At 45.4% G+C, this 144,179-nt stretch overlaps 2 long non-coding RNA genes across 2 annotated transcripts; one reads left to right on the forward strand and one right to left on the reverse strand.

Moving 5' to 3' along the window:
* The first annotated feature begins 26,403 nt into the window (after window positions 1–26,403).
* On the forward strand, window positions 26,404–44,604 carry LOC135051188 (uncharacterized). The gene is made up of 3 exons (XR_010242105.1): window positions 26,404–26,497; window positions 34,538–34,637; window positions 44,381–44,604. It is a non-coding gene; the product is annotated as an uncharacterized LOC135051188 (long non-coding RNA).
* Window positions 35,915–114,104, reverse strand: LOC135051189 (uncharacterized). Its single transcript, XR_010242106.1, has 3 exons — window positions 114,002–114,104; window positions 51,790–51,843; window positions 35,915–38,518 (listed from the first exon to the last, which is right to left on the reverse strand). It is a non-coding gene; the product is annotated as an uncharacterized LOC135051189 (long non-coding RNA).
* Between the last annotated feature and the right edge of the window lie 30,075 nt (window positions 114,105–144,179).

The following is a 144,179-nucleotide window of genomic DNA, read 5'->3' on the forward strand; positions in this document are numbered from 1 at the left end:
TGGATCCTTCAAGTAGTATCTCAGGGGTAGAAGCAGGAATTCGAGACGTCTCCCCCCCGCCGTTTCAAAACAAATCTGCCTTGCCTACAACTCCCTCAGGCAGGGAGGCAGTGCTAGAGGCAATACACAAGCTGTATTCCCAGCAGGTGATAGTCAAGGTGCCCCTCCTTCAACAAGGACGGGGTTACTATTCCACAATGTTTGTGGTACCGAAACCGGATGGTTCAGTGAGACCCATTTTAAATTTGAAATCCTTGAACACATATATAAAAAAATTCAAGTTCAAGATGGAATCGCTCAGGGCGGTTATTGCAAGCCTGGACGAGGGGGATTACATGGTATCACTGGACATCAAGGATGCTTACCTGCATGTCCCCATTTACCATCCTCACCAGGAGTACCTCAGATTTGTGGTACAGGATTGTCATTACCAATTCCAGACGTTGCCGTTTGGTCTGTCCACGGCACCGAGGGTATTTACCAAGGTAATGGCCGAAATGATGATACTCCTTCGAAAAAAGGGAGTTTTAATTATCCCGTACTTGAATGATCTCCTGATAAAGGCGAGGTCCAGGGAGCAGTTGTTGGTCGGGGTAGCACTATCTCGGGAGGTGCTACAACAGCACGGTTGGATTCTAAATATTCCAAAGTCACAGCTGGTCCCTACGACACGTCTACTGTTCCTGGGGATGGTTCTGGACACAGAACAGAAAAAAGTGTTTCTCCCGGAGGAGAAGGCCAAGAAGCTGTCATCTCTAGTCAGAGGCCTCCTAAAACCAAAACAGGTGTCGGTGCATCACTGCACGCGAATCCTGGGAAAAATGGTAGCTTCCTACGAAGCAATTCCATTCGGCAGGTTCCATGCAAGGACTTTTCAGTGGGACCTGTTGGACAAGTGGTCCGGATCGCATCTTCAGATGCATCGGCTGATAACCCTGTCTCCAAGGACCAGGGTGTCTCTGCTGTGGTGGCTGCAAAGTGCTCATCTTCAAGAGGACCGCAGATTCGGCATACAGGACTGGGTCCTGGTGACCACGGATGCCAGCCTTCGAGGCTGGGGGGCAGTCACACAGGGAAGAAACTTCCAAGGACTATGGTCAAGTCAGGAGACTTCCCTACACATAAATATTCTGGAACTGAGGGCCATTTACAATGCCCTAAGTCAGGCAAAACCCCTGCTTCAAAACCAGCCGGTACTGATCCAGTCAGACAACATCACGGCAGTCGCCCATGTAAACCGACAGGGCGGCACAAGAAGCAGGACGGCGATGGCAGAAGCCACAAGGATTCTCCGATGGGCGGAAAATCACGTGTTAGCACTGTCAGCAGTGTTCATTCCGGGAGTGGACAACTGGGAGCAGACTTCCTCAGCAGGCACGATCTCCACCCGGGAGATTGGGGACTACATCCAGAAGTCTTCCAAATGATTGTAAACCGTTGGGAAAGGCCACAGGTGGACATGATGGCGTCCCGCCTAAACAAAAAGCTAGAAAGATATTGCGCCAGGTCGAGAGACCCTCAGGCAATAGCTGTGGACGCTCTAGTGACACCGTGGGTGTACCGGTCGGTTTATGTGTTCCCTCCTCTTCCTCTCATACCCAAGGTACTGAGGATAATAAGGAGAAGAGGAGTAAGAACTATACTCATTGTTCCGGATTGGCCAAGAAGAGCTTGGTACCCGGAACTTCAAGAGATGATCTCAGAGGACCCATGGCCTCTGCCGCTCAGACAGGACCTGCTGCAGCAAGGGCCCTGTCTGTTCCAAGACCTACCGCGGCTGCGTTTGACGGCATGGCGGTTGAACGCCGGATCCTGAAGGAAAAGGGCATTCCGGAGGAAGTCATTCCTACGCTGATTAAAGCTAGGAAAGAAGTGACCGCAAACAATTATCACCGCATTTGGCGAAAATATGTTGCATGGTGTGAGGCCAGGAAGGCCCCAACGGAGGAATTTCAGCTGGGCCGTTTTCTGCACTTCCTACAGTCAGGGGTGACTATGGGCCTAAAATTGGGTTCCATTAAGGTCCAGATTTCGGCTCTATCGATTTTCTTCCAGAGAGAACTGGCTTCACTACCTGAAGTTCAGACTTTTGTTAAGGGAGTGCTGCATATTCAGCCCCCTTTTGTGCCTCCAGTGGCACCTTGGGATCTCAACGTGGTGTTGGATTTCCTAAAGTCACATTGGTTTGAGCCACTTAAAACCGTGGAATTAAAATATCTCACGTGGAAAGTGGTCATGCTGTTGGCCTTGGCTTCGGCCAGGCGTGTGTCAGAATTGGCGGCTTTGTCATGTAAAAGCCCTTATCTGATTTTCCATATGGATAGGGCAGAATTGAGGACTCGTCCCCAGTTTCTCCCTAAGGTGGTATCAGCCTTTCATTTGAACCAACCTATCGTGGTGCCTGCGGCTACTAAAGACTTGGAGGCTTCCAAGTTGTTGGACGTAGTCAGGGCCCTGAGAATTTATGTTTCCAGGACAGCTAGTGTCAGGAAAACTGACTCGTTGTTTATCCTGTATGCACCCAACAAGCTGGGTGCTCCTGCTTCAAAGCAGACTATTGCTCGCTGGATCTGTAGTACGATTCAGCTTGCATATTCTGCGGCTGGACTGCCGCATCCTAAATCAGTGAAAGCCCATTCCACGAGGAAGGTGGGCTCTTCTTGGGCGGCTGCCCGAGGGGTCTCGGCTCTACAACTTTGCCGAGCAGCTACATGGTCGGGGTCAAACACATTTGCTAAATTCTACAAGTTTGACACCCTGGCTGAGGAGGACCTGGAGTTTGCCCATTCGGTGCTGCAGAGTCATCCGCACTCTCCCGCCCGTTTGGGAGCTTTGGTATAATCCCCATGGTCCTTACGGAGTCCCAGCATCCACTTAGGACGTCAGAGAAAATAAGATTTTACTCACCGGTAAATCTATTTCTCGTAGTCCGTAGTGGATGCTGGGCGCCCATCCCAAGTGCGGATTGTCTGCAATACTTGTATATAGTTATTGTTTAACTAAGGGGTTATTGTTGAGCCATCTGTTGAGAGGCTCAGTTATTGTTCATACTGTTAACTGGGTATAGTATCACGAGTTATACGGTGTGATTGGTGTGGCTGGTATGAGTCTTACCCGGGATTCAAAATCCTTCCTTATTGTGTCAGCTCTTCCGGGCACAGTATCCTAACTGAGGTCTGGAGGAGGGTCATAGAGGGAGGAGCCAGTGCACACCAGGTAGTCCTAAAGCTTTCTTTAGTTGTGCCCAGTCTCCTGCGGAGCTGCTATTCCCCATGGTCCTTACGGAGTCCCAGCATCCACTACGGACTACGAGAAATAGATTTACCGGTGAGTAAAATCTTATTTTAGCTATGATTGGGCTATGGAGCTTTTAGAGAATCCCTAGTATACTGCCTTTATCAGTGTGATATTGATTATATACAAATGTGCGTTGTGGAGGAAATTGTATGCATATGATACATTGGTTTACTAAGAAGCAATTGTAGGTGTCAGGGAAACTACTGTGTCAGTTGTGCAGAGCATTATTTAATGACAGCAGGAGATTTCCAGTAAGGTATATAAGTAAACTGTATTAATAGGTGTTATCAGAGGCGTCACTTACTTTTATAACACCCGGGGTGGTCGCGGGTGAAAAGGAGGCGTGGCTTCGCGGAAGGGGCGTGGCTCCGCGTCCCGACCCCCATTTTCGGCACATTGTGGGTCCGGGGGATACGGCCTTCACCCGGAGACTGCTGAATCTGCAGTGCTGGCTTCTGCACTGTGACAGGAGCCGGGTTGCAGCATCCAGCTCCTGTCACTGAGCAGAAGCCGGCACTTTGGTGTCACCCCTCAGAGGGTAACACCCGGGTGCGGGCCGCACCCCCCGCACCCACGTTGTGACGCCACTGGGTGTTATAATAGTTTTATGTTATCTGTATGGTGGTTTTACTATATTTTAATAAAAGCCTATATTTTGGACAGCGCTTTCTCTATTTTTTCTACAGACAGGAAAAAGCCGCAGCAGCATCCAGGTCATTCAGCAATGAGCAGCACATGCATAACAGGTGTGCATACAAACACACAGTTTAGTAAAACTGGGGGCTGTTTGAATTACTTTACAAGTGACTTGATTTGTACCCGTGATGTTTTTTTAAGATTTGAAGGTTCTATCATCACTATGCATTATCCCTGATGAAGTCAATACAGATAAAATGTGTTGGGCACAGTATATAAGGAATATGTGTTCACATCACTGTAAATCTACGGTTGCTATGGGCTTATGCCCTTTTCACAGTGGAGAGAGCTCTACTTTTTAATAGCAGTTATATTAGTTATGATGATAATATATAATATATTTTTTTTTTAAAATATTTTTTTTACTAATATGTAAAAGAAAATAATTTACACATGTGTTTTTCGCTATTGGGTATATATACAGTAGTGTAAGAATTCTAAAACTTGTGTTTGTAAGCCAATAGTCACAGTCAAACTACACATCTTCATTCATATTGATATTTATATCAGCTCTCATAAATCAAGTATGCCTTTTACAAATATAAAATAATGAGGGCCAGCATTGGGAATTATATTAAGAGAGACAAAAGTGACACAACAGCTATATGACTGTCAGATCGCCCTCTTGATACAATTTGTAAAACACATATGTTGACCATGTGTGTGTGTATATATATATATATATATATATATAAATTCCAAAGGTCGGCACTCACGTCTGTCCCATATGTATAGCTTGCCAAGGTGCTGCGTCGACAAAAAGCATGTAGGTACACCCAGAAAACGGCACTCACTGGTCTCCCAAGAAAAAACTGGACAACGTCCTCTTATCAACGTTTTGGGTTTATTTCAACCCATCATCAGGATACACATAACAATTAACAAGTGACATAAACATACCTTATATACCCCTCCATGCAGCCAAACGAGCGCGCCAATCTCAAATCCCAGGTGTCTAATCATTGTAGCACATCCCTTTTCCGGAAGTCTCAGTACGTACATACAGCGCGCCCGGTTGTCATAGCAACCCGTCAAACAACTCACGGGCCATCAGTAATGACATCGTACCAATAGCGGCACCTGTCAACCAACGCTTAGCTCAAAAGACTACTCAGCAGCTATGCCGCATCACTCTCACGGAGCTCACCGGCCACCGTAGATGTTGCCTTGGCAACCTAATAATGCTGACCACAAAGGCCAATCCATGCGTCTGGTATCCATGGCAACCCGTTTAGCTGCACAGACATATAATACCGCCACATACCTACAAAAAACACAATAATGACCAAATACATAAAAATAAAAATAAACACACAGAACAAAGTGCTAGTGCATAAAAATAGAAAAGTAGCAACAAATTGCAAATACAATAATAGGTAAAGTTAATGTAATTATAGATAAAGTTAATACAGCCACTAAACCTACGTCTCTGGTTATACAAGTATCTCAACCAAATACGCTATACATCAAATGTCCATAAATAAATCAGAGCTTAAGTCCCCCAGGGTTACCAATACATATTGTAAGAGAGGTGATCATTGAGGCCCCTAGGTTTAACAGTATCCAAAACCTGTATCCATTTTGTCTCAATCTGTAACAATCTTTTGTGCCGATCTCCCCCTCTCGGGCTCTCCGGCACATGGTCAATGATAAGATACCTAAGGCTAGATAAAGAATGATGGTTCTCAACAAAATGCCTCGCCACAGGTTGTTCTGATGGCTTCCCCATCAAAGCCGCCCTAATCGACGACCTATGAAGGGTCATCCGCTCCCTGAAAGTACGTATAGTCTTACCTATGTAACAAGAACCACATGGGCACTTAATCATATAAACCACAAAGCTCGTTGTACAAGTAACTACTGATCTTATTGAGTACCTCTTACCGCTATGTGGGTGGAAAAAACATTTACTGGCGACCATATAACGACATGTTGTACACTCAGAACACTTATAACAACCCCCACTTTTGATCTGTACTCGAGGATCATAATTCATCTGTTCTGTGATATCCGGGTGTACTACCCAGTCTCGAATGTTCTTGCCCCTCTTGAGACAAGACATCACTTGTAATGGTCTAAACACCTTAGAATCTTTATCACCCTGCATTATAGGCCACAGGGTCCTAACCGCTCTCTCCACAGAATCATGTGAGGTATTAAATCTCCTCACCCAATGTAATTTATCAGATGCCTGTTTACTATTTGTTTGTTTCAATAGCGATTCTCTGGGCATCAAATCCACCTTTCTCCTAGCCTCAGAGAGTACATTCCTGGGGTAACCACGTTCACTAAATTTATCTGACATTCTCTCAAGATCTCATGCTACCACCTGCTCATCACTTGTAATCCTTTTAACTCGCAACAACTGTGAGAAAGGTAAGCTCTTTTTCATCGCAGCTGGGTGATGACTATTAAAAGATAACAACGTATTTCTATCTGTGGGTTTAGAGAAAATAGAAGTGGTAAGTATACCATCCTGAAGTGTGATATTCACATCCAAATAAGAAATGCTATCCAAACTACAGGAATACGTATACTTAATAGGACAATCACGCTCATTGATCGAATCTACCAGTTCCACAAAGCTAGTATGATCACCTCTCCAAAACAATATAATGTCATCGATATACCTGTAATAAAACAGAATTTTATCTCTAACATCTCTATTGAAAAAACAATTCTTCTCAATTCTAAACATGTATGCATTCGCATAGGCTGGTGCGACATGAGAACCCATCGCACAGCCTTTAAGTTGTAAATAATATCCACCATTATGATAAAAGTAATTATTATGCAATACAAAATCAAGAAGAGAGATCAAAAAATCCAAATCAGGACCACTGTAATCTATACACTCATTTAACAATTCCTTGACTGCTCGAATACCATCATCGTGAGGAATATTCGTGTATAAGCTGTTAATATCTAACGTACACATCCATGTATTATCAGGTATATTACCAAGTTCCTTGAGTTTTATCAACAGAGATGTAGTATCCTTAAGATAAGTCTGTTGTGATTGTACACTTGGCTGGATGTAATAATCCAAATACTCAGAAATCTTACTACATAATGACTCCCTTGCAGAGATTATGGGACGGCCAGGTGGCCTTTCCAAATTCTTATGAATTTTATGTAGACTATACAACAATGGTACCCTAGGACAGTCTACTTTCAAAAAGAGGGAAGTATCTTCATCGATAATCGCCTTCTTCACAGCTTCATCTAATAAAGTGTCTAGTGCCAGTTTATATTCATTGGTAGGATCCTGCGTTAGTTTCCGGTAGGTACTAGTGTCCGACAACTGCCTCTCAATTTCATTGCAGTAGTCGGTTACATTTTGCACCACTATGCCTCCGCCTTTATCTGCGGCCCGAAATACCACATCTTTGTAATTTCCCAAGTCTTTTAATGCCTTATATTCAGAAGGTGATAGATTGGACCTACACAATCCCTGTTTTTTAGAATGCTCAACAACTTGGCAATCCAGTGCCCTCATAAAAGCCATGATTGACGTATTCCTTGAAGATGGATCAAACGTCGACTTTCTCTTAAAAATCTTCACTGTCTGAGCATCACCCTTGTTATCATTCATGTCGCCAAAAAACTCTTTTAATTTAAGCTGACGATGTAAATGTGACTGATCAATTTTCCAATGTAGATCATTGAATGGGACTGTCGGCACAAACCCCAAACCTTTATTCAATACTCTAACTTCAATATCAGTCAGAGTCCTAGATGACTGATTAAATACCAAATTCATTTCTTGCTCCGACCCCTTTTGGCTGTTCCGGCGGCATTGCCCGCCCCTCCTTGTGGGTCTTTTCCTCGCCCGCGTCCCACGCGGGAACGTGTCACTAAAGGGGGTTTATTGGCAACTGCCCCTCGTACTGAGGTCGAATCATCACCTGATGAGGAGTATGCTTCACTAGATGATACATTGGTTTTCTGGCCCCTACCTCTCCAACGCCTCTGCAGACGTATTCTCGAGTTATTACCAGGGACACCAGTTAACCACCCATAGACTCGCTGCTCAGAATAATCTTTATTCACCTTCTCTATTTTCTGTTTCTTAAAGGCAATTAAATCACGCTTATATATTGCCAATTCCTGTGCAAGTTTCTCCATGGGTACATTCTTAGTATCATCCAGTAGCAACTGTGAGTACAGCGACTCATAATCATGAATCTTACGTCTGATTTCCGACAACTCTCGTGCCGACTCCTCAATTACCAAAGTCATCAAATCAAAGGCACATTTGTTCAAAACTGCCACCCAGCGGCGACAAAATTCATTATTGTACCTCCCAATCATGGGAATATTTCGCACACGGAACCCACGGGGTATCTTTTTCTCCCTCTGATATTCAGACAAAGTGATTCCATGCATTAAAAAGTCAGTCTCTCTTTTTCTCATTTTCAACAATGCAGCATAAACTTCTTCCTTAGTTTTAACTCCCTCAGCATCCTCAAAACGTTCAGTGAACCAAATTGCTTCAGTTTCACTTTCAGAAAAGCTTAAAACATCTCCTAACAGTAAGCCGACCCTATTGAAGCCACCAATATCTGGAGTCGTAGACTGTGACATCATTAAACCAATATACTTGCAAAAAGTGCTTCAGTGCTGTGCAAAAAATAAAGTGAATTAGTGCAACTAAGACTATTTTATTAAACTTTTTTATTGATAGTATGCAAGTTTACAGATTGTCTTATTTATAACTGTAATAGATTCAAGTTCTCCAAAGAGAAAATATATCATAATATGATAGAGTATAGAAGGTAACTATCTAATTTTCCTTTTTAATCATGACCAGATACAAACATGTAGACAAGACAGAGACACTTGGGAAGAAAGAGGGGGGGGGGGGGGGGGAAGATTAGAGATGTAGATATGCAGGCGGTAGTAGGCATTAGATTACAATTCAGTATTTTCAGCAAAGGCTTCATATATAAGGTGGATAAATCTGTTAATACATTCGTAAGATTTTTCTAAATTATTAGTCTAGCAGTCCATTGTAGGAGGAATGGTGATATCGGCTAGGGGTGGGGGGGGTTTGCAATTCAATGAGTAGAGAGGAGTAGTGGCTGAGCTCTTTTCCATTGTTTGGATCCAAGGAAATTTGAGATCACTTTTGTGTCTGCTTCTGCTAGGGATTTTATGAAGAAGTTCCATCTGTTGTAAAAGGTGGAGGAGGATCCAGGGTCATTTAAAAGGACTGAGCGAATGTCAAAATATAGGTGTTGGAGTAGTCTTGATTTCAGTTCATGTATTGATGGAGCAGACTTCTTGATCCAGTGGATTAGAATAAGCTTCTTAGCCAGGGTCAAAGCAATAATAATAAAGGGAATATATCTGGAAGGAGGGGCACCCAATGTCCAGTTGTCAAATTTAAATAATAAACATGCATCAGGAGAAGGGGTTAGAGATAAACCAAGTATTGAATTTAAGTAGCATATCGTCTTAGCCCAAAATCTTCTTACTTTAGAGCAATCCCAAAAACAGTGTAAAAATTTAGCATTTGACTTCGAGCATTTAATACATTTCCCTGATTCATCAGCGACCATGTGTTTTCTCTGTGAGGGAGAGATATAAGCTCTATGTAAGCATCTAAAATGGGTTTCCTGTAGATATGCTGATTGTAAATGTTTAGCATATTTACTATAGTCTAGTAGTGTTGTTTTTTCTGAGCCTGCTATACTAGGAATATCGGATCTCCAGTTAGCTAGGAATTGTTGGGGGAGTGGTGAAGAATGTACTTTAGCTTTAAGTAGGGAGGGGTAGAGTTGATGAATCTTGTAGGTTTTTGAAGGCATCCCATTCAATATTTTAGAGATAATGTGAGGTTCATTGTAATGGGGGGAGGATATAGGTAATGCTTGTGTATAGTGTCTGACCTGAAGATAGAGATAAAATAGATTGTTAGGAATATCATACCTATCCTGTAGATCTTTGAATGTATAGATATAGCCTCCCGGATCAAAGACTCTGCTCACAAGTGCTATTCCCTTTTGTTTCCATGTTTGAAAGGAGGGATTATGTAAGGACGGTTGAAATTCCGGATTTCCCCATAAGGGAAGGTAGGGTGAGAATCTAAAGTCTTTCTTTAGCTTTTTGTGTAAGCTTATCCAATTTAAATAAGTATCCCTAAAAATCACATGATTGTACAAGTGCTTTGGGATGGAGGCAGCTTTGGTATGTAGTAGCGCTGAGGGTGAGTAGGGTTCAAATATAGCATGATCTAAATTAATATCGGAATATGTGGATGATTCCCTTAACCAGTCGCAAGCATATCTAAAGAAAACTGCTACTGTGTTAAGATTTAAAATCAGGGATCTTGAGCCCTCCCATCGCTTTGGGAAGGATCAACTTTGAAAGTGCAATTCTTGCTCTTTTTCCTTTCCATAAGAATTTGGATATTGAGGAATTGATAGCTAATATGTCTCTATTGTTTAAAGCGATAGGTAACATCTGTATAGCATAAAACAGTTTGGGGAAGATTACCGTCTTTACAGCAGCAGCTCTGCCCAGAAGGGAAAGGGGAAGTAAATTCCATGAAGCCATCAAAGCCATAACCTTGTCCACTAGGGGGGAAAAATTTGCCTTATAGAGTTTATCATTGGTCTCTGTAATATTGACACCCAGATATTTCAGGTGGGAGGTATTAATTTTAAAACCTTCGAAAGCTGGGGAGGAAATCAAATCTAAAGAATAGGATCCTAGGGGGAGGATCTGTGATTTATCGATATTTATCTTATAGCCTGACACTTTGCCAAAGTCTCTGATGATTTGCATTATCTTGGGAATAGATTGTAGGGGCTCAGAGACAAAAAGCAGCATGTCGTCTGCAAAAAGCGAGACTTTTAATTCGTAGGAGGAAATCTTTATGCCCTTGAAGTCAGAAGCATTTCGAAGCATAATGGCCAGTGGTTCTATAGCTATTGCGAACAAGAGAGGGGATAAGGGGCAGCCTTGCCTAGTGCCTCTGAATAGTTCAAAACGTTCCGAAATTTGTCCATTGCACATAATTTGTGAGGCCGGGTTAGTGTATAATGCCTTAATGAGGGAAATAAAATGGGGTGAGAATCCGAACCTATCCAAGGTATTGTATAGGTGAGGCCAGAGGACCAGGTCAAAGGCCTTTTCTGCATCAAGTGATATGATCACCCCTGAGGGGACCACATCACTTGAGTTTTGTAGGTGTTGGACTGCAGAGATGACCTTTCTGACATTTAAAACTGAGTGTCTCCCTGCAATGAACCCTGTTTGATCTGGGTGTACTATTTCAGGTAACACTTCTTTGAGTCTATTAGATATGACTTTTGCTAGTATCTTATAGTCAGAGTTGAGTAGTGATATAGGTCTATAGGACCCTGGCAGAGATAAATCTCGACCAGGTTTTGGTAGTATTTTAATATAAGCTGCATTGAAATATAGTGGGGGGGTGCCTGTCTGTATTATTTGGTTAAAGGTTGCCACTAAGGGATCAAGGATTTCAGTAATCATTAGTTTATAGAAGGATCCTCCATACCCATCAGGTCCTGGGGCTTTTGAGGAGTGGAGAGATTTAATAACCCTAATGACCTCATCCGAAGTCACCGGCCCTTCCAATATCTTTCTCATGTCATCCGTAATTGAAGGACATGACGGTTCATGTAAATTTGGTATAGAGGAATCTAGAGGATTGTCTCTATTGTCTTTATCATGGGTGTGGGGGCCATACAGATTTGAGTAAAATTCTTTCATAATTTGTGTAATCTGTTTATTAGTAGATGTCAGAGAACCGTCTGGGCATTTCAGGGGATGAACTGCTGCTGACGTTCTATTACCATTCAAGATGTTAGTGAGCATTTTACCTGTTCTGTTACCGAATTTGTGGTATCTGTAATTAGTGCTATACAGGTGTTTATTCCCTTGCTTATGTAGATATGCGTTGAAGTGTGCTTTAGCCATATTATATGACTGTTTGTTATTTGAAGTTGGTTTCCTGCAGTATTCAGTGTAGGCTGAAGAAAGTGTTTTTTGTAATTCAACGTAAATCTTAGCAACATTTTTATTCAAGTTTGCCACGTAAGAGATTATATCCCCCCTTAGGACTGCTTTTGCAGTTTGCCAGAACAAAGGGGGGTTGGAGGTAGCTTGCGACTGGTTATCTGTACAATAGTTTTTCCAGCTATCCAATAGCATAGATTTAAATTCAGGGGAGGCTAAGAGGTGAGAAGGAAAGCACCATCTGTCCCGTGAGGTATGTGTAGGGTAAAGTTTTGTAATGCGTGGTCAGAAATGGATATTGGTTCAATATTAATTAAGGATATCCTTGAGAACAGAGTCTGTGATACCATCAGGTAATCAATTCGTGATAGTGTGTGGTGTGCTGCCGAGAGGCAGGTATATTCTTTAGTGGTGGGATTAGAAGCTCTCCATAAGTCAATCAGACTTAATTGTTCTGCAAATTGTGGAATTCCCATCTTGGGAAGAGAAAACCCTCTTTTAGGTGCTTTTGACCGGTCTAAATATTTATCTGATATTAAATTAAAGTCTCCACATACTATTAGAGGGAGATGTGCATTCGGTAGTAGTTCAGCTGTCAGTCTCATAAAAAAAGATTTTTTATATTCTGTGGGACCATAAACATTGCATAATATGTATGGTTTTGAATAAAGGGAAATATGGGCAATGACAAATCTGCCCTCTGGATCTATTATTGTTTTGGTCACCTCAAGAGGTATTATACGTTTAGCCAATATTACTACTCCCCTCGCTTTAGAGGTGTATGGGGCACATGCCACCATCTTCCACCCTAGCATCTGAAGTTTTAACATTTCTGATTGTATTAAATGAGCCTCTTGTAGAAAAATTAGCTCTAATTTGAGTTTATTGCAGTATACCAGTACCTTCCTACGTTTCGCAGGGGAGTTAAAACCTCCTACATTTAGGGATCCTACCTTTAGTGTAGCCATGAGTCTTGTAGAAGTGTAAGCCCATCATAATTCAGGTACCGCCTGGTGAAATAATTGAGGTAAGGAAGAAGAAAGAAGGGGGGGGGAGCAAAACACAAAGGGAAGGGGAGAGACAATAGACATTTGCACATGAGACCTCAATCTCAGGAATTAACATGCATCGCACGTCAAATCTAGCTATTAAACATTCAAATAACTTCTGGAACATTTGAAAAAACAAATACTTATACAATAGTGGGAATAATCCCATCCTAGATCCGTAGCATACTCCTTCCATGAATGGCATGCTATTTAAGAGTTTCCCCCTGTAAATCAGGAATAAGGGAAGTGATCGCTTGGATGGCCCGATCGGATCGCCTCACAGGTGGTGCTTGTATATTTGGGTGCAGGATAGGGATTTCTCCTTATAACTTTGGTTTTGCGTGTTTGGATATATATTATTCTTGTGTGAGACACTCATATGATCAGTTATGGTCAGAGATATCATGGTCCCTGGTGTTTCCGTTGTCCCGCAAGAAATCTGCTGCATCCTCAGGAGATAAAAAATCAAAATGCTTGTCTTTGTAGAAGATGCGCAGTTTGGCAGGATATATTAGCGCAAATTTCTGTTTGTCAGCAATAAGGCCCGAACATATGGGAGAAAAGGCTCTGCGGGTTTTCGTTAGTTCTACTGAGAAATCCTGGAAGAATCGTAGTGTTATACCTTCCCATTTCAAAACCGGCTGTTTCCTGGAGGCTGTCCAGATTGCTAGTTTGTGAGTATAGCTGAGGCATTTAAATATAGTAACTCTTGGTCGCGTGTCGTTAGGGCGCGGGGGAGGACCAATCCTGTGTACTCTTTCTATGATCATGTCTTGACATAGATTCTGTATCCCTAGCAGTTGTGGGAGAGTGGTTTTAATAAATTGTTCTAGGGATGGTCCCTTGAATGTTTCTGGGAGGCCGACCACTCTTATATTATTCCGCCTTGTACGGTTTTCGATTTCCTCCAGCCTGTTGTTAAGATTATAATTCTCCTTTTCTAGTTTTTTAACTGTGCCTTGCAGGTCAGCTAGATTATGAGCTACTGAGCCTATCATGTTCTCAGCTGCAGAGACCCTGACGTTTAACTGGTTAATTTGTGTGGTAATTTCACTTACCGCCTTGGTAAGCAGTGGGCCCACTGTGTTGGAGATTGCCTCCACTAGATCTTCGTATGACAGGGGTGAGTCATGATCTCGTTGTGGCTGATCAGAGTCTGTGCTCGTGTCTTCAGCAGCCACCTTCTTGGATGCCGGAGAGACTGCAAGCGTCTCAGCGTCCGGCGCCATTACAGGATCCTGGCTCCGTTTCACCTGTCGCAGCGTCTGGCTCAGTGTCCGCGCCGGTTGTGAGGACGTGATGAATCTGTCTATCCTCACGATCTGGGTATGCGTGTCGTTTGCTGTTGGGGGTCTGGAGGCTGAAATAGCCTTGTAAAAAGTGCCGTTATAGCCACACACGGAGAGGAGCAGTGAGGACGCCCTGCTCACTCCATGCAGCCGGAACCGGAAGTGCAACTAAGACTATTTTAACAAACTGTCTCCACAGTAAAAACTGAATCTAAAAAGATGCAGACAAGTTGTACTCCAGTGGTGACTGTAATGGTATCATAATGCGAGAGGGTACATAAGCAAAAAGTTATAGAGGAATGGGGTGCTCAGACAGACTAAGTTGACTCAGTTTATCCAATCCCAGTCCAAACTTGACTACACAAATTCCAAAGGTCGGCACTCACGTCTGTCCCATATGTATAGCTTGCCAAGGTGCTGCGTCGACAAAAAGCATGTAGGTACACCCAGAAAACGGCACTCACTGGTCTCCCAAGAAAACACTGGACAACGTCCTCTTATCAACGTTTCGGGTTTATTTCAACCCATCATCAGGATACACATAACAATTAACAAGTGACATAAACATACCTTATATACCCCTCCATGCAGCCAAACGAGCGCGCCAATCTCAAATCCCAGGTGTCTAATCATTGTAGCACATCCCTTTTCCGGAAGTCTCAGTACGTACATACAGCGCGCCCGGTTGTCATAGCAACCCGTCAAACAACTCACGGGCCATCAGTAATGACATCGTATCAATAGCGGCACCTGTCAACCAACGCTTAGCTCAAAAGACTACTCAGCAGCTATGCCGCATCACTCTCACGGAGCTCACCGGCCACCGTAGATGTTGCCTTGGCAACCTAATAATGCTGACCACAAAGGCCAATCCATACGTCTGGTATCCATGGCAACCCGTTTAGCTGCACAGACATATAATACCGCCACATACCTACAAAAAACACAATAATGACCAAATACATAAAAATAAAAATAAACACACAGAACAAAGTGCTAGTGCATAAAAATAGAAAAGTAGCAACAAATTGCAAATACAATAATAGGTAAAGTTAATGTAATTATAGATAAAGTTAATACAGCCACTAAACCTACGTCTCTGGTTATATAAGTATCTCAACCAAATACGCTATGATACTAAGAATGTACCCATGGAGAAACTTGCACAGGAATTGGCAATATATAAGCGTGATTTAATTGCCTTTAAGAAACAGAATATAGAGAAGGTGAATAAAGATTATTCTGAGCAGCGAGTCTATGGGTGGTTAACTGGTGTCCCTGGAAATAACTCGAGAATACGTCCGCAGAGGCGTTGGAGAGGTAGGGGCCAGAAAACCAATGTATCAAGCATACTCCTCATCAGGTGATGATTCGACCTCAGTACGAGGGGCAGTTGCCAATAAACCCCCTTTAGTGACACGTTCCCGCGTGGGACGCGGGCGAGGAAAAGACCCACAAGGAGGGGCGGGCAATGCCGCCGGAACAGCCAAAAGGGGTCGGAGCAAGAAATGAATTTGGTATTTAATCTGTCATCTAGGACTCTGACTGATATTGAAGTTAGAGTATTGAATAAAGGTTTGGGGTTTGTGCCGACAGTCCCATTCAATGATCTACATTGGAAAATTGATCAGTCACATTTACATCGTCAGCTTAAATTAAAAGAGTTTTTTGGCGACATGAATGATAACAAGGGTGATGCTCAGACAGTGAAGATTTTTAAGAGAAAGTCGACGTTTGATCCATCTTCAAGGAATACGTCAATCATGGCTTTTATGAGGGCACTGGATTGCCAAGTTGTTGAGCATTCTAAAAAACAGGGATTGTGTAGGTCCAATCTATCACCTTCTGAATATAAGGCATTAAAAGACTTGGGAAATTACAAAGATGTGGTATTTCGGGCCGCAGATAAAGGCGGAGGCATAGTGGTGCAAAATGTAAACGACTACTGCAATGAAATTGAGAGGCAGTTGTCGGACACTAGTACCTACCGGAAACTAACGCAGGGTCCTACCAATGAATATAAACTGGCACTAGACACTTTATTAGATGAAGCTGTGAAGAAGGCGATTATCGATGAAGATACTTCCCTCTTTTTGAAAGTAGACTGTCCTAGGGTACCATTGTTGCATAGTCTACCTAAAATTCATAAGAATTTGGAAAGGCCACCTGGCCATCCCATAATCTCTGCAAGGGAGTCATTATGTAGTAAGATTTCTGAGTATTTGGATTATTACATCCAGCCAAGTGTACAATCACAACAGACTTATCTTAAGGATACTACATCTCTGTTGATAAAACTCAAGGAACTTGGTAATATACCTGATAATACATGGATGTGTACGTTAGTTATTACCAGCATATACACGAATATTCCTCACGATGATGGTATTCGAGCGGTCAAGGAATTGTTAAATGAGTGTATAGATTACAGTGGTCCTGATTTGGATTTTTTGATCTCTCTTCTTGATTTTGTATTGCATAATAATTACTTTTATCATAATGGTGGATATTATTTACAACTTAAAGGCTGTGCGATGGGTTTTCATGTCGCACCAGCATATGCGAATGCATACATGTTTAGAATTGAGAAGGATTGTTTTTTCAATAGAGATGTTAGAGATAAAATTCTGTTTTATTACAGGTATATCGATGACATTATATTGTTTTGGAGAGGTGATCATACTAGCTTTGTGGAACTGGTAGATTCGATCAATGAGCGTGATTGTCCTATTAAGTATACGTATTCCTGTAGTTTGGATAGCATTTCTTATTTGGATGTGAATATCACACTTCAGGATGGTATACTTACCACTTCTATTTTCTCTAAACCCACAGATAGAAATACGTTGTTATCTTTTAATAGTCATCACCCAGCTGCGATGAAAAAGAGCTTACCTTTCTCACAGTTGTTGCGAGTTAAAAGGATTACAAGTGATGAGCAGGTGGTAGCACGAGATCTTGAGAGAATGTCAGATAAATTTAGTGAACGTGGTTACCCCAGGAATGTACTCTCTGAGGCTAGGAGAAAGGTGGATTTGATGCCCAGAGAATCGCTATTGAAACAAACAAATAGTAAACAGGCATTTGATAAATTGCATTGGGTGAGGAGATTTAATACCTCACATGATTCTGTGGAGAGAGCGGTTAGGACCCTGTGGCCTATAATGCAGGGTGATAAGGACTCTAAGGTGTTTAGACCGTTACAAGTGATGTCTTGTCTCAAGAGGGGCAAGAACATTCGAGACTGGGTAGTACACCCGGATATCACAGAACAGATGAATTATGATCCTCGAGTACAGATCAAAAGTGGGGGTTGTTATAAGTGTTCTGGGTGTACAACATGTCGTTATATGGTCGCCAGTAAATGTTTTTTCCACCCACATAGCAGTAAGAGGTACTCAATAAGATCAGTAGTTACTTGTACAACGAGCTTTGTGGTTTATATGATTAAGTGCCCATGTGGTTCTTGTTATATAGGTAAGACTATACGTACTTTCAGGGAGCGGATGACCCTTCATAGGTCGTCGATTAGGGCGGCTTTGATGGGGAAGCCATCAGAACAACCTGTGGCGAGGCATTTTGTTGAGAACAATCATTCTTTATCTACCCTTAGGTATCTTATCATTGACCATGTGCCGGAGAGCCCGAGAGGGGGAGATCGGCACAAAAGATTGTTACAGATTGAGACAAAATGGATACAGGTTTTGGATACTGTTAAACCTAGGGGCCTCAATGATCACCTCTCTTACAATATGTATTGGTAACCCTGGGGGACTTAAGCTCTGATTTATTTATGGACATTTGATGTATAGCGTATTTGGTTGAGATACTTGTATAACCAGAGACGTAGGTTTAGTGGCTGTATTAACTTTATCTATAATTACATTAACTATACCTATTATTGTATTTGCAATTTGTTGCTACTTTTCTATTTTTATGCACTAGCACTTTGTTCTGTGTGTTTATTTTTATTTTTATGTATTTGGTCATTATTGTGTTTTTTGTAGGTATGTGGCGGTATTATATGTCTGTGCAGCTAAACGGGTTGCCATGGATACCAGACGCATGGATTGGCCTTTGTGGTCAGCATTATTAGGTTGCCAAGGCAACATCTACGGTGGCCGGTGAGCTCCGTGAGAGTGATGCGGCATAGCTGCTGAGTAGTCTTTTGAGCTAAGCGTTGGTTGACAGGTGCCGCTATTGGTACGATGTCATTACTGATGGCCCGTGAGTTGTTTGACGGGTTTCTATGACAACCGGGCGCGCTGAATGTACGTACTGAGACTTCCGGAAAAGGGATGTGCTACAATGATTAGACACCTGGGATTTGAGATTGGCGCGCTCGTTTGGCTGCATGGAGGGGTATATAAGGTATGTTTATGTCACTTGTTAATTGTTATGTGTATCCTGATGATGGGTTGAAATAAACCCGAAACGTTGATAAGAGGACGCTGTCCAGTGTTTTCTTGGGAGACCAGTGAGTGCCGTTTTCTGGGTGTACCTATATATATATATAAATATATATACACACATACAGTGGGGCAAATAAGTATTTAGGCAGCCACCGATTGTGCAAGTTGACCCACTTAAAAAGATGAGAGAGGGCTGTAATTTCCATCATAGGTACACTTCAACTGTGAGAGACAGAATCTGAAAAAAAAAATAGGAAATCACATTGTATGATTTTTAAACAATTTATTTGTATATTCTTGCGGAAAATAAATATTTGGACAATCAAAAAGTTTAACTCAATACCTTGTAATATAACCTTGGTTAGCAATTACAGAGGTCAAACGTTTCCTGTAGTTCTTGACCAGGTTTGCACACACTGTAGCAGGTATTTTGGCCCACTCTTCCATGCAGATCTTCTCTAGATCTATCATGTTTTGGGGCTGTCGCCGGGCAACACAGACTTTCTACTCCCTTCACAGATTTTCTATTGGGTTGAGGTCTGGAGACTGGCTAGGCCACTCCAGGACATTGAAATGCTTCTTACGGAGCCACTCCTTAGTTGCCCGGGTGGTGTGTTTGGGGTCATTGTCATGCTGGCAGACCCAGCCATGTTCCATCTTCAATGCTCTTACTGAGGGAAGGAGGTTTTTGGCCAAAATCTCACGATACATTGCCCCATTCATACTCTCCTTAATACGGATCAGTCGTCCTGTCCCCTTTGCAGAAAAGCAGCCCCAAAGCATGATGTTTCCACCCCCATGCTTCACAGTGGGTATGGTGTTCTTGGGATGCCATTCATCATTCTTCTCCCTCCAAACACGGTGAGTGGAGTTTATACCAAAAAGTTTGATTTCGCTCTCATCTGACCAAATTACATTCTTCCAATCCTCCCCTGGATCATCCAGATGGTCACTGGAAAACTTTAGACGGGCCTGGACATGTGCTGGCTCAAGCAGGTGGACCTTTCAGGCGCTGCGGGATTTCAATCCATGACAATGTAGAGTGTTACTAATGGTAACCTTTGTGACTGTGGTCCCAGCTCTATTGAGGTCATTGACCAGGTCCCCCCATGTAGGTCTGGGCTGATTCCTCACCGTTCTCAAGATCATTGATCCCCCCACGAGGTGAGATCTTGCATGGACCCCCAGGTCGAGGGAGATTGTCAGTGATCTTGTATTTCTTCCATTTTTTTATAATTGTGCCAACAGTTGATCTCTTCTCACCAAGCTGCTTGCCTATTGTCGAGTAACTCATCCCAGCCTTGTGCAGCTCTACAATTTTGTCCCTGGTGTCCTTAGACAGCTCTCTGGTCTTGGCCATGGTGGAGAGGTAGCAGTCTGACTGTTTGAGGGTGTGGACAGGTGATTTTTATACAGATAACCAGTTCAAACAGGTGCCATTAATTCAGGTAACAAGTGGAGGATAGAAGAGCTTCCTAAAGAAGAAGTCACAGGTCTGTGAGAGCCAGAAATCTTGCTGCTTGGTAGGTGTCCAAATATTTATTTTCCTCAAGAATATACAAGTAAATTGTTTAAAAATCATACAATGTGATTTCCTGGGTTTTTTTTCAGATTCTGTCTCTCACAGTTGAAGTGTACCTATGATGGAAATTACAGACCTCTCTCATCTTTTTAAGTGTGTCAACTTGCACAATCGGTGGCTGTCCAAATACTTTTTGCCCCACTGTAAATATACTGTGTAAAGTGAATGAACAGAAATCTAAATCAAATCAATATCTGTTGTGACCATAGTTTGCCAATACTTGCACACAGTTTTTGAAGGAACTCGACAGGGAGGATGCTCCAAACATCTTGGAGAACTAACCACAGATATTCTGTGGATGTAGGCTTATCAAATCCTTTTGCTGCTTCATGTAATCCCAGACAGACTCAAGACAGATTCAATGATTATGAGGTGAGGGCTCTGTGGGGACCATATAATCACTTACAGGACTCCTTGTTCTTATTTACACTGCAGATAGTTCTTAATGACATTGGCTATATGTTTGAGGTTGTTGGTCGGATGAGCGTTTTGGAGTGGAAGCGGACACCATGGTGTTTCTATAAATGGTATGTACTTTTTCTTGTTCATTTGTATCCTGACGAAATTACATAAAGGTCATTAAACGTTGATCACATAAGAGAGACTTGTGTCCTACTTTTTGTGTCTGAATGAGACTGGAGGGCCATCCATTGCTGTAGCTCTTTACATACTGAATACCAGGAGAGGCACCCGGACCAGCTGTTTGGATGTGGAGAGTGCAGGTAAAAATTGCCCATATTTTAGAAAGTGATATCTTCTTTGCTTTAAAAGGCACTGATAAAATATAATTTAAAAAAAGGATTTGCACTAGGTGACTGCTGCACTTTAGCTCACTTTGCACTTTGGCTGTTGGACTGCTGCTATTTGAATACTGTCATGGAGGCTCTCCTTTGATAACTTGCTGCTATTTTAAACTAAGGGCATACGATTGACACAATCAATTTAATGTTCAGTTTATAAAAAGATTTCACTGAATTATAGTGTCTTGTTAAGGGACAATCAGATTTCACTATGTCCCATTCAAGCACTCAGTAGGTGAGCGGATTCCCCAACACTATGCTCCCCAGTGGTGAATTGTTTTCATTTTCTGAGTAGAAAACCTGGTGTTTACAGGTTACTGTGTGTGACCTGTCAATATCTGGATTCAGGAGATTTTTTTTTACACATCCTCATTCGGGCAAGAAGTATAACATTCGGTACCCTCTAACCTGCAATTCATCCTATATGGTCTATTATATTAATTGCCCATGTGGGCTTCTCTATATTGGCAAGACCACTAGGGCTTTTAAGGAATGCATGACGATGCACAGGTCAGCAATCCGGCAGCCAATAGAGGGTAAACCAAATGATCAACCAGTAGCCCAGCATTTTAAAAATGACACAATTTAGCAATACTTAAATATAAAATGATTGATTAGATTGCCCCAAATACAAGAGGAGGTGATAGAGCTATTGCCTTATTAAGAAAAGAGTCCTGGTGGATTCAAGTACTACAGACCCTGCACCCTCTGGGCTTAAATAAGCAATTATCCGATAATTATTTTTTATAGAAGCAGTTCTTGATAAATTGCATTTATTGATTTGATCAGTCAGTCTTTCATTAGAAATGCGCGTAGATAGATTTTTTCTAAAGGTTACTTATTTGTTATATGAGTAGTGATCTTTGTGTACAGTAGCAGCTTCGTCTATCTGCCGCACGTATTTTCTATATTTTGGTTTATATTTAGTTGTTATGGTGACGGACCATCGCTGCCTAGCAACACCAGAGGGATTGTAGGAACATTGCATCCATTGCTGTAGCTAACTCTCTCTCTCTCTCTCTCTCTCTCTCTCTATATATATATATATATATATATATATATATATATATACAGTATATATGTGTATATATAGATATATATAGATATGTATATATATATATATATATATATATATATATATATATATATAGAGAGAGAAAGATTTATGGTATGAACTTACCGTTGTTTAATCTCTTTCTGCGAGGTACACTGGGCTCCACAGGGAATAACATTAGGGGTGTAGAGTAAGATTTTGATCCGAGGCACCAACAGGCTAAAGCTTTGACTGTTCCCAAGATGCTCAGCGCTGCCTCCTCTATAACCCCGCTTCCGTGCACAGGAGCTCAGTTTTGTTAACCAGTCCAATGCAGTAGCAGGCAAAATAGAGATGACAACCGTTAGTAGCCACAGACACCACATTCTCAAGACAGGAGAAGTGTCAGCGACTAATGCCATACAAACCCAAAGAAGCTAAGTGCGTCAGGGTGGGCGCCCTGTGGAACCCAGTGTACCACGCAGAAAGAGATTCACTGAGGACCATGTAGCCGCCTTGCACAATTGTTCAAGGGTCGCACCACGGCGGGCCGCCCAAGAAGGCCCAACAGACCGAGTAGAACAGGCTTTGATGGTAGCAGGAACTGGAAAGCCAACCTGTACGTAAGTATGTGCAATCACCATTCTAATCCATCTGGCCAGGGTCTGCTTATTCACAGGCCAGCCACGTTTGTGAAAACCAAAAAGGACAAAGAGAGAATCAGACTTCCAAATGGAAACTGTCCTCTTCATATAGATACGGAGAGCCCGTACCACGTCCAAATAGAGCGAAGAGTTTCCATCTGAAACTTGGAGACTCACCAATTTGTTCAAGGACTTGAGGTTCAGAATGGGCCGGGAAGAACCATTCGGTTTCGGGACTAGGAACAGCGGTGAATAGTACCCCTTGCCTCTCTGAGCCAGAGGCACCGGTACTACCACTCCTGTGTCCATGAGGGATTATACCACCAAATGAAGAGTTTTTGTCTTCACCTGATCCGAAGGTGAAGGGGGACAATTCTTGAATGATAGAAGGATATGGCGTATCCGTGAGTGATGACTTCCCATACCCAGGAGTCTGATGTGGTCTTCAACCATTACTGGGTAAACCTTAGAATTTGGCCTCCCACCCTGGGATCCCCCAGGGGGAGGCCCGCCCCATCATGCAGCAGGCTTGTCTGATTTTGGAGCAGGTTGACGGGCAGCCCAGGCACATTTAGGTTTGGGCTTAGCGTTTTTGGAAGTGTGAGCCTGTTTCGAGTATACCTGACCCTTTGCTTTACCTGGAGGACGAAAGGAATGAAAGGAAGTACTCTTAACCGTCGGGACCGAAGGAGCAGTACTAGGAAGACACGCCATCTTAGCAGAAGCTATGTCAACCACAATCTTGTTGAGATCCTCACCAAACAGAATGTCTCCCTTAAAAGGGAGCACCTCCAGGGTTTTCTTAAAGTCCAGATACACAGACCAGGACCGTAACCAGAGAATCCGGCGAGCCAAAATGGACGTAGTAGAAGCCTTGGCCGCCAGAATACCGGCATCGGAAGCTGCCTCCTTAATGTAATGAGATGCTGTGACACTATATGAAAGACATTGTCTAGCATTATCAGAAAAATTGGATGGCAGCTCTGCTTCCACCTCCTGAGCCCATGCTTCAATAGCTTCTGCAGCCCAAGTAGTTGCAATAGTGGGACGATGCACAGCTCCTGCGAGGGTGTTAATAGCTTTTAAGCAACCCTCCACATGCTTATCCATTGGTACTTTCAGGGAGGTGACGGTAGTTACAGGCAGAGCAAAGGACACCACCAGCTGCGCCACTTGCAAATCCACCGGCGGTGGTGTTTCCCAATTCTTATTTACTGTAGCTCCACAGCGAGGGGATAGCAAGCCAGCATCTTCTTGTGAGGTGTGAATTTCTTTCCTGGATTTTCCTAGGATTCATTACATATTTCAACTAAATGGTCAGAATGAGGCAAAACTTGTTTAACAACCTTCTGACATTTAAACCTATCCGGATTCTTAGAGGTAACAACAGGTTCTGGGTCATCGTCAATTTGAAGAATCAGCCTGATAGCCTCGAATAAGTTAGGAACATCCACCTGCAAAACAGATTCCCCATCAGAAGCATCTGGGTCAGTGTCTGAGGGGTCAGTATATACGCGATCTTCATCAGATGAAGTGTCCGGAACATGGGTGGATTGTGAGGAAGTAATGGCCCGCTTAGAGGACCCCTTGGTCTTAGGTGGGCGAGCGTTAGGTTTTCGTCTGTTCAGTGAGTGATCCAATTGCTGTAACTGAGTGGACAGGAGATCTGCCCATGGCGGATTAACCGCATTGACAATATGTGGCTGTACCGGCACCTGAAGTCCCATAGGGGGCGGAAGTCTAGTTACCAGCGTATTTAGTAGAGAGAAAAAAGTAGCCCAAGGTGGGTTATTATGGACCCCCGTTGCCATGGCCCTACCCAGCTGCAGAAATAAGCATACATATATGGTTGTTCTAAGGTAAGATTTATGGTATTGTTGGACTGCTGCTACCAGCTATGGGCATGGGAAGAGAGAACAGGTGACTGACACTTTTTATGTTCCAGCATGTACTGGAGGTTTTGACATTGGAGAACTACTGTGTGGAATAATGTGTATAAAGGGTACTACTGTGTAGCGTAAAGTTAATAAGGGGCTCTACTGTGTGGCGTAACATCAACATCGGAGTTACTAAGGGGCAGTCCGTGTGGTGTCATTTGAATTGCTGGTACTGTGTGTCCTTATTCCTTTTTTGGTACACGCACCTCCACTATTTCTAAATTCAGGATAGGTGCTCCAGTCACTTACTTTGCCAGGGGAGCTCAGACCAAAATTCAGGGTCATGGTATGGGCACCAGTCCCTTACTTTGCCAGGGGAGCTCAGGCCCCTAGATACGCCCCTGCTTGAAATATTAATGAAGGTTTTCCAGAAGTCTGTAGACTAACAGTAGAAGGTACTTGAAATAAAAATACTTACCCTCTGAATCCATCAGAATTCTGACCATCAGGATGCCGCTGACTGCCTCCGGCTGTTCATACTGTATCTGCTGAATCAACTTATCCAGCCAGACTGCATACTAAATCAGCACAGACAGGAAAGAACATATCAGTAGTTCCAACAGGACAAAAAAACATTGACCCCCATAAGAAAAAATAAAACACATTGTCTCCCACAAAAAAACACATTGGCCATCACAGTGGAACATAAATCCTGAAAATACGGCAGTTAGCCACTAGTAGAAATCAGCCTAGAGGTGGGGAGAACCATTGTCTGTAGTAATTCACCAAGGTGAGCATAGGACCAAACAAGCGGGAACTGTCTAATGCTTGTGTGGGCACAATCTCCTCTGGTTCCATCGGATGGGTAATCTCCTGTGACACAGCATGGCAGGAACAGACAGACACCTTTAGCATGAGTTCCACCAGCTCCACCCTCGCTGTAGTGCCCTGATTGGAAAAGAACCTGTTGCTCTAGTGCTTTAAAGCACCAACCTACTACACATCAGCATCATTTCTACTTTTACTTCAATGCAATTTATATTAACTCATCACAATTGTAGTTGATATAACCATAAGATATTGCTGGCTCAACCTATTGTAGGCATTGCTTCCATTCTCTTGTAGACATTACTTCCATTCTATTGTAGGCATTACTTTAATGTGTCCTCATACATCTTTGCCATCATACAGTACATCTTTCCCTGCAATGCGATCGCATCGCAGGTAGAGAATACTGCACTAGACAGGGAGGGCGACACAACGGAAATGAATGCCACGCCATACTGCTTTTTTGAGCAAATATGTGTGAGGACATAGCTGTACAGATAAGGATTTTAAAACTAAGCAAAAATTATGTTTTATACAAAAACAATGTTTGTTTATTCAATGATGTGATCCTATGTTGTGCGCTGTTTGTGTCTATTCGGGTGAGCACTTTTATATGGACACTTCATTGAGTGTAATAAAGGTAAATTGAGCAGTGGTTTCGAACAAAAAAGGAAAGTTTTAAATAAATAATATATTTATCTCAAAGTGGTTATAGGTTTTACTGTGCTCTCTACTTGCAGGACATCTGAAGCTTCATAGATATTAATACTGTATCCTGTGAGAACCGGATGGCGCTCAGGTTCTCACTATAACATGATAAATCACAAGCTTGTGTACCATTGTTGGTGTCATACCAGCTGCCTGTGACTAGTATGCAATGTTTATCTCAAATAGCCAGTGGCTGAATAACTCTCATCTCTACAATATAAAAAGCTGAAATGATATATAATTAGCACTCCTGGAGAAAAGCTTGTGCTAGCATTAATAAGGACAGAAGGAGAGTAAGTATGGCTCATATTCTTACGGATCTTTGTTTTGCATATACTGGAAAATAGTTTATTATTCTACAGTTGCAATATTTTGTACTGTTATTTGCACATGTTTATTAGAATGAACCACATGTAGTTAAGGAGATGCTACTTTTTTTTTATTAAAGTCAAACACATCTATATGCTGTGCAGACTGAAGTAGAGAGATTGCTATAATGCAGCAATAATGCAGATTTTACAGAGATAATTAACAACAGATCTCTTCACACAAAAAAATACAATATTATGCTGGCAATTAAAATAATCTAAATTATAACATTATTCTGATTAAATATTCTAAAAATAATGAAATCTTGTTAAAGGTCACATGGTCAGGCTGAGCAGATACCAGATAGGTCTCACAGAAATAAATACAGTTAATGGCATATGATCCAGGGTTAGTAATGGGATTTTTACTTACTGTATATGAAACATACAAAACATTATTATACAATAATCAGAGACAGTGTTGGTATGTAGAATAGAGCTGAAGAAATCAAAGACAGCAAAAGACAGTATATAAGTTTGCAGGATAATGGTGTAAACTACATTTAAACAATGAGGTAGATGTGATCCAGTGAAGAAGACAGAAGACATGAACATAATAAAGGATGGGTGAAACCTAGAACAGAGATATGCATGTGCAAATACAGGGCCTTATTCAGGTTTGTTAGGAAATCAAAAAAGCAAGTAACTGGGCAAAACCATGTTACACTGCAGGTGGGGCATATGTGTTCAGAGCATACAGGATATTACTGTTCTGTGTGTGGTGGTGTTCCCCATCATCCACACCCCAAAATAATTCTCATGTGTAAGAAACTCATTTATTGGCTGGTTTCAAACTAGCTTTGCTTTACTTAAGCTGCCCACTCTCCAGTGTGTACTCGGACAGAGTGTTTAGTACAGCCTGGGACCTTGTGTGCAATGACATAGGAGGCTACAGATGTGTCCTCATAGATTGTTGCTGCAGGTGCACCAAACAGCCTCTCTTGGCACTCCATGTCCGGTGAGACTCTGCTAGCAACACAATATGACTAGGATGCAACAGGTGACTGTGCTGATTGATTCAATATGCAATACTTGTATGTCAGCCCACTTTTACCAGCCATCTCCCGCTGTGTGATGTATTGAGGCTAGATACATGAGGACACATCTGTACTTCCTAAACACGTGGAAAAGCTGATGTTCAGAAAAATAAACTACAAATTCCACAAGGAAGACCTCTCAAACCAATTATGTCAAAGTACAGAGACTTCTGTAATGGTGGATTCTAGTAATGATGATACTAACACTGATACTGTATCTTCCTAAAGCCCATTAGTAGCTTGTTTTGTGGGGGCCCATACAAACTAAGCATTTCAGCTGCAAAAGTGGCAGTCCCTTTCACTGAAGTGCATGGTTTGTTAGACTGTACATGTCTTTTTAATATCCAACATAAGGGTGGGTGGGAGGTCCCAAGGACAATTCCACATTGCACCACTTTTCTTTTCAGAATTATGGTTTATAGGTCAAAGTTTTTGGGATCATTGTAATTCTTGCAAGGCCATGTCTCAAATTAAAATTTTAAATCAATGAATCCTGTACTTGCCTTTCACTACATACTCCACTTCCATTTCTCTGTAATGTCATTGAGCCAGTACAGATCTAGTTCTTGATTAATAAAAAAAAATGTTATGGGGTCGTATACTGTAGTTTATTTTACTGCCATCCTGTCTGTCATTAATGTGTTGTAATGTTTTATATATGTGCTATATTCTTTTAACCTGCCATTTGTTTCTGCCAAAACTAAAACACAATGATTAAGTGATTCATTGGCAGACTGGAGGAACTTGGAAGGAGTGCAGGAGATGTGGGAAAAACTGAAAAGTGCAATACTAAGGGCAATAGACCATTGTATCAAAAGGGTTATGAAAAGCACCAGGAAAAGGAAGTCAGTGTGGTTCACAAAGGAAGTATCAACTAGTGTGAAAGCAAAATAGATGGCTTTTAGGAAATACAAACAGAATCAAAATAATAACAACAAAGAGGTGTATCTTGACAGATGGAAGGATGCTAACAAAGTGATCAGACGTGCAAATGCAGAAGCTGAGGAGAAAATGGCCCAGTCAGTAGATAAAGGGGGTAAAACTTTTTTTAAGTATATAAGTGAAAGTAGAAAATCAAATGGAGGAATAATAAGACTTAAGACAGTGAGTGAGAATTTGGTGGAGGGAGACAAGTCAAAAGCAGATCACCTAAATAATTATTTTTGCTCAGTATTTACTACAGAAGGAGAAGGGAAGGGGGCGCAGTTAAGTTGCAAGGACATTCATAAAAATAAGGTAGATTAAAGTGCATTTACAGAGGAGAAGGTCCTAACAGAACTTTCAAAATTAAAAGTGGATAAATCAATGGGGCCAGATGTGATACACCCAATGATTCTAAAAGAGCTAAAATATGTGCTGGTTGCACCATTAACAGAATTATTTAGCCAGTCACTAAATACAAGTGCCATTCCAGAGGACTGGAAAAGAGCAAATGTAGTTCCACTGCACAAAAGTGAAAGCAAGGAAGAAGCAAGTAGTATCTACAGACCAGTAAGCCTTACATCAGTAGTAGGGAAAGTAATGGAAAAACTATTCAAAAAAGAGTTGAGGAATATATTAAATAAAACAACTTACAGGATCCAAAACAGCATGGATTTACTGGTGGGAGATCATGCCAAACAAATCTTATTGACTTTTTTGACTCTGTGATTAAAATAATAGATCAAGAGGGAGCTGTAGATGTAGCATATATAGACTTTAGGCATTTGACACTGTCCCACATCGCAGACTGCTAAATAAACTTGAAAGCATGGAGGTGGATTATAAAACAGTTAAATGGATAAGAACCTGGTTGCAGGATAGGAAACAGACAGTTGTAGTAAATGGAGTGCAAGCTATTAAGGGAAATGTTTCCAGTGGAGTACCCCAGGGATCTGTACTTGGACCAGTTCTCTTTAATATCTTTGTTAGTGACATTGCAAATGGTATTGAAGGGAAAGTATGCCTTTTTGCAGATGATACACAGATATGCAACAGGGTAGGCACACCAGGAGGGGTAAAACAAATGATTAAGGACCTAGGTAGGCTTGAGAAATGGTCAAGAATGTGGCAACTGCAGTTTAATGCTAAAAAATGCAAAATCATGCACTTGGGTCTCAAAAACCCAAATACTAAATATAGTATCAAGGGTACTATAATGGAAACTACTGAGGAGGAAAGGGATTTAGGAGTCACTATTTCATGTAACTTAAAGGCAGGAAAGCAATGCAACAAAGCAATGAGAAAGGCAAGTCAGATGCTTGTTTGCATAGGGAGAGGAATCGGTAGCAGGAAAAAAGAAGTAATAATGCCACTGTATAGGTCATTGGTGCGGCCTCATCTGGAATACTGTGTCCAGTTCTGGAGACTATATCTCCAGAAGGATATAAATACATTAGAGAGCGCACAAAGAAGGGCAACTAAAATGGTGTAAGGCCTACATAACAAAACTTACTCATAAAGGCTAAAAGATCTTAACATGTATAGTTTGGAGGAGAGAAGAGAAAGGGGGGACATGATAGAAACTTTCAAATATACCAAGGGTCTTAACAAAGTTCAGGAGGGAAACATTCTTCAAAGAAGAGAAGTATTAGAACTCAAGAACATACACTGAAACTGGAGGGAGGCAGGTTCAGGGCAAAGTTAAGGAAAAATTACTTCACAGAAAGGGTAATGGATAAGTGGAATAGCCTCCCATCAGAGGTGGTAGAGGCTAAGACTGTAGAGCAATTTAAAAATGCTTGGGGTAGGCATATGAATATCCTTACAAAGAATTAAGGTTCAAAAAGGGTTGAGATTACCTAAAGGATAAAAAAAAATGGGCAGACTAGATGGGCCAAGTGATTCTTATCTGCCATCAAATTCTATGTTTCTATGTTTCTATGATGAATTAGAATCACAACTAAAACACGAGGGTGTGCACATTTCTGGTATTTAGAGTATTTTTATTCTTAATTCAAATATGTTTGTGATTTTCCACTTAAATTTCTGATACAGAAAATTTTCTAAAAGCATGATCAATGCTGCAAATTCTGCTTCATATTTAAAAGTTAATAATATATTGCATTCTCTAGCCCATGATTATTCTAAATGAGGAAAATAAGCATTGTTCAACAGAAAAAAACTAGGCCTGATAGGAAAGATCCAATTGCTTATTTGAATTCAGCTCAGAATACCAATCATGGGGCAAAATTGCTGTTGACCAGTGTTGTCAATGTAAATTTACCAAAATGAATTTATATACTGTATGTAATCTATATATGGTAACTGATACTAGTTACCATGTTTTTCACATTTTATAGTTTTGTATTATTTTACCCACACCTACCACTTACATAGCACCTATGTGCTTCTTAATTAACCCTTACAAAGTTCTTCATTTTGACCTGTGTGCTGCCCTGGGGTGGCCAGCCCATGCTGACAGGATGGGGTCCTGTGCCCCAGACTCATACCTAGTCTTAGGGACCCTCAGTGAAACAGAGACGCCTTGCCATTCACCCTGGGGGCTTAGCCCTACATTTGAAGATGTAAGCAACCAAAGTTTCTGTATTTTCTGATATTATGTAGTGTTATTTTTCACACAGTGTGCATTAGGGAAAGCAAAATGTTTCTCCTTACTCAGAATTACCCCTCCCTTTTAGCACCTGAGTGACATCACAATCAGATTGAGCAGCTTGTCAATAAATGTGCATTATCATTTAATAAGTAAGATCTTTATAATTAACTATTAAACAATTAACCTATGGTGTTGTTTCCAAGTGCATATCTCTGCTGTCTAGAGAGGAGGGGGCCCACATGGACAATGCACACAGACCCTCTCCTCTTTTGCGGGCAGCACAGTAATTTCTGAGCACCAGGATTACTAAAATACCATAGTGCTGTGCCAGAAACTAGTGCGCATGCGCAGGACTTTTGGAAAATGGCATAGCTACTTTTCTCCTGTGCATGTGCAAAACACTGGGAAAAGGACTGCCACGCCATTTTCATAGTGACTTGTGCAGAGCTACTCCTGCCTCTGCAGGCCTCTGCAGGGGTAAGTATTCAAGAAATGGGTGCAGCGTTTGAGGTGTGGGCCAACCTGGAGACAGGGGCCCATGTGCACCGAACACCTTGCACCCAAGAAAGGTGCAATATCACTGGTTCTTAACATAGAAACATAGAAACATAGAATTTGTCGGCAGATAAGAACCACTTGGCCCATCTAGTCTGCCCCTTTTTTTTTTTTATATTATTTTTATCTCTAACCTTATTTGATCCTTATTTCTTTGTAAGGATATCCTTATGTCTATCCCATGCATGTTTAAATTGCTCTACTGTCTTAGCCTCTACCACCTCTGATGGGAGGCTATTCCACTTGTCCACTAACCTTTCTGTGAAATAATTTTTCCGCAAATTTCCCCTGAACCTCCCCACCTCCAGTCTCAGTGCATGTCCTCGTGTCCTATTGCTTCTCTTCATTTGGAGAATGTTTCCCTCCTGGACTTTGTTAAAACCCTTGATATATTTGAAAGTTTCTATCATGTCCCCCCTTTCCCTTCTCTGCTCCAAACTATACATATTGAGATTTCGTAGTCTTTCTTTGTATGTTTTGTGATGTAGGCCATGCACCATTTTAGTTGCCCTCCTTTGTACAGTTTCTAATGTATTAATATCCTTTTGAAGATATGGCCTCCAGAACTGAATACAGTATTCTAGATGAGGCCGTACCAATGACCTATACAGTGGCATTATTACTTCTTTCTTTCTGCTGCTGATTCCTCTCCCAATGCAGCCAAGCATCTGACTAGCCTTCCTCATTGCCTTGTTACATTGCTTACCTGCCTTTAAGTCATCTGAAATAGTGACTCCTAGATCCCTTTCCTCCTCAGTAGTTTCCAGTATAGTGCCATTAATACTGTATTTAGCTTTAGGATTTTTGAGACCTAAGTGCATGATTTTGCATTTTTTGGCATTAAACTGTAATTGCCAGACTCTTGGCAATTACAGTTTAATGCCAATGGAGTATGGGAGGAAACCAGAAAATAGATGCATGATTATTCACAATATGGTCATCACATACAAATTCAAAAAGTGTATATTGCTATGCAATGAAATTACATTTAGTAGAAAACTATACTGGGACTTTAAGAAGAGTACACCAAGTTGACCAAGCAAAATTCATCAAAGGACTACCACAGGCATGGGTAACAATAAACGTGTGTTTTTCCTATCCCACAATTTATTATATCTTCAATTGTGAATTAAAAAATAACATATTTTAACATAGTTAGAGTAGCTAGCCCAGAGGTTCCCAAACGTGGTTGTCAGGGAACCCTAACAGTCCAGGTTTTAAGGGTATTCGTGACTGAGCACAGATGGTTAAATCAAATTGATTGAGGTACTGTACTAATTAAGTCCCCTGTGCACAAGATAGGTTATTGTTAAAACCTGGACCATTTAAGATGCCTTGAGGACCATGTTTGGGAACCCGTGATTTAGCCTAAAAATGTTTTAAATATGCATCCTTGTTCTGTTATCTGTCACAAACACAATACAGTGGACACAGGTCTGCTGGTGGAGGGTCCCACAGAGAAAGAGAGAAAGAGCTGCTGTCATTTATGGGATACAGGACATTTTTAGAGCCTCCCATTATTTATATTTAAAAAAAAATACAATAGTTTTGAGTATGGAGACCTGCATTAAGTACTCATCCCTATGACCCAAAGCTGCTGCACCCCTGATTTACAGTCTGATTTATATCATTGCTTCACAAGCATAAGACCATGCAGGTCTAATATAATACATGTATTACTAGGATATAGATAGATATATAGATTGTATATGTATATATATATATATATATATATATATATATATACAAACAGAAAATTCAGCACTTACCATAGCAAGCTCACTTATCCTCACAACATCAACAAATAAATGATGGGGGCTTAGTTAATGAATAGGCCAATGCACGGGAGCCTGCAAACCGATCGCCAAGGTACCCTACCTTAAGTAGGTGGCCATGGGCTACATGCACCCCACCTTATGAGTGGTGAGTGCAGACATTGCACCCCTCTTCTGGGGTGGCGAGTGCTGTTGTTTTATATTTGTTGGTATATATATATATATATATATATATACACACACACACACATAGAGAGAGAGAGGAGAGAGAGAGACTACTGGATAATGATATATAAAGTATACAAGTAGATAGCAAGCAATCTGCAAAACTTTGACAAGCTACATGTAGCTCAGATACTAAAAGCATAAATATAATTTTTTATAATACAGCTAAATTCAGACTGTAAAAAAAGTATTTGCTTGTTTGGGAAATGATGCTGCATGTCGTTGTCCATCTGGGTTGCCTTACACAATGACAAGGTGAGAAAAAGAGCAACCCTGATGAAAGACTTCTGATGATCTCCCACTACTGGTCACATAGTGCACTGTAACAAATAATATTCTCCTCTTCAGGATGGTGGTTTAAGTGGTGATGGGAATCCTTTCCCCAGAGGGACACTGCAGTGAAGTCATTTTCCACAGGTTGTGCTTGGCTGATGTAAACATTACTTCTCCTGTGAACTTCACCATGTTCTGTGTAGCACTTGTTTCCAGTTCCCTCTTTACACGTAGCCCCACCTCTGCGCTTTTTCTAAGTTAGAATTAAATAATGTGTCTGGCTCTCCAGGTTAACCAGCACCTCTGACATTACCCAGTTAATTTCATGGTGGGGAATAGGGTATTGTGTAGTTAAATTCTTTGTATATAAAAAATGTGCTGAAAAAAAGTATGTTAGATGGTGTATGTAGGGAATGTATATCTCAACAGTGTATGTAAGTATTGGTTTCTATTAATATTTTCTACATTTGAACCCAAAATAAAAAGTCCACAAATTACTGTATCATTGATATATATGACAAAATAACTTTTTCATGTCTACATGTAAATGTATGTTATTGAACAGATTTTCGGAAGCCTAAGATGACACCCAAATTGGTAATACTGGTGACAGCTGTGGCCCTTGTCTGCCTGGTACAACTTGGGAAATCAGAAAAGGCAGAAAAGTAAGTTGTCATGTTTATTGAACAAAATTTCATATTCACTTATATAAATTAATTTTGTTGACAGCATGCTATTACTGTATTTATAAAATATCTGTTGTTATTTTAGTCTTATACCTTGGTATTTTTTAATACTTAAATCTACAGTACTCTCCAGTGGCGCACGCAGGGGGGGTTTCCAAGCACCCAGAACCACCCCCCATCCACCCAAAAAAAATGTAAAAATTTTTGCTGCATTTTGCAAGCCGAGTATTATTAATGGCTGTCTAGCGTCCTCTGCAGCCTGCTGTCTTCCTGGTGGCACTTCTAAGTGCTTAATAAAAGTTTACTTTATTTTAATTATAGTACATATATATCCATGTGCATACATATATACACATGTATATACATACATATAAACACACACACACACGATATATATACATGTGTATATATACGTGCACTGTATACATATATGAGAAAGAGCCCGCATATCCAATATACTGCTTCAAGAAAACTTTTATAAAATATTCAGAAAAAGTTCACATAACTCCATATAAAGTGCATGTATCCGGAATAAGGACAATGATAGAGGTATACAAGCCTGCCAGGGTGGTCATAGATAAGTCCCACAAATTCCGGTAAGCGCCAGCATAGTGTCAACAGCTGTTTCGGTGCCCCATGAGCACCTTCATCCAGTCCTGTCAGTGTCAGTCAATCTGCAGGCTTCCATTTATTATTTGGCATTAACAGTATATTATGAATGTAATATATGGAGTAAATTTGACTGAAAGACCGTTTTCCTTCAAGCTTAATTATACATAACAAGTAGGGATTGGAAACAGGGGTGTAAGTTTATGCCAGTAGTTCGGAGTCAAGTACATGGCGTGTGTGTATAAAAAAATAAAAACATTATATATATATATATATATATATATATACATATATATATATACAAACGATTCCAGCAGCACTCCCAAACAACAAAATGTAACTGTCCGGTGCCCTCCTAGACCCGTATGGCAGCGGGTCATATGTTGCGTCCTGTCGGCGGCACTCCGGTATCACAAAAGCACAACAGCAGGTTTGCAGAAATAACAACGTTTCGAAGTTTTATTTACTCCGTCTTCAGGATATGATAACCTGAAGACGGAGTAAATAAAACTTCGAAACGTTGTTATTTCTGCAAACCTGCTGTTGTGCTTTTGTGATACCGGAGTGCCGCCGACAGGACGCTATATATATATATATATATATAGCGGGTAAGTTCAAGACATCAAAAGGACAAATGGGCAACTGCAGTGTTTCAAACAAGTTTACTACAGGCTGAGAGGCAGAGCCAGTGCAATGGCTTCTTACACAGGGTACAATAGATACAATAGTTCAGCTTATAAGTGACAGCAATTCAAATGAAAAGTGTATACACAGCAAAGACAGGGTTAAGTTTGTCCAGTCTAGAGAGGGCTGCTAATGGTGCAACCTCTACCTCACATTCCCACTCACTAACTCTTTTAACAAGGGTTCTATATCTTATCTGGTCTTTCTGGAGAAAAGAGTGTGGTTCTTCCCTGAGCTACAGCAGGTTAACCATTTACTTAGAATGTGGGAGAAAACCACTCTGCCACATACCTCACCCATTGAAAGGCGTATCTAAAATTCCTGCAGCGGAAGCTCAACTCTCCAACTTTGATGAGGAAAACAAATTTCTACATTCGTATGTAGACGTACCGGTCTGTGCAGGACTTCAAAAGTAAAAAGCTGAAAAGCCAGGTACCACCATGTCAGGCTTGCATTAGAATTGTTCATGGGCTGCAACCATTTTAACTATGTATGATCAGTTAGAATGGTAAACCTGGTACCACAAAGATAATACCTCAAAACTTCTAGAAACCATTTTATAGCAAGGCATTCTTTTTCTGCTACAGAATACCTATTCTCTTGTGGGAGAAATTTCTACACAGAAAAAGAATAGGGTGTTCAACGCCATCAAACTCCTGACACAAAAATGCCCCCAAGCCAACATCTGTGGCATCTGTTTGTACCACAAATATATTGGCAAAATCTGGGGACTTTAAAACTGGGCCTTTACACAATAAGTTTGTAACTGTGGAGAAAGCAGACCAATTCTCCCTGGACCACTCAAGTTTACTTAGAGGAGAATAAAAAATTTTTTTGTAAAGGCAGCTGCAAAGGTAAAAACCTCCTGTAATAAAAAAGACCTGAACTCTTTCCTGGTGGCTGGAACCAAGACATCAACTTGTGTTTGTAGCTTACTTTTAAGAGGCAACAGACACCCACTGCTCACCACATACCCTAAATACAGTTTTATTTTTACCTAGAACACATTCTTTAAATTAGCTGTTAAGCCTGCCTCTCGTACAGACTGAGGAACAGCCCGTAGCCTATTAACATGGGCAATCCAATGATGACTATATATAACAACAATGTCCTGGTATGCTGCAGCATAATTCTGATGAGGATGAATCACTCCATCCATTAACATCTGAAAAGAGTCTGGAGCACCAATCAAGACAAAAGGCATTATTTTAAACCGATAGAGGCCTAAAGGAGTAGAAAGAGCAGTTTTCTTCCTAGCCTCCTCGGTCAACTTAATTTGCCAATAACTCTTCATAAGATCAAGGTTATATATATATCTGTCAAAACCTAATCCATCAAGCAAGTCATCCACTTTTGGTTATGGGTAGGTGACAAATTTTGACATGACATTAACTTAGTGGAAGTCTACTCAAAATCTTGTATAGCCATCTGGTTTCTGGACCAAGACAAACCAGTCGCTAAACGTCTCCTCAATCACTTCTAACTTCAACATACAGTATATTGTACTTCCTTTATTACCTATTCTTGTTTCCCCCAAGGGAGGCTTCAGCTTGTCTGAACCCAAAGGTTCAAGATAGGGAGAAGACCCACCTGGGGAATCTGTGGACCAAGGTCACTATGGCCATTACCAGGGTCTACAAAAAACCTTAGTCCTTCCATGCTTTCAATAAATTAACATGGTTTATCTGCTTACCTCCATGGGAGTAAGGTTGGGAGACCTCATAATTTACTTCCCCAACCTTTCTAATTACTTCAAATGGCCCTTGCCAATTTGCTAGTGATTTGCTTCCCTGAGTAAGCAACAACAAAAGAGCTTTATCCCCTTGTGAAAAAAAACTCTTGTTCGGGCATTGCAATAATAGAAAAGTGTTTGAGCTTCCTGAGCATTTGCAAATTTTCCCAGGCCAATTGACCTAGTAGGTACATGCAATTATGCATCTGGACCATTTATTGAAGGATGCTTTCCCCCTCCACTGGCTGTTCTTACTATGCTTTTCTTTCAAAATTGAGAATATTATGTTGCTTACTCATATAAAGATGTTCAAAAGCAAGTAGAAGCACTGGAACTTCCCTGATTGCAAGTAACAAATAGGGTAGAAGCTCATCCCACATGTTTACTGTTTCTGTAAACTTCTTCAACACTGACTTCAATGTTCGATTGAATCTTTCCACTATACCATCAGATTGGGGATGACATATTGAGGCTTTGAAACTTTTACACCCCCTGCATCAATTTGGACATAAAGTTCATCCCTTGGGATGAAGGCTGGTAACAACAGGCTTACCAGAGTCCTTGGAAATAAATTATGAGTCTTAGACCAGGGGAGGTCTCAACAGTAGGGTGCCTAAATGATGCTGCTTATGTAAAAATCCATAACCCTCAGAGGGTCCCCAGGTGATGGGGAATTGCAGAAAACACTAATGGAAGGTACAGGAATGGCTGCAAACTGTGCATCCATAGAGCACTCTCACAATGTTCCGGCCATGTTGGGCAGCAAGGACACGCTCCCCTCGGTCTGCATGTGTTGCCTCCATCCTGGTCAAATCAAATATCATGGGAGTATTGTCTGAAAATAAAATAATTACAGTAATTGCAATGTGCATTCCTGGGAGCAATGTGTTTGCTATTTAGATATATGAAATATATAGTAAAGATAAATCACCCCAGAGTGGTAAGTGTATGGCCAATACAGTATGTAAAATTAGTTTTCTCTATTGTTCTACCAAGTCATGCACTCTTCTCAGAATGTGAATGTCTTCTATTTGTTTAGATTGTCTTGTAAACTTAAATTGGATTTATTAAGAGACAGGTTATCTTTGGTTTTAAACTTCCACCTTATAATTAAGTTATGTGTTATTTTGAATGAATTTTTGTGACATAACTTCCATGGCCAACAGTGTTTCATCCTCAGCATATAATATATTTTGCTATGCAGATTTTGCATTTTCTTAGACAATTATATTGCTAGACTGTCAATAAGAATAAGGATAGATTAAAGATTATGTTCTGAATATGTTCTGAGTATGTTCTTTTTTTAAGACTGATTAGCAGATGCTGGGTGGTTACAGTGCATAGGGTGTAGTTGGTATGTCAGTGCCTGGTGTCACAATTATGATATATTCACCTCTTGTACTGCAGTGTTTTCAGGATTCTTTCAGCTTTGCTACAGACTTCAGCTTCCAAGCTGTTGTACCATTCAGTGTCAGATTGTGTTACAGCTGCAGCACTATCCCAGGCTGATTGTACACCTGTGCAGATTTTTTTATTGCAGCAGTGTTCACAGGAAACAGCATCAGCAGGGAGGAACCAATCAGCTGAAACCGAGGGGTATAAATCCTGAATCCCAGCACAGGCAAATTGCCAGTGCTTTGTTTTCTATCAACCTCCTATGAGCTCCTTCCTCTCCTGTTGTGTTCTAGACAAGTGCAGTTTCTATCACTAGCACTCCCTGGCTCCCTGAGCAATCCTGGAGAGCTGCTCTGCTCCACCATCACAGCATCTCCTTATTCACTGGTGCATTCCTGAAAAGCTGCTGCTTCAACTCCATTACAACATCTCCTATTTTGCTGGTACATCCTATCCCAGAGTTCCTGAAAAACTGCTCCTGCCACTCCATTGCGGCATCTCTTAATTCACTGGTACGGCCTATCCCAGCGCTCCTGAAAAGATGATCCTGCAACCCCATTGCAGTATCTCCTAATTCACTGGTTAATCTCATCCCAGTGATAATGGACTCTTAGTGTTTGAACTTCCCAGCTATTCTATTGTAATACATTACTCCAGTGTTTCAGTTCCCATGTAGCTGGTACCACATCACCAACTCTACTCACCTGTGACAAAATCCAGTCAGGTGTTCCTGAATAGCCTGTTCCATCTGTGAATGAATAGACCTTATATTAAACCTGCCCATTTATGTCCAAGCCAAAACCCAGCAGCTCAACCTAGTCCAGATTCACAAGTAACCTCAACCATGACAGTAAGCGCTGGCCAAATGGTTCCAGCAGGCAGTGCTGGTCTAGGCACAGATATGCTGCAGGTCATTGCAGGCTGTTTGGAAGGACTTGAGATCATACAGTTACAGATGGTAAAAGGCCTACAGGATCTCTCTGCTCATCAGGATGGATTCCAGACAACGTTGACAACTTCTCCACCCCAGTCTGCTGTTCATGATCCAGTACTGAATCCTACTGTGCCCTCTAAGATCCAGGTGGCCTCATCCTGTTTGTCCACTCCCACTACCAGGAGCTCTTCATCCAATTCAGCAGTGGTTCCTCCTGCCGTAAGTTCTACAATCAAAACTAAGGTTTCCACCTCTCCATTGCTCACACCCCCTGAGAAAGTGAATTTATCTTTCAGCCATTCCCAGACTCTCAATACAGCTGATTCCGATCAACTAAGAGCCTTCCAGAAAATGCTGGTAAATTTTAAAAACATTCCAGCCAGCATCCTCTCGGAAATACTTAAACTCTTTGGAAATCATTCTGGAGCAAATAAAGGCTGCTGCCACATATCCAGAGACTAATAAATCTACTGGTTTGGGCCATTCTAGTGTCAAAGTTCTTCCCTTCATACAGACAGAATTCTGCATCAGAGTTTCCTGTGGCCCAAGAAACTGAATGCCAGAGGTGCAGCTATGCCTCTGCTTCTTTTGTGGAAGTTCTCATCATCACATTAACGATTGCACCCTCAATATGCCAAGAATACAGTAGATGACAAATTTCAATGCTAGAGTGTCCGTGTTTTCAAATCATCCCCTGTAGCGTCTGCAGTTCCAACTCCCTCTAATTCCAATAGTGGTGTCGAGAAATTTGCTCTAGAAGAAAAGCAAATTTATGATTGGGGTCCACTGACAAGGAGTTTTTTTTAAGTTTGGGAATCAAAATAGGATGTTCTTCGCCAGAACAAGGTCTGATCCTGTAGCCTTAAAAGAGAAATCTGATCTGCCAGCCCCAGGAATGGCATGCAATGTTCTAGATCTGGAAGGATCATATGAGCCTCTAGTTCCAAGTGAAATATTTGTCAAGTTAATCCCTAAAGTAGCATCTGATTCTGCAGATCCAAAAGGGGCATCTGTTTTGCCAGCCTCAGAAGAGGTATCCAAAGTTCAAACCCCAGAAGGGGTATCTTAGGCTCAAATTCCAGGAGGGACATTTAAGTCCTATGCCCCAGGAGGGGTTTCCAGTATCAAAGATGCAGACATGGACTCCTGTAAGCCATATCCTTAGAGTGTCTCTATGTTCCAGCTACAAGATGTGTCATATAAACATCTAGATTCTGCCTGTTCTGGCTCCAGTCCAGTTCTTGTCTGCTACAGTAAAATACTTAAGTTTGTCAACTCAGGAAGAGGTTCTTTTTGAACTCCTAAAACAAAACTACAGGTACTGACGGCTTTCAGTGACTCATTAATTACAAATTTAGTCCAAAAACGTTGAAATCAATTTCTTCTAAGAACAGTCTCTATAAGGAAGTTCCTTCGTCTGTTCACTTTGAAGGAGATTTAACCCAAATTAGTGCTTTAGCACACCAGTATCTTTATAATATTGAGACTGGATCACCTGCTAATATCACTCCAGCTAGTGCAATTACATTTTTCCTACAAGCCTTCAGGAGCAAAGCCTTAGAGTGGGCTACTACTCTTATTGAGTCCAATATCCGATGTTAATCTCTCTGCTTTTATTATAGCCATTCAAGAGCAATTTTCTTCAAAACCAGTCTGTTTGGAATCATCTAAGTGTTCTACCCAATCTATGAAGAGTCCAATTACAGCACAGTCCTCCTTATCATCACTAAACAGCCAGATCCTATTTGTTCAGTGTGTCAAATATTTCCAGGCTAAAAAAGGTGAAAGTGTAACGGACACAATAAAAGACTCTCAAACCTTGGATTTGAGAGTTACAAGCATTTCCTCGTCTCTATCTGATAGCAGCTCTTTTAAAAGTTCTAATGCACTGGATTTATCATTCTCTCAGCCTTTTAAAGTTTCATCTGTTGTTCAGTTCTTTGATCCATCGCTTTCTGAACAAGACGATGCTTTGATGAGACTATGCATCAGAGAATGCAGAAATTTGATAACTTCAAAGTCAATTCAAAGACAACAGACTGTGTTAAGAGTTGGTTACATTTCCTTTAACTCTACTTCCAATTCCTCACATCGTTCCAAACTCATGGAAACACAGTTTAACATGGATTTTGATACTTCTAAAGAAGATTGGCATCTTCTTTTAGACTTGGGTTCAGATTCTGACTTTTTGATCCAGTTCATGATACTACTCCCTACTTAGGGGGACCTATGTCCTCTGGTAAAGCCTTTTCGCAGGAACTACCAATAAGATCTTCAGATTTCGGCAAGAAAGGTCCACATTTTTCTACACGAGATATCATCTGGATCTACGATTTCAAGTACTTAACCTTTTTGTTCTACAGTCCCAACAAAGATTTTCTTATGCTATTGATTCAATAGACTTTCTAGATTCCGCTCACAGTGGTGAAGAATGGTCCACTTGTTCAGAAGGCAGAGGTCTTTCTTCTGGAGATGAAAGCCAGGAAGACATTTAAAAGTTTGTTCCTGAACTTCTCTGGTTTTCTCTACTACATTTAGTTTTAAGGACAATTCTTCAAGTTCCTCCAGCTTCAATATGGGGTCTGGAGTCCACCCCTGAAGAGGGGGGTACTGTCACAATTCTGAGTAATCCCATTCATGTATCAAGTGATTTCTTATGCCTTTCCTCTTGTCCTGCAGTGTTTTCAGGATTCCTTCAGCTTTGGTACGGACTTCAGCTTCAAAGTTGTTGTACCATTCAGTGTCAGATTGTGTTACAGCTGCAGCACAATCCCAGGCTGAATGTAAACATGCGCAAATTTCTGATTTCAGCAGTGTCCACAGGAAACAGCATCAACAGGGAGGAACCAATCAACTAGACCCAGGGGTATAAATCCTGAATCACAGCACAGGCAAATTGCCAGTGCATTGTTGTCTATCAACCTGCTGTGAGCTCATGCCTCTACTGTTGGATTCTAGACAAGTGCAGTTTCTATCTCTAGCACTCCCTGGTTTCCTGAGCGATTCTGAAGGGATGCTCTGCTCTACCATCGCAGCATAACCAAATTCATCAGTGCAGCTAACTCCAATGATCCTAAAGGGCTGCTCTGCTCCACTATCGCAGCATCTCCTAATTCGCTGGTATGGTCTATCCCAGCATTCCTGAAAAGCTGCTCTTTGAACCCCATTGCAGCATCTCCTAATTCGCTGGTATGGCCTATCCCAGCATACCTGAAAAAACTGTTCCTGCAACCCCATTGCAGCATCTCCTAATTCGCTAGTACAGCCTATTCCTGCATTTCTGAAAAGCTCCTCCTCAACTTCATTGCAGCATCTCCTAATTCACTGGTTCACCTCATCCCAGTGATAAAACTTCCCAGCTACTCTACTGCACTGGTAATCCATTACCCCAGTGTTCCAGTTCCCATGTAGCTGGTACAAAATCAACAACTCTACTCACCTGTTACAAAATTCAGTCAGGTATTCCTGAATAGGCTAACTGTTCCATCTGTGAAAGAATAGACCTTATATTAAGCCTGCCCAATTCTGTCCTAAGATCTCAAGCCAAAACCCATCAGCTTAACCTAGTCCGGATACACAAGTAACCTCAGCCGTAACACCTGGTAGAGGATGCGGTCCAAAGGTGCCTGCTTTGCCCTGTCTCTCCCTGTCTGATCCTGCGGCATGTGTGAGGTTCCCAGTCTTCTGGTTTTTCAGTCCATATCCTATGCGGCTGATGCTGATGTGTCTGGCTGTGGTGACTAATGATGATATCATTGGTACTGGACACCATGCATGCTGTGTCAGTTGTGGTCCTGGCAGATGACTCCTGTTGCACACAGCTCTCTCATATGCAGTTTGTACCCAAAACCTGCTAATGAATCTACAAAAGGACTATAAACATATAAGAGTGTTTTTATCTTTATTGTTTTAATGTTATTTGGGCCCACATTAGCACTCAACTAAGCAGCTCACATGTATCCTCACTAGCACAGAGCATATTATTACTATTATTATTATTATTATTATTATTATTATTATTATTATCATTGAAATTTACTACAGTCAGCCAGCCGGTTTATGAGATGTGAAGTAACAAATTGCATGCACTTACCTTTTACTGATAAAATGTCAGTTATTGCTTAAGAAATATTAATTTCATTTATCAAATGTAACTGCTTTTTTCATTCACCATTTGTCAATTCAAGTTTCATCAAACATAATTTGTCATTTCAAATGCTAATTAAAATTACAAACGTCACTTTACCAAACATTAGTTTCACTGTAAAATATTGCCTGTAATTACATAGACATTACTGTTCATAGTTCACATATTGATTCACTACTGCTGTTATTTTCTGAAAATATTTTTTTTTGTCCTTGGTGTAGGGAGAAGAAAGGCCACGATGGGGATGTTGCTGGTGAAAAAGATCCAAGAGGTGTGGGTGAATTGCTTAATGGAGTGCTAGCGCCAGTGGAAGAGACACTTGAGTCACTTCTGCCACTTAAATAAAATGTGACATTTTATTACAGAAATACATATTCTATAACATCATTGGAAATGTTTTTTCTGTCATGATACATTAACCTATAATACATATGAGCATAACTAACATGGCATTCTAAGTGTCTTTATTATATGATTATGACATACAGTATAAGTTATTGAAAAATGTATTATACAACAGAACATGCAGGCCCTCATATCAATTTACTCACATACTTCAACGTACTTTATTAATGACCAATTATGCTAAACCAAATACATATTTTTATTTGATTGGAGGGATTTTTTTTAACACATCACAAAATGAATTAGATGACGATGAGCAAAAAGGTAGAAGTTACTTATGTAAATTTTAAACTTACTGTTTCATGGAAGATTTATCTTTCCCTGTAATACACCCACTTATAATAACACCATTTTCCCCCATAATTTGTTCCTTCCTATAGTACTATATGTATCACCAACATGACTATATGTTTCTTGTTATCATAATTACCATTTGTATCACTAACAGGTGCGTAGCCAGAACTTTGTGGGCCCCATAGCAACATTTTGAAGGGGCCCCCGTCCCAAATCTTCTAGAGAGACACTTCTCTGCAGCAGTTGTTAATTGTATGCCCTATAATAGTGCCCTAGTTCATTTTCTGAACCATAGTCGAGCATTATTTAATGTTATGCCCCATAGTAGTGCCCTAGTTTCTTTTATGTGTCGTAGTAGTGCTTAAGTCCACCCTACAGTATGTCACATTTCAGAGCTGCCAGTACACATTATGCCGCACAGTACCCCCAATTCACATTATGAGATATACTGTAATGCTCAGTGTTCATATTGTGCCACATTACAACGCCCCGGTTCATATTATATAACATTAAAATGCCCTTCAGTTCATTTTATATCACACTACAATGAGCAGGTCCAGGGGCATACCTAGATATATTGCAGGCTCCAAGGAAAAAGTTTGAAAGGACCCCTATGTACCATTCAATGGCGAAAAATGTATATAACACATGTAACTATGACAGGGAAGGTGGGCCCCTCTCAGCTCTGGGCCCCACAGCAGCTGCACTGCCTGCACCTATGGCAGCTACGCCCTAAATCACTAACATTTGTTTACAGTCATAAAAAAAACCTGGCCTCTCTGGTACAGATTGAGTGGTGTTTTGCTGCATCTGCAGTGCAAATAAGACAGTCTGAGAGGACAGAATTAAAGCATAAATTACAGTGTGCATTTACAGACTGCAAATCATCCTAATTATACTAGCCTTACATTCCTCAGTGTTGGTACTTGCATAGTACTTGGAAGGGACAAACCTACCAATTTTTAATTTACCTCATTAATAAAAATAATAATAATAATAATAATAATATCTACTATATCACTTACAGCAATCTAATTTGAGGATCATCTCAATTACACTATCATTTACAGTCTCCAATATTGTGTCAGATTAGTACTTGGATCGGATAGCACCTATCCTGGCAATATCTCTAATACACCTATATTACTGTCACCATATCCACCACCATACAACTTTTTACACAACCAACATTTACTATCATTTTACCATTGGATCGCACTAATCTGTAGTCATTATCCCAATATACATCAAGCACCATATGATCCCACTCATTACCCTAGCCCTCTCATCTCTTTCCCTCCTTTTTTGGTCATTAATATTTATACTACATACACTTAATAATAGCAGACCCCATACGGTTATTTACAATCAATCACGTATATATTCCCACATGGAATTTTACTTGATAGGTATTTCCTAACCCTCCCCTTTAATCCTCATTGCAATTCCTATATAGGCTGTTATATATAAATATTTTATATATTATAATATCTTGCTTGTTATGTAGAGAGGTGAAATATAGTGTAATGTATCAAACAATGTTATTTCATAATGCCAGCTGTTATAAATAAGTAATTCTGCACTGGAGCCAGCCCACACATGGAATGTACATGATTATGGTGGCATGAACAGAGACTTTTCTAGAAAACCCCTGTGCTGCTAGAAATAACTGGCATGAGCCCTGAGCAGGGGGAGGAGCCTGCTGTGGGTGGCAGCTGAGAAAGGAGTGGAGATGATAGGGGAGGGACAAGAGGGACCTTACTAGGGATGGGCATTGGTGGTGTCATTGATGGATAACCTTGATGGTGTAAACCCATCTGGAAGGTATCCATTGATGGTTTTACCCATCGATGGTCACCCCTGCATTTCTGTATAATGAAATGCGAGCCTATCAGAGCCCGGGGGCACAGCTTTGTGGGTGTCAGGTGCGGGGCTAAGCTCCGTGCCCTGACACTGAGATAAATAAAAACAACTATTCAGTAGCAGTGAACCATCGATGGCGGGAAACCATCTGGTTCTCCCACATTGACGGGAAAAGTATTCGACATCGGTCATCAACCATCGATTATTTCAAATCATCGATGGTCGATGGCCACCCTAGACCTTACCTCAGGAGAAGAAGGATATGGAACAGTTACTGCTGGGGCTGGGGCTGTGAGGACGCTGCAGGGTGCCGTTACCATGGAGAGCTGCCATTACTGCTGAGAGCTGCTGCTAAATGGAGAGTGCAGGAGCCAGCATTCATTGATTAGCAGCTGCTGTGGTACTGCTGGACCTGTCTGGTGAGAGAGAGACCGTGGCTCCCTTCAATTGGTGACCATGCCAGTGGAAAGGACAGCAGGAAGCGTTATATCCATAGTACCCACCTACCACACCAATCACACCCGATGAGTGCATATGGGGCAGCAGCTTTGAGCTGCCAGAAGTGCTGGACACTAAGAGGCTGACTGAAAACCACATCAGGAGAGGATTACTCCATTGTGACAGACTTATACTACAGCTTATAAACAGCATAGAACATTTACCCCTGCACTATTGGTGTTGCAGAATATATATTAGAGACAGGTTACTCTTTACTCCACACTTACTCTGCTGACATTATAAAGACAGCTTTAAAGTTCTAAATATATTTGTATCAATGCCAGTGAGCTGGATGGAGTTATTATGGCATGTTTTATGTGACAAGATATATGAACTCATACTTGCCTATCTTTGAAAACTAGTTTCAGGGAGACTGCAGGTGGTGTTATACTACACGCGTGCAGTGCGTCGTTGAGGGTGTGTGACTAGACACATCTAGCTCCACCTATGGGTGTTTCTATTGCCACTCAGGGGTGTGTCCTGCAGCGACAAACGAAAACTAAAGTACTAAGGGGACTATTCATGAAGCAATGAAAAGAGTGGAGAAAAGGACTAGTGGAGAAGTTGCCTATGGCAACCAATCAGCTTTGAAGGAAAATGTAAGGGAGATGCTGATTGGTTGCCATGAGCAACTTCTCCACTGGTCTGTTTCCCCACTCTTTTCACTGCTGCATGAATAGACCCCTAAGTGCAGCTTCCTGCCTTACCCTGAGGGGTTTGTGTCTTCCTGGCATGTTAAGTCACAAGGGTACCGACACACATTGAAAAATAAGTAGTCTGACGTGCCGGCTCACTGCAATATCACTAACGTGCGGCACTCCACCAAATTATTGTACTTGTCCAGCTGCTCTTATATAATAAAGAATAAAACAAATCTCACAATCGGCATTGGCACTCTGGGAACTTCAAATTGATGAGCCAGCATTCAAAAAATGCATTCCAATGTTTCTGAATTGAATTGTTCCTCAGGGAACACTCATGTAGGGCCCTAATAAAGTATCAATATAGCCACATGTGAAAAATAGCTACATAAATAATTATGAAAATAATACATATATAATAGAACCGTATACCACCTACTGTAAAATAAAGTTTGACAACAAGACATAAATCAGAAATGCAGAGCAGTGAAAAATGCACCACCCTGTAAGACTACAAACATATATAAACTGGACACCTATATCAACAACTATGGACCTGATTCAGACCTTATCGCTGCTGTGCCTTTTCACACAGCGGGCGATTATCGAACTACTGCACAAGCGTATGCACAACGGACAGCAGCGTCAGGATGATGTGAGAATTTTGATAGTATGGTCGTTTGCAAGGTGATTGACAGGAAGAGGCCATTTGTGGGTGGTAACTGACCGTTTTCTGTAAGTGTCAGTAAAAACGCAGCCGTTCCCATGCGTTTTCAGGGCAGGTGTGTGACGTCAGGTCCGGTCCCGATCAGCCTGATTTCTTCACACTGGAGGAGTAAGTCCTGGGCTATGCACAGACTGCACACAGTGGAAAAATAATTTGATGGTGAGTAAGCTGCGAGCGGATTGGCAGCTGTCTGCTGACTCAGGACTGTCTTTTTGTATTGGCTCAATGGGCACTTACCCAAGGGCCCCAGGAGTATAAGGGTTCCAGGCTGATAGCTGAGGGTCCCCTCTTTCCAGGGGTACAAGATTTTTGAAAATCGGCCTTGGGGAACCAGAGATATCGGACTTCAAAGCAGTGGTCCCCATCCAAGCCTATTAATTGCTCTTCCCTGCCAGATATCTCGGGTTCTGTCTTACTTTGAGGTTTTCTGAGGGTATACTCCAAAAGCTGGAACTCTCCCCTTTTAGTGGACACTGGCAGCTTGTCTTTACTATTGCCAGAACCAGAGATCTCAGCTTTCAAGCAGCTGGTCCTTGCTCCAGCTCCACACGCCTAATATGCAGTTTTATATTTTTGTTGGTGGATTGCTTTGGCTCCTGAACTCTGATCCCCAAGTCCCCAGTACCTTTTGAAAGGTGGGACTCTCTAGTTTTTTTTATCCGTTTCAAAGCTAAGAAATATATATCCAGGAACTGGAGATATCTGTGGTCAAGCAAGCTGCTCTCCCACCAGAAAATTATGAATATTAAGCCCACTCCACTTTCCACCCCTCACCTACGTATTAAACACCCCATACCACCCTGGAAGTCATGTAGCAGGGCCCCTTCATTCAGCCCACTGCCCCCTTCTACAGTTTAGTGTTCTCCCTCCCGCCCCATCTGTGCAATAAAGGAGTAATTAGCAGAAATTACTGCTCCAGGTCCTACATGCTGAGCAGAACATAGAACACCCCCTACCGCCTGCGGGACATCAAAGCTGCTGCTGATAGCTCCCCTCACCCCTACCACTGGAGCATGGGTAGGGGCCCCAGTGCATTGCTGTGCCCAGGGGCCTACATTGCTGTTAAGATGGCCCTGTGCTGACTGAAGGGAATTTTCACACAGCGTACACATTCATTCGCACACTTGCACGGGGCAAGTTTTCACTCACCCTGGGTGGCGAGTATCTGATCACAGGACAATGTAATTTACAGCACAGCGATCAGGTCTGAATTAGGCCCCATATAAGCTATTGAGATTAACCTGAAATGTATGTACTAACAAGTAATGACAAAATACCCTAGGTGGGTGCTTTTGGTTTATTAGCGGGTAATCCGCATCTGCAGCAACCTCTCACAGACATGTACACCAGCCCTGCACCCAGCACACACATGTCAAAGCCACCTCAGAATGAAACATATGGCACAGCCACCTCTTACACACATGTACACCAACCCTGCACCCAGCAACCTCCCCCACACACATATACCCTAGCCCTGCTCCAGAAATTCCCCCCACACACATATATCCTAGCCCTGTATCCAGTAACCTCCATCACACACACTCATACCCTAGCCCTGCACCCAGCAACCTCCCAAACATACTTATACTCTAGCCCTGCACCAAGCAACCTCCCACACACACTTATATCCTAGCCCTCCACCCAGCAACTCCCCCCACCCATACTTATACCCTAGCCCTGCCCCAGCAACCTCCCACACATATATACCCTAGCACTACCACAGCAACCTCCCCCACACACTTATACCCTAGCCTCTCAGTTTTGTTAATTTTAGTTTTGGTGTATTTATGACATGAGAACTGTATGTAATTTCACTATACATGTTCATGCTATAGTGACAATAAATTATTCTTATATTATCTTATCCTACACCCAGCAACAATACACATTTATGCCATAGCCCTGCTGCAGCAATCTCCCACACACACTTATACTATAGCCCTGCCCCAGCAACCTCCCACACACACTTAAACCCTAGCCCTGCATCCAGCAAATCCCCACACACACACATATACCCTAGCCCTGCCCCAGCAACCTCCCACACACACTTATACCCTAGCCCTGCACCCAGCAACCTCACACACACACACACACACACACACACACACACACACACACACACCCATACCCTAGCCCTGCCCCAGCAACCTCCCACACACACTTATGCCCTAGCCTTGCACCCAGCAACTCCCCCCACACATATATACCCTAGCCCTGCCCCAGCAACCTCCCACACACACTTATACCCTAGCCCTGCACCCAGCAACCTCACACACACACACACACACACCCTAGTCCTTCCCCAGCAAACTCACACACACACATATACCCTGGCCCTGCCCCAGCAACCTCCCACACACACTTATAACCTAGCCCTGCCCCAGCAACCTCTCAAACACACTTATACACTAGCCCTGCCCCAGCAACCTCCCCCACACACATATACCCTAGCCCTGTCCCAGCAACCTCACACACACACACCAGTGGCATGTGGTGAGGTCAGTGGCTGGTGAGGCACTACAGCCATAATGTCCGCCGAATCCTGCCAATGACCCCTACCGCCGCCGAGCCAATGCCCGCTACTGCCCCTGAGCCGATGCCCGCTGCCACTGCCAATGGCTTACAAACTCTCCCACCATCAACTGACCCAGCCCTCCGTCACTAATTTGCATCTCAGTCCGATGCCGCCAGTGCCCTCTGCCTGCCTGCTCATCATACTTGTGATATATTGTACATTTTTATAGAAAAAATAAAAATTAGTGTTTGGGACTGGGAAGGGAGTGGGAGGAGGACATGAATGCAATTTTGCTGTCCAGGGCTTCAATTAACTTAATGGAAAAGGGTCTGAATGGGTTAAAAAATTAAAAAAAAAATGCGTGATAGCCATAAGTGTATCAAACAAATGAATTTTATTTTTTGTTGTTGTGGAACTACAAGGCCCAGCAAGCCTCCCCCGCTTGCTGATACTTGGAGAACCTCAAGTACTAGCATGCGGGGAAATAATGGGCTCACTGGTACCTGTAGTTCTACAACAACAAAAATACCCAAATTAAAACACAACACATACACCGTGAAAGTAAAAATTTATTAAAACACACTTACACACTCACACATAATTAACTACATCCCATGCCGGTCACGTCCACTTGTCCATGTAGAATCCAATAGGGGTATCTGTAAAAATGAGAGAGAGATTACTTACCTACATCCCATGCAGATCACGTCCACTTGTCCATGTAACATCCAATAGGGGTACCTGTAAAAATGAAAATTATATTTACAAACTTCGTTCTAGTCCACAGGAGGGGAAAAGGAGAGAGAGAGAGAGAGAGAGTTATAGAGATAGAGAGAGAGAACTGGCTATGCTGCTGACTGGGAGGAAAGAGCCGGCGGAACACGAAGAAGAGGGGAGAGCCGCAGAGAGTTATGCTGCTGCCTGGTAGGAAGGAGCTGGCGGAACACGAAGGAGAGGGGAGAGCCGCAGAGAGAGAGAGAGAGTGTCCCCGACCTGGTTATGCTGCTGCCTGGGAGGACGGAACTGGCGGAAGACGAAGGAGAGGGGAGAGCCGCACTCAGACGCTGCCACTGCTATGCACGTCCTTTGCCCCGTACAGCACTGCCAGTGACAGCCTGATGCAGTCACTGTCAGTGCTGCAGCTGCTGTCCAGTGACCAATCACAGTGACAGGAGCGTGCTTTCAGATAGGCTGAAAGCACATCCCTGCTTTTCTGCGGCACTTGGGCAGGTACCGCTTCTATTACTTTTTTCAATGAGATTTTACAGCCCTTTGCTTGGCCCCGTCCCCTGCTTACGGCCGATTACAATGCACAGCGGGAGGCACCATTCTCGGTGTCGCACAAATGTATTTAAACAGCCATTTACAATCTAAAAAATGTTACATAATATAAAAAATATACTTATGACACAGAGTTAGTGATGTGCACCGGAAATTTTTCGGGTTTTGTGTTTTGGTTTTGGGTTCGGTTCCGCGGCCGTGTTTTGGATTCGGACGCGTTTTGGCAAAACCTTACCGAAAATTTTTTGTCGGATTCGGGTGTGTTTTGGATTCGGGTGTTTTTTTCAAAAAACCCTCAAAAACAGCTTAAATCATAGAATTTGGGGGTCATTTTGATCCCATAGTATTATTAACCTCAATAACCATAATTTCCACTCATTTTCAGTCTATTCTGAACACCTCACACCTCACAATATTATTTTTAGTCCTAAAATTTGCCCCGAGGTCGCTGGATGGCTAAGCTAAGCGACCCAAGTGGCCGACACAAACACCTGGCCCATCTAGGAGTGGCACTGCAGTGTCAATCAAGACAGGATGGCCCTTCCAAAAAATACTCCCCAAACAGCACATGATGCAAAGAAAAAAAAGAGGCGCACCAAGGTCGCTGTGTGACTAAGCTAAGCGACCCAAGTGGCCGACACAAACACCTGGCCCTTCTAGGAGTGGCACTGCAGTGTCAGACAGGATGGCACTTCAAAAAAATAGTCCCCAAACAGCACATGATACAAAGAAAAAAAGAGGCGCAATGAGGTAGCTGTGTGACTAAGCTAAGCGACCCAAGTGGCCGACACAAACACCTGACCCATCTAGGAGTGGCACTGCAGTGTCAGCCAGGATGGCCCTTCCAAAAAATACTCCCCAAACAGCACATGATGCAAAGAAAAAAAGGGGCGCACCAAGGTGGCTGTGTGACTAAGCTAAGCGACACAAGTGGCCGACACAAACACCTGGCCCATCTAGGAGTGGCACTGCAGTGTCAATCAAGACAGGATGGCCCTTCCAAAAAATACTCCCCAAACAGCACATGATGCAAAGAAAAAAAGAGGCGCACCAAGGTGGCTGTGTGACTAAGCTAAGCGACACAAGTGGCCGACACAAACACCTGGCCCATCTAGGAGTGGCACTGCAGTGTCAGGCAGGATGGCCCTTCCAAAAAATACTCCCCAAACAGCACATGATGCAAAGAAAAAAAGAGGCGCAATGAGGTAGCTGTGTGACTAAGCTAAGCGACCCAAGTGGCCGACACAAACACCTGGCCCATCTAGGAGTGACACTGCAGTGTCAGGCAGGATGGCCCTTCCAAAAAATACTCCCCAAACAGCACATGATGCAAAGAAAATAAGAGGCGCAATGAGGTAGCTGTGTGACTAAGCTAAGCGACCCAAGTGGCCGACACAAACACCTGGCCCATCTAGGAGTGGCACTGCAGTGTCAGGCAGGATGGCCCTTCAAAAAAATACTCCCCAAACAGCACATGATGCAAAGAAAAAAAGAGGCGCACCAAGGTGGCTGTGTGACTAAGCTAAGCGACACAAGTGGCCGACACAAACACCTGGCCCATCTAGGAGTGGCACTGCAGTGTCAACCAAGACAGGATGGCCCTTCCAAAAAATTGTCCCCAAACAGCACATGATGCCAAGAAAAATGAAAGAAAAAAAGAGGTGCAAGATGGAATTGTCCTTGGGCCCTCCCACCCACCCTTATGTTGTATAAACAGGACATGCACACTTTAACGAACCCATCATTTCAGCGACAGGGTCTGCCACACGACTGTGACTGAAATGACTGGTTGGTTTGGGCCCCCACCAAAAAAGAAGCAATCAATCTCTACTTGCACAAACTGGCCCTACAGAGGCAGGATGTCCATCTCATCATCATCCTCCGATTCCTCACCCCTTTCACTGTGTACATCCCCCTCCTCACAGATTATTAATTCGTCCCCACTGGAATCCACCATCTCAGGTCCCCGTGTACTTTCTGGAGGCAATTGCTGCTGGTGAATGTCTCCACGGAGGAATTGATTATAATTCATTTTAATGAACATCATCTTCTCCACATTTTCTGGAAGTAACCTTGTACGCCGATTGCTGACGAGGTGAGCGGCTGCACTAAACACTCTTTCGGAGTACACACTGGAGGGAGGGCAACTTAGGTAGAATAAAGCCAGTTTGTGCAAGGGCCTCCAAATTGCCTCTTTTTCCTGCCAGTATACGTACGGACTGTCTGACATGCCTACTTGGATGCGGTCACTCATATAATCCTCCACCATTCTTTCAATGGTGAGAGAATCATATGCAGTGACAGTAGACGACATGTCAGTAATCGTTGGCAGGTCCTTCAGTCCGGACCAGATGTCAGCACTCGCTCCAGACTGCCCTTATCACCGCCAACGGGTGGGCTCGGAATTCTTAGCCTTTTCCTCGCACCCCCAGTTGCGGGAGAATGTGAAGGAGGAGATGGTGACGGGTCACGTTCCGCTTGACTTGACAATTTTCTCACCAGCAGGTCTTTGAACCTCTGCAGACTTGTGTCTGCCGGAAAGAGAGATACAATGTAGGTTTTAAATCTAGGATCGAGCACGGTGGCCAAAATGTAGTGCTCTGATTTCAACAGATTGACCACCCGTGAATCCTGGTTAAGCGAATTAAGGGCTCCATCCACAAGTCCCACATGCCTAGCGGAATCGCTCTGTTTTAGCTCCTCCTTCAATGTCTCCAGCTTCTTCTGCAAAAGCCTGATGAGGGGAATGACCTGACTCAGGCTGGCAGTGTCTGAACTGACTTCACGTGTGGCAAGTTCAAAGGGTTGCAGAACCTTGCACAACGTTGAAATCATTCTCCACTGCGCTTGGGTCAGGTGCATTCCACCTCCTTTGCCTATATCGTGGCCAGATGTATAGGCTTGAATGGCCTTTTGCTGCTCCTCCATCCTCTGAAGCATATAGAGGGTTGAATTCCACCTCGTTACCACCTCTTGCTTCAGATGATGGCAGGGCAGGTTCAGGAAAGTTTGGTGGTGCTCCAGTCTTCGGTACGCGGTGCCTGAACGCCGAAAGTGGCCCGCAATTCTTCGGGCCACCGACAGCATCTCTTGCACGCCCCTGTCGTTTTTTAAATAATTCTGCACCACCAAATTCAAGGTATGTGCAAAACATGGGACGTGATGGAATTTGCCTAGATGTAATGCACGCACAATATTGCTGGCGTTGTCCGATGTCACAAATCCCCAGGAGAGTCCAATTGGGGTAAGCCATTCTGCGATGATCTTCCTCAGTTCCGTAAGAGGTTTTCAGCTGTGTGGCTATTCTGGAAAGCGGTGATACAAAGTGTAGCCTGCCTAGGAACGAGTTGGCGTTTGCGAGATGCTGCTACTGGTGCCGCCGCTGCTGTTCTTGCTGCGGGAGGTAATACATCTACCCAGTGGGCTGTCACAGTCATATAGTCCTGAGTCTACCCTGCTCCACTTGTCCACATGTCCGTGGTTAAGTGGACATTGGGTACAACTGCATTTTTTAGGACACTGGTGAGTCTTTTTCTGAGGTCTGTGTACATTTTCGGTATCGCCTGCCTAGAGAAATGGAACCTAGATGGTATTTTGTACCGGGGACACAGTACCTCAATCAAGTCTCTAGTTGGCTCTAAATTAACGATGGATACCGGAACCACGTTTCTCACCGCCCAGGCTGCCAAGGCCTCAGTGATCCGCTTTGCAGCAGGATGACTGCTGTGATATTTCATCTTCCTCGCAAAGGACTGTTGGACAGTCAATTGCTTACTGGAAGTAGTACAAGTGGTCTTCCGACTTCCCCTCTGGGATGACGATCGACTCCCAGCAGCAACAACAGCAGCGCCAGCAGCAGTAGGCGTTACACTCAAGGATGCATCGGAGGAATCCCAGGCAGGAGAGGACTCGTCAGACTTGCCAGTGACATGGCCTGCAGGACTATTGGCTTTCCTGGGTAAGGAGGAAATTGACACTGAGGGAGTTGGTGGTGTGGTTTGCAGGAGCTTGGTTACAAGAGGAAGGGATTTACTGGTCAGTGGACTGCTTCCGCTGTCACCCAAAGTTTTTGAACTTGTCACTGACTTATGATGAATGCGCTGCAGGTGACGTATAAGGGAGGATGTTCCGAGGTGGTTAACGTCCTTACCCCTACTTATTACAGCTTGACAAAGGCAACACACGGCTTGACACCTGTTGTCCGCATTTGTGTTGAAATAATTCCACACCGAAGAGCTGTTTTTTTCTGTATTTTGACCAGGCCTGTCAAGGGCCATATTCCTCCCACAGACAACAGGTGTCTCCCCGAGTGCCTGACTTAAACAAACCACCTCACCATCAGAATCCTCCTTGTCAATTTCCTCCCAAGCACCAGCAACACCCATATCCTCATCCTGGTGTACTTCAACAGTGACATCTTCAATTTGACTATCAGGAACTGGACTGCGGGTGCTCCTTCCAGCACTTGCAGGGGGCGTGCAAATGGTGGAAGGCGCAAGCTCTTCCCGTCCAGTGTTGGGAAGGTCAGGCATCGCAACCGACACAATTGGACTCTCCTTGGGGATTTGTGATTTTGAAGAACGCACAGTTCTTTGCTGTGCTTTTGCCAGCTTAAGTCTTTTCTCTTTTCTAGCGAGAGGATGAGTGTTTCCATCCTCATTTGAAGCTGAACCACTAGCCATGAACATAGGCCAGGGCCTCAGCCGTTCCTTGCCACTCCGTGTCGTAAATGGCATATTGGCAAGTTTACACTTCTCCTCAGACGCTTTTAATTTTGATTTTTGGGTAATTTTACTGAACTTTTGTGTTTTGGATTTTACATGCTCTCTACTATGACATTGGGCATCGGCCTTGGCAGACGACGTTGATGGCATTTCATCGTCTCGGCAGTGACTAGTGGCAGCAGCTTCAGCACGAGGTGGAAGTGGATCTTGATCTTTCCCTTTAACCTCCACATTTTTGTTCTCCATTTTTTAATGTGTGGAATTATATGCCAGTATCAATAGCAATGGCCTACTACTATATTTACTGCGCACAACTAAAAGGCACCATAGGTATACAATGTAGATGCATGGATACTAGTATACTTAATGGATGACGAGTGACGACACAGAGGTAGGTACACAGCAGTGGCCTACCGTACTGCTATATACAGTATACTGGACCTGGTGGACACTGTCAGCAAACTGCTAAACTAGTCTAAAAAAAAGGCACCACAGCTATACAATGTAGATGGATGGATACTAGTATACTTTATGGATGACGAGTGACGACACAGAGGTAGGTACACAGCAGTGGCCTACCGTACTGCTATATACAGTATACTGGACCTGGTGGATACTGTCAGCAAACTGCTAAACTAGTCTAAAAAAAGGCACCACAGGTATACAATGTAGATGGATGGATACTAGTATACTTTATGGATGACGAGTGACGACACAGAGGTAGGTACACAGCAGTGGCCTACCGTACTGCAATATACAGTATACTGGACCTGGTGGACACTGTCAGCAAACTGCTAAACTAGTCTAAAAAAAAGGCACCACAGGTATACAATGTAGATGGATGGATACTAGTATACTTTATGGATGACGAGTGATGACACATAGGTAGGTACACAGCAGTGGCCTACCGTACTGCTATATACAGCATACTGGACCTGGTGAACACTGTCAGCAAACTGCTAAACTAGTCTAAAAAAAAGGCACCACAGGTATACAATGTAGATGGATGGATACTAGTATACTTTATGGATGACGAGTGACGACACAGAGGTAGGTACACAGCAGTGGCCTACCGTACTGCTATATACAGTATACTGGAACTGGTGGACACTGTCAGCAAACTGCTAAACTAGTCTAAAAAAAGGCACCACAGGTATACAATGTAGATGGATGGATACTAGTATACTTTATGGATGACGAGTGACGACACAGAGGTAAGTATACAGCAGTGGCCTACCGTACTGCTATATACAGTATACTGGACCTGGTGGACACTGTCAGCAAACTGCTAAACTAGTCTAAAAAAAAGGCACCACAGGTATACAATGTAGATGGATGGATACTAGTATACTTTATGGATGACGAGTGATGACACAGAGATAGGTACACAGCAGTGGCTTACCGTACTGCTATATACAGTATACTGGACCTGGTGGACACTGTCAGCAAACTGATAAACTAGTCTAAAAAAAAGGCACCACAGGTATACAATGTAGATGGATGGATACTAGTATACTTTATGGATGACGAGTGATGACACAGAGGTAGGTACACAGCAGTGGCCTACCGTACTGCTATATACAGTATACTGGACCTGGTGGACACTGTCAGCAAACTGCTAAACTAGTCTAAAAAAAAGGCACCACAGGTATACAATGTAGATGGATGGATACTAGTATACTTTATGGATGACGAGTGATGACACAGAGGTAGGTACACAGCAGTGGCCTACCGTACTGCTATATACAGTATACTAGACCTGGTGGACACTGTCAGCAAACTGCTAAACTAGTCTAAAAAAAAGGCACCACAGGTATACAATGTAGATGGATGGATACTAGTATACTTTATGGATGACGAGTGACGACACAGAGGTAGGTACACAGCAGTGGCCTACCGTACTGCTATATACAGTATACTGGACCTGGTGGACACTGTCAGCAAACTGCTAAACTAGTCTAAAAAAAGGCACCACAGGTATACAATGTAGATGGATGGATAGTATACTTAATGGATGACGAGTGACGACACAGAGGTAGGTACAGCAGTGGCCTACCGTACTGCTATATATAGTATACTGGACCTGGTGGACACTGTCAGCAAACTGCTAAACTAAAATGCACCACAGGTATAGGAATGTAGATGGATAGTATACTTAATGGATGACGACACAGAGGTAGGTACAGCAGTGCACTCTGCACTGTACTCCTCCTATATATAATATTAATTATACTGGTGGTCCCCAGTCCCCACAATAAAGCAGCACACTGTGAGCACAGATATGGAGTGTTTTTCAGGCAGACAAACGTATACTGGTGGTCACTGTCAGCAAAACTCTGCACTGTACTCCTGCTATAGCTGCTCCCCAGTCCCCACAATTAAGCAGTGTGAGCACTCAGCACAGATATATCATGCAACACACTGAGCACAGATATGGTATGGAGCGTTTTTTTCAGGCAGAGAACGGATAAAAACTAAACTCTGCACTGTACTCCTCCTAACAGCTGCTCCCCAATCCTCCCCACAATTATAGTAATAAACTAGCACAAGCAATCAAATGAAATAAACTGTCTTCTGACTTCTACTAAACGGAGAGGACGCCAGTCACGTCCTCTCCCTATCATCTCCAATGCACATGTGAAAATGGCGGCGACGCGCGGCTGCTTATAGAATCCGAATCTCGCGAGAATCCGACAGCGGGATGTTGACGTTCGGGCGGGCTCGGGTTAACCGAGCAAGGCGGGAGGATCCGAGTCTGCTCGGACCCGTGTAAAAAAGGTAAAGCTCGGGGGGGTTCGGTTTCTCGGAAACCGAACCCGCTCATCACTACACAGAATATGTGTCATAAGTATCTTCTTTGTATTATTTTAATCAAGAATGATAGGAAAGGCACTGCCTCCCCTGCCTCCCCTGCCTGCACGTCCCTGACACACACACACTTATACCCTAGTCCTGCACCCATCAACTCCCACCACACACATATACCCTAGCCCTTCCTCAGTGACCTCCCACACACACTTATACCCTAGCCCTGCACCCAGCAACCTCACACACACACACACACACACATATACCCTAGCCCTGCCCCAGCAACCTCACACACACTTATACCCTAGACCTGCACCCAGCAACCTCCCACACACACTTATACCCTAGCCCTGCCCCAGCAACCTCACACACACATATACCATAGCCCTGCCCCAGCAATCTCCAACACACACTTATACCCTAGTCCTGCACCAAGCAACTCCCCCACACACACTTATACCATAGCCCTGCCCCAGCAATATCACACACACATATACCCCAGCCCTGCCCCAGCAACCTCTCACACACACTTATACCCTAGTCCTGCATCTGCAACCTCACACACACACACACACACACACACATACCCTTTTCCTGCCCCAGCAATCTCCAACACATACTTATACCCTAGCCCTGCACCCAGCAACTCCCCCCCACACACTTATTCCATAGCCCTGCCCCAGCAACCTCACACACACATATACCATAGCCCTGCCCCAGCAATCTCCAACACACACTTATACCCTAGTCCTGCACCAAGCAACTCCCCCACACACACTTATACCATAGCCCTGCCCCATCAATCTCACACACACATATACCATAGCCCTGCCCCAGCAATCTCCAACACACGCGTATACCCTAGTCCTGCACCAAGCAACTCCCCCACACACACTTATACCATAGCCCTGCCCCAGCAACCTTTCACACACTTATACCCTAGCCCTGCATCTGCAACCTCACACACACACACACACATATACCCTTGCCCTGCCCCAGCAATCTCCAACACATACTTATACCCTAGCCCTGCACCCAGCAACTCCCCCCACACACACTTATTCCATAGCCTTGCCCCAGCAACCTCTCACACACACACATACCATAGCCTTGCCCCAGCAACCTCCCACACACACTTATACCCTAGCCCTGCTTCTGCAACCTCACACACACTTATACCATAGCCCTGCCCCATCAATCTCACACACACACATACCATAGCCCTGCCCCAGCAATCTCCAACACACACGTATACCCTAGTCCTGCACCAAGCAACTCCCCCACACACACTTATACCATAGCCCTGCCCCAGCAATATCACACACACATATACCCCAGCCCTGCCCCAGCAACCTCTCACACACACTTATACCCTAGTCCTGCATCTGCAACCTCACACACACACACACACACACACACACACACACACACACACACATATACCCTTTTCCTGCCCCAGCAATCTCCAACACATACTTATACCCTAGCCCTGCACCCAGCAACTCCCCCCCACACACTTATTCCATAGCCCTGCCCCAGCAACCTCACACACACATATACCATAGCCCTGCCCCAGCAATCTCCAACACACACTTATACCCTAGTCCTGCACCAAGCAACTCCCCCACACACACTTATACCATAGCCCTGCCCCATCAATCTCACACACACATATACCATAGCCCTGCCCCAGCAATCTCCAACACACGCGTATACCCTAGTCCTGCACCAAGCAACTCCCCCACACACACTTATACCATAGCCCTGCCCCAGCAACCTTTCACACACTTATACCCTAGCCCTGCATCTGCAACCTCACACACACACACACACACATATACCCTTGCCCTGCCCCAGCAATCTCCAACACATACTTATACCCTAGCCCTGCACCCAGCAACTCCCCCCACACACACTTATTCCATAGCCTTGCCCCAGCAACCTCTCACACACACACATACCATAGCCTTGCCCCAGCAACCTCCCACACACACTTATACCCTAGCCCTGCTTCTGCAACCTCACACACACTTATACCATAGCCCTGCCCCATCAATCCCACACACACACATACCATAGCCCTGCCCCAGCAATCTCCAACACACACGTATACCCTAGTCCTGCACCAAGCAACTCCCCCACACACACTTATACCATAGCCCTGCCCCAGCAACCTCTCACACACTTATACCCTAGCCCTGCATCTGCAACCTCACACACACACATATACCCTTGCCCTGCCCCAGCAATCTCCAACACATACTTATACCCTAGCCCTGCACCCAGCAACTCCCCCCACACACACTTATTCCATAGCCTTGCCCCAGCAACCTCTCACACACACACACACACACACACACACACACACATACCTTAGCCTTGCCCCAGCAACCTCCCACACACACTTATACCCTAGCCCTGCTTCTGCAACCTCACACACACATATACCCTAGCCCTGCTTCTGCAACCTCACACACACACACACACACACACACACACACACACATATACCCTAGCCCTGCCCCAGCAATCTCCAACACACACGTATACCCTAGTCCTGCACCAAGCAACTCCCCCACACACACTTATACCATAGCCCTACCCCAGCAACCTCTCACACACTTATACCCTAGCCCTGCATCTGCAACCTCACACACACACATATACCCTTGCCCTGCCCCAGCAATCTCCAACACATACTTATACCCTAGCCCTGCACCCAGCAACTCCCCCCACACACACTTATTCCATAGCCTTGCCCCAGCAACCTCTCACACACACACACACACACACACACACACACACACACACACACATACCTTAGCCTTGCCCCAGCAACCTCCCACACACACTTATACCCTAGCCCTGCTTCTGCAACCTCACACACACATATACCCTAGCCCTGCTTCTGCAACCTCACACACACACACACACACACACACACACACACACACACATATACCCTAGCCCTGCCCCAGCAATCTCCAACACACTTATACCCTAGCCCTGTATCCAGCAACTCCCCCCACACACACTTATACCCTAACCCTGCCCAAGCAACCCCACACACACACATATACCATAGCCCTGCCCCAGCAACCTCCCACACACACTTATACCCTAGCCCTGCACCCAGCAACTCCCCCCAAACACACTTATACTCTAGCCCTGCCCCAGCAACCTCACACCCACACTTATATCCTAGCCTTGCACCAGCAACCTCCCACACACACTTATACCCTAGCCCTGCCCCAGCAACCTCCCACACACACTTGTACCCTAGCCCTGCACGCAGCAACCTCACACACACATATACCCTAGCCCTGCCCAAGCAACCTCCCATACACATTTATACCCTAGCCCTGCACCCAGCAACTCCCCACACACACATATGCCCTAGCCATGCCCCAGCAACCTCCCACACACACTTATACCCTAGCCCGGCACCCAGTAACCTCCATCACACATATAAACCCCATCCCTGCACCCCTCAATCCCCCCTTATATACACTAGAGATGAGCGGGTTCGGTTTCTCTGAATCCGAACCCGCCCGAACTTCATGCTTTTTTTCACGGGTCCGAGCGACTCGGATCTTCCCGCCTTGCTCGGTTAACCCGAGCGCGCCCGAACGTCATCATGACGCTGTCGGATTCTCGCGAGGCTCGGATTCTATCGCGAGACTCGGATTCTATATAAGGAGCCGCGCGTCGCCGCCATTTTCACACGTGCATTGAGATTGATAGGGAGAGGACGTGGCTGGCGTCCTCTCCATTTAGATTAGGGTTGAGAGAGAGAGAGAGAGAGATTGACCTGAGGCTGTGATACTGTAGAAGAGAGTGCAGAATTTAGTGACTGACGACCACAGTGACCACCAGACAGTGCAGTTGTTTGTTTTATTTAATATATCCGTTCTCTGCCTGAAAAAAACGATACACACAGTGACTCAGTCACATACCATATCTGTGTGCACTGCTCAGCCCAGTGTGCTGCATCAATGTATATATATATCTGACTGTGCTCAGCTCACACAGCTTATAATTGTGGGGGAGACTGGGGAGCACTGCAGTGCCAGTTATAGGTTATAGCAGGAGCCAGGAGTACATAATATTATATTAAAATTAAACAGTGCACACTTTTGCTGCAGGAGTGCCACTGCCAGTGTGACTAGTGACCAGTGACCTGACCACCAGTATATATAATATTAGTAGTATACTATCTCTTTATCAACCAGTCTATATTAGCAGCAGACACAGTACAGTGCGGTAGTTCACGGCTGTGGCTACCTCTGTGTCGGCACTCGGCAGCCCGTCCATAATTGTATATACCACCTAACCGTGGTTTTTTTTTCTTTCTTTATACATACATACTAGTTACGAGTATACTATCTCTTTATCAACCAGTCTATATATTAGCAGCAGACACAGTACAGTGCGGTAGTTCACGGCTGTGGCTACCTCTGTGTCGGCACTCGGCAGCCCGTCCATAATTGTATATACCACCTAACCGTGTTTTTTTTTTCTTTCTTTATACATACATACTAGTTACGAGTATACTATCTCTTTATCAACCAGTCTATATATTAGCAGCAGACACAGTACAGTGCGGTAGTTCACGGCTGTGGCTACCTCTGTGTCGGCACTCGGCAGCCCGTCCATAATTGTATATACCACCTAACCGTGTTTTTTTTTTCTTTCTTTATACATACATACTAGTTACGAGTATACTATCTCTTTATCAACCAGTCTATATTAGCAGCAGACACAGTACAGTGCGGTAGTTCACGGCTGTGGCTACCTCTGTGTCGGCACTCGGCAGCTCGTCCATAATTGTATATACCACCTAACCGTGGTTTTTTTTTCTTTCTTTATACATACATACTAGTTACGAGTATACTATCTCTTTATCAACCAGTCTATATATTAGCAGCAGACACAGTACAGTGCGGTAGTTCATGGCTGTGGCTACCTCTGTGTCGGCACTCGGCAGCCCGTCCATAATTGTATATACCACCTAACCGTGGTTTTTTTTTCTTTCTTTATACATACATACTAGTTACGAGTATACTATCTCTTTATCAACCAGTCTATATATTAGCAGCAGACACAGTACAGTGCGGTAGTTCACGGCTGTGGCTACCTCTGTGTCGGCACTCGGCAGCCCGTCCATAATTGTATATACCACCTAACCGTGGTTTTTTTTTCTTTCTTTATACATACATACTAGTTACGAGTATACTATCTCTTTATCAACCAGTCTATATATTAGCAGCAGACACAGTACAGTGCGGTAGTTCACGGCTGTGGCTACCTCTGTGTCGGCACTCGGCAGCCCGTCCATAATTGTATATACCACCTAACCGTGGTTTTTTTTTCTTTCTTTATAGTCATACTAGTTACGAGTATACTATCTCTTTATCAACCAGTCTATATTAGCAGCAGACACAGTACAGTGCGGTAGTTCACGGCTGTGGCTACCTCTGTGTCGGCACTCGGCAGCCCGTCCATAATTGTATATACCACCTAACCGTGGTTTTTTTTTCTTTCTTTATAGTCATACTAGTTACGAGTATACTATCTCTTTATCAACCAGTCTATATTAGCAGCAGACACAGTACAGTGCGGTAGTTCACGGCTGTGGCTACCTCTGTGTCGGCACTCGGCAGCCCGTCCATAATTGTATATACCACCTAACCGTGGTTTTTTTTTCTTTCTTTATACATACATACTAGTTACGAGTATACTATCTCTTTATCAACCAGTCTATATATTAGCAGCAGACACAGTACAGTGCGGTAGTTCACGGCTGTGGCTACCTCTGTGTCGGCACTCGGCAGCCCGTCCATAATTGTATATACCACCTAACCGTGGTTTTTTTTTCTTTCTTTATACATACATACTAGTTACGAGTATACTATCTCTTTATCAACCAGTCTATATATTAGCAGCAGACACAGTACAGTGCGGTAGTTCACGGCTGTGGCTACCTCTGTGTCGGCACTCGGCAGCCCGTCCATAATTGTATATACCACCTAACCGTGGTTTTTTTTTCTTTCTTTATAGTCATACTAGTTACGAGTATACTATCTCTTTATCAACCAGTCAATATTAGCAGCAGACACAGTACAGTGCGGTAGTTCATGGCTGTGGCTACCTCTGTGTCGGCACTCGGCAGCCCGTCCATAATTGTATATACCACCTAACCGTGGTTTTTTTTTCTTTCTTTATACATACATACTAGTTACGAGTATACTATCTCTTTATCAACCAGTCTATATTAGCAGCAGACACAGTACAGTGCGGTAGTTCACGGCTGTGGCTACCTCTGTGTCGGCACTCGGCAGCCCGTCCATAATTGTATACTAGTATCCATCTCCATTGTTTACCTGAGGTGCCTTTTAGTTGTGCCTATTAAAATATGGAGAACAAAAATGTTGAGGTTCCAAAATTAGGGAAAGATCAAGATCCACTTCCACCTCGTGCTGAAGCTGCTGCCACTAGTCATGGCCGAGACGATGAAATGCCAGCAACGTCGTCTGCCAAGGCCGATGCCCAATGTCATAGTACAGAGCATGTCAAATCCAAAACACCAAATATCAGAAAAAAAAGGACTCCAAAACCTAAAATAAAATTGTCGGAGGAGAAGCGTAAACTTGCCAATATGCCATTTACGACACGGAGTGGCAAGGAACGGCTGAGGCCCTGGCCTATGTTCATGGCTAGTGGTTCAGCTTCACATGAGGATGGAAGCACTCAGCCTCTCGCTAGAAAAATGAAAAGACTCAAGCTGGCAAAAGCAGCACAGCAAAGAACTGTGCATTCTTCGAAATCCCAAATCCACAAGGAGAGTCCAATTGTGTCGGTTGCGATGCCTGACCTTCCCAACACTGGACGTGAAGAGCATGCGCCTTCCACCATTTGCACGCCCCCTGCAAGTGCTGGAAGGAGCACCCGCAGTCCAGTTCCTGATAGTCAGATTGAAGATGTCAGTGTTGAAGTACACCAGGATGAGGAGGATATGGGTGTTGCTGGCGCTGGGGAGGAAATTGACCAGGAGGATTCTGATGGTGAGGTGGTTTGTTTAAGTCAGGCACCCGGGGAGACACCTGTTGTCCGTGGGAGGAATATGGCCGTTGACATGCCAGGTGAAAATACCAAAAAAATCAGCTCTTCGGTGTGGAGGTATTTCACCAGAAATGCGGACAACAGGTGTCAAGCCGTGTGTTCCCTTTGTCAAGCTGTAATAAGTAGGGGTAAGGACGTTAATCACCTCGGAACATCCTCCCTTATACGTCACCTGCAGCGCATTCATAATAAGTCAGTGACAAGTTCAAAAACTTTGGGTGACAGCGGAAGCAGTCCACTGACCAGTAAATCCCTTCCTCTTGTAACCAAGCTCACGCAAACCACCCCACCAACTCCCTCAGTGTCAATTTCCTCCTTCCCCAGGAATGCCAATAGTCCTGCAGGCCATGTCACTGGCAATTCTGACGAGTCCTCTCCTGCCTGGGATTCCTCCGATGCATCCTTGCGTGTAACGCCTACTGCTGCTGGCGCTGCTGTTGTTGCCGCTGGGAGTCGATGGTCATCCCAGAGGGGAAGTCGTAAGCCCACTTGTACTACTTCCAGTAAGCAATTGACTGTTCAACAGTCCTTTGCGAGGAAGATGAAATATCACAGCAGTCATCCTACTGCAAAGTGGATAACTGAGGCCTTGACAACTATGTTGGTGTTAGACGTGCGTCCGGTATCCGCCGTTAGTTCACAGGGAACTAGACAATTTATTGAGGCAGTGTGCCCCCGTTACCAAATACCATCTAGGTTCCACTTCTCTAGGCAGGCGATACCGAGAATGTACACGGACGTCAGAAAAAGACTCACCAGTGTCCTAAAAAATGCAGTTGTACCCAATGTCCACTTAACCACGGACATGTGGACAAGTGGAGCAGGGCAGGGTCAGGACTATATGACTGTGACAGCCCACTGGGTAGATGTATGGACTCCCGCCGCAAGAACAGCAGCGGCGGCACCAGTAGCAGCATCTCGCAAACGCCAACTCTTTCCTAGGCAGGCTACGCTTTGTATCACCGGTTTCCAGAATACGCACACAGCTGAAAACCTCTTACGGCAACTGAGGAAGATCATCGCGGAATGGCTTACCCCAATTGGACTCTCCTGTGGATTTGTGGCATCGGACAATGCCAGCAATATTGTGTGTGCATTAAATATGGGCAAATTCCAGCACGTCCCATGTTTTGCACATACCTTGAATTTGGTGGTGCAGAATTTTTTAAAAAACGACAGGGGCGTGCAAGAGATGCTGTCGGTGGCCAGAAGAATTGCGGGACACTTTCGGCGTACAGGCACCACGTACAGAAGACTGGAGCACCACCAAAAACTACTGAACCTGCCCTGCCATCATCTGAAGCAAGAAGTGGTAACGAGGTGGAATTCAACCCTCTATATGCTTCAGAGGTTGGAGGAGCAGCAAAAGGCCATTCAAGCCTATACAATTGAGCACGATATAGTAGGTGGAATGCACCTGTCTCAAGCGCAGTGGAGAATGATTTCAACGTTGTGCAAGGTTCTGATGCCCTTTGAACTTGCCACACGTGAAGTCAGTTCAGACACTGCCAGCCTGAGTCAGGTCATTCCCCTCATCAGGCTTTTGCAGAAGAAGCTGGAGACATTGAAGGAGGAGCTAACACGGAGCGATTCCGCTAGGCATGTGGGACTTGTGGATGGAGCCCTTAATTCGCTTAACAAGGATTCACGGGTGGTCAATCTGTTGAAATCAGAGCACTACATTTTGGCCACCGTGCTCGATCCTAGATTTAAAGCCTACCTTGGATCTCTCTTTCCGGCAGACACAAGTCTGCTGGGGTTGAAAGACCTGCTGGTGACAAAATTGTCAAGTCAAGCGGAACGCGACCTGTCAACATCTCCTCCTTCACATTCTCCCGCAACTGGGGGTGCGAGGAAAAGGCTCAGAATTCCGAGCCCACCCGCTGGCGGTGATGCAGGGCAGTCTGGAGCGACTGCTGATGCTGACATCTGGTCCGGACTGAAGGACCTGACAACGATTACGGACATGTCGTCTACTGTCACTGCATATGATTCTCTCAACATTGATAGAATGGTGGAGGATTATATGAGTGACCGCATCCAAGTAGGCACGTCACACAGTCCGTACTTATACTGGCAGGAAAAAGAGGCAATTTGGAGGCCCTTGCACAAACTGGCTTTATTCTACCTAAGTTGCCCTCCCACAAGTGTGTACTCCGAAAGAGTGTTTAGTGGCGCCGCTCACCTTGTCAGCAATCGGCGTACGAGGTTACATCCAGAAAATGTGGAGAAGATGATGTTCATTAAAATGAATTATAATCAATTCCTCCGCGGAGACATTGACCAGCAGCAATTGCCTCCACAAAGTACACAGGGAGCTGAGATGGTGGATTCCAGTGGGGACGAATTGATAATCTGTGAGGAGGGGGATGTACACGGTGATATATCGGAGGGTGATGATGAGGTGGACATCTTGCCTCTGTAGAGCCAGTTTGTGCAAGGAGAGATTAATTGCTTCTTTTTTGGGGGGGGTCCAAACCAACCCGTCATATCAGTCACAGTCGTGTGGCAGACCCTGTCACTGAAATGATGGGTTGGTTAAAGTGTGCATGTCCTGTTTTGTTTATACAACATAAGGGTGGGTGGGAGGGCCCAAGGACAATTCCATCTTGCACCTCTTTTTTCTTTTCTTTTTCTTTGCATCATGTGCTGATTGGGGAGGGTTTTTTGGAAGGGACATCCTGCGTGACACTGCAGTGCCACTCCTAAATGGGCCCGGTGTTTGTGTCGGCCACTAGGGTCGCTAATCTTACTCACACAGTCAGCTACCTCATTGCGCCTCTTTTTTTCTTTGCGTCATGTGCTGTTTGGGGAGGGTTTTTTGGAAGGGACATCCTGCGTGACACTGCAGTGCCACTCCTAGATGGGCCCGGTGTTTGTGTCGGCCACTAGGGTCGCTAATCTTACTCACACAGCTACCTCATTGCGCCTCTTTTTTTCTTTGCGTCATGTGCTGTTTGGGGAGGGTTTTTTGGAAGGGACATCCTGCGTGACACTGCAGTGCCACTCCTAGATGGGCCCGGTGTTTGTGTCGGCCACTAGGGTCGCTAATCTTACTCACACAGCTACCTCATTGCGCCTCTTTTTTTCTTAGCGTCATGTGCTGTTTGGGGAGGGTTTTTTGGAAGGGCCATCCTGCGTGACACTGCAGTGCCACTCCTAGATGGGCCCGGTGTTTGTGTCGGCCACTAGGGTCGCTAATCTTACTCACACAGCTACCTCATTGCGCCTCTTTTTTTCTTTGCGTCATGTGCTGTTTGGGGAGGGTTTTTTGGAAGGGACATCCTGCGTGACACTGCAGTGCCACTCCTAGATGGGCCCGGTGTTTGTGTCGGCCACTAGGGTCGCTTATCTTACTCACACAGCGACCTCGGTGCAAATTTTAGGACTAAAAATAATATTGTGAGGTGTGAGGTATTCAGAATAGACTGAAAATGAGTGTAAATTATGGTTTTTGAGGTTAATAATACTTTGGGATCAAAATGACCCCCAAATTCTATGATTTAAGCTGTTTTTTAGTGTTTTTTGAAAAAAACACCCGAATCCAAAACACACCCGAATCCGACAAAAAAAATTCGGTGAGGTTTTGCCAAAACGCGTTCGAACCCAAAACACGGCCGCGGAACCGAACCCAAAACCAAAACACAAAACCCGAAAAATTTCAGGCGCTCATCTCTAATATACACCCCAGCCCTGACCCAGTCACCTCTATGTTCTGGTAGCAGCAGGTGTTCAGATAGCAGTCGTGGGGCAGGGTCTCTCTGCTGTCTGGATCCATTCCAGTTCTTCTGACTCTGTGTTGGAGCCGGAGTGTGCTGGAAGGGGGCGGGGCTACCCGCCAACGGATGTGTGAGACTGCAAGTGAAGAGCAACCAGTCCAGAAGCAGCTACAGCTATCAGGTGATGGCCTGCTGGGGCCCGGGACTGCACAGAGGAATCCTGAAGTTGGCCCTGCTGTGAAACCTTGGGGAATGTCTGACAGTGGCAAGTACAGACACCTGCCCCTCCTGTCCTTGAGAAGCAACTTCCTGTATGATGGAACATGCTCTCCCCCTTCCTCTCTTTGCCGGCAGCTATATGGCACTAGGTCCCGCCCCCGTCCCTCCCGGACTCAAGCATGCACAGTCCGAATTTACGAGGGGCATGACAGAATGCGGGGAATGGATTTATGTTTGCGGGGCAGCAGAAGACTCCACAGAATGCGGGAGTGTAGGCAACTATGTATGAACTGCTGCACACACACTGGGTGTTTACCTTACTGTATATTTTCGCTTTGCAAGTGTGCGAATGCCTGTGCAGCTGAGCTCTGCAAAAACATTTTTGTGCTATTTCAGAGTAGGTCTGAACTTACTCAGCCCTTGCGATCACTTCAGTCTTTTTGGTGCCGGAATTGATGTCACACATCTGTCCTCCAAACGCCCAGACATGCCTGCATTTTCCCTACCACTCCCAGAAAACGTTCAGTTGACACCCATAAACGCGCTCTTTCTGCCAATCTTCTTGCGATCGGCTGTGCGTATGGATTCTTCGTTAAATCCATAGCTCAGCAATGATCCGCATTGTACCCGAATGATGTGCGTGCGCATTGCGGTGCTTACGAATGCGCAGTAGAGACCTGATTGCAGCGCAGCGAAAATCGGCAGCATGCGATCAATACGGAATGACCCCCTACTTCCTCTATTTGTTGTTTGCAGGCAGGACTGGATGGCACCAGCCTGCCTGCTTCGTGGACTTAGGAGGGGGACAGCCCAACCTCTCTCAGGGTTAATGGTCCCGTTCCCCACTGACAGGACACTAGCTCCTGTGGGAACTATTCGCAAGCCCCACCACGGCGAGCGTACATTCCCGCAGCACACCACCAACCCTAACAGAGCCGGAAGAGTGGTGAGTACTAAGCTGGCGTCCCGGTTAGCAGGTCGCCGGCCATTATGACAGCATGAGGGTATGGAGACGCACGGCTTCTAAACAGGGTGGACTGCATCTCCCGCTGTGTAATGATGCAGATGCTGAACAGCAGACACAGTACCCAGACTTGCAACAAAGCCATAAAAGGAGTCTGTCTCCATTTTATGCACTTAGACACATACAGCCAGTATAAAAAAGAGTGGGAAGACCATGCGCCATTGAAGGGGCGGGGCTTCACTATGAGCGGATCCAGCAGCTCACCAGCACCATTTTCCCTCTGCAGCTGACACTGACACTAAAGGACAGGGATGCGCAGCTCCTCTGGAGAGACTGCAGATTACCTCAGCAGTACCAGGGGGTCATAGAAGGGGGGAGCGATTATTAGTGTACTAAGTCCCTAATCTAGGTACTTGGGGGGTCATTCCAACCTGACTGCTCGCTGCAGCTTGTCGCAGTGCAGCGATCAGGTCTGCGCAAGACAGCCATCGTTGCCTAGCTATCGCCTCTGAGGCAGAGGCAGTCACTGGGCGGGAGGGGGCTGGATGGTGGCATCAAGCCGCCATTTAGGGGGAGTGGTCCCATTGGGGGGCGGGCCGTGGCGGCTGCGTGATGTACGCAGCCTCTGAGGGCCCGGGAGCTACTCTTGAAGTGCAAAGGCATCGCTGCTGTGTGATGCTTTTGCACTTCTGTGGGGACGGCGGCACTGACATGCGGGGTGGACTAGCCCTGTGCTGGGCATCCCCCCGCATGTCAGTGTGAATGATCGTAGCTGTGTGTGTGTGTGTGTGTGTGTGTGTGTGTGTGTGTGTGTGTGTATGTGTGTGTGCTGTCACTATACAGTATATTAGGCAAAGGGTGTGTTTCATGTAAGGTACAGTGTTCCTCAGGGGTTCACTAGTGTGTACTTAATGTAGTGTCCCTTCCCAGGCTAGTGGGGCAGAACCAGCATGGCTGGACTACATTAGGGGAATGATTTCCACAATCTAAACTAAGCTATCTCGGGCCGAGAAAGAGATGCAATCTATGACTGAGTTTATTAAAAGAGACTCAGTACCCAACCAGCGTCTCAGTCCCCTGCCATTTGTATGCAAAAACACACTTTGGCCCATATCCTCCAGTCTGACTCGGATGATGAGGGGTCAGACATGGAGGAGGGGGAGGTGGACTCAGAGGGAATAGAGACTCTAATAGAAGCTATTAGAGAAGTTCTAAATATACCTGATAAGGTGACAGAGGAGAGTGAGGTATCTTATTTTAATATAAAAAAGAAATCCTCAGCCACTTTTCCTATGTCAAAGAAACTTAATACCCTGTTTGAAGAACCGCGGGTTAGTCCAGATAGGAAATTTCAAATCCTTAAACGGTTGTTATCATCTTTTCCTTTTCCTCCTGAGGATAGGAAAAAATGGGAAAATCCAGGCTTTCACGAAAAATTGTATTGCCTGTCCCAGGTGCAGCCTCCCTAAAAGACGCGGCTGATTGTAAAATTGAGACTACGCTCAAATCCAAGTATACAGCTGCCGGGGTGGCCCAGAGACCCACTATAGCATGTGGATGGATTACTAGAGCTACTGCCAAATGGTCAGGAGGAGGTTATCTTGTTCCTACAGCATATACAAGACTCTGCAAATGTTATGGTGGAAGCCATAAAAGAAATAGGCTTGCTTAATGCACACACTATGGCTATGGCAGTGTCTGCATGCAGTGGTCTATGGCTATGCCAGTGGACTACGGATGCAGACTCCAGGAAAGGCGTAGAAGGCCTCCCTTTCACAGGCGAGGACTTATTTGGAGATGAACAAGACAAATGGATCGCCAAATCTACTGCAGGTAAGTCAACATACCGTCCTTCTGCAGCTCCCCCAGATAGGAAGGCCTACTCAGGTCCCAATTTACAGTCATTTCGGACTGCCAAGTTTAGGCACAATCCCAGCGCTTCTTCTACAGCTGCCAGAGGTGCCAGAGGTAAACCACGCAAAACAGCAACTGCCGGTTGACAGGAACAGGGCTCAAGCTCTGCTTCCTCAAAACCTTCAGCATGATGGTGGACATCGATGCCTGGAAGACTGGCAGACGTGAGCCTGGCTAAAATTCTTCAGTCACATCTGGAAAAGTTTGTGCCAGGATCCCTCATAGATCTTATTTCCCAGGTCTACAGACTGGAGTTCCAGGAGCTCCCACCTCACCGATTCTTCAAATCAGGCTTACCAGTTTCACAAGAGGCAAGTATAATTTTACAGGACGCAATTCAAAAACTGGTACATACTCAGGTGATTGTTCCAGTTCCACCTCATCTGCAAAACAAGGGGTACTATACCAACTTGTTTGTAGTACCGAAACCGGACGATTCGGTTAGACCGATTCTGAATCTCAAGTCATTGAACCCGTACTTACGAGTGTTCAAATTCAAGCTGGAGTCTTTGAGAGTTGTGATCTCAGGTCTGGAGGAGGGGGAATTCCTAGTTTCTCTGGCTATCTAGGATGCGTACCTTCACATTCCGATCTGTCCGCCTCATCAGGCTTATCTACGGTTTGCACTGAAGGACTGTCACTACCAGTTTCAGGCCCTGCCATTTGGTCTTTCCACAGCACCAAGAATGTTCACCAAAGTGATGGCGGAGATTTAGTACCTGGATGATCTTCTAATAAAGGCACCATCCAGGGAGCGGTTGTTGGACAGCATTGGCCTTTCAACCAGACTACTCCTGGATCACAGGTGTATTCTGAACCTACCAAAATCTCACCTAGAACCAACTTCCTTTACTGGGAATGATACTGGACACAGAGTGTCAAAAGTGTTCCTTCCCTTGGAAAAGGCAATGGTAATCCAGTCGATGGTTCGGGCTGTCATGAAGCCAACCCAGATCTCGATACATCTGTGCGTTCACCTTCTGGGGGAAATGGTGGCCTCTTACGAGAGGGCAATTCAGTATGGAATGTTTCATGCAAGGCCCTCCCAGCTGTATCTGTTGGACAAATGGTCCAGATCGCATCTTCACATGCACCAGAGGATCCGTCTGTCACCAAAAGCCAGGATCTCCCTACTGTGGTGGCTACAGACTTCTCACCTAGTCGAGGGGTGGAGGTTCGGGATTCAGAATTGGATTCTGCTAACCACAGATGCAAGCCTCAGAGGTTGGGCCGCAGTCACCCAGGGAGTGCAGTTTCAGTCGTCAGTCGTCCTTCCAATAAACATCCTGGAACTCAGGGCTATATACAACGCTCTTCTGCAGACCTCATCTCTTCTTCAGAATCAGGCCATTCAGGTCCAGTCAGACAATGTGATGTACATAAACCGACTGTCATATCACCGCCGCGGCCGCCGGGCTTGTCCCTCCGAGGCTGCTGGCTGCCCGGGCGGCCGTCCCCGCTGGCGGCCTCTGCCTTCCGTCGCTCCGTCCGGCGCCCGTAGTGAGGACGTCGCGGGTGCGCCCGACGCTCACTGGGGACGGGTGACGTCATCAGCGCCTCTCCAATCGGGTGCTGGCGGGAAGTACAAATTCAGACGCCGGGCAGAGCTCCGGCGCCTGAGTATCATCGCTACTACTGCTGTACCTGTGATCTCCAGACCTCCGTGCCTCAGCATTTCCGAGCCTCAGCATTTCCGTGCCTCAGCATTTCCGTGCCTCAGTATCTCTGTGCCTCCAGCACCGCCGTGCCTCAGCACCTCTGTGCCCCAGCACCTCCGTGCCTCAGCACCTCCGTGCCTCAGTATCTCCGTGCCTCAGCACCTCCGTGCCTCAGCACCTCCGTGCCCCAGCACCTCCATGCATCAGCACCTCCGTGCCTCAGTATCTCTGTGCCTCAGCACCTCCGTGCCTCAGCATCTCCGTGCCTCAGCACTTCCGTGCCCCAGCACCTCCGTGCCTCAGCACATCCATGCCTCAGCATCTCCGTGCCCCAGCACCTCCGTGCCTCAGCACTTCTGTGCCTCCAAGCACCTCAGCGTCTCTAAGTGCCTCAGCACCTTCAAACACCTCAGTACCTCTTGCATTTCAAGCCTCTAGCACCTCAGGGCCTCTAGCACCACAACATCGCTCACAGCGAGCTTCTGGTACTCTCCACCAATTCATCAGCACGTTTACAAGTCTTGTCTTTCAGGGGACCTTCAAGCGCCCACCCGAACCTTCTGCCTACCGTCCGAATCCTGCATGAGGAAGACCTACATCCGGCCTTCTCTTATGCGACCCAGTAGCGGTTCCTCTTCCCGGTCACCGGAAGAAACCCCGAGTCCACAACACTTCCAAACCAGGTCAGTGATAGAATACTCAGGCCACATGGACCCGAGGGATCGGAACACAGAGTCAAGCGCCATCCAAAGTTTGGCTTCCTGAGTTCAGACTCAAGAGACGACACAGGGCCAGGTGATGCAATATCTCCAGGAATTGTCCGGCCGATTGGATCAAATTCAAGCATCCCTAGCTTTCGTAATACCGGTTCCAGTTCCCGTAACTGCTCCAGTTGCTGTTTCCAGTAATGCTCAACCTCCGGCTGGTACCAGGTCTCGTCTTCAGCTTCCTACTCCTTTCCCGCTATAATGGAAACCCAAAGAATTGCCGTGGTTTTCTAAATCAGTGTGAGGTGCACTTCGAGCTTCTCTCTCACAATTTCCCTACGGATCGCTCTAAAGTAGCGTATATCATTTCCCTGCTTGAAGGGTCAGCGTTGGATTGGGTGTCTCCGTTATGGGAACGATCTGATCCCGTGGTTTCCAACTACACCAACTTCATCACGTCCTTTCGAAGAATCTTCGACGAGCCCGGCAGGATGACTACTGCTTCTTCCGACTTGCTCCGTGTTCGTCAGGGCTCCCGCCCCGTGGGTCAGTACGTGGTTCATTTCCAGACCATTGCCTCTGAACTTCGCTGGAATCATGACGCTCTGAGGGCTGCCTTCTGGAACGGTCTCTCCGACCGGCTGAAAGATGAGTTGGTTACTAGGGATCTGCCTGATCCATTAGAAGAGTTGATCTCCCTTTGCGTCAAGGTGGATCTTCGGATGCAGAAGCGTGGAAGAGAACGTAGCCGTTCAGATCGTCCCAGGTTCCGGCATTCTACTCCTAGACTGGCGGCTGTGCCAAGCTCGGACGAACCCATGCAAGTTAACCGATCCCGATTGTCTCCGGAGGAACGACAGTGTCGTCGAGAGTGTAAACTTTGCCTTTACTGTGGAGCCGCAGATCATTTCCTCAAGTTTTGTAAATCCCGTCCGGGAAACGGGCAGGCCTAGCTTGTTCCGGAGGAGTCAAGTTGGGGGTCACGACTAAATCTTCTCCTATTTTGGATTGTTTGCTTCCTGTGTTTTTAATCACAAATTCAGTTTCCAAGTCTTGCGAGGCCCTGTTGGATTCCGGAGCTGCGGGGAATTTAGTTTCTTCCTCCTGTGTCCAAAGCATGGATTTAAAGGTACGGCCTATCGAGCGGCCTATTTCGTTGACGGCTATCAACGGTACTAGAATTTTCAAAGGTATCATAATGTGGCGCACGGAGCCAGTAAAGCTGCAGGTTGGGGCTCTACATCAAGAATATATGGAACTCTTGGTGATTCCGGAAATGCATCACGATCTGGTCCTTGGAATGCCTTGGCTCAAAATTCATAATCCCCACATTGACTGGAAGTCTTCTCAAATTCTGTCTTGGATTCCTTTTTGTCATGCTAACTGTCTCACTCCCGTTTGTCTGCTTCGTGTCTCTTCTAAGTCGGATGAAGAGCATATTCCGAAGGCGTATCAAGGGTTCAAGGATGTGTTTTCGGAACAGGTGGCTTACCAATTGCCACCACATAGGCCTTGGGACTGCCCTATTGACCTTATCCCAGGGAAGATGCCACCCCGTGGCTGCACATATCCTCTGTCACTTCCCGAGACTCAAGCTATGTCGGACTATATTAAGTCCAATCTGCTCAAGGGATTCATTCGACCATCTTCCTCCCCTGCTGGAGCGGGCTTCTTTTTCGTGAAGAAGAAGGTCGGGGGGTTGAGACCGTGTATCGACTACCGCGGTTTAAACGATATCACCATCAAGAATAAATACCCCTTGCCACTAATCCCAGAATTATTTGATAGGGTTCGTGGCGCCCGCGTTTTCTCCAAACTCGACTTGAGGAGACCTTATAATCTTATACGCATCCGAGAAGGGGATGAATGGAAGACCGCCTTCAATACCCGGGATGGGCATTACGAATACCTGGTGTTGCCGTTTGGCCTTAGTAATGCTCCTGCTGTCTTCCAGGGATTCATCAACGAAATCTTCCGAGACATGTTATATCAAAGTGTTGTGGTATATTTAGACGACATACTGATTTTTTCCAAAGATCTTGTTGAACACAGAACTCAAGTTAAAGAAGTGCTCCACCATTTACGAGAGAATCATCTCTATGCTAAGTTATACAAATGTACCTTTGAAGTAACATCAATTCCGTTCCTCGGTTATATCATCTCCGGGACGGAGCTTCGCATGGATCCGGAGAAGCTCTCTGCCATTTGTGACTGGACTCAGCCTCTCTCTTTAAAAGCAATACAAAGATTCCTGTGCTTTGCGAATTACTACAGGAAATTCGTTAGGGGTTTCTCCACCATTGTTGCGCCCATTACTGCTTTGACGAGAAAGGGCTCTAATCCGAGTTTGTGGTCTTCCGAAGCCATTGAGGCTTTTTCTCACTTGAAGTCAGCTTTCATGTCCGCTCCAGTTCTCCAACAACCAAATTTCGATGAACCTTTCTTCCTAGAAGTTGACGCATCTTCGGTGGGAGTTGGGGCCGTTCTCTCTCAGTACTCCTCAGATAAGAAATTATATCCGTGTGGCTTCCATTCTCGTAAATTCTCTCCGGCCGAATGAAATTACACTATTGGAGACCATGAACTTTTGGCAATTAAATCTGCCTTGGAAGAGTGGAGATACCTCTTAGAAGGGGCCAAACATGTGATTACCATTTACACGGATCACAAAAATTTGTTGTATATCAAATCCGCACAATGCTTGAATCCTCGCCAAGCGAGATGGGCACTTTTCTTTACTCGATTTTCTTTTGTTATCAAGTACCGGGCCGGGACTCTCAATATTACAGCGGATGCGCTGTCCCGTTCACAAATTTCCACAGACGAGGATGATTCCTTCGAGCGGAGTTTAATTCTTAATCCAATTTCTGTCTCTGCTGCTTCAACTACTCCAGCTCCTTCTCCTGGAAGAATGTCCGTACCAGCTAGATTCCGGTCGAGAATACTACAATGGGCCCATATCTCCAAGTTTTCCGCTCATCCCGGCGCCCAGAAGATGTACAAGTTTCTGCAGAGATCTTACTGGTGGGACACCATGAGGAAGGATGTACAGGATTACGTTAATTCTTGTCCACAGTGTACACAACATAAATCTCCTCGTCTGCCTCCAGCTGGGTTGCTTCGTCCTCTGCCCATTCCTATGAAACCCTGGACTCACATTTCCATAGACTTCATCACTGACTTGCCCTGTTTCAAAGGTTGCAACACCGTCTGGGTGATCATCGACCGTTTCTCAAAGATGGCGCACTTCGTTCCATTGACTGGTCTGCCGACAGCTCCTAAACTAGCTCTACTATTCATCCGCGAACATTTCCGGTTACATGGGTTACCTCAGGAAATAGTCTCTGATCGAGGGGTACAGTTCACCGCAAGGTTTTGGAAAGCTCTCTGCTCGGCCTTACAGATTAAACTTAAATTTTCATACGTTTATCATCCCCGAACGAATGGACAAACGGAACAAGTCAATCAAGATCTAGAGACTTTCCTTCGCCTTTATTTCTCCCCTTCACAGGACAACTGGGTGGAGTTGTTACCCTGGGCGGAGTTTGTCCATAACCATTCATTTAATTCTTCCACTGGTGAGTCTCCGTTCTTCGTCAACTATGGGTTCCATCCACGAGTTCCGGAGTTACCAAGCCTTCCGACAGAAGAGGTTCCAGCTGTAACATCCACTCTACTACACTTCAGACAAATTTGGTGTAGGATTCATGCTAGTCTTAAAAAGGTTTCTGTCCGATACAAGTTCTTCGCTGATAAGAAACGACGAGCCGCTCCTCAATACAAGGTTGGTGATAGGGTATGGCTGTCCACACGTAATCTCCGGTTGAAGGTACCCTCTATGAAGTTCGCTCCAAGATTCATCGGTCCTTACCCAGTGCTACAAGTCCTGAATCCTGTTGTCTGTAAGTTGGGTTTACCTTCTCACCTACGTATTCCAAATGCCTTCCATGTTTCTCTTCTTCGTCCTCTCGTCCTTAATCGTTTTCATTCAAAGTCCTCTAGCCCCACCTCAGTGGAAGCTGAAACAGGAACAGACTTCGAGATCAAAACAATTCTAGACTCTCGTTACCTTCACAAGAATCTGCAATATCTGGTGGAATGGAAAGGGTACGGTCCTGAGGAGAGAAGTTGGATAAAGGCTTCTGAGGTTTCGGCTCCTCGACTAATCCGGATTTTCCATTCTAGACATCCCACGAAACCAGGAAAGTGTCCGGGGGCCACTCCTAGAGGAGGGGGTACTGTCATATCACCGCCACGGCCGCCGGGCTTGTCCCTCCGAGGCTGCTGGCTGCCCGGGCGGCCATCCCCGCTGGCGGCCTCTGCCTTCTATCGCTCCGTCCGGCGCCCGTAGTGAGGACGTCGCGGGTGCGCCCGACGCTCACTGGGGACGGGTGACGTCATCAGCGCCTCTCCAATCGGGTGCTGGCGGGAAGTACAAATTCAGACGCCGGGCAGAGCTCCGGCGCCTGAGTATCATCGCTACTACTGCTGTACCTGTGATCTCCAGACCTCCGTGCCTCAGCATTTCCGAGCCTCAGCATTTCCGTGCCTCAGCATTTCCGTGCTTCAGTATCTCCGTGCCTCCAGCACCACCGTGCCTCAGCACCTCCGTGCCCCGGCACCTCCGTGCCTCAGCACCTCTGTGCCTCAGTATCTCCGTGCCTCAGCACCTCCGTGCCTCAGCACCTCCGTGCCCCAGCACCTCCATGCCTCAGCACCTCCGTGCCTCAGTATCTCCATGCCTCAGCACCTCCGTGCCTCAGCACCTCCGTGCCTCAGTATCTCCGTGCCTCAGCACCTCCGTGCCTCAGCATCTCCGTGCCTCAGCACCTCCGTGCCTCAGCACTTCTGTGCCTCCAAGCACCTCAGCGTCTCTAAGCGCCTCAGTGCCTTCAAACACCTCAGTACCTCTTGCATTTCAGTGCCCCTAGCATCTCAGTGCCTCTAGCACCACAACATCGCTCACAGCGAGCTTCTGGTACTCTCCACCAATTCATCAGCACCTTTACAAGTCTTGTCTTTCAGGGGACCTTCAAGCGCCCACCCGTACCTTCTGCCTACCGTCCGAATCCTGCATGAGGAAGACCTACATCCGGCCTTCTCTTCTGCGACCCAGTAGCGGTTCCTCTTCCCGGTCACTGGAAGAAACCCCGAGTCCACAACACTTCCAAACCAGGTCAGTGATACCGACAAGGTGGAATAAAAAGCAGAGCCGCAATGTCAGAGGTGTCAAGATTTCTCCTCTGGGCGGAAAAACACGCTGGGAAGAAGACTTTCTCAGCAGACACGAACTGCACCCAGGGGAGTGGGGCCTTCACCCGGAGGTGTTCTGGTGGTTGACACATCAGAGGGAATATCCACAAATCGACATGATGGCCTCTCAACTCAAAAAGAAGCTCAAGCGGTATTGTTCCAGGTCGATGGACCCACAAGCAGTGGCGGTAGATGCTCTGACAACTCCGTAGGTCTACCAGCTGGTGTACGTGTTTCCTCCACTTCCACTTCCTCATTGCTCTGGACTGGCCACGAAGGGCCTGGTATGCGGATCTTCTTGAGATGCTGCTAGAAGATCCGTGGCCTCATCCTCTTCGCAAGGCTCTTCTGCAACAGGGCCCGTTCGTCTATCAAGACTTACCGCGGCTACATTTAATGGCATGGAAGTTGAATGGCTGATTCTATCCAGGAGAGGGATTCCTGACAAGGTCATCCTGACTATGATCCAAGCCAGAAAGAGGGTAACGTCTTAACATTACCACCGTATTTGGAAGAAATATGTCTCTTGGTGTGAGAGCAGACAATATTCTGTGGTGGATTTTCATCTGGGACGTTTCCTACTTTTCTGCAGTCGGGAGTGGATGTGGGCCTACGTCTAGGTTCCATAAAAGTACAGATTTCGGCCTTGTCTATTTTCTTTCAAAAACAATTGGCTACTCTCCCTGAGGTCCAGATGTTCTGAAAGGTGTTCTGCACATCCAACCTCCCTTTGTGCCTCCCACGGCACCTTGGGATCTCAATTTGGTGCTGCAGTTCCTACAATCAGAATGGTTAGAACCGTTACAGGAAGTTGACGTACCTTACATGGAATATCGTCACACTGTTGGCCTTGGCTTCGGCAAGACGTGTGTCGGAGCTAGGGGCGTTGTCTCACAAGAGTCCCTACCTAATTTCCATGAGGACAGTGCTGAACTCAGAACTCGTCAGCAATTTCTTCCTAAGGTGGTGTCTGTGTTTCACATCAACCAACCTATTGTGGTTCCAGTTGTTACGGACACCTCTGCTACTTCAAAGTCTTTGGATGTTGTGAGGGCTTTGAAGGTATATGTAAAGAGAACAGCTCGTCACAGGAAATCGGACTCGCTGTACGTTCTCTATGATCCCAATAAAATTAGGTGTCCTGCTTCAAAGCAGTCAATTGCACGCTGGATCAGGCTCACTATCCAGAATGCTTATTCCATGGCAGGCTTGTGGGTTCCAAAATCTGTTCAGGCCCACTCTACTAGGTCAGTGGGTACTTCTTGGGTGGCTGCCCAGGGTGTCTCGGCTTTACAACTCTGCGAAGCAGCTACTTGGTCAGGTTTGAACATGTTTTACAAGTTTGATACTTTGACCTCTGAGGACCTTCAGTTTGGTCAATCAGTTCTGCAGAAACCTCAGAACTCTCCCACCCAGTTTGGGAGCTTTGGTACTTCCCCATGGTACTAAATGGATTCCCAGTATCCCCTAAGCCGTAAGAGAAAATAGTATTTTAATTACCTACTGGTAAATAATTTTCTCGTTGTCCACAGGGGATACTGCCCACCCGGTGCTTCGTTCTTCCTGCACTGTTACTTAGTTAAATATTCTGGTTTACTCAACTGTTGCTGTTCCTGTTTCAAGTTTGGTTAGCATGGCTTTCCTCTTGTTTTGTGTGTGCTGGTTCGTAATCTCACCACTTTTCTTATCTATCCTTCTCTCAAAGTATGTCCGTCTCCTCGGGCACAGTTTCCTAGACTGTGCCTGGTAGGAGGGGCATGGAGGGAGGAACCAGTGCACACTATCAATTTCTTAAAGTGCCCATGGCACCTAGCGGACCCGTCTATACCTCATGGTACTAAATGGATTCCTAGTATCCCCTACGGACTACGAGAAAAGGAATTACCAGTAGGTAATTAAAATCCTATTATTTTTGCTTGTGAAAATAAGCTAAATTGTAGAGCTAGATAGATGTTAGATTTAGTGATAGTTTGTTTAAAAAACATTTCACAGATAATAACATTTTCCCTTCAAGAATTTGCAATTAAGAAGCTTTCCTGAGTAATAAAGTTTACTTACTGTTGTCTCATATACTATACATGTATGCATATATATATATATAAACGTGGTGATGTGGGCGGCACTCCAAACAGACTTCGCAGCGTAAGTAAACAATACTTTATTAGGCCAACATGTTTCGGGGACCAAACCCCGTCCTCAGGGCCAGACAAGGCTCAATACACTGACACATATACTTATATAAGCTATACAAGACAAACATTAGTGCAGATCGTACTCACCTGCTCCACGGCGCTGCCGCCCGCCAGTCAGTCCGGCCACGCTTGCACGTCGCCGAGCGATGACGTCACAGAGCGCCGCTTTGCAGGAGAGTAACCCAGGTTACTCTCCTGCAAAGCGGCGCTCTGTGACGTCATCGCTCGGCGACGTGCAAGCGTGGCCGGACTGACTGGCGGGCGGCAGCGCCGTGGAGCAGGTGAGTACGATCTGCACTAATGTTTGTCTTGTATAGCTTATGTCAGGAATCGACTTACCAGGCTGGCATCCGTCCGCCGCTGCGGACTCCGTCCTGGCTCCCTGCGGTCACCTGTCACCTATGCCCCTGCCATGGGACATCATCTGGATCCTGGGGGTACTCCTGAGCCAGTAGGCGTGTGCGCGCCGCGTCCCCGCTAGGCCGCGGCGTGGGCGCCGCCATGACAGTCTCCAAACAAGCTAGTATGCTGCGGCCAATCCGGTGCGTGGCCGCACCCACTTTCCTTTCCTCCATCCAATCCCTGCACACCATGGGGTATATAGGAGGCTACAGTTTCACCTCACAGGATCCTGGACTTTGTGTCATTCTGACTACCTACATGAAAGGATCGGTTCCTGTCTTCTCCTGAGTTCCTGGTTCTCTGCTAGAACTTATACTCCTGGTCATTCTGCATTTCTTCCGTGGAACTTCAAGGCCCAGCAATACCTGCAACCTGCATAAGGCTTCACACTCATCACCACCTTGTGTGCTTCAGCCTGCAGTTGAAGACTGACTCCAGGTGTGTTCATTCCTCCACCTGTGACACAGCTTGCTGCTGCCAGTGCCTCATCACCTGCACTGTGAGTCGGACTCCTGCTTATGCTAAGGTTTGCCATTTCCATTACTGCCTAAAGTTCCTGTTTTAAAACCCTGCACTGGTTTCCTAGCCAGAACCATTTCATTAACATTCATTCTGTTGTTTATATATTACCGGATATTATTTCTCAAGTTCATCTGCCATTCACTGCCATAGACTTTTCAGTTATCATACTGAGCAATTGACTTTTCATCTGTTATTATTATTTCTGCTTCAATACTGTTTTAATCATCTGCTTAATAAAATACCTTTGCGCTTATGCGCAGAAGCGTTATTCAACCTCCTCGTTTCTTTCCTCCTACCTCCACTGACCCACTAGCGCCCCCTCCGGGGACACAGACCAAACACAATCTGACAGTAAGTCCAGGATCGATGGACTCGGATGGTGGACGGAGTGTGGGGTCAGAGGCCTTGCAAAATCTGGTCTCCCGTCTGGATGGTCAAGAGGTTGCGCAGCAGCAGATGCTTCACTTTCTACAAGGGATGTCCTCCCGACTGGATACACTGCAGCAATCTCTGCCCAGTGTGCTCTCACCTACTGTACCTGTTACTTCAGCACCTGCCAGTGCTGTAAATTCTTCTGTGTTGGCTGCATCAGCTCCAATGTCACGTCTGCACCTGCCCGTGCCGAGCAAATATGATGGCAGTCCTAAATTATGTCGCGGGTTTCTCAATCAGTGTGAAATACAATTTGAGTTATTGCCACATAACTTTCCTACGCCAAGGTCCAAGGTTGCCTACATCATTTCCTTGCTCTCTGGATCTGCTCTGAGTTGGGTGTCTCCTCTGTGGGAACGTGCTGACCCTCTGATCAATAACTACTCTGACTTCGTGTCAACCTTTAGACGGATCTTTGACGAGCCTGGTCGTGCAACATCAGCTTCGGCAGACCTGATCCAAATTCGTCAAGGTAACCGAAGCATGGGACAATATGTCATCCAGTTCCAGACGTTGGCTGCAGAGGTCCAATGGAACAACCAAGCTCTGGTAGCAACTTTCTGGCACGGACTTTCGGATCGGATCAAAGACGAACTGGCAACCCGTGACATTCCCGTTCAACTGTCTGACTTGATCTCCCTGTGTATAAAGCTGGACTCTCGCATCCGCGAACGCAATATTGAACGCGCTCGGAGTGAGCCTCGCAGAGTAAGGTCCATACCTCCTGTACAGTTCCAGCCTCCTTCTTCTTCTGACGAGCCTATGCAGGTAAATAGGTCCCGCCTAACCCCTGAGGAACGGGCAAGAAGAATACGAGAGAGGCTCTGCCTATACTGTGCTGCTGCGGGTCATCAAATTAACTCCTGCACGATGCGTTCGGGAAACGCCAGATCCTGACTTGTAAGGGAGGAGTCAAGTTAGGATCATTCAGTCAAGCTCCTTCTCCACAAGATCTCATTATTCCAGTGACGCTAGAAACTTCCGTTGGGCTCCAGTCTGCGTCAGCATTAGTGGACTGCGGTGCTGCAGGAAATTTTATCACCCAAGCTGCGGTAAACAAATTTTGCCTGTCTACCTGTGAACTTTCTTGTCCTGTATACATCACTGCTGTGGATGGTAGTAGAATCTCCAAAGGGAACATTTCACATCAAACTACCCCAGTGGTTCTGGGAGTTGGATTTCTCCATTCAGAAATTATTAAGTTCCTGGTCATTCCTCAAGCCACCCAGGAGATTGTCTTGGGCATGCCTTGGCTCCAGCTACATAACCCACAGTTCGACTGGACAACGTTGCAGCTTACCTCATGGGGTTCCCACTGTCATCATTCCTGCCTAGCCCAAGTGTTTCCTATTAAGTCTACCGAAGTGAAGTCACAGCTAAGTCTCCCAGCAGTTTATCAAGACTTCGCAGACGTCTTCTGCGAAAAGGCTGCTGATATCCTGCCGCCCCATAGGGAATGGGATTGTCCCATTGATCTCCTTCCTGGCAAGAAGCCACCCAGGGGGCGCACCTATCCTTTGTCTGTTCCTGAAACAGAGGCGATGAGTAACTACATTAAAGAGAATCTTCAGAAAGGATTCATCCGCCCGTCATCATCACCCGCTGGTGCAGGTTTCTTCTTTGTCAAAAAGAAGGATGGAGGACTGCGTCCATGCATTGACTATCGGGGTCTCAACGACATTACCGTCAAGAATAGTTATCCTTTACCACTCATTACCGAACTGTTTGATAGAGTTAAGGGGGCTCGCATCTTCACCAAGTTAGATCTCCGCGGTGCCTATAATCTCATCAGAATCCGGAGTGGTGACGAGTGGAAGACAGCCTTCAACACTCGAGACGGCCATTATGAATACCTGGTAATGCCATTTGGGTTGAGTAATGCTCCAGCGGTATTCCAACACTTCGTGAACGAAATTTTTCGTGATGTCCTGTATAAGTACCTCGTTGTTTACTTAGATGATATTCTTATCTTTTCTCAAGACCTTCCATCCCATCGCCTACAAGTCTGTGAAGTTCTCCGACGTCTTCGTGAGAACCGTCTCTACGGGAAATTATCCAAATGCACCTTCGAAGTTCCCTCTATACCCTTCCTGGGGTATATAATTTCTGGATCGGATCTTCAGATGGACCCGGCAAAATTGGAAGCCATTGCCAATTGGTCCATTCCAAACTCCCTCAAGTCTATCCAGCGGTTCCTGGGTTTTGCCAACTATTATAGAAAATTTATTCGAGGATTCTCCACTCTCATCGCTCCTATTACCAACCTGACTCGGAAAGGGGCAGATCATTCCAACTGGTCAGAAGAAGCCTTGGCAGCCTTCCGGAAGATCAAGCTAGCCTTTATGTCTGCTCCAGTGCTGTCTCAGCCAGATGTCAACAGGCCGTTCGAGTTGGAGGTAGATGCCTCTAATGTTGGGGTTGGAGCTGTTCTCTCCCAGAAGGGATCTGATGGGAAAGTCCACCCTTGTGGATTCTACTCCCGCAAGTTTCTTCCTGCAGAAGCTAACTACTCCGTGGGAGATCAAGAGTTATTGGCAATCAAACTGGCTCTCGAGGAATGGAGATATCTCCTAGAAGGGGCCAAACATCCGTTTAACATCTTCACGGATCATAAGAACCTGCTATACCTAAAAGCAGCTCAGTGCCTTAACCCTCGCCAGTCCAGGTGGGCTATGTTTTTCTCACGTTTTAATTTCAGGCTTCATTTCCGCCCAGGTTCACAGAATGTGAAAGCCGACGCATTATCCCGGTCCATGGAATCAGACGAGGGAACATCTGACTCTGTGCCACATTCCATCCTGAGTCCCGTGGTTTTCGCTACCTCTCAAGTCTCTCCAGCTCCACCTCCGGGTAAGACTTTTGTTTCCCCAGAACTCCGTCCCAAGTTGCTAGCTTGGGCCCACCAATCCAAGTTCACTGGTCATCCTGGTGTCCTGAAGACATTCAAGTTCCTTTCTGCCTCATATTGGTGGCCAAAGATGAAAGTGGACATCCAGGATTTCGTGGCATCCTGTCCTAAATGTGTGCAGCACAAGACTCCTCGTCAATCTCCAGCAGGTCAGTTACAACCCTTATCAGTCCCTAGTCGTCCTTGGTCTCACTTATCAATGGACTTTATCACTGATCTTCCACCTTCTCAGGGACATAACACTATTTGGGTTGTAGTGGACAGATTTTCCAAAATGGCTCATTTCGTTCCTCTCCAGGGTCTCCCTTCTGCCCCGAAACTTGCTCAGATCTTCCTACAGGAGATCTTCCGTTTACACGGTTTACCCTCCGAAATAATATCTGATCGGGGGGTACAGTTTGTAGCGAGGTTTTGGAGGGCCCTCTGTTCTGCCATGCAGATAAAATTGAAATTCTCGTCTTCATACCATCCTCAGACGAATGGGCAGACAGAGAGAGTCAATCAGGAACTTGAGACTTTCCTACGGCTATATGTGACATCCTCCCAGGATGATTGGTTTAATCTGCTCCCATGGGCCGAGTTTGCCCATAACTTTCGCTACCATACTGCTACAGATACAACACCATTCTTTGCAGTCTATGGGCAACATCCCCGAGTACCTGAATTCCAAGAACTCCCTCACATGGATGTTCCTGCTGCCACTACTACTCTGACCCAGTTTTCCTCCATTTGGAAAAGAATTCATGTTTCCCTCAAAAAAGCCTCCAGTCGATACAAGATCTATGCTGACCGTAAGAGACGTGCGGTTCCCCATTTGAAACCGGGGGACAGGGTTTGGTTATCAACCCGCAACCTTCGTCTCAGGGTTCCATCCATGAAGTTCGCACCACGCTTCATTGGTCCTTACCCTATTGAGAGTGTCATCAACCCAGTGGCTTACAAGTTGAAATTACCACCTTCACTTCGTATTCCTAATGCCTTTCACATTTCTCTCCTCAGACCTCTAGTCCTAAACCGCTTTCAGAATACTCTTCCAGCAGGTCCCAAGGTTCGAACTCAGCGGGGCGTGGAATTTGAGATCAGCAAGATTCTGGACTCTCGTTGCCGGTATGGACGTCTCCAGTACCTGGTCGATTGGTTCGGTTATGGCCCAGAGGAGAGAAGCTGGGTGAATTCATCTGATGTCCATGCTCCTAGGTTGGTCCGTGTCTTCCACAGCACTCATCCCTCCAAACCACGTGGGTGTTCGGTGTCCACCCCTAAAGGAGGGGGTACTGTCAGGAATCGACTTACCAGGCTGGCATCCGTCCGCCGCTGCGGACTCCGTCCTGGCTCCCTGCGGTCACCTGTCACCTATGCCCCTGCCATGGGACATCATCTGGATCCTGGGGGTACTCCTGAGCCAGTAGGCGTGTGCGCGCCGCGTCCCCGCTAGGCCGCGGCGTGGGCGCCGCCATGACAGTCTCCAAACAAGCTAGTATGCTGCGGCCAATCCGGTGCGTGGCCGCACCCACTTTCCTTTCCTCCATCCAATCCCTGCACACCATGGGGTATATAGGAGGCTACAGTTTCACCTCACAGGATCCTGGACTTTGTGTCATTCTGACTACCTACATGAAAGGATCGGTTCCTGTCTTCTCCTGAGTTCCTGGTTCTCTGCTAGAACTTATACTCCTGGTCATTCTGCATTTCTTCCGTGGAACTTCAAGGCCCAGCAATACCTGCAACCTGCATAAGGCTTCACACTCATCACCACCTTGTGTGCTTCAGCCTGCAGTTGAAGACTGACTCCAGGTGTGTTCATTCCTCCACCTGTGACACAGCTTGCTGCTGCCAGTGCCTCATCACCTGCACTGTGAGTCGGACTCCTGCTTATGCTAAGGTTTGCCATTTCCATTACTGCCTAAAGTTCCTGTTTTAAAACCCTGCACTGGTTTCCTAGCCAGAACCATTTCATTAACATTCATTCTGTTGTTTATATATTACCGGATATTATTTCTCAAGTTCATCTGCCATTCACTGCCATAGACTTTTCAGTTATCATACTGAGCAATTGACTTTTCATCTGTTATTATTATTTCTGCTTCAATACTGTTTTAATCATCTGCTTAATAAAATACCTTTGCGCTTATGCGCAGAAGCGTTATTCAACCTCCTCGTTTCTTTCCTCCTACCTCCACTGACCCACTAGCGCCCCCTCCGGGGACACAGACCAAACACAATCTGACAGCTTATATAAGTATATGTGTCAGTGTATTGAGCCTTGTCTGGCCCTGAGGACGGGGTTTGGTCCCCGAAACATGTTGGCCTAATAAAGTATTGTTTACTTACGCTGCAAAGTCTGTTTGGAGTGCCGCCCACATCACCACGTTTGTCTATTCGGGACTCTGTGTCCCTGACTGGGAGGGCACCACAGCAGTTGTCTACATTTGGAGTGGAGTGCCGGGCTGTTCCTGTTTGTTCTATATATATATATATATATATATATATATATTAGAGATGAGCGGGTTCAGTTCTCAGAGAACCAAACCCTACCGAACTTCACATCTCGAGCCCGGATCCGAGTCAGGCTCGGATTTTCCCGCCTGTCACGGAAACCTGAACGCGGCAAAACGTCATCAATCCACTGTCGGATTCTCGTGGGATTTGGATTCCATATAAGGAGCCTTGCATCGTGGCCATTTTCACTCCAGTCTCAGAGAGTGTATTGAGAGGACGTGTCCTCAGTGTTCAGTGTCTGTGTGGGGGAGGGAAAGTGCGGCGGCGAGTCTTGTGCTGTGTTGTGCTGCTCAGTCCAGTCCAGTGTAGTCAGTGTATTGTGCTGCATCAGTCCAGCAAGTCAGTGTTGGTGTCCTCTGCTGCCATATATCCAGTGTAGCTGTATAAAGTGGTGCTGTGTTGTGCTGCCCAGTCCGGTGTAGTCAGTGTATTGTGCTGCATCAGTCCAGCCAGTCACAGTGTTGGTGTCCTCTGTTGCCATATATCCAGTGTAGCTGTATAAAGTGGTGTTGTGTTGTGCTGCATCAGACCAGTGGTAGTGTCCTGTCTAATCAGTCATTCCAGTGACGAGGCAATCACAGTGGTATACACTGCTGCCATATGTCCACTGATGCTGTATAATAATAATAATAATAACAACAACAACAAGTCCCTTACAGTGTTGCTGTGTTTGTGCGGCATCAGACCAGTGGTAGTGTCCTGTCCATCAGTCATTCCAGTGGCAATATACGCTGCTGCTATATGTCCACTGCTGCCATATAATAATAATAACAACAACAACCACAAGTCCCTTACAGTGTTGTTGTGTTGTGCTGCATCAGCCCAGTGGTAGTGTCCTGTCCATCAGTCATTCCTGTGCCGTATATTGTCTTATATAACTCCTAAAAAATAATAGAGAACAAAAATTTTGAGGATAAAATAGGAAAAGCTCAAGAAGAACCACTTCCTCCTAGTGCTGAAGCTGCTGCCACTAGCCATGACATAGACAATGAAATGCCATCAACGTTGTCTGTCAAGGCCGATGCCCAATGTGATAGTAGAGAGCATGTAAAATCCAAAAAGCCAAAGTTCAGTAAAAAGTACCAAAAAAAGAAATTTAAATGGTCTGAGGAGAAACGTAAACTTGCCAATATGCCATTTACGATACGGAGTGGCAAGGAAAGGGTGAGTTCTTGCTGGTGGTTCAGCTTCACATGACGATGGAAGACCTCATCCTCCCGCTAGAAAAATTAAAAGAGTTAGCCTGGAAAGAGCACAGAAAAGAACTGTGAGTTCTGAGATGGTATCACAAATCCCAAGGAGAGTCCAAGTGAGTTGGAGGTTGCGATGCCTGACCTTCCCAACACTGGACGGGAAGAGGTGGCTCCTTCCACCATTTGCATGCCCCCTGCAAGTGCTGGAAGGAGCACTTACAGTCCAGTTCCTGATATTGAAATTGAAGATGTCACTGTTGGAAGTACACCAGGATGAGGATATGGGTGCTGCTGGCGCTGAGGAGGAAGTTGATGATGAGGATTCTGATGGTGATGTGGTTTGTTTAAGTCAGGCACCGGGGGAGACATCTGTTGTCCGTGGGATGAAGAAGCCCATTGTGATGCCTGGGCAAACTAACAAAAAAGCCACCTCTTTGGTGTGGAATTATTTCTCCACAAATCTGGACAACAGGTGTCAAGACATCTGTTGCCTCTGTCAATCTGTAATAAGTAGGGGTAAGGATGTTAACCATCTAGGAACATCCTTCCTTATACGTCACCTGCTGTGCATTCCTCAGAAGTCAGTGTCAAGTTGTGAAACTTTGGGTAAGAGCGTAAGCAGTCCACTGACACCTAAATCCTTTCTTCCTCCTGTACCCAAGCTCCTACAATCCACACCACCAACTCCCTCAACATCAACTTCCTCCTCAGTCAGGAACGTCAGTAGTCCTGCAGGCCATGTCACTGTCAAGACTGAGGAGTGCTCTCCTAACCGGGATTCAGCTGTAGGATCCTTGAGTGGTATGCCTGCAGTTGCTGCCACTGCTGATGTTACTGCTGGGAGTCGATCATCATCCCAGAGGGGAAGTCAGAAGACCACTTGTACTACTTCCAGTAAACAATTGACTGTCCAACAGTCCTTTGTAAGGAAGATGAAATATGACAGCAGTCATCCTGTTGCATAGCAAATAACTGAGGCCTTGACAGCTATGTTGGTGTTAGACGTGCGTCCGGTATCCACCATTAGTTCAGTGGGACTTAGAGAACTGTCTGAGGTACTTTGTCCCCGGTATCAAATCCCATCAAGGTTCCACTTCTCTAGGCATGCGATACCGAGAATGTACACAGACGTCAGAAAAAGAGTCACTAGTGTCCTACAAAATGCAGTTGTATCCAGTGTCCACTTAACCACGGACATGTTGACAAGTGGAACAGGGCAGACTAAGGACTATATGACTGTATCAGCCCACTGGGTAGATGTATGGCCTCCTGCAGCAACAACAGCAGTTGCACCAGTAGCAGCATCTCGCAAATGCCAACTCATTACTAGGCAGTCTACGGTATGTATCACCGCTTTCCTTTAGAGGCACACAGCTGACAACCTCTTACGGAAACTGAGGAACATCATCGCAGAATGTCTTACCCCAATTGGACTTTTCTGGGGATTTGTGATATCGGACAACGCCACCAATATTGTGCATGCATTACATCTGGGCAAATTCCAGCATGTCCCATGTTTTGCACATACAATTCATTTGGTGGTGCAGAATTTTTTGAAAAATGACAGGGGTGTGCAGCAGATGCTGTCAGTGGCCCGAAAAATTGCGGCCCACTTGCGGCATTCTGCCACTGCGTGCCGAAGACTGGAGCGCCAGCAAGCAAGCCTAAACCTGCCCCGCCATCAACTGAAGCAAGAGGTGGTAACGAGGTGGAATTCAACACTTCAATGCTTCAGAGGATGGAGGAGCAGCAAAAGGCCATTCAAGCCTATAAATCCACCTACGATATAGGCAAAGGAGGGGTAATGCACCTGACTCAAGAGCAGTGTAGAATGATTTCTGACCTGTGCAAGGTTCTGCAACCCTTCGAACTAGCCACACGTGAAGTCAGTTCAGACACTGACAGCTTGAGTCAGGTCATTCCCCTCATCAGGCTTTTGCAGAAGCAGCTGGAGAAATTGAAGGAGAAGCAAAGACGGAGCGATTCTGCAAAGTATGTGGGACTTGTGGATGGAGCCATTCATTTGCTTTGCCAGGATTCATGGCCGGACCGTTGGGGTGGTGGGCCGCGGCAGCTGCGTTACGTCACACGCAGCCACTGAGGGCCGGAGAGCGACGAGTAGCTCCCTACCAGCATGCTAAAGCTGCGCTGGTTGGGAGCTACTCTTTAAGTGCAAAGGCATCGCTGCTGTGCGATGCCTTTGCACTTCTGTGGGGGGGGGCGGCACTGACATGCAGGGCGGACTAGCTAACATCAACTCGGAATGACGCCCTTAGTCTGCAAACCAGCTAAGCTTGGAATTAGCGTTAAGGGCACACTGTGCTGGTTCCATACTCCCTTCGTGTCTCCCTGGAAGGGCTCTTTGTGGGTTAATTGTCCATTTAACCTTTTCCTCTGTGTGTGTGTGTGTGTGTGTGTGTGTGTGTGTGTGTGTGCTGTTACTATACAGTATGTTAGGCAAAGGGTGTGTTTCGTGTAAGGCAGAGTGTTCCTCGGGGGTTCACTAGTGTGTACTTAATGTAGTGTCCCTTACCAGGCTAGTGGGGCAGAACCAGCATGGCTGGACTACATTAGGTGAATGATTTCCACAATCTAAACTAAGCTATCTCGGACCGAGAAAGAGACGCAATCTATGACTGAGTTTATTAAAAGAGACTCAGTACCCAACCAGCGTCTCAGTCCCCTGCCATTTGTATGCAAAAACACACTTTGGCCCATATCCTCCAGTCTGACTCGGATGATGAGGGGTCAGACATGGAGGAGGGGGAGTTGGACTCAGAGGGAATAGAGGCTCTGATAGAAGCTAATAGAGAAGTTCTAAATATACCTGATAAGGTGACAGAGGAGAGTGAGGAATCTTATTTTAATATAAAAAAGAAATCCTCAGCCACTTTTTCTGTGTCAAAGGAACATAATACCCTGATTGAAGAACCGCGGGTTAGTCCAGATAGGAAATTTCAAATCCCTAAACGGTTGTTATCATCCTTTCCTTTTCCTCCTGAGTGCCAGTGCCACTCCTTGATGCGTCAGGTGTTTGTGCCGCACACTTGTGTCGTTTAGCTTGGCCATCCAGCTACCTAATTGCACTTCTTTTTCTTCTTTGCATAATGTGCTGTGATTTTAGCTGTTTTTAGGTTTTTTGAAAAATCATCCAGATCCAAAACCAAAACCAAAATATGAAAGCGTGGTTTTGGCAAAACCAAGCCAAAACCAAAACACGAAAGTGGAATTAGAACCAAAACAAAAACAAAAAACACGAAAAGTGCCCGCCGCACATCTCTAATATATATATATATATATATATATATATATATCTAGAGGTATGTAAATTGTATTCTGGGTATCTCCAATACATTTGTAGGGGGAAGGGTTTCCTGAGCCAGCCCTTCTGTTACTCATATCAAGGAAACTTTCTTACTCAAGTGGATGCATTGCCAATGTGAGATAATAACAGTGGGGGTAATTCAGACCTGATCGCTAGGGTGTGTTTTTTGCATCCCTATGATCAGGTAGTCGATGCCTACAGGGGGAGGGTATTGGATGTGTGCAGGTGTGCGATCGCATTTGTAGTAGAACTGCACAAACATAAGTTTGTGCAGTTTCTGCTCAGCCCAAGACTTACTCTGCCGCTGCGATGATCAGGGCCGGAGCTGATGTCAGAAACCCTCCCTCCAAACGCCTGGTCCCTTCTGCGTTTTTCCGGACACTCCTTTAAAACGGTCAGTTGCCACCAACAAATGCCCTCTTCCTGTCAATCTCCATGCGAACGCCGGTGCGTTCAGAATCGTCCCACCATCCCATCGCTGACCGGCGATCCCCATTGCTGCAGTTCGTTGCACATGCGCATTGTGGTGCATACGCAGGCTGTGAAAAAACGCAGCCTAGCGATCAAGTCTGTATCAGCCCCAATGTCCTTTTAACTCTACCGATACCTAAAGAGAAAATATTTAGGAGCAGTAACCAGGAGTTACACACAATTAATAGAGATGAGCGGTTCGGATTTTAAGAAATCAAACTGCTGCAAAATTCTGGGATCTGAGGCAGTCAAGACAGGGCCCAGATCTGCCCTGGCTTGCTTGGATCCTGACCCGCGGTGAAACAACGAGATCCTGTTGTCGGATTTTGTGGTTTTCGCTCGAGCGCCAATTTAAAAAGTACCATCAAGTCAATGGGCTGACCGCTGATTGGCGGAGAGAGCCATCTATCATGGGTCTCAGCCAATCAGCGTGTCCCCATAGACTTTAATGGCGGTACACACTACACTAATTACAATGCTGCCCACACTGCCGACACCGCCGCCTGTACTGCCAGTAGCCCCATACCACTGGCACTCTAGAACTGCTGACTCAGCCGGCACCCCCACACTGCCAACATCACTGACACACCCTTAGCACTGAGGACACCCCCGGCACTCCTGCATTGCTGACACTGTTGGCACTCCTGCACTGTGGACACCGCTGACACTCCTGTACTGCTAACACTGCCAGCACCCCAGCAGTATGGACACCATCAGCAACCCCACACAGAGGACACTGCCAGCACTGCCAGTACCCCTGTAGTAAGGACACCCCTGGCACCCCTGCACTGCTGACACAGTCAGCAGTACTAACACCACCAGTAATTCCACACTGAGGAAACCACCGTCACTGCCAACACCACCCTAACCCAAGCAGTACCGACACCATTGGCAACCCCACACTGAGGACTCTGCCAGCACCCCTGCACTACCGAAACTCCCACACTAAGGACACAACCGGCATGTCCTGTCACAGTAAGTGCACTATTGGTGTATCTGCCCTGCACTGTATCCTGCATTGTATCCACACTGTATCCCTCACTATGTCCACCCCACACTGTATCCACCCCACACTGTATCCAACCCACACTGTATCCAACCAGCAATGCATCCCACACTACATCTGACCTGAACTGTATCCAACCAGCAATGTATCCAGCACTGTATATATGGGTAGGGTATGCGTGACCGGCGGTCTCAGCATACCTCGCCGGGATCCCGGCAGCGGAATGCCGGCGAGGAACGGCGAGCTCAACAAGCCCCTTGCACTGTATCCGAGCCCTTGCACTGTATCTGACCCACAATGTATCCAACCCACACAGTATCCAGCCAGCACTGTATCCTACACTGTATCCAACCAGCACTTTATCCCACCACACTGTATACAACCAGCACTGTATACCGCATGGTATCCACTATCCAACATGTCTTGTTTCCTGCCCTGTATCCAACCCACACTGTATACCACAGTTTAGTCAACCAACCTTTAGCCAATGTTGGTGAAAACAATATTGTGAGCTATGAGGTGGTCAAAATTGAGTGGAAATTAATGTTATTGAGGTTACTAATACTATAGGAACACAAAAAGGCCCAAATTAAGAGATTTTATCGTTTTTTGACAATTTTAAAAAAAAATCTTAATCCAAATCCTAAAACAGTCACCGCAGTTTGGTAAATCCAAATCCAAAGACGGACGATGAATCAGAACCAGAACCAAATCCAGCAAAAAAGGCCCAGCGCACACCCATATTAATAATAGCACACCAATAGGGTTATTTATAATCACTCGTGTACATCTTCCCAGATGCAGTTTTACTTAATAGAGATTTTCTACCCACCACCTTTAAACCTCATTATAGTAATTACCTTTATCCTATATGTTATTACTAGTCAGATTTCCCAGCTAACCCATATAGTTCCACAATTTACTACCAGGATGCTGGATAACCTAACTCAATTTTAGATCTACAGTGTTAACTAGAAAATGTTCTTTCTACTGTATTTCAATCTTCATAATCCAGTATTTCTTGACTGTTATATACTCATATTAAAGTATTTATAAGATATTGATATACAGTACCCTCATTTTTCTTTACCTTCGATTAAAGACTTATAATATTACATATACATAATGGGGGGAATTCAAATGTTTAAAAAGTCGGTTGGGTGTCTGTTTTTTCCTGTCGATTAGATAGGAAAAAACAGACACCCAACTGACTTTTCAAACAACTGAATCTCCCCCAATATGTCAATTAACATATACGCAGGAATTTACCACACTGACTATAAAGGGCATCCCAAGTCTAGGGTGTCTCACTGGCATTAAAATAATTAAAAGGGTTTATTTATTTTTTATGGACAGCCATAGTTTAGTCTGTGGGCAGTCTGTGAGCGAAACAGGAGAGAAAGAGGCAGTGCCCAATAAATCACTAGAGATGATCTGGTCCGGTTCTTTGAGAACAGGACCTGCCCGAATGTTGTGATCCGAGGTGGGATCCAAGTCCAGTTAGGGTAGTCCCGTCTCAAACATCATCTTTCTGCTCAGGGCCGTTTCTTGGGGCAGGCGAGCAGTGCAACCGCACTGGGCGCCCGCCGCGGCACTAACTGTGGCTCCCTGCTTCCCCCTCCTATTTCTCCCCGAGTAACCCGCTCGGGGGGCGTAGTTTCACGGAATGACGCAACCCGTCACTCCGCAAAACTCCCCTTCCCCTCCGAGCGGAGTAAGGAGGGGGATCCAAGTTAGGAAGAGGGAAAGGCCGGCGCGAGGAGCGACTGGTGAGGTGGGCTGAAGAGCGGTAACCGCCTCTGTAAGTATTCTCTCTCTCTCTCTCTCAATGTGTAAAATGGGGACACCTGCCGTAATGTGTGAAATGGGGACTCTTGCCTGCCGTAGTGTGGGGATTTAATGTATCAAGGGCATTGCGGTGTGTGGCATAATATGGTACAGGGGGCATTACTGTGTGGGGCTTAATATGGTAGAATTTTTTTTTTCCGTGGTGGTCGTGATCTGTTGGAGCAGAGTCAAAAACTGGATTGTGAGGTAGTCTTTTCAGACGAGGCCATGCCCATTTAAATTAGACCACACCCATTTAGATGAGGCCGCGCCCCCTTGCCGGGTACGCGCACAAGTTTTTTTTTTTTATCTAGTTGTGTGTGGTGGGGGGGCACATTTTTTTATGTCATGGGGGGGCGCATTTTTAAATCTCGCACTGGGAGCCAAATTGGCTAGAAACAGCCCTGTTTCTGCTGTTGGATTCTCGCCAGATTTGGATTCTATAAAAGGTCTTCAGTAGAGATGAGCGGGTTCAGTTCCCTGAGAACCGAACCCTACCGAACTTCATGCTCCGAGCCCGGATCCGAGTATGACTCTGGACATCCCACCAGACTTGGAAACCAGAACAAAGCAAAACGTCATCATCCCGCTGTCGGAATCTCGTGGGTTTTAGATTCCATATAAACAATCGCGTGTCACCGCCATTTTTACTCAGGACTTGGAGAGTGAGGGAGACAGACCTCTGTCTCTCTCTGTAGGTGGTGGCATTGGGAGGGGTTAGTGTGTGCTCTGTAGGGTTGCTGTTGCAGTCACTGGGGTGTAGCTGTGCTGTGTTAGGGGTGCTGTCCTGGCTGTGACTGGTGTTTCATGTTCTGCAGCTGTACATGGGTGTTGCTGTCCTAGCTGTCACTGTGTTGTAAAGGGTGCAGGGGCACTGTCCTCCTGTATGCTTGAAAATATAGGGGTGCTGCTGGCCCTGTATGTTGTAAAAATTCAGGGGTGCAGTTGTTAAAAATTAAAAGCACACTGCTCCTGTTTGCTGTAAATTTTTGGGGTGCTGCTGGCCCTGTATGTTGTAAAAATTCAGGGGTGCAGATAAAAAGTAAAAGCACACTGCAGTATGCTGTAAAATATGGGGGTGTTGCCAGTGCCAGATTAAGGTTCACATGGGCCTGGAGCTGAAATTTTTTTAAGGGCCTATTGTGTGCCATCGGAGATGTTGCTACATGGGTGTGACTAGTTATATGAGGGCATACTGAGGCGGTGTGGTCTACACAAGGGATGTGGGTGTAGCCTGTGCAAATATTATATATATTAGCAGTAATAATGTTAGCATAAGGGCTATTTATCCAGATATAGTAACCTCAAAACATTTTATAGAGAAACAAAATGGGGTCACGTTATAATTGTCAATTAACTATTTTGGCTACAGACCCAATTTACCTTCAATAAGTTGTTTTGAGGTTACTATATTTAGCTATCCTTTAAATTCACATTACTACTGCAATCATAATATATACAATTTAGAGTATTGTTTCCATCTTACATGTTTCCCCCCCATTTGTCTTGTCTTATGTACTTCCAGGGGGAAATGTAATAGGGTGTGAGAATCAGGAGAGATTTTGTGAGAGTTCTCCTGTTTTTTTTAAATCATTTACACTGCAAAATCAGGTTGATTTTGCCATGTTAAATGATTTTTAACAGGAGAACTCTCACAAAATCTCACACTCCCAGATTCTTACACCCTCTTACATTCCTTCCCAGGTCTGTATGTGTCCCTCTGTCTGTATGATCTCTATTTTTCTCATCCCCTTATACAGTATCTGTATTTATTGCACTAAGCTCCCCACCACTGACCACACACACCCTCCACGGGCAAACACAGGATTTTTGCAGGGGAATTTCCTATGTAAATACAATATATATATATATATATAAATAGTGTATGTCCCCACGATTCCGATTCCAGACCAAGGAGTGCTGCCAGTGCTGTGTATGTGTGTGTGTATATATATATATATATATACACACACACACACACACACACACGGCACTCCCTTGATAGCACCAACATTCACTTGTCAGGGTGCACTCCCAGGGCCGGATTAACAATGGGGCGGGTGGAGCTGCAGCTCCAGGCCTCCCATGAAAATAGGCCCAGAAGATCCCCTGCAGTGCAGTGTTGACAGGAAAAAATGTTTTTCCTGTAAACACTGTGACGACTAGCCCAGCACATTATCCTCCTGGCTGCCCCAAGCATTGTACACACATACCCCCAGTTCCTGGCCGCTGATCAGCGGAGCTGACCAAAGCTCCGCCCCTGGCTGTGCTAAGCTCCGCCCCTGGACAACCAAGGATTTGCCACCAGTGTGTGATTCGAGTCCTGACTGCGCTAGGCCCCACCCCCTGTCCGCAATAAGCCCCGTCCCCGGCCATCCGATGCTTTGCCACTAGAGTCTGACAATCCTGGCTGCTTAAGGCCCCGCCCCCTGTCTGCGATATGTCCCGTCCTCGGAAATCCGATGCTTTTCCAACAGTGTGAGACAGTCCTGGCCGTGCAAGGCCCCGCCCCCTGTCTGCAATAAGTCCCGCCTCCAGCAATCCGATGCTTTTCCAACAGTGTGAGACAGTCCTGGCCACGCTAGGCCCCGCCCGCTGTGCGCAATAAGCCCCGCCCCTGGCATGAGATGCTGTACCATCAGTGTATGAGCCTACTGGTCGCGCTAGGCTCCGCCCCCTGTGCGCAATAAGCCCCGCCCCCGGCCATGCAATTCTTTGCCAAACTTGGTGTGGGAGGCTCGGAGCCTCCTGGCTGCACTTTATCTCCGCTCCCAGTCATTTGAAGCTGTGTTATTTGTGTGGGAGCCCCCTGGCTGCACTTAGCTTCACCCACAGCCATCAGAAGCTGTGTCACCAGAGTGGACCACCCTGGTCTCACTTAGCTCCGCCCCCAGTCGTGAAAACCCCCACTCCTTGTCACCTGAAAATGTCACACCAGTGTGGGTGCCCCCTGGTTGCTCTAAGCTTCCCCCCTCCCCCAGCCATCCGAAGAACCTATGGTTCGGTGTGCCTCATTAACTGTACTGGACCAACTACAGCATTGTATCTCAGAAACCCAGGATTGGTGAGTGGGACAGCTGATTTTTCCGTACTTGGTTGTACTCCCTGAAGTTGACTTTTTCTCTTTTTGTCCTTGCTGTAATGTGTATGCGTTGCAGCAAGCACAGCGTGGCATAGCTGGGCGCGTGCAATCGCACACTTCCGCTATTCCATAGACATGATTGAGAGCTGGCGTGTGCATGCACCCGCCTCCCATTCACTTCTGTGGGACCCAGCAGCGATGCGAACAAGCGTGACATGACGCACTGCGTTTGCATTGTGGTCCCGCTACAGCACGCTGCTAAAAGCAGCAAGGCTGTAGCAGGACACATCTTTATGGTGATTTAAAAACATCAGGGCCTGATTCAGAGATGTACGTAATACCTGATTATTTGCGATTGTGGGTCTGCGCTCACAAGACCGGATTAAGCCTTGGAGGTGGCTAGGGCACTTAAGACTGGGGGGCCCCAGTGGAAGGTGGTCGGTGTATACTAGATTGTGCATACCTCCCAATATGTCCCATTCCAAGAGGGACAAAATGCTGTCTACCTGGACTTCTCACCTAATATATGATTGGTGTCAACTGAACAAAGGTATTTCAACACAGGTGATTGCAATCATAAATTAAGATGGAAGTCCAGGTAGAGAGCATGTTGTCCTTCCTGGAATGAGTCATGGTAGGAGGTATAAATTGTGTATATTAAATTTAAACCAATGGTGTATATTAGTTTTAAACTAATAGTTTAGTAATGGCTATTAGTTGTTAATGGCTGTTTATAGCTCCACCTAATTGAAAGTCAACTATTTTGTAATATTTTCTTGTAGTGTAACAAAAACAACTTAACCTTAAAATACACATAGAAAAATAAAATAATTTATCTTGTCACATGCAAGAATAGCAGCAGCCTCTGTACTACTTACACACTGGGACAGGACTCAGGAGGACTCTATGGGGTTTATTTACTAAGATTCGTAATTTCCGAAAAAAGGTCAAAGTTCAATCACGAATGACATCGACAGTGTAAAACTGCAACTTTTTGAATTGATTACGACTAATTTACTAAGCTGTCGTATTCGTGTTTTTCTTTGCTTCCGATGTCGATGTCATTCGTGTTTTTTTTACCTAATTTTACGGCAGTGATTAGCAAAACACTGCCGCTTTTTTTTACAATCAATCTCGGCTGGATCTGTGTGATCCGTGCTGGGGTTCGTATTTTTTTTTTTTTAAATTAAACAAAGTAAAATACTAAAAAAAAATGCGTGGGGTCCCCCCTCCTAAGCATAACCAGCCTCGGGCTCTTTGAGCCGATCCTGGTTGCAGAAATATGGGAAAAAAAATGACAGGGGTTCCCCCATATTTAAGCAACCAGCATCGGGCTCTGCGCCTGGTCCTGGTCCCAAAAATACGGGGGACAAAAAGAGTAGGGGTCCCCCGTATTTTTAAAACCAGCACCAGGCTCCACTAGCTGGACAGATAATGCCACAGCCGGGGGTCACTTTTATATAGTGCCCTGCGGCCGTGGCATCAAAAATCCAACTAGTCACCCCTGGCCGGGGTACCCTGGGGGAGTGGGGACCCCTTCAATCAAGGGGTCCCCCCCCCCAGCCACCCAAGGGCCAGGGGTGAAGCCCGAGGCTGTCCCCCCCATCCAATGGGCTGCGGATGGGAGGGCTGATAGCCTTTGTTGTAAAATAAAAGATATTGTTTTTAGTAGCAGTACTACAAGTCCCAGCAAGCCTCCCCCGCATGCTGGTACTTGGAGAACCACAAGTACCAGCATGCGGCGGAAAAACGGGCCCGCTGGTACCTGTAGTACTACCACTAAAAAAATACCCAAAAAAACACAAGACACACACACCGTGAAAGTATAATTTTATTACATACACACATACATACATACATACATACTTACCTTATGTTCTCACGCAGGTCGGTCCTCTTGTCCAGTAGAATCCAAGGGGTACCTGTTGAAGAAATTCTACTCACCAGATCCAGTGGTCCAGGCTCCTCGGCAAATCCAGGGATAATCCACGTACTTGAATAAAACAAAAAAACGGTTGCCCGACCACGAACTGAAAGGGGACCCATGTTTGCACATGGGTCACCTTTCCACGAATGCCAGAAACCCACTTTGCCTTCTGGCTAAGTTGGTTTCTTCAGCCAATCAGGGAGTGCCACGTTGTAGCACTCTCCTGATCAGCTGTGTGCTCCTGTCTTCACTGACAGGCAGCACGCGGCAGTGTTACAATGTAGCGCCTATGCGCTACATTGTAACCAATGATGGGAACTTTCTGCCCTGCGGTTGACCTAAAGTGACGTCACCGCAGGGCAGAAAGTTCCCATCATTGGTTACAATGTAGCGCATAGGCGCTACATTGTAACACTGCCGCGTGCTGCCTGTCAGTGAGGACAGCAGCACACAGCTGATCAGGAGAGTGCTACAACGTGGCACTCCCTGATTGGCTGAAGAAACCCACTTAGCCAGAAGGCAAAGTGGGTTTCTGGCATTCGTGGAAAGGTGACCCATGTGCAAACATGGGTCCCCTTTCAGTTCGTGGTCGGGCAACCGTTTTTTTGTTTTATTCAAGTACGTGGATTATCCCTGGATTTGCCGAGGAGCCTGGACCACTGGATCTGGTGAGTAGAATTTCTTCAACAGGTACCCCTTGGATTCTACTGGACAAGAGGACCGACCTGCGTGAGAACATAAGGTAAGTATGTATGTATGTGTGTATGTAATAAAATTATACTTTCACGGTGTGTGTGTCTTGTGTTTTTTTGGGTATTTTTTTAGTGGTAGTACTACAGGTACCAGCGGGCCCGTTTTTCCGCCGCATGCTGGTACTTGTGGTTCTCCAAGTACCAGCATGCGGGGGAGGCTTGCTGGGACTTGTAGTACTGCTACTAAAAACAATATCTTTTATTTTACAACAAAGGCTATCAGCCCTCCCATCCGCAGCCCATTGGATGGGGGGGGACAGCCTCGGGCTTCACCCCTGGCCCTTGGGTGGCTGGGGGGGGGGACCCCTTGATTGAAGGGGTCCCCACTCCCCCAGGGTACCCCGGCCAGGGATGACTAGTTGGATTTTTGATGCCACGGCCGCAGGGCGCTATATAAAAGTGACCCCCGGCTGTGGCATTATCTGTCCAGCTAGTGGAGCCCGGTGCTGGTTTTTAAAATACGGGGGACCCCTACTCTTTTTGTCCCCCGTATTTTTGGGACCAGGACCAGGCGCAGAGCCCGATGCTGGTTGCTTAAATATGGGGGAACCCCTGTCATTTTTTTCCCCATATTTCTGCAACCAGGATCGGCTCAAAGAGCCCGAGGCTGGTTATGCTTAGGAGGGGGGACCCCACGCAATTTTTTTCTGCAAAAAAAAGCACTTTCCCACCCCTTCCCACTGATATACATGCACGGATCTCATGGATCCCTGCATGCATCTCAAATCACGGATAAAAAAAGCAGGTCTGTTTTTTTTTAGGACTTTTTTACGAGTTGTAATTTTTCACGGCAGTGTTTTGTGCTTTTTTGCTTAGTAAATGACCGAGATTCAGACTTAAACAGCCGCGTTTTGACCGATGGTGTATTCATTCGTAATTTTTTACCTGAGCTAGCAAAAAATTACGAATGCCCTCATCACTGCCGTGATTAGTGTTTAGTAAATGACCGAGATTGACCGAGATGACACTTTGATGAAAAAACGGCATCTCGGTCAAAATCGGGAGCTTAGTAAATATACCCCTATGTGTGTGTATGTATCTCTAGACCCAAATGGTTTAGTTGCATAACAGGTTACACTGGACTCAGACACCAAGGCAGGGAGGAGGAGAAGCTGGGATCCCTGTGTCACTTACAGCTCTCTCCACCCTCCTATCTTTCCTAAAGCTCCCCTAAAGCTCCCGGTAGCTCATGAAACATGATACTCCTGTGTCTCTGCCTGCACTGTATACTGTCCTGCTCACATTCTGGCTGCTGGTTCTGCTGCTGCCTAAGCGGGAAAGCTAGTGATGACAGTGTGCTCTGGCCGGGGTTCCCCCTGACACAGGGGGGCCCGGGGTACAGTATGCCCTGCTTCCCCCCTTTAATCTGGCTATGTGCACACATGCTGTGTGTGTTGCCACTGTACAGATTGACCCTGTATGTGCTGGTGCAGTGCAGTGTAACCCAGTGTGTGCTTCCACTCAATGGATTTGCCCTATGTGTGCTGTCACTGTATGTTGTAACCCTTTGTGTGCTGGAGCACTGCGGTGTAACCCTTTGTACTGCCACTGTATGGTGTGTTCAGTGCAGTGTAACTCTGTGTGTGCTGCCCATATGGTGTAACCCTGTGTGCTGGTGTAGTTTGGTGTAAAACTGTGTGTGCTGGAGCAGTGCAGTGTATCCTGTGTGTGCTAGTGCAGCCTTGTGTGTGCTGGTGCAGTGGCCATAGTATATTGCATTTATGTGTATACACAGGAGAGTGTGTGTATGTGTGTGTATATATATATATATATATATATATATATATAAAATACAATGTAGTGATCCTGGCACTCCCTCTCCCACTGGTATCGTGCTGCGGTGCCCTCCTAGATGACCAATACTGATCCTCAATGTAGGCTGCAAAAGACGGCGGCACTCAAGCAGACTCAAGTCGTGTAGTTAAAAAGCGGTAAGTTTTAATCCGACATGTTTCGGGGAACTCCCCGTCCTCAGGGCAAAACATGCCCTGAGGACGGGGAGTTCCCCGAAACATGTCGGATTAAAACTTACCGCTTTTTAACTACACGACTTGAGTCTGCTTGAGTGCCGCCGTCTTTTGCAGCCTACATTGAGGATCAGTATTGGTCATCTAGGAGGGCACCGCAGCACGATACAAGTGGGAGAGGGAGTGCCACCGTCTTTTGCAGCCTATATATATATATATATATATCAGTGACGTGCGGTGAAGTGAGTGGCCAGTGAGGCACTCCTGATTCACGCACAATTGCGCCCCCCCCCCCACAACTTAGAAAAAAAAAGAAGTAGGTTCCCCCTTATTTAACCATAGCCAGCACGAGGCTGAACTAGCGAGGGGGATAATGCCATAATGGGGGGAACACTCTGTGTGGTGTCCCCTTGCTATCTTATTAAACACCCCAAAACCAGTCAGCCCAGAATTGGAATTGAAAGTGGGACCCCCCAAAAAATGTGTGTGCATGGAGCTAGAGGGTACAGTATATATCGATATATATGGAGCTGAAGGTATGTGTGAGTGTATGTATATATATATATATATATATATATATATATGGGTGGTCTTCAGTTTGCCGGCTGTCAGGATCCCGGCGCACAGTATACTGGCGCTGGAATCCCGACAGCCGGCTTACCAACACTTTTTCTCCCTCTTGGGGGTCCACAACCCCCCTGGAGGGAGAACAAATAGCGTGGCGCACATAGCGCGGCGAGCACAGCAAGCCCGCAAGGGGCTCATTTGCATTCGTCATGCTGTCGTTATGCCGGCGGTCAGGATCCCGGTGCCGGTATGCTGGTCGCCGGGAGCCAGGCCGCTGGCATACCATACTCCACACACACATATATATATATATATATATATAGATATATATATATGGTGTGTCCAACCAGAGTCAAAGTGTGCTGGGACTTCTAGTTCCTCAGCCAGCTGCAGCATGACATGAAGTGGGACAGGTATAATTTTCATCTGAGAATGGCCAGTTACTCGCATCTCCCAGTACAGACGGGTAAGTGCCGGAAGGACAACCCCTAATGCAGCTGACATCTGGTCACTCCCCTGAGGCTCTCAGCGGTACAAGAGCAGACTGCAGCAGTGCATTAGCTGCCATTCCTGTGGGGATCCGAGCACTGAGCTGCGGGGAGAAACCCTTCACTTAAGTATGACAATACTATCAGCCCCATGCTGGAAAATTAACATACAGGCAGACAGAGAAAAGAATCTATTCGCTCAATAATCTTAGCTGTATAATCCAGTAGCCGTCTCAGAAAAAAAAAAACTCTGTATGGTTTATAAAACTACAAGTAAATTACACTTCAGAAAAGGCTGCGCTTGAAGAAAAACAGCATTCTGATGGTTCCAGCAGTGTTAAAAAAAATAAGAATTTACTTACCGATAATTCTATTTCTCGGAGTCCGTAGTGGATGCTGGGGTTCCTGAAAGGACCATGGGGAATAGCGGCTCCGCAGGAGACAGGGCACAAAAAGTAAAGCTTTAGGATCAGGTGGTGTGCACTGGCTCCTCCCCCTATGACCCTCCTCCAAGCCTCAGTTAGGATACTGTGCCCGGACGAGCGTACACAATAAGGAAGGATTTTGAATCCCGGGTAAGACTCATACCAGCCACACCAATCACACTGTACAACCTGTGATCTGAACCCAGTTAACAGTATGATAACAGCGGAGCCTCTGAAAAGATGGCTCACAACAATAATAACCCGATTTTTGTAACTATGTACAAGTATTGCAGATAATCCGCACTTGGGATGGGCGCCCAGCATCCACTACGGACTCCGAGAAATAGAATTATCGGTAAGTAAATTCTTATTTTCTCTATCGTCCTAGTGGATGCTGGGGTTCCTGAAAGGACCATGGGGATAATACCAAAGCTCCCAAACGGGCGGGAGAGTGCGGATGACTCTGCAGCACCGAATGAGAGAACTCCAGGTCCTCCTTAGCCAGGGTATCAAATTTGTAGGATTTTACCAACGTGTTTGCCCCTGACTAAATAGCCGCTCGGCAAAGTTGTAAAGCCGAGACCCCTCGGGCAGCCGCCCAAGATATGCCCACCTTCCTTGTGGAATGGGCATTTACATATTTTGGCTGTGGCAGGCCTGCCACAGAATGTGCAAGCTGAATTGTATTACACATCCAACTAGCAATAGTCTGCTTAGAAGCAAGAGCACCCAGTTTGTTGGGTGCATACAGGATAACAGCAAGTCAGTTTTCCTGACTCCAGCCGTCCTGGAACCTATATTTACAGGGCCCTGACAACATCTAGCAACCTGGAGTCCTCCAAGTCCCTAGTAGGCGCAAGGCACCAAAATAAGCTGGTTCAGGTGAAACACTGACACCACCTTAGGGAGAGAACTGGGGACGAGTCCGCAGCTCTGCCCTGTCCAAATGGACAACCAGATATGGGCTTTTTTGAGAAAAAAACCACCAATTTGACACTCGCCTGGTCCAGGCCAGGGCCAAGAGCATGGTCACTTTTCATGTGAGATGCTTCAAATCCACAGATTTGACTGGTTTTAAACCAATGTGATTTGAGGAATCCCAGAACTACGTTGAGATCCCACAGTGCCACTGGAGGCACAAAAGGGGGTTGTATATGCAATACTCCCTTGACAAACTTCTGGACTTCAGGAACTGAAGCCACTTCTTTCTGGAAGAAAATCGACAGGGCCGAAATTTGAACCTTAATGGACCCCAATTTGAGGCCCATAGACACTCCTGTTTGCAGGAAATGCAGGAATCGACCGAGTTGAAATTTCTTCGTGGGGCCTTTCTGGCCTCACACCACGCAACATATTTTTGCCACATGTGGTGATAATGTTGTGCGGTCACCTCCTTTCTGGCTTTGACCAGGGTAGGAATGACCTCTTCCGGAATGCCTTTTTCCCTTAGGATCCGGCGTTCCACCGCCATGCCGTCAAACGCAGCTGCGGTAAGTCTTGGAACAGACATGGTACTTGCTGAAACAAGTCCCTTCTTAGCGGCAGAGGCCATAAGTCCTCTGTGAGCATCTCTTGAAGTTCCGGGTACCAAGTCCTTCTTGGCCAATCCGGAGCCATGAGTATAGTTCTTACTCCTCTACGTCTTATAAGTCTCAGTACCTTAGGTATGAGAAGCAGAGGATGGAACACATACACCGACTGGTACATCCATGGTGTTACCAGAACGTCCACAGCTATTGCCTGAGGGTCTCTTAACCTGGCGCAATACCTGTCCCGTTTTTTGTTCAGACGGGACGCCATCATGTCCACCTTTGGTATTTCCCAATGGTTTACAATCATGTGGAAAACTTCCCGATGAAGTTTCCATTCTGCCGGGTGGAGGTCGTGCCTGCTGAGGAAGTCTGCTTCCCAGTTTCCATTCCCGGAATGAAACACTGCTGACAGTGCTATCACATGATTTTCCGCCCAGCGAAAAGTCCTTGCAGTTTTTGCCATTGCCCTCCTGCTTCTTGTGCCGCCCTGTCTATTTACGTGGGCGACTGCCGTGATGTTTTTCCCACTGGATCAATACCGGCTGACCTTGAAGCAGAGGTCTTGCTAAGCTTAGAGTATTATAAATTTACCCTTAGCTCCAGTATATTTATGTGGAGAAAAGTCTCCAGACTTGATCACACTCCCTGGAAATTTTTTCCTTGTGTGACTGCTCCCCAGCCTCTCGGGCTGGCCTCCGTGGTCACCAGCATCCAATCCTGAATGCCGAATCTGCGGCCCTCTAGAAGATGAGCACTCTGTAACCACCACAGGAGAGACACCCTTGTCCTTGGATATAGGGTTATCCGCTGATGCATCTGAAGATGCGATCCGGACCATTTGTCCAGCAGATCCCACTGAAAAATTCTTGCGTGAAATCTGCCGAATGGAATTGCTTCGTAGGAAGTCACCATCTTTACCAGGACCCTTGTGCAATGATGCACTGATTTTAGGAGGTTCCTGACTAGCTCGGATAACTCCCTGGCTTTCTCTTCCGGGAGAAAACACCTTTTTCTGGACTGTGTCCAGAATCATCCCTAGGCACAGCAGACTTGTCGTCGGGATCAGCTGCGATTTTGGAATATTTAGAATCCACCCGTGCTGTTGTAGCAGTATCCGAGATAGTGCTACTCCGACCTCCAACTGTTCCCTGGACTTTGCCCTTATCAGGAGATCGTCCAAGTAAGGGATAATTAAGACGCCTTTTCTTCGAAGAAGAATCATCATTTCGGCCATTACCTTGGTAAAGACCCGGGGTGCCGTGGACAATCCAAACGGCAGCGTCTGAAACTGATAGTGACAGTTCTGTACCACGAACCTGAGGTACCCTTAGTGAGAAGGGCAAATTTTGGACATGGAGGTAAGCATCCCTGATGTCTCGGGACACTATATAGTCCCCTTCTTCCTGGTTCGTTATCACTGCTCTGAGTGACTCCATCTTGATTTGAACCTTTGTAAGTGTTCAAATTTTTTTAGATTTAGAATAGGTCTCACCTAGCCTTCTGGCTTCAGTACCACAATATAATGTGGAATAATACCCCTTTTCTTGTTGTAGGAGGGGTAATTTGATTATCACCTGCTGGGAATACAGCTTGTGAATTGTTTCCCATACTGCCTCCTTGTCGGAGGGAGACCTTGGTAAACCAGACTTCAGGAGCCTGCGAAGGGGAAACGTCTCGACATTCCAATCTGTACCCCTGGGATACTACATGTAGGATCCAGGGGTCCTGTACGGTCCCAGCGTCATGCTGAGAGCTTGGCAGAAGCGGTGGAACGCTTCTGTTCCTGGGAATGGGCTGCCTGCTGCAGTCTTCTTCCCTTTCCTCTATCCCTGGGCAGATATGACTCTTATAGGGACGAAAGGACTGAGACTGAAAAGACGGTGTCTTTTTCTGCAGAGATGTGACTTAGGGTAAAAACTGTGGATTTTCCAGCAGTTGCCGTGGCCACCAGGTCCGATGGACCGACCCCAAATAACTCCTCTTCCTTTATACGGCAATACACCTTTGTGCCGTTTGGAATCTGCATCACCTGACCACTGTCGTGTCCATAAACATTTTCTGGCAGATATGGACATCGCACTTACTCTTGATGCCAGAGTGCAAATATCCCTCTGTGCATCTCGCATATATAGAAAATGCATCCTTTAAATGCTCTATAGTCAATAAAATACTGTCCCTGTCAAGGGTATCAATATTTTTAGTCAGGGAATCCGACCAAGCCACCCCAGCTCTGCACATCCAGGCTGAGGCGATCGCTGGTCGCAGTATAACACCAGTATGTGTGTATATACTTTTTATGATATTTTCCAGCCTCCTGTCAGCTGGCTCCTTGAGGACGGCCCTATCTATAGACGGTACCGCCACTTGTTTTGATAAGCGTGTGAGCGCCTTATCCACCCTAAGGGGTGTTTCCCAACGCGCCCTAACTTCTGGCGGGAAAGGGTATACCGCCCATAATTTTCTATCGGGGGGAACCCACGCATCATCACACACTTCATTTAATTTATCTGATTCAGGAAAAACTACGGTAGTTTTTTCACATCCCACATAATACCCTCTTTTGTGGTACTTGTAGTATCAGAAATATGTAACACCTCCTTCATTGCCCTTAACGTGTGGCCCTAATAAGGAATACGTTTGTTTATTCACCGTCGACACTGGATTCAGTGTCCGTGTCTGTGTCTGTGTCGACCGACTAAAGTAAACGGGCGTTTTAAAACCCCTGACGGTGTTTCTGAGACGTCTGGACCGGTACTAATTGTTTGTCGGCCGTCTCATGTCGTCAACCGACCTTGCAGCGTGTTGACATTATCACGTAATTCCCTAAATAAGCCATCCATTCCGGTGTCGACTCCCTAGAGAGTGACATCACCATTACAGGCAATTGCTCCGCCTCCTCACCAACATCGTCCTCATACATGTCGACACACACGTACCGACACACAGCACACACACAGGGAATGCTCTGATAGAGGACAGGACCCACTAGCCCTTTGGAGAGACAGAGGGAGAGTTTGCCAGCACACACCAAAAACGCTATAATTATATAGGGACAACCTTATATAAGTGTTTTCCCTTATAGCATCTTTTATATATTTCTAACGCCAAATTAGTGCCCCCCCTCTCTGTTTTAACCCTGTTTCTGTAGTGCAGTGCAGGGGAGAGCCTGGGAGCCTTCCCTCCAGCCTTTCTGTGAGGGAAAATGGCGCTGTGTGCTGAGGAGATAGGCCCCGCCCCTTTTTCGGCGGGCTCGTCTCCCGCTCTTTAATGGATTCTGGCAGGGGTTAAATATCTCCATATAGCCCCCGGAGGCTATATGTGAGGTATTTTTAGCCAAAAAAGGTTTTCATTTGCCTCCCAGGGCGCCCCCCTCCCAGCGCCCTGCACCCTCAGTGACTGCCGTGTGAAGTGTGCTGAGAGGAAATGGCGCACAGCTGCAGTGCTGTGCGCTACCTTAAGAAGACTGAGGAGTCTTCAGCCGCCGATTCTGGACCTCTTCTCGTTTCAGCATCTGCAAGGGGGCCGGCGGCGAGGCTCCGGTGACCATCCAGGCTGTACCTGTGATCGTCCCTCTGGAGCTAATGTCCAGTAGCCAAAGAAGCCAATCCATCCTGCACGCAGGTGAGTTCACTTCTTCTCCCCTAAGTCCCTCGTTGCAGTGATCCTGTTGCCAGCAGGACTCACTGTAAAATAAAAAACCTAAGCTAAACTTTTCTAAGCAGCTCTTTAGGAGAGCCACCTAGATTGCACCCTTCTCGGCCGGGCACAAAAATCTAACTGAGGCTTGGAGGAGGGTCATAGGGGGAGGAGCCAGTGCACACCACCTGATCCTAAAGCTTTACTTTTTGTGCCCTGTCTCCTGCGGAGCCGCTATTCCCCATGGTCCTTTCAGGAACCCCAGCATCCACTAGGACGATAGAGAAAATAGATATAACCTTTAATATATAGAACATACATACAAATTAAAAACAAAATCACAAATAAATCACAATGTGTCACTTGAAGCCAGATACTATAGGAGAAACAGGGTGGTATTTATGTGACCGGCGGTCGGGAGACCGACAGTCACATGACCTCCTCCAGCATCCCGACCCCTCACTATCCCGAGGGTCGGCATGCCGACCAACAGGGACTATTTCCACTCGTGGGTGACCACGACACCCATAGAGTGGGAATAGAACCCGGTCGCCACCGAGCCCGCAAGGGACTTGCTGCACTCGCCCCTCCCCACCGGGATCCCGGCGTCGGTAAGCTGACCGGTGGTCTCCTGGCCGCCGGTCAGCCATACTACACCCGGAGAAACATTGTACCAGTGCTGTACCTTATGCTGGAAAGTGCAGTGATTCTTCCACAAAGCCCCCTGGATAACACACACACTATGGGGGTCATTCCGTCCCGATCGCTGCTGTGCGTTTTCGTGGGGGGCACGGTTTGGCCACGCCAAGATAACATTAATAGACACCCCCATACCCCAGACAACAATAATATATTGCCACCCCAGATGGCATTAATACACCTACATTCCACAGTAACTCTCCTAGAGAACATTAATACTGTCCCAGTCCCACACATTATTCCCTCCTAGCAAACATAAATACAACCCCACAGTTCCACACCCCATCCTAGAGAAATTTCACTACACCCCAACACCCCCTCCTAGCGACACTTTAGTACACCCCCACAGCCCAATACCCCCTTAGACTCCTAGAGAACATTAATATCCCTCCTAGTTAACATTATTACACTGCCTCCATGGATACTTGACTTTGAAACTGTGAGCCCGAGGACAGAGGGAGCTGCGTGCACAATCAGCAGCTCCCTCCAGACATCCTGTATGCAGGGAGCTACAGAGCTCTGTTGCTGGTGCCGCTCCGTGAACGCGATCGCGAACGCGATCGCGGCTTTTTCTGAGATGGAAACAGTGCACAGCTGCCTGTCTCCATCTCTAATATTAAATATTCGGGCAATGCGGGGGGTTCCAGGTACTAGCAGCCGGTACTTCAGTGTACTTACTGAGAATGGCTGTCTTCTTCCTTCTGTCCCGGTCCTGGCTCCTCTGAGGCATTGTCGCGTCATTAGCTTCCTGGGCTTCCTGCAGCGCCCTCCAGTGGCCGGCCCTGGCTGAGGCACTTATACTAGTGCCGCCTGTAATGCTTTTTTTCAATGGGCTTTTACAGCCCGTAGCTTGTCCCCGCCCCCTGCCCGCTCACGGCTTCAGCTCCTTCAGTGTTGTAAGTGTGAGGCAGCGCTCTCGCTGCCTCACAAACAAAACTGGCTGTATTAGCAAAGGAAAATTGATTACAATAATACAAAAGAGATATTCATAACACAGAATATGTGTTAAAAATATGTTCTTTGTATTATTTTAATCATTAAATGACAGGTGAGGCACTGCCTCCCCTGCCTCCCCTGACTGCACGTCCCTGATAGATATATATATATATATATACATACATACAGTGCTCGATGTGGGCCAGTATACACTGCTGTGGCATACTGACACTTCGCGCACTGACTGCTGAAGACTCCCGCTGCTGCCATCATTTCAAATTTGGCGCTATTCAAGCACCAATTGGAGCTCTCAAGCCAGCAGCTAATGAGGAGCAGCCGCTCGGCCACTCCTGATTGGCTGCTGGTCCGTGGCAGATTTGAAATGATAGGCGGACTGGACGTGGGGGGGCGTCACAACCAGAGCCACACTGAAGGCCACAGAAGCCGCTGCTTCCTCCGCACTGCCAACCACAGCCTCCTCCTTCGCACCGCTGCCACCGACCACAGCCTCCACCTCCTCTGCACTGCCGCCGACTGCAGCCTCCTCCGCACCACCACTGACCACAGCCTCCTTACTGCTGTCCATTAGGTAATCTTACCTTGCTGCTTTTCTCTCTACCTACTGTATGTCCTTGCTGTCCCTCTCTCTGTCCCTGCTGTGACTCTCCCTGTCCCTATGTCCCTCTGTCACTCTCCCTGTACTTATGTTCCTCTGTCACTCTTCCTGTCCCTCTGTCACTCTCTATGTCCCTGCTGTTACTCTCTCTGTCCCTATGTACCTCTATCACTCTCCCTGTCCCTCTGTCACTCTCCCTGTCCATATATCCCTGCTGTCAGTCTCCCTTGTCACCCTCCCTGTACCTCTCTATGTCCCTGCTGTCACTCCCCCAGGGAGTATTTTGGCTCATTCCATGTGGCATAATGTGAATTTTGTCTCATCCTGTGTGGCATAATGTGAATTTTGGTTCATTTTGTGTGGCATAATATGAATTTTGGCTCATTCCGTGTGGCATATAATGTGAATTTTCGCTCATTCCGTGTGGCATAATGTGAATTTTGGCTCATTCTGCATGGCGTAATGTGAATTTTGGCTTATTCCGCATGGCATAATGTGAATTTTGGCTCATTCCGTGTGGCATAATGTGAATTTTGGCTCAGTCTGTGTGGCATAAGGTGAATTTTGGTTCATTCCATATGGCATAATGTGAATTTTGGCTCATTCTGTGGGAATTTTGGCTCATACTGTGTCACATAATGTGAATTTTGGCTCACTGTGTGTGGCATAATGTGAATTTTGGCTCATTCTGTGGGAATTTTGGCTCATTCCATGTGGCATAATGTGTAAGGGGCACCAGTACTAGATATTATAGCTCCAGGCACTTAAAGTGGGAGCTACATGCATGCAATGCTAATTGAATTAACTTCAATGTGTATCCAATTCCAGGGCAGTGACTGGGAGGTGGCTATTAATGCGCACAAAAATGGTCCGTCTCATGGGTGTGTTGCGTACATGATGCTAAGGTGTTTGCGTACACAGACGATTCATTGTTAACATTGGAGGCCACATTCAAATTGGAAAATCTGCAGTTACCCAAGGGTTGGTGCAAGTTTCAACGGTGCGACCAATAATAGTGTCTAAAGAAGCACCAAGCAGTGTTAGAGCATCTACAGACACTGACAGTGGGCGTCTCAGTCCTTGCACATTCAGATGCTTTGTAGTAGCATTTGCATAAAGTGTAGGTGACATATTAGTTTATTTAATATTTATTCAGTATTATTTCATGTTCTGCAGTTTGTTTACAGACACTACTCATACCCCTACCATGCTTTTCAAACCTGCTGCGGCACAAACAATAGGCCCTTCATAAATCTCAGCTCCCATGTGGACCTTACACACATATAGCACACATGTCACAAACACACTCACATATAGCTTTATATAGCACACCTGAATGTCATAAATACACACACACAGTTACAGTATATGCAGTAAGTATACATTTATGTTACACACACAGACACACTGTCACACACACACCTCTTTCACAAAAAGGTTAAAAAAAAACAAAGCCACTATCATGTAGAGAAAACAAACCACCATTATTTATTAAAGTAATACCCCCTCACCCCCCAGAAAACCCCTGCCCACATCCCCAGGCCTGTGATTCTAAATATATTGTACACTCTTTTGCAGAGTGGAATACAGTGTCTGAGCACTGACCCGGTCAGCATCAGAACCCCTTCCACTCCTCCCCCTCGGGACCCATCAGCACCCACCAACTACCTGGTGGATTGCTGCAGAGTCCGTGGAGCCTCACCCGGCCAGCTCTCTGCATCAAACTCCATGGTACAGTAGCTTCCTGAGGCAGACAGGAGCTGTGCGCTGCAGCTCCCTCTAGTGTTCATTCAGCCAGCATCTCAGTGTATTGGAGGAGGTAGCTGCCGCAAGGCAGAAACGGCCTGCGGAGCTCCTCCGTGTCAAAATAAATTAATAAATATTGGTCAGCGGCGCCATGGATCGGCGAGCAGGGGGTATTTCCAGGTACTCGGAACACCCCCCCCCCCCCGCCCCTGCATGCGCGTATGCCCTCCCATCTATACTCCCTCATCTGTATGTTCTGCTTTGTGCAGAACATACATATGAGTTATGGGATGCAGTTATGTGACCTGCAGATACACTATACCGGCACCTACATCCCGCCCCCATCACAATCCCGACAGTCGGCATGCCGACTAACGGACTATTCCCACTCGTGGTTGTTTCACGACACCCATACAGTGGGAATAGAACCTGTGGCATGCGAGCCCACAAGGAGCTTCATTGTGCTGGCACAAAGCCAGACATCTGATTGCCGGGGTCAGTATGGAGACAGCCAGTCACGCGACACCAACCCCTCTGCATAACGTACCTTCCCTTTCTTCACTGTATATCCATCATTGTGCCCCCCTACCCTCCCAGTCTGTTTACCCAACAATGCGCTATCTTACCCTGCTCATTTGTTTAGGCATAATTGTGCCTCCCTCTCCTCATAGTCTGGTTATTTAGCAGAGCACCCCCCAGTCTATTTGTGCATCATTGTGCCCCCTCCTAGTCAGAATATGCATTAGTGTGACCCCCCACCCACACACAATCATTATGCCTTAGTGTGTCTCCTACCCTCTTGGTCTGTGTGTGCATTATTGTGCTGCGTTTCTAGTCTGTATGTGCATCATTGTACCCCCTCCCCTCCTGGTCACTATACGCCAGTGTCCCGCTCCCCTCTTAGTCTGTATATGCATTAGTGTGCCCCCCCGCCCAGACTGTATATGCATTAGTGTGCCCCCCTGCCCAGACTGTATATGCGTTAGTGTGCCCCCCTCCCCAGACTGAATATGCATTAGTGTGCCCCCCTCCCCTGACTGAATATGCATTAGTGTGCCCCCCCAGTCTGTATATGCATTAGTGTGACCCTCCCTAGTCTGTAAGTACATTAGTGTGCCCCCCTCCCTAGTCTGTATATGCATTAGTATGCCACCCCTACCTAGTCTGTATAGACATTAGTGTGCCCCCCTCCCTAGTCTGTATAGACATTAGTGTGCCCCCCTAGTCTGTATATACACTAGTGTACCCCCTCCCTAGTCTGTAAGTACATTAGTGGGCCCCCCTCCCTAGTCTGTATATGCATTAGTATGCCACCCCTACCTAGTCTGTATAGACATTAGTGTGCCCCCCTCCCTAGTCTGTATAGACATTAGTGTGCCCTCCTAGTCTGTATATACACTAGTGTACCCCCTCCCTAGTCTGTAAGTACATTAATGTGCCCCTCCTCCTAGTCTATATATGTATTAGTGTGCCTCCCTGTCCCCCCAGTCTATATATGTATTAATGTAAGTATCTAGTATGTATAGGGACAAGTGTGACTAGCCTCCCCCACCCCCCTCTCTATAATGTGCAGCAGCCCCCTCCCCTAGTAGTTAGTTACCCACTCTCTGCACTTGCACCAGTCTCGCCCTACACTCGTCGCAGGTTCATTTCTGGCACTGAGCAACTGGTAACAGCAGCCACTGACTCCCACGGCTCTTCCCTGAGTGGCATGGCAGCAGCTCCATAACGCTGGGCTGCCGCTAGTGCGAGTTGTGCCTGGGAATACAGGTGCACGTGCGACACTGCCCCACCAGGGAACACGAGCCGAGCACAGAGGTACTCTCTGTAGGCAGACAGGAATAGCTACTGCATGCCAGCTCCCAAGACTATATTGTTCCGCCGACGCTGCCTGAGCACCAGGTAACAGTCCTGAGGCTGAGACCGAATCACCGTTATATATGGACAGGACAGCAGGTGGCCGCGGTGCTGGGCGCTGGAGATTGTCAGGAGAAAATTATGTCATCATTGTCCCAGCCAACATTCCATGATGTTGTGGGCCTATTTTGTTGGGGGGCCTGGAGCTGCAGCCCCACCCGCCCCATTGTTAATCCGGCCTTGGGTGTTGCTGTTCAAATAACATTACACTGGTCCTGTATGTTGCAAAAAATCAGGGGTACATTTGTTAAAAATTAAAAGCACACTGCTCTTGTATGCTGTAAAATATTGTGGTGTTGCTGTTCTAATAGCATTACACAGGCCCTGTATGTTGTAAAACTTCAGGGGTGCAGTTGTTAAAAATTAAAACCACACTCTTCCTGTATGCTTTAAAATATAGGGGTGCTGCTGGCCCTGAATGCTATAAAAATTCAGATGTGCCGTTTTTTAAAAATTATATGGACACTGCTCCTGTATGCTGTAAAATATTGGGGTGCTGCTGGCCCTGTATGTTGTAAAAATTCAGGGGTGCAGTTGTTAAACATTAATAGCACACTGCTCCTGTATGCTGTAAAATAGTAAAATATAGGGGTGCTGCTGGCCCTGTATGTTGTAAAAATTCAGAGGCGTAGTTGTTAAAAATTAAAAGCACACTGCTGTACGCTGTAAAATATAGGGGTGCTGCTGGCCCTGAATGTTGTAAAAATTCAGAGGTGCAGTTGTTAAAAATTAAAAGCACACCGTTGTGTGCTGTAAAATATGGTGGTGTTGCTGTTCAAATAACATTACATTGACCATGTATGCTATAAAAGTTCAGGGGTGCAGTTGTTAAAAATTAAAACCACACTGCTGTATGCTGTAAAATATAGGGGTGTTGCTGTTCAAATAATATTACACTGGCCCTGTATGTTGTAAATCTTCAGGGGGGCAGTTGCTAAAACTTAAAAGCACGCTGCTCTTGTATGCTGTAAAATATAGCGGTGTTGCTGTTCAACTAACATTACACTGGCCCTGTATGTTGTAAAAATTCAGGGGTGCAGTGAAAATCAATGTACACTGGCCCTGTCTTGTATACTGTAATATTTCTAGGGTGCAGTGAAAATCAATGTACACTGCTCCTGTCTTGTATACTGTAATAATTCTAGAGAGCAGTGAAAATCAATGTACACTGGCCCTGTCTTGTATGCTATATTTATTCTAGGGTGCAGTGAAAATCAATGTACACTGGCCCTATCTTGTATGCTGTAATTATTCTAGGGTGCAGTGAAAATCAATGTACACTGGTCCTGTCTTGTATACTGTAATAATTCTAGGGAGCAGTGAAAATCAATGTACACTGGCCCTGTCTTGGATGCTGTAATAATTCTAGGGATCAGTGAAAATCAATGTACACTGGCCCTGTCTTGTATGCTATATTTATTCTAGGGTGCAGTGAAAATCAATGTACACTGGCCCTATCTTGTATGCTTAAATTATTCTAGGGTGCAGTGAAAATCAATGTACACTGGCCCTGTCTTGAATGCTGTAAAATTACAGGGGTGTTGTGAAAATACAGTGTTGTTGGCACTGTCTGCGGTTGCGATGTCTAGACCTTACCTTCATGGGTAGAGGAGGCTCCTACCACCATTTGCACGCCCCCTGCAAGTGCTGGTAGGAGCACCGCCAGTCCAGTTGCAGATAGTGATTGAGGATGTCATTGTAGAAGTACACCAGAATGAGGAGGAAATGGGTGTAGCTGGCGCTGAGGAGGATGTTGACGATGAGGATTCTGATGATGATGTGGTTTATTTGAAAAAGGCACCAGTGGAGACAGTTGTTGGTCATGGAATGTAAAAGCCCATTGTCATGCCTGGGCAAAATAGCAAAAAAGCCACCTCTTCAGTGTGGAATTATTCTCCATAAATCCGGACAACAGGTGTCAAGCTATCTGTTGTCTTTGTCAATCCATAATAAGTAGGGGTAAGCGTGTTAACCACCTAGGAACATCCTCCCTTATACGTCACCTGCAGCGCATTCATCATAAGTCATTGTTAAGTTCAGGAACTTTGGGTAATAGCATAAGCAGTCCACTGACACCTAAATGATGTGGTTATGTTTGAATATTATTTCTCTGTGAGTATGAGGATGTAAACACTGAAGGGGGGGGGACTGAGGATGTCGGCGACATCTTGCCACTGTAAAACCAGTTTGGGCAAGGAGAGATTAATTGCTTCTTTTTTGGTGGCAAACCAAGCAAAGCAATAATTTCAGCCACAGTCATGTGGCAGACCCTGTTCTGAAGTGATTGGTTTGTAAAAGTGTGCATGTCCTGTTTATACAACATAAGGGTGGGTGGGAGGGCCCAAGGACAATTCCATCTTGCACCTTTTTTATTTCTTTGCATTATGTGCACTTTGGGGCCTAGTTTTTAAAACTGCCATCTTCTCTGCCACTGCAGTGCCACTCCTAGATGGGCCAGGTGTTTGTGCTGCCCACTTGTGTCGCTTAGCTTTGTCACCCAGCTACCTCATTGCACCTCTTTTTTTTCTTCTTTGCATTATGTGCTCTTTGGGGCCTAGTTTTTAAAACTGCCATCCTGTCTGACACAGCAGTGCCAATCCTAGATCGGCTAGGTGTTTGTGCTGCCCACTTGTGTCGCTTAGCTTAGTCATCCAACGACCTCATTGCACCTCTTTTTCTTCTTTGCATTATGTGCTCTTTGGGGCCTAATTTTTAAAACTGCCATCCTGTACACTGCAGTGCCACTCCTAGATGGGTCAGGTGTTTGTGCCGCCCACTTGTGTCGCTTATCTTAGTCATCCAGCAACCTCGGTGCACCTTTTCTTTTTGTTTGCATTATGTGCTGTTTGGGGCCTAGTTTATAAAACTGCCATCCTGTCTGACACTGCAGTGCCACTCCTAGATGGGCCAGGTGTTTGTGCCGCACACTTATGTCGCTTAGCTTAGTCATCCAGCGACCTCTGTGAAACCTTTTGGCCTAAAAACAATGGTGGTCATTCCGAGTTGATCGCTCGCTAACCGTGTTTAGCAGCCATGCAAACTCTATGCCGCCTCCCACTGGGAGTGTATGTTAGCTTAGCGCAAGTGCGAACGAAAGGATCGCAGATTGGCTACAAAGTTTTTTTGTGCAGTTTTAGAGTAGCTCAAAACCTACTCAGCGCTTGAGATCTCTTCAGACTGTTCAGTTCCTGTTTTGACGTCACAAACATGCCCTGCGTTCACCCAGCCACGCCTGTGTTTTTTCTGTCACGCCTGCGTTTTTCTGAACACTCCCTGAAAACGGTCAGTTGACACCCAGAAATGCCCACTTCATGTCAATCACCCTGCGGCCAGCAGTGCAACTGAAAAGCTTCGCTAGACCCTGTGTGAAACTACATCGTTCGTTGTAATAGTACGTAGCGCACGTGCAGAAGTGCCGTTTTTTTGCTTCACGCTGCACAGCGACCGATAGCAGCTAGCCATCAACTTGGAATGACCACCAATATTGTGAGGTGTTCAGAATACACTGGAAATGTGTTGAAATGAATGTTATTGAGGTTAATAATACCGTATGATCAAAATTACCCCAAAATGATGTGATTTTAGCTGTTTTCATGTTTGTTTGTTTTAAAAATCATTCAGATCCAAAACCGAAACCCGAAAGGGTGGTTTTGGCAAAACCAATCCAGATCCAAAACACGAGCAGGGATACAGATCCAAAACCAAAACACAAAACCCCAAAAGTGTCCGCTGCATATCTCTAGTCTCCAGTGATCGCGGCATTTTCACTCTTGCTGTGCAGCCAGAGCCGAATTAACAATGGGGCGGATGGAGCAGCAGCTCCAGGCCCCCCATTGAAAATAGGCCCACTGCAAACTGGCAGCATTGACAGGAAAAAACTTTTTTTTCACAGACTGCCAGCGGCCTCCTCTCTCCCACGCTCTCTCCTCCGGCTCCAGCACTCTCACCTGAGATGTCACGGAGCAGGAGCCGTACAGGCAGTGTGCTGGCTGCCCCTCCCTCTCCAGTCTCTCCTTCTCCGGGGTCCTGCTGTGACTCACAGGCCCAAGCTCCGCCCCCCCCCCCCCCCCCCCCCCTACCCAGACTGTACGGGCCACGGGGAGCTGCTGCTGCAGGAAGCCTGGCAAGTGTTATGATGGCTTCTTTATTAATGTGTGTATACAGTTTGTGTGGTGTGTGTGTGTGTGTGTGTGTGTGTGTGTGTGTGTGTGTGTCCTAAATGTGTGTAGTGTGTATTGTGTGTGTATATGTGGTGGGTGTGAGTGTGTAATGTGTACTGTGTGTATAGTGTATACTGTGTGTGTGTATATGTGGTGGTGGTGGTGGTGGTGGTGGTGGTGGTGTACTGTGTGTGTATATGTGGTGGTATGTGTGTACTGTGTGTGTATATGTGGGGGTGGGGGTGTACTGTGTGTGTGTGTGTGTGTGTGTGTGTGTGTGTGTGTGTGTGTGTGTGTGTAGTGTGTACATATGTGGTGGTGTGTGTGTATATGGGGTGGTGTGTGTGTATAGTGTGTACTTTATGTGTGTAGTGTGTGTGTGTGTGTGTGTGTGTGTGTGTGTGTGTGTGTGTGTGTGTGTGTGTGTGTGGCGTTGGGGTTGTGTGTGTAGTGTATACTGTGTGTGTGTGTGGGTGTGTATACTGTATGTGGTGGTGGGTGTGTGCGTATAGTGTGTGTGTGTGTGTGTGTGTGTGTGTGTGTGTGTGTGTGTGTGTGTGTGTGTGTGTGTGTGGTGGAGGTGTGTGTGTAGTGTGTATATGTGGTGGTGTGTGTGTATGTGGTGATGGGTTGTGTGTGTACTTTGTATTTGTAGTGTGTACTGTGTGTGTATACTTTATGTGGTGGTGGGTGGGTGTGTATAGTGTGTGTGTGTGTGTGTGTGTGTGTGTGTGTGTGTGTGTGTGTGTGTGTGTGTGTGTGTGTGTGGTGGTGGAGGTGTGTGTGTAGTGTGTATATGTGGTGGGGGGTTTCAAAGCTGGATTACTAATGGGGCGGATGGAGCTCCAGCTCCAGGCCCCCCATCAAAAAAGGCTCACAGCATTTCCTATGGCCGCATAAGGTCCCGTACACTCACACATCAAACGCTTCCCCCTGTTCCCGCTCGGGGGTAGAAAAACCGGGAATATTGAAAGTGAAGTGCAGGAAGAGCTTAAGAAGGCTCCTGCTGCGCCACTATTACTGCATTTATGAATACCGCATTTAAATGCGGTAATAACGGCGCAGCAGGAGCCTTCTCAAGCTCTTCCTGCACTTCACTTTCGGTTTCTGCCCCTGGACCTCTCCCGCACTGCCGCTCCATGACATCATGACGCACATCCCGCAGGGTGACTGGAACATGCGCCGCCCTGTAGCACAGCTGGAGTAGCAGAGCTCAGGTCCGTGAAGTAAGGCTTGATGATCTTGACTGAGCTGCGGTATGTGGCTGCTGCTGATCGCGGAAGGGCTGTAGTGCAGTGCTGTATAGAAAGGTATGCACTGCCACAATTAAGATTTTAGCAATTATATTTGGTGACTTGAAACTGTATATATCTCTTTGTAAGTATATATTAGTTTACCTCAGTCAATGCCTGCCCCTGCTTGGCTCCACCCTCTCTCTGCTATTTACCCAAGCCCTTTCCCTTCCCTTTTGTGACTCAAATCCCCCTCCTTCCTCCCATCGTGCCTCCTTCCCAATCCATCCCAGGTGGATCCCACACATTCATCCCAATTTCTTCCCCTCCCCCTCCCCCATCATGGTATAGACACAAACCCCTCACCCATCCCCCTTCCACACTCCCATACTTACCCTGGCAGCCAGTCAACCTTTCCTCAGCTGTCCCATCTCACATGTAGATGTGTGTGTGTGTATATATATATATATATAATATTCAAGTAAGGCGACACTCTGGGGAGACTCCAATGTAGTGAAACAAAATGGTGTTTTAATGCCAACGTATATATGGGTTCGGTATGCTTTTCCGCCGTTCGGGATCCCGGCAGGCAGAATGCCTGCAGGGAGCGCAGTGAGTCCACTCACTCGCCACACTATTCTATTTGCCCTTGGGTGGTGGTGTGGACCTCCATCAGAGTGGGAATTCTGTGCCTCGTCCAGGATTCCGACCACCGGCATTTCTCTGGGTGTCAGGATTCCGGAATTAGTATCCTGAATAACAAAAATAATATTTATCCAAGAGATAAAAGATCAGGCGCTTTAATGTGCTGTTTCTCTAAAGCTGCTGCTAAATATTTGGGGTAGTCACACCCAGATTACGTGCACAAAAAAAAAAAACAGGTAGCAGCACTAGTGAAAAATTACTTAAATAGAAGGATTGAGTAATAATTAATAATGTTTAACAAACCATAAAATCGCTTAACTAACATAAGCATCCACATATATATAAAACCAAACATAACAATAAAAACTAAAAAGGGTCACATTAGTAACTGCCTTTTCTGTGTGATCCGTTCCTGTTTAATATAGACCGGGTAGCAGATAGGAGATTTGTTGGCAGTGGACTGACAGCGCAGTCCACAAGTTAACAGTTATTTACCACATTTAGCCGCTGGAGGGATAGTCCCTCGAGATTAGCTCATAAGAAAGTTCACACACTTGTGGGTCCTCACTGCATCGCCGTGTCCTCATTAGATGTGGAGGATTCGTGGTATTTCTGTTGATGGTATTCACCACAGCTGTTCTGCTGAAATAAAGTCCAGTCCTGGTCCGGGAACACTAGGCAGTAAATTTCAAAGAATGGTGACCCCAATGGCTTCCTTACTGACGCGTTTCGCGTTTCTTTAGTATCCTGAATGTCAGGATCCCGACAGCCGGTAAATTGACTGCAACATATATATATATGTGTGTGTGTGTGTGTGTGTGTGTGTGTGTGTGTGTGTGTGTGTGTGTGTGTGTGTGTGTGTGTGTGTGTGTGTGTGTGTGTGTGTGTTTGTGTGTGTGATGTTTATGAGATTTATGGCACCGCTGCATGCACATCACTATCTCTATGGATAGATTTAGACCCTTACCAGGCCACATTTAATTTATTTTGCTCTTTATATATTTGGCCACTGTTGTGTGTGCTGGGCCCTTTACTAGGTTTTGCCCCTTTGTACCCGCTAGTTACTGCATCGGTATGTGCTCTGAGTTTTGGTAATGTCCACCTTTGGAGCCCCTATTAGCCCATTTTGAGGTCTGGGTCATTGTGTGACATTACACCGGGGGTTGGGTATATTTATTTGACATGGCACTGCTGTATGTGCTTATTTATCCCATTTGTCATCTTGTGGAGTGATGTAGTTATGTGAACGGCGGTCAGTACACCTCTGGTCACAATACTTGCTGCTAAATTCCATCCCCCTCTAAATCCTGACATTTGGCATGCCGATTAGCAGGGACTATTCCCATACAGTAGGAATAGAATCTGTGGTGACAGCAGCTCACCACCTAGCCTGCAGAGTGGCGAAGGCAGTGAGCCTGCATGGGGCTTCGTTGCGCTCGCCCCCTCTTGCATTCTGCTGCCGGGAACCCGCGGTCGGTATGCTGACTGTTGGGATCCCAAGCACCGGAAAGCCATACCCAACCCTTTGTGGATTATGTTTATTTTATATGTGTTATTTTAATTTTATTTATTTATATTTTCTTTTTTTTATTTGTTACTTTTCATTTTCTATTTTCATAATTTTTTGGTCCCTTTTGTATTTCACATTCTGCAATATTTGTGTATTGTGTATTTTATCAGCCGCCGTGCTGTTTGTTCTATTAATGCTATGCCATGTGCTGTGGGATATTATACTATTACTTGCCGTATGACGCATCCTATTGGTGATACCCTCTGTGCTGTTATTGCATTATTATATTTTTTTCTCCCACATATGTCCTTTTGTTTATAGCCTGCATGCTGTCTTGTATGTTGTCAGTCTTCTCCAATAGATTCCCTATTGATACCACATACTGGCAGCCTCTGTGCTGTGGAAATTTACTGTACACTATCTTCCTTTGTAGGACTGCACGCCACTATGGTGCTATTTTGTTTCTATATGTTGTTATTTTGTTTCTGTCTGTAGTTACTATGCTTCAAGGTCTTTCTTTTTATCTTTGTCATACATAGCCCTGCTGATGTTTCACCGCTATTGCAGACACAGGACACCGGGTTTTATAGGGGTTATTCTGTTGCCTGTGCGCCTCCAGTATACACCCCGCTCATTATAAATGACACAGAGAGCCACACTGCTGTAGTCAGCACGGATGGTGTAATGGTTAGCATTACTGCCTCACAGCACTGAGATCATGGATTTGATTCCCACCATGGCACTAAAGGCCCATACACACTTGACGATGCACACATCGTTAACGACCATCGTTAACGACTTCCCTTGAACTTCCCTTGAACAGCTGAGCAAACGACATGAGCATACACACTACCAACGACCAAAGACCAAAGACCATTCATCGTTGAAGCATCCAAGCTGAACAGTTTATTAAAATAATGAGCTGGGAACAGGGCTGGTGAACAGTGGCTTGGTCGTTGGTCGTTCACACCATACACATTTAACGACGTCTCTGGTCGGTAACGACCATAGTGGAAATTGAGCATACATGCTCCACAGATAAGCGAGGGTCGTTAACGTCCCGCGGGGCCGCGCATCAGTGGTCGTCGGATGCATACACACTTGACGATATAATGAGCGACGTCATTGATGAGGGCTGAAATGAACGACGTTGCACATTTTATCGTCAAGTGTGTATGGGCCTTAACTGTGCGGAGTTTGTATATTCTCCCCGTACTTGCTTTGGTTTCCTCAGGGTACTCTGGTTTCCAACCACAATCAAAAATTATACTGATAGGTTAATTGGCTCCCAACAAAAAGTAACCCTAGCGTGAATGTGTGTGGTGTACATGTGGTAGGGAGTATAGAGTGTAAGCTCCACTGGGGCAGTGACTGATGTGAAAAGCTGAATATCATCTGTAAAGCGCTGCGGAATATGTGTGCGCTATATAAATAACTGGTAATAAATAAATAGTAGTCAGGAGGGGTTGCTGCCACACAAAGAGCTGCAAAGAAGGGGGCAGGTGTAAGCTTTGTATGAACAAGCAGAGTTTGCCACGTTGGAAGGACCTTGAACTGTCAAGTTCTGGGCTAGCTGCGCCGAAAGTGCTCATTCGGCGCAGATGTAGCCACGATGAGCATGGCTACATCTGTATTACAGTCACATTAACAAGTGGTTTGTTCATTCATAGACTCTCACATTGCAATGTTCATGTAAGCGAAGAGCAGGGGAAATGGAGATTTTTGAAGGTAGGCGCTAGTCACACCATATGTACAGGCCACACCCCCTGTGCAGAACACACCTCCACAACACTAGTTACACCCCCCACATCACTAGTCACACTCTTGGTGTGCTGGTCACACCCCCTGTGGCAGCACACAATAGGCCCTTCATAAATTTCAGCTCCAGCCCAAGTGGAGCATAATCTGGCACTGTGTGGAGCTTGTATAGTATAGATGTGTCTTTGCTATGACTGTCCAGGGGTGCTGTGTTGTCCATCCAAGGGTGCTCTCTCCGTCCATCCAGTGACTTTGCCCCAGTGTAGAAGACATAAAAGCTAAAACTATATATTTTTGTGCTGTACCTTAGTGTGCTATACTATTCTCATCCAAGTATAGTGACACTGAGGTGGGACCACAGTGTAATATTCATACATGTATTGTGACGAGCATGGCTACATCTCTATTTCTTTATTAATGAAAACATTCTTGGATACTTTCTATTAGAGATGAGTGAGTACAGTTCTCAGAGAACCGAACCGTACCAAACTTCATGCTCTGAGCCCGGTTCCGAGTCAGGCTCGGTTTTCCTGCCTGACTCGGAAACCTGAATGAGGCAAAACATCATCATCCCGCTGTCGGATTCTCGCGGATTTGGATTCCATATAAGGAGTCGCGGTCATTTTCACTTCAGTCTCGGAGAGTGTAGTGAGAGGACGTGTCTCCGTCCTCAGTGTCTGTGTGGGGGCGGGAAAGTGGGGAGGCGAGTCTTGTGCTGTGTTGTGCTGCTCAGTCCAGTCCAGTGTTGTCAGTGTCTTATGCTGCATCAGTCCAGCCAGTCACAGTGTTGGTGTCCTCTGCTGCTATATGTCCCCAGTGCTGCTGACTGCTGTATAAGTCCCTTGCATTTTTGCTATGTTGTCTTGCATCAGACCAGGGGTAGTGTCTTGTGCAGCATCAGTCCAGTGACCAGACACAGTGGTGGTGTCCTCTGCTGCCATATATTCAGTCTAGCTGTAAAAGTCCCTTTCAGTGGGGCTGTGTTGTCCTGCATTAGACCAGGGGAAGTGTCTTGTGCCGCATCAGTCCAGTGAACAGTCACAGTGGTGGTGTCCTCTGCTACCATATATCCAGTATAGCTGTATAAGTCCCTTTCAGTGGGGCTGTGTTGTCATGCATTGGACCAGGGGAAGTGTCTTGTGCCGCATCAGTCCAGTGAACAGTCACAGTGGTGGTGTCCTCTGCTGCTATATATCCAGTGTAGCTGTATAAGTCCCTTTCAGTGATGCTGTGTTGTCTTGCATCAGACCAGGAGTAGTGTCTTGTGCAGCATCAGTCCAGTGACCAGTCACAGTGGTGGTGTTCTCTGCTGCCATATATCCAGTGTTACTGCCATATAATTCCCGTGATACTGGCGTATAATTCCCGTGATCTTGCCATATAATTCCCGTTACACTGGCATATAATTCCTGTGACATTGCCGTATAATTCTCAGAATACTGTCGTATAATTCCTGTGACATTGCCGTATGATTCTCGGAATACTGGCATATAATGCCTGTGATACTGCCATATAATTCCCGTGATACTGGCGTATAAATCCTGTGACATTGCCGTATAATTCCTGTGATATTGACATATAATTCTCGTAATACTAGCGTATAATTCCTGTGCCATTGGCGTTTAATTCTCGGAATACTGGCGTATAATTCCTGTGACATTGCCGTATAATTCTTGGAATATTGGTGTATAATTCCTATGATATTGCCATATAATTCTCGGAATACTGGCATACTGTATAATTCCTGTGACATTGCCGTATAATTCTCGGAATACTGGCGTATAAATCCTGTGATACTGCCATATAATTCCCGTGATACTGGCGTATAAGTCCTGTGACATTGCTCTTTAATTCCTGTGATATTGCCATATAATTCTCAGAATACTGGCATATAATTCCTGTGACATTGCCGTATAATTTTCGGAATACTGGTGTATAATTCTTATGATATTGCTGTATAATTCCTGTGATATTGCCATATAATTCTCGGAATACTGGAGTATAATTCCTGTGATACTGCCATATAATTTCCGTGACACTGCTGTATAATTCCTGTGACATTGCCATATAATTCCTGTGATATTGCCATATAATTCTCGGAATACTGGCGTATAATACCTGTGATATTGCCATATAATTCTCAGAATACTGGTGTATAATTCCTGTGATACTGACATATTATTCCCGTGATACTGGCGTATAAATCCTGTGACATTGCTGTATAATTCCTCTGATATTGCCATATCATTCTCAGAATACTGGCGTATAATTCCTGTGACATTGCCGTATAATTCTCGGAATACTGCCATATAATTCCTATGATATTGCAGGATAATTCCTGTGATATTTCCGGATAATTCTCGGAATACTGGCGTATAATTCCTGTAATACTGCCATATAATTCTCATGAAACTGGCATATAGTTCCTGTGACATTGCCATATAATTCTCGGAATACTGGCGTATAATTCCTGTTATACTGCCATGTAATTCCCGTGATACTGGCGTATAATTCCTGTGACATTGCCATATAATTCTCGGAAAACTGCCATATAATTCCAGTTATCCTGCCGTATAATACTATATAAATCCATATAATTCCGTATAAATCCAGTCCAGTGGTGCTGCCATATAAATTCAGTGGTGCTGTCCTGTGCTGTATATTATTTACAACAAACAAAGGGGTTATTAATATTTAATCCAAATAATTTTTACAGGGTTTGCCCTGTGAGGTGTAGGGGTATACTTTCTTTTGCCGCATATTGTGTTATATAACTACAGAAAAATCATGGAGAACAAACATTTGGAGGATAAAATAGGGAAAGATCAAGAACCACTTTCTCCTATTGCTGAAGCTGCTACAACTAGCCATGACATAGATGATGAAATGCCATCAACGTCGTCTGCCAAGGCCGATGCCCATTGTAATAGTAGAGGACATGTAAAATACAAAAAGACAAAGTTCAGTAAAAAGACCCAAAAAAAGAAATTTAAATGGTCTGAGGAGAAAGGTAAACTTGCCAATATGCCATTTACGACACGGAATGGCAAGGATCAGCTAAGGCCCTGGCCTATGTTCATGACTAGTGGTTCAGCTTCACATGACGATGGAAGCCCTCATCCTCCCGCTAGAAAAATTAAAAGAGTTAAGGTGGAAAGAGCACAGAAAAGAACTTTGCGTTCTGAGATGGTATCACAAATCCCCAAAGAGAGTCCAAGTGTGTCGGCGGTTGCGATGCCTGACCTTCCCAACACTGGACGGGAAGAGGTGGCTCCTTCCACCATTTGCACGCCCCCTGCAAGTGCTGGAAGGAGCACCCACAGTCCAGTTCCTAATATTGAAATTGAAGATGTCACTGTTGGAAGTACACCAGAATGAGGATATGGGTGCTGCTGGCGCTGAGGAGGAAGTTGACGATGAGGATTCTGATGGTGATGTGGTTTGTTTAAGTCAGGCACCGGGGGAGACATCTGTTGTCCGTGGGATGAAGAAGCCCATTGTGATGCCTGGGCAAACTACCAAAAAAGCCACCTCTTTGGTGTGGAATTATTTCTCCACAAATCCGGACAACAGGTGTCAAGACATCTGATGCCTCTATCAATCTGTAATAAGTAGGGGTAAGGATGTTACCCACCTAGGAACATCCTCCCTTATACGTCACCTGCTGTGCATTCATCAGAAGTCAGTGTCAAGTTGTGAAACTTTGGGTAAGAGTGTAAGCAGTCCACTGACACCTAAATCCCTTCCTCCTCCTGTACCCAAGCTCCTGCAAGCCTCACCACCAACCCCCTCAACATCAACTTCCTCCTCGGTCAGGAACATCAGTAGTCCTGCAGGCCATGTCACTGTCAAGACTGAGGATTCCTTTCCTAACCGAGATTCCTATGGAGGATCCTTGAGTGGTACACCTGCTGTTGCTGCTGCTGCTGCTGTTGTTGCTGCTGGGAGTGGATTGACATCCCAGAGGGGAAGTTGGAAGACCACTTGTACTACTTCCAGTAAGCAATTGACTGTCCAACAATCCTTTGTGAGGAAGATGAAATATGACAGCAGTCATCCTTTTGCAAAGCGGATAACTGAGGCCTTGACAGCTATGTTGGTGTTAGACGTGGTTCCGGTATCCGCCATTAGTTCAGTGGGACTTAGAGAATTGTTTGAGGTACTGTGTCCCCAGTATCAAATCCCATCTAGGTTCCACTTCTCTAGGCAGGCGATACCGAGAATGTACACAGACGTCAGAAAAAAAGTCACTAGTGTCCTACAAAATGCGGTTGTATCCAGTGTCCACTTAACCACAAACATGTGGACAAGTGGAACAGGGCAGACTAAGGACTATATGACTGTGACAGCCCACTGAGTAGATGGGTGTCCTCCCGCAGCAACAACAGCAGCGGCACCAGTAGCAGCATTTTGCAAACGCCAACTCGTTCCTAGGCACACTACGCTATGCATCACCGCTATACGTAAGAGGCGCACAGCTGACAACCTCTTACGGAAACTGAGGAACATCATTGCAGAATGGCTTACCCCAATTGGACTCTCCTGGGGATTTGTGATATCGGACAACGCCACCAATGTTGTGCATGCATTACATCGTGGCAAATTCCAGCACATCCCATGTTTTGCACATACAATTAATTTGGTGGTGCAGACATTTTTTAAAGTGACGGGTGTGCAGGAGATGCTGTCGTTGGCCCGAAAAATTGTGGGCCACTTTCGGCATTCTGCCACCGCGAGCCAAAGACTGGAGCACCAGCAAACAAGCCTAAACCTGCCCTGCCATCAACTGAAGCAAGAGGTGGAATTCAACAATCTACATGCTTCAGAGGATGGAGGAGCAGCAAAAGGTCATTTAAGCTTATGCATCCACCTATGATATAGGTAAAGGAGGGGGAATGCAACTGACTCAAGTGCAGTGGAGAATGATTTCCATCCTGTGCAACGTTCTCCAACCCTTTGAACTTGCCACACGTGAAGTCAGTGCAGACACTGCCAGTTTGAGTCAGGTCATTACCCTCATCAGGCTTTTGCAGAAGCAGCTGGAGATATTGAAGGAGGAGCTAAGATGGAGCGATTCCGCAAAGTATGTGGGACTTGTGGATGGAGCCCTTCAATCGCTTTGCCAGGATTCAAAGGTGGTCAATATGTTGAAATCAGAGCACTACATTTTGGCCACCATGCTCGATCCTAGGTTTAAAGAATACGTTGTATCTCTCTTTCCAGCAGACACAAGTGTGCGGAGGTGCAAAGACCTGTTGGTGAGTAAATTGTCAACTCAAGTGGACCGTGACTCGTCAACAGCTCATCCTTCAATTTCTCCCGCCACTGGAGCTACAAGGAAAAGGCTAAGATTTCCTAGCCCACCCACTGGTGGTGATGCAGGGCAGTCAGGAGCGAAAGCTTACATCTGGTCTGGACTGAAGGACCTGCCAAGGATTACTAACATGTCTACTGTCACTGCATATGATTCTCTCACCATTGAAAGAATGGTGGAGGATTATATGAGTGACAGCATCCAAGTAGGCATATCAGACAGTCCGTATGTATACTGGCAGGAAAAAGAGGCAATTTGGATGCCCTTGCACAAACTGGCTTTATTTTACCTAAGTTGCCTCCCCTCCAGTGTGTACTCTGAAAGAGTGTTTAGTGCAGCCGGTAAGCTTGTCAGTGATCGGCATAGGAGGTTACTTCCACAAAATGTGGAGAATATGATGTTCATCAAAATGAATTATAAATTCCTCCGAGAAGACCTTTACCAGCAATTGCCTCCAGAAAGTACACAGGGACCTGTGATGGTGGATTCCATTGGGGACGAATTAATACTCTTTGAAGAGGAGGATGTACACAGTGAACAGGGTGAGGAATTGGAGGACGAGGATGAGGTCGACATCTTGCCTCTGTAGAGCCAGTTTGTGCAAGGAGAGATTGATTGCTTCTTTTTTGGTGGGGGCCCAAACAAACCAGTCATTTTAGACACAGTCGTGTGGCAGACCCTGCACTGAAATGATTGGGTTGTTAAAGTGTGCATGTCCTGTTTATACAACATAAGGGTGGGAGGTCCCATGGACGATTCCATCTTGCACCTCTTTTTCTTCTTTGCATCATGTGCTGTTTGGGGACTAGTTTTTTTATGTGCCATCCTGTCTGTAACTGCAGTGCCACTCCTAGATGGGCCAGGTGTTTGTGCCGCACACTTGTGTCGCTTAGCTTAGTCATCCAGCTACCTCATTGCACTTCTTTTTCTTCTTTGCATGATGTGCTGTTTGGGGCCTATTTTTTAAATCTGCACTCCTGTCTGACACTGAAGTATCACTCCTAGATGGGCCAGGTGTTTGTATTGTCCACTTGTGTCACTTAGCTTAGTCATCCAGCAACCTTGGTGCAACCTTTTTGCCTAAAAACAATATTGTGAGGTGTGAGGTGTTCAGAATAGACTGGAAATAAGTGGAAATGATTGTTATTGAGGTTAATAATACAGTAGGAGCAAAATTACCCCCAAATTCTGTGACTTTAGCTGTTTTTGTTTTTTTTTTAAATCATCCTGATCTAAAACCAAAACCAAAACATGAAAGGGTGGTTTTGACAAAACCAAGCCAAAATCAAAACACAAAACTGGAAATAGAACCAAAACCAAAACACAAAAAGTGCCAGCCACACATCTCTACTTTTTATGGAATCATATTGTTTATCAAACTGCAGTGCCACTCTGTTTACTAGATGTGCCCAGGGGCAAATGCAGGATTTATAAGGGGGAGTTTCCGTGTTTGTGTGTTGCTATATTGTTGCTGCATATAGCAGCATTTCATAGCAGCACTGCGATGCATATGCATCACGGTATGCCACGCTCAGTCGCAGATAATGGATAGAGGAAACAAACCACGTTATGAATGATGCAATGTGGCCACAATATAGGACACATCTATATACAGTACATACACATGTATACACTGTATGTGTGTATAGTTAGATATATATACAGTATACCTGCCCCTACATCCCGCCCCCTCACAATCCCAACGGTCGGCATGCCGACCAACAGGGACTATTCTTATTCTTGGGTGTCCATGACACCCATAGAGTGGGAATAGTACCCGTTGCGACCTCAGGTCGCCACGAGCCTGCAGCGTGGTGAGCCACAAGGGTCTTGTTGTACTCACCCTCCTTTGCCGGCATTCCGCTTCTGGGATGCCGGCACCGGTATGCTGACTGGTGGTCTCCTGGCTGCCAATCACGCAATACACACCCATACTATGAACCCTATGTGAGAGCACCCAGCTAATATATATATATATATATATATATATATAGTCCCAAGAAAAAGAAACCAGCACCTCCAAATTACTGCATAATAAAATCTTTATCAAAAGTAAGATCTTAAAAACACCAGAGGCAAGAAACATTGGATGAAGCACATGGGGTGTCAAAAAAACTGCATAATATCATATCACCATTTCAAAGTGGTAAGTAGTGCAAGCCTCCAGCGACAGACATGTGGGTCGACAGCTGTTTCGGTGCTCAGAGGCACCTTCCTCATGGACAGTCAACCTGTTGTGCAAGTGTGTCTCTTATACCCGCCAGAAACGAGTGAAATATGCTCACCTAATTGAAGACAGGGCGCAGCTGTGTCCATCCAGCATCATCACCGCCGCGCCCGTCACCGGAAGTGACACTCGTCAACATCCGGCCGGATCCTGCAGGAGGATAACGTGCTGGAGAAACGCCGTGTCCACAACCGGAAGTGACGCTTGTCAACATCCGGCCAGGTCTAGCAGCAGTGTAACACGGCCGGAGAGCCGGTCATGTGACCCAACACTCCACTAAACTGGCAATGTAGGTTCCATGACTCCGCCCCCATTTCAGCCATGTAACCGCCCAGACAACATAATACGTTACCATGACAGCAAAAAACATGGTATATAGTAATGGGCAATGTTATAATAAATAATTAATTAATTAATTAATGCCCCAGAGCAACTAGATTACAATACTCTATGTACTGGCAGATATGTTAGACACACCCAAACATACTAAACAAAAAAGTGATAAAACAGAACCAAAAAACCAGGATAGGACCAAAATAACTCAATCAGGCTATGTAGAGTCTCTAACAAAGTATTTTACCCTACAGAAAGCAACCAAATCCTTGACTTTCATTGAGTCCATTCGGTGCAACCGAATTAAGTCGAGCTATCCAATGGGCTTCACGCTGGAGTAAAATGCGTCCACGATCACCCCCTCGTCTCAGTGGGGGGACACAATCTATTGGCATGCAGCGGAAATCTTTAATAGTGTGTCCACTCATCACAAAGTGTTTAGCCACTGGTGGTGTATTCACATCCAGTGTAACATAGGCTTTTTTTATAGAGGAACGATGCATTGAGATTCTCTCCTTCAATGTCCTAATCGTTTTCCCAACATAAAGTAGACGGCAGGGACAGGATATAAGATATACAACATACCGGCTGTTGCAATCCAGATGATGCTTTATTTTGAATCTCTTGCCATTCTGATAATCAAAAAAAGAATCTCCTAGCGTCAGGAAACTGCAGTTTGCACACCCATGGCATTTGAAAACACCCAACTTGGGTTGTAGCCAACATTTAGATCTGATCGGACCAATATCTGATGGCGCTATAATATCTTTAATGTTCTTACTCCTCTTATAGCAAAAGAGTGGAACATTTTTGCATAGTGTTCCTATAGTCGCATCAGCCTGAATGATGTGCCAATGTTTGAGTATGACATCACGAATATGTCTTGAGGCTATAGAATAAGTAGAGGAGAAAATCATTCGATCAGTTGTGGCATCCTTCTTTCTAGATTCCAAAGCATCCTCCTGTTTGGTATTCATACATGTTGCAATAGCATCATTAATTTCACTTTGTGCATATCCCCTTTGTGCAAAGCGTGTGCCCATTTCTTCCAGTGCCCGTGGTAGCTATATATATATATATATATATACTAGCTGGAGTGCCTGGCATTGCCCGGGATTTTAAGAATGTTTGTTTACAAAAATTAATTAAAATATTAAACCCACAGTATAAATAACATAGTATAAAAAAGCATGTAAAGTGTTATACACATCAATAAAATGAAAAGCCAGTGTGCTGCTGGGGGACTGTGCTACTTCCACTATATAACTCTCTGTGTGGGTTTGTGCTACCTCCATTCCCCTCCTCACATCATGTCACTGCCCTTGTCACATGCAGCCCTGTCATCACTGACATATCATGCATATCCTGATTTAGTCTGTGCTGCTGGCCCTCCCCTACGGGTGCTAGTGGTGTGTTACCCCCACAGTATTTGTTCCCAAAGTGTAAGTAATATGTGTAGCAAGTTTGGTGTAAATTGCTCCAGGCATTACAGAGTTATGCTGTCTGCTGAAAAACTCTGTGCTGCTGCCTCAACCTTTAGGGGTATCTTACCACAGTGTTTGTTCTCAGCTTGTAAGTCATATGTGTACCAAGTTTGGTGTAAATTGCTCCAGGCCTTCCACAGTTTTTCTGTATGCTGACATACTCTGTGCTGCTGTCCCACCCCTAGGGGTGCTAGGGGTGTCTGACCCCCACATTGTTTGTTTCCCAAATATATGTCATATGTGTACCCAGTTTGTTGTAAATTGCTCTAGCCATTCGGGAGCTATGATGTCTCCTGAAATACTCTGTGCCACTGTCCAGCCCCTAGGGGTGCTAGGGGTGTCTAACCCCCACAGAGTTTGTTCCTAGATTGTAAGTGAGATGTGTACCATGTTTGGTGTAAATTGCTCCAGGCCTTCCACAGTTTTGCTGCCTCCTGGAATACTCTGTGCTTCTGTCCCACCCCTAGGGGTGCTAGGTGTGTCTAAACCCCACAGAGTTTGTTCCCAGATTGTAAGTGAGATGTGTACCATGTTTGGTGTAAATTGCTCCAGGCCTTCCACAGTTTTGCTGTCTGCTGACATACTCTGTGCTGCTGTCCCACCTTAGGGGTGCTAGGGGTGTCTGACCCCTATAGTATTTGTTTCCAGAGTGTAAGTCATATGTTTACCAATTTTGTTGTAAATTGCTGCAGGCATTCCAGAGTTATGCTGTCTGCTGAAATACTCAGTGCTGCTGCATCACCCCTAATAGTGCTAGGGGTGTCATCCTCCCACAGTGTTTGTTGTCAGATTGTAAGGCATATGTGTACCAATTTTTTAGTACATTGCTCCAGAAATTCCGGAGTTATGCTGTCTCCTGATATACTCTGTGCTGCTGTCTGCCCACCTAGGTGTGCTAGGGATTTCAAATAGTTTTAGTTGCATCCGCCATGTTTTAATATGCTTGTATGTGAAATTTCACAATCTTCGCTAGTAAACACAGCCTTTTTTCCCCCCTGATGTTTAACTAAAAACCACATTTTTTTAATAAGTCCTCATAGTGCTGCCTGGTTCTTATGTATTGGGAGTGGGCCAGCACTAACCCCTCTCTAAGGGACCACACTGACTGTGTGTGTGTAGATAGATAGATAGATAGATAGATAGATAGATAGATAGATAGATAGATAGATAGATAGATAGATAGATAGATAGATAGATAGATAGAAGAAAAAGAAAGTTCTCAAGGGAGCTACACCACCTTTTACAATTCAAATAGATCAATAAAGATAATTTTATTATCAAATTTGACAATGGATTTATTTTTTAAAACAAAGTCAAAAGAATCTAAAATTTTGATACCTATAAGATATATTGCAGGATCACATACATCAATTTTGCTAACAGTTGTAATACGTCTGACCAATTTTTTTCTCTGGTTATGTCTATTGATATAGATAGTTCATCCAATATTCAACAGAGATATTCAGATGCATGTCCTGACGAGCAATGTAAAACGGAACCCAACACATTTCGTCCTTATGACTTCATCAGGGGTTATTATCCAATTTTCATAACAGGAGCGATCATCACTGGTTTAAATTTTCAGTGTGTCACATCCAGACAATATGAAGAATATTATCAATGTTCAACAATATAGATATCAATTTGGCTTCACCCGAATTTATCTACAGATGGGTCCATGGTTATCTTGACTAGGTTTCTGCGCCTAGGCACAACATGATTTATTAGCATAAACCCTTCATCTATTGTTCTCAGCTGCAATACAATACAGAGAACAATACAGCAGGGGATTAAGTCATTACAGCAGGGGATTAAGTCCGACTGGCCAGTCTCAGTTAATCCTATTAAAGGTCAAGATAAACGTGGTCCCATCTGTATGTATAGAACAAAATGGGTTGCTGTGACAGTCCTTCTCAATGTGTCAGGATCCACCTCACAGCCATATTGTTGAACATTGATAATATTCTTCATATTTAAAATTTTACATGGCACTCTGAATAACAAGTAGATCAGTACGGCGAAGACCTCTCCCTGGAGGCTTTCATTGTCTACTCCAGAAGACCATCTTTTCTGGTACGGGTCACTGTGATCATCTATGTTAAAATAGAATGGAATTAATAGTATTACACTATGTTTGTGTTTTGTTTATTTTGAGGCACAAAAAAGGATATCAAGGAACAACAATAGAAAACCCTTCTTTTGAAAATTATTGAAGGACTGTAACTTTGGTTGTAAGTACTGTGTGCGCTTTTGTGTGGTGTTTTTCTGTATTTTCTGTTCTTGAGTGTGGGTGATACGCTATTCACTAACATATTAGCAGCCACTTGCGCATCTGTGATATTTCACCTTATTTTTGTGTTATAATTGTATTTCAACCACGAAATATTACTATTGCTGCAAAATGTTTAATCCAAGGGAAGATAGAATGAGGAAGCTTAATAACCTGTTTAACATGCCCCCAAATAACTTTAACACAGAAGATGAAGATTTAGATAGTGTCCCCAAATTTTTTTTAAATGTATGCCCGGAAGTTGTCATTGTTGCGGCCGGAGTTCAGGCACTGTTTAAGGAAGTCATATGTCCAGATCGCAGCCCACACCTCAATTTCCAGTTAAAACGGAAGCCCTTGTTTATCATGGAGGGCAGGCACTTTCCTTCTAGAGGCCATATGTATCTAAAATGTCTCCACATGTGTAGTCTCGGTGGCCATCTTAATATATATATTCCCATAAGGGCAGCCATGTTTTTGGAGACCACTCTTAATAATACCTTTTAACAAAAACAGGAATATGTAAATACAGGAACAAGATTTGGATAGTGTCCTTCAAAAATTAGAAAATGTGCTAATAAAGGAAAATAAAGTATGGTGGGAGGTGGTGAAAATATCTGGCCTGTAATTTAATACCAAAAGGTTTAAAAATACAAAAACAGGCAAGTTTTATCCATGCCATGGAGATTTTTAGGAACAGTTGGGACAATGTAATTAATGAATGTTCTGTTTCCCTTATGAATTGAATAATAACTGAAAGAAAGTGGGAAGTATCAGAGTTGGACAAAAAGATTGAAGAATATAAAATATTTACCGCTCCTTTCTCTGATTTAACAGACTATAAAGAGAAAGAAAAAATTATTTTGAATAATATTAAGAAATTAGAATCGAACTTTATCACAAAAAAAAAAAAAATTTGAGGGATTAAAAAGAAGCAGTAGGACTAAAGGATAGTCAAAGAAATGAGAGGTAAGATGTAAATGTAAGAAATGAGAGAAAGACTTTGACTAATGTTCCTAAAAGCCCCTCTGATAGATCCTATGGCCAGAAAGTAGATAAAGGTGAAAGAGCACAATGGCACTCGAAAGGACAGAGGACATCTCCAGCACAGAAAACCTGGAGAACAAAAAGGAATATGGGAAACAAGGAACATGAGTGGATTACCCATTGGAGATGTGAGATGACTGAGAAATTCAATCATGATCAAGGTAATAACTCTGACTATGGCCAAAGGCCCACTTACTCCAGATGGGAATCCGATAATACAGTAGGTTTAACACACTTAATCAAGGTGACCCATCATCTACTTTTGTAGAGAGGAGAGGAAACATCAAAGGGTGGAGGTGAGAACTACACACTAGAGGAGGTGTCAGAAAATGTAGAAAACCTAAGTCTACCTTCTTTCCATCTCACTTAAAAGGAAATTACATGGAGACATTTAGCCTCTTAGTGAAAGAGTATTTAGACAAACTACAGGAACTTCCAATCCAATATAATCTTACCAATAAGGAAAGGAAGGCATTTTAACATTTTAGATCAGATTCTGGCCTTATAATTAAACCACGGATAAAGGTGGTGGAATTGTTTTGTTAAATAAAAAAGATTATAAAGGGAGAAATATACCAACAATTAGGTGATATGGAAACCTATAAAAAAACTTAGAGGTGACCCTACTAATAAAATATCATTAAAAATGAAAGAATTTATCACCAAATTTAACAAAAATTGAACCTTAACAGATACTGAGTCCAAGTTCTTATTTATTGACAATCCAATAGTATCAACTATATATGTGTTATCCAAGGTCCATAAAAGCCATACCCATCCTCCAGGATGCCCCATAGTATCAGACATCGATTCAATAACAGCAAATATGTGCCAGTGGATTGATTTCCACCTTCAACCTTTAGTCACAATGAATCCCTCACATCTTAAAGATATAAGAGATATGTTGGAATTCCTAGATAAAATTGTTTGGAAGGATGATTATTATTTCATAACTTCAGACATTAGTTCCTTGTACACTATAATTATTAACTGCATGTACCTCTTTTCTAGCGGGAACAACACTAGATCCATTTCTGCAAGAACTTATTGTAGAAGAGATACAGTTCATTTTGACTAACAATCATTTAATCTTTAAGAACGATTTTTTCATCCAACGAAGGGGCACCGTCATGGGCAGTGGGTTCACCCCCAGTTACGGCAATACATTCATGGACATCTAGGAGGATTAATTTATTTAAAAAAAAAATCCACATAGGGCGAACCTAGTGTACTGGCGGCGTTGTATCAATGATATAATTTTTATCTGGAAGGGCGAAAGAGAGGAACTTGATACATTTTGAAAGTATTTAAATTTTAATAATAGGAATAAACATAGAATTTGACGACAGATAAGAACCACTTGGCCCATGTAGTCTGCCCCTTTTTTTCCCCATATTTTTTATCTCAAACCTTATTTGATCCTCATTTCTTTGTAAGGATATCCTTAAGTCTATCCCATGCATGTTTACATTTTTCTACTGTCTTATCCTCTACCATCTCTGATGGGAGGATATTCCACTTGTCCACTACCCTTTCTGTGAAGTAATTTTCCCTCAAATTTCCCCTGAACCTCCCACCCTCAAGTCTCGTGCATGTCCTCGTGTCCTATTGCTTCTCTTCATTTGGAGAACGTTCCCCTCCTGGTGTCACAATCCTGACTGTAGGTTTTATATTTGGTGACTTACCCCTGCCATCTGTCCTGGATCCTGTGTCTTTTCACTCACGGAGTTAAACAGCTTGTCAGTTTTCCTGAGTTCTCTGCCTGAGAGGTAATAGGTAATCAGCTCCACCTGTGGTGATCTCCTGTGTGAGGCTGAATTCAGTAATCTAAAAGCAAGCATCCTGTGTTTTGCAGAAGTCCAGGCTTCAGTGTTCTCTTGGCCTGCTAGGCCTCATTCTACATCACAGCCTTAACTAGAGTAGTCACATGACAGTGACATCACCTAATCCTGCCCACCAATCATCAAGGACCAGGAAGTATAAATCAGGAGGCTGAGTTGGAATCTGGGCCAGTTCCTTGCGTCACATACAGCCTTGTGTGGGTCTTAAGCTGAGCTCCCTAAAGGTAACCTTTGTACCTAAGTTCCTGTGGAAACTCTGTTCCCTTGTTACCGTTTGGTTTACTTGTGTGTTGCCATTTGATTTCACCATTTCCCTGAGTCTCAATGTAAAGGTACAGCTGCAATGTTTCGTCTTAAAGGCACAGTACTGAATTCCGTGTTCTCCACTGAAAACCACAGCTGTCGTGTTTCAGTTTTACTACTGTTGTAGTTGGGATCTCCAGGGCTCAGCATCTCCGTGCTTCCAGCATCTCCGTGCCTCAGCATCTCCGTGCCTCAGCACCTCCGTGCTTCCAGCACCTCCGTGCCACAGCACCTCCGTGCCTCAGTACCTCCGTGCCTCAGTACCTCCGTGCCTCAGTACCTCCGTGCCTCAGCATCTCCGTGCCTCAGCCCCTCAGTGCCTCAGTACCTCCGTGACTCAGCATCTCCGTACCTTCGTGCCTCAGTACCTCCGTGCCTCAGTACCTCCGTGCCTCAGTACCTCCGTGCCTCAGTGCCTCAGTACCTCCGTGCTTCCAGCACCTCTGTGCCACAGCACCTCCGTGCCACAGCACCTCCGTGCCTCAGCACCTCCGTGCCTCAGTACCTCCGTGCCTCAGTACCTCCGTGCTTCCAGCACCTCAGTATCTCCGTGACTCAGCATCTCCGTGCCTCAGTACCTCCGTGCCTCAGTACCTCCGTGCTTCCAGCACCTCAGTATCTCCGTGACTCAGCATCTCCGTGCCTCAGCACCTCAGTGCCTCAGCATCTCCGTGCCTCAGTGCCTCAGTACCCCCGTGCTTCCAGCACCTCCGTGCCACAGCACCTCCGTGCCTCAGTACCTCCATGCCACAGCATCTCCGTGCTTCCAGCACCTCCGTGCCTCAGCACCCCTACGCACCCCAGTGTCTCTACGCACCCCAGTGTCTCTACGCACCTCAGTGCCTCCACGCACCTCAGTGCCTCCACGTACCTCAGTGTCTCCAAGCACCTCAGTGTCTCCAAGCACCTCAGTGTCTCCAAGCACCTCAGTGTCTCCAAGCACCTCAGTGTCCGCAAGCACCTCAGTGTCCGCAAGCACCTCAGTGTCTCCAAGCACCCCGTGCCCTTTAGCACAATTATACCTGGTATTCTTCACTGATTCATCAGTGCCTTTCCAGTTCTGTCTTTCAGGAGACCTTCAGCATGCCTCCTGTCTGCCGACCTAATCCTGCATGAGGAGAACCTAGATTCGGCCATCTCTGCTGCGGTTCCTCTTCCCAGTCACCGGAGGAAACCCAGAGTCCACAGCATTTCCAAACCAGGTCAGTGGTAGTATTCACATAATCCTCCAGTCGTCCGCACAGACTTCACTACACCGGGTTCACAGAAACCTCAGTCATGACAGTAGGAACTGGCCACATGGACCCGGCCGAAAGTGTTAGTCTGACGCATGACCTCCTAAGCAATATTGCAGGACGCTTGGAAGGTCTGGAGTCGACTCAGCATCGATTGGCACAGTGTCTGCAGCGGAATTCGTCCTCCAGAGATTCTATGACCTTCTGCTCTAAGACTCCTGACCAACTGCAGATTTTCTACCAGATGTTACTACAGTTACAAGAACTTTTGCCTAGTATTCTC

The sequence above is a fragment of the Pseudophryne corroboree genome, chromosome 2 (genome assembly GCF_028390025.1).
Source record: "Pseudophryne corroboree isolate aPseCor3 chromosome 2, aPseCor3.hap2, whole genome shotgun sequence".
Lineage (NCBI taxonomy): Eukaryota > Metazoa > Chordata > Amphibia > Anura > Myobatrachidae > Pseudophryne > Pseudophryne corroboree.